This window comes from Xenopus laevis, chromosome 2S (genome assembly GCF_017654675.1).
Source record: "Xenopus laevis strain J_2021 chromosome 2S, Xenopus_laevis_v10.1, whole genome shotgun sequence".
In the NCBI taxonomy this organism is placed as follows: domain Eukaryota; kingdom Metazoa; phylum Chordata; class Amphibia; order Anura; family Pipidae; genus Xenopus; species Xenopus laevis.
The window spans coordinates 121,052,187-121,196,365 of NC_054374.1; the positions used below are offsets into that span (position 1 = coordinate 121,052,187).

Here is a 144,179-nt window from a genome sequence, read left to right on the forward strand (position 1 = left end):
ATTAAGTAAGGCTTGATTGAAATCAGTAATTTATTAAAAAATAAATAAATTTTTTTGAGAAATACTTTATAATTACAATTGATAATATTTTAAAGGACAAGAAAAGGCAAAAAAATAAAATCCCTTTTTTACTTTCTTTAATGAAAAAGAAACCTATCTCCAATATACTTTAATTACAAAATGTGTAACGTTTTTATAAGGAACCTGACTGTGTGCAGTGAAATTCTCCCTTCATTTACTGCTGTGGATAGGAATTGTCAGATGGTCCCTAACTGCTGAGCAGGGAAACAATCATACTTATGAACAGCAGGGGGAGCCCCCGCCTTACTTACTAGCCATGCAGAACTCAAGCAGCTTTGTTTGTGACGATCCCTAAGTAGCCCAGACCACACTGAGCATGTGCAGGGTCAGGATCAGGCAAAGATGTTTAACAAAGTTATAAGATGACAGCCCCCTGTGGCCAACTTTGAAAGCATAAATCATTCGTTTGATTAGGCTTTGTGGTGCAGTAAGTTCATGCTTATGTTTAGTATACAAAATACAGCATTTCTAGCCTTATTCTATTTTAGACTTTCCTTGTCCTTTAATAATGCTTTTTTCAACATTTTGCAAAACAATTCTCGGGTGGAGGTAGCCATTCACACACACACAAACGTTGACAGCCACTTTTATTAACTGGGTTGTTTACTATTTTCCATGTGACAATATGACAATTTGAATAGGAGAGGTCCTGAATAGAAAGGTGAGTAACAACAAGTTAATAACAATACATTTATAGCCTTACAGAGCATTTGTTTATTAGATGGGGGTTGTATAATAAATAACAAAAACCAGTTGGAAAGTAGCTGAGAACTGGCCAACTTATAACATACTAAAAGTTAAGTTAAAAGTGAACCACCCCTTGAAAATCTGGTTATTATGCCACCTGTCCATATCTGCGCCAAATTTGAAGGTATTAGAAATGTTTGTTTTGAAGATAAAGAAAGCGGATGACCCGAGAGCCGATACTTATGATATATGAAATTGAACAGCATTCAAAAAGCATACAGTAAATCTGCACTACACGCTGTACAATTCCCTGTAAGCAAAACATATCTTTGCCTGCGTTCATTTAAAGTCTTAAAAGAAACTTTATTTGTGCTGATTCCTGCGGATGTTACAATACATAACATAGAAAAGCAATCCACACACATAAAGGAAGGTAACTCATTTCAAGTAATTGCCTCCTGCAGAGTTAACTGAACCAAGAACTCGATTGTTAACTTGCGTAATTAAAATGCAGGCTATTTCTTCCAGCCAAGCGAGTGCCGCGGCAATGAGTTACGTGTCACCGAAAGAAAACGTACGACTTTAGGTCCCCAGACAGCAGTGGAAAAACCTGACACATTTCTGAAAATAATGGTGCTTTTATCTGGCTTATACTACAATTTAGAGGCCTTTGTCTGAATATGTTTAGATAAACAAATACAAAAGAACAGGAATGTCACAGCTTATTAATGTGCTAGAAAATTGGCTTAATGGAGGTGCCCTTTCTTCCTGTAATAGTGAATGTTTGCAAAAAAAGGTTTTGCACAGAAATAAAAGAACAATTACACTGAGCTTCAAAATGTGTTGGCCATTCACTGCGAAAATTGGACTTGATCAGTAAAAAATTTATTTTTTGAAGTGTTGAAAGTAGGTTGAAATTATTTGTACATACTGAACCTAGATTGACCTATAGTTGACCCCTTCAGCCAATAAAAATGAAGGATCTGCAGATGTTGGACATACCTTGTTCTATACGTATTCCAACCATCAGTTCATTTCTTTGCAGAACAATTCATAGGTTATTATGTTCTTCTGGGACACCCTGCCTCTGTATTCATGTCCCTCAATTCTATATTTCTATGTTTTCATGTCACTGAATTCAGTTGGTTGCTTGAGAGTGAAATTGGTCTGAAAAGGGTGGTTCCTTGTTCCCATGAGTACCTTAAAAGGATTCCGCACTGAAATACATTTTCAAAAGAGCAACTTATTTTGTAATTTAATTTTGAAAACTGACATGGAGCTAGACATGCTAGTTTCCCAGGTGCCCTTAGTCATGTGACTTGTGCTGATAGTTACATAGTTAAGTTGGGTTGAAAAAAGACCAAAGTCCATCAACTTCAACCCCTCCAAATGAAACCCAGCATCCATACATACATACATACACACACACACACACACACACACACACACACACACACACAAACACAAACATACACTGCACATACCAATATCTATACTAATTGTAAATTTTAGTATCACAATAGCCTATGATATGTTTGTTCAAGAAATACCCTTTTTAACTTCAACTTTTCAAGCTTGAACCGTGCATTATCTGTTGCATTATTAGAATTTGGACTATTAACAAGGAAACACTCAGCAGAAAAAATGCAAGAGCTTTTAGAAAAAGACAATACAAGATATGTAAGAGGAAAGATTCAAGAGGCAGAACCATAGTGCACTGAGGTTTTATTGATGTAAAAAAACCAAAAACCAAATCTTATAGAAATTATTTTAATTAGCAAATGATGACAAATGCATAGCCTCTTCTCTCAAGCTCAGCATTTCATGTTTGCTGCTTTTCAATCCAAGATATTAATGACACACCGCAATTTGATTCTTTAGAAAAATATACAGCTTCTTTCCCAACATCTGCACTGTTTCTTTCTTCTTTGCCAACTTCAAGGTTGATTTGCTAAAAGAAACAAAATTAGCAGTGGTTACGCTTGAGTGTTGCTACATTATGATATGGCTTTTAATATTCTATAATAAAATAGAATCTTCCAGGTTAATTTTTTTATGCTTTTGCCAAATTGAAAAAAAGAAAATTGAGTTAACGCAATTAATCCACCGGCCTGTTTGCATGAAGAGTTATATCCAATTTTAGTGAAATAATATTATTGGCATATAAGAATCCAACTAATAAAATTAAATGGTTTTAAATCCAGACATGGACAGAAATAAACAGCAAACCATGTGTTCATACAGAAATATATAATGGAATTATCCATAGAGCTAATTTTAGTGGTAAAGCATTAAAGAAATCTGGAGCTTGCTGCAGAACTACAACTCCCATCATGTAAAAAAAAAAAAAAACACCCCTGAAGGAATGATAAATATTTAAATGTATTCAAATATATAATTGTATTAAGTATTACAATAGGGAATTCAGAGTAATTTTGAAAAGTTTAATATTTTTGAAAAATTATTAAACCCTTTTTTTTCTCTTGTCAATAAAACTTTCCCAAAAGTGTAAACACATTAAGGAAAGAATAATAAGAATTTAACTCGGGGGGGGGGGGGGGGCTATAGTCTGAAATGCAAAACAATTCTACTGAAGTAACCCCACACGTTTATCTTTTTTATACCCAGAATGGTAGAACCATAGAAGAGATGGTGTCTAACACTTCCAGTAAAACATTTCTTATACTTGAAGGGCCTGCACTTATACACAGACTGATAAAACAGTTCCGTGTGGCCACAGCCTAAAAAGTCAAACTGTGAATGGTGTTAAAAACAAACTTACAGATTACATACAAATATTGACAAATATAGGTGCTAAAGCTGTCCATAAGAATTTGGAATAGGCTTAAGCCATATGGGCACACAATTTACCCTTTTGTGGTAATAGTACCTGTACTTTTGATTAGCATTTTAATTAATGCAGTACTGCTATATTAAGCTGGAATGCTGGGGGAAAAGGCTGTTTTTATCAGAAAAACATGCTGATTATGTCTATTTTGTGTATTTAGTATCATTATAATATATTTACTTCTCTAAAACTTTACTGGATTTAAAGGAGAATTCATCCATTAACCAAAAAAAAAACCTACCCCCCTACCTTACGTAGACCCTCCTCCCCCAGCCTAGCTGCTCTCCTGGGGAAATGCCTCTAACTTTTTACTTCCCCCACGGTGCAGATTCAGGGATCGCAGTTCACGGCAGCCATCTTCCGGGTCTTCGTGTCTTCTTCCGGCACTTCAGCAATTCCCGTCTATTTTTGGCACATGCGCAGTTGTCGTGAACCGGGAAATTGATCCAACTGCGCGTGTGCTGCTTCGCTGGTCTCAGTCTCAGATTACCGAAGACCAGGAAGATGGCTGCCGTGAGCTATGATCCCTGAATCTGCAACAAGGGGTAAGTAAAAAGGTTTGGGCCATTTCCCCGGGTTAGCAGCTAGGCTGGGGGGGGGGGGGGAAAGGCAGGGGGTCTACATAGGGTAGGGTTTTTTTTTTTAGTTAAGGGTTGAATTATCCTTTAACAGTTTGTTTTTATTAGAATCCTTTCAGGTGTTAGAGCTTAGCAATGCTGCTCAGCTGCATGGAACACTTCATAGAAAATTAATATGTCCACAGCAGTTACACATTCTGATAAATGTGTCAATTTGTCAAAAGTGTTTCTGGTGTACACTGCAGTTACTATCCCTATTGTAATGCAACAATGGCCAGTTATATTTTGGTACTGCTGCGATTTCTGTGTTTCAATCATAAAACAATGGCTGTTCCCATGAATGGTTGCTGACATACTGTACCAGGCTTCACAGTCGAGGCCTTTTATTGACAGCCTATCTGAATACTTTGCAAAAGCGTATACCTCTTTTATAGTTAGTGCCTTATGCTCTTTAAATGGAATCAATCGTTCTGTCAGTATGTCCCAAGCAACAATTGTAAAACTAAAAAACAAACTCTGCAAAAACATGACTGAGTATGTAGATATTTAGCATTTTTAAATAGATTATGGCCCAACAATACGACAAATCTTTTTTGGCAAATATCTGCTTTCTGCGTGTAGGCAACTTGAAATGCAAGTCTGCCTGTCTGTAGGTGTCTGAAATGTGTACCTTGTGTGGGAGCATATCACAGGTAATTGGGGTGTTAAGATAAAAAAATGAGTGTGGGTAGAGTGCAGCCTCAAAATTGTAAGCTGCAATTGCCCTTGTTTTGGGTTCAGTCTGTGTCGTTATATACAATTCACAACATGTGGTTCTGCCGCTCTGTCATAATCGAATGAAAATGTCACTTATTTTGTCACAAATTGCTTTCATTGAATATGTCTGCAGAAGAGTGAATCAATGAATTTGGAAACACGATGAAAGAAAATGTACTGCTTTAATTTGGACTGTATAATTATACATGGTTAATATGATTACCTTAACAGTCAGTTTCGGGCTCTGGGTGGTTGATAAAATTGCTGTGTTGGTCTTGTAGATCTTGGTTGGCCATCACCTCCTCTACGAAAATCAAGTGAGTCCCCAAAATGTTCTTCTTCTTCCTATAAAGCAAGAAAATAATCATGCCTTTTCAATTTGATATGCAACAGTTAATCTACACTTAACAGACCAAGAAAATATCATAAAAAAAGTTTCATCCTTTAAAGTGGACCTGTCACCCAGACACAAAAATCTGTATAATAAAAGTCCTTTTCAAATTAAACATGAAATCCAATTTCTATTTTTTATTAAAGCATTCATCGCTGTTGTAAGCTCATTTAAAAATCTCAGCTGTCGATCAAATATTGTCTGCCACTCCTCTATGCCAGTGGCATAGAGGCGGGGCAGACAATTACTTTCACTTTCTATTCAGCACTTCCTAGATGTCACTGCTCTCCCCACATTCCCCTGTTCTCTTTACCATTTAATTGTGTAGCCAGGGCATGGGGATGGACATCGGGTCCCCCATTCTGGTGCACAAACAAGATTCTGAGATGATACAAGGCTTGCCTTAATAACAGTGTCCACAAAATGGCTGCTGCCTGCTTGCTATAATTTTGAAATCCCAGACTGAAGGAAGCAAGATTCAAATAATTTATATAGTGTAATTAAAGTTCATTTTGCTTGACTAATGTGATAAAATAGGATTTTGAATAATTTTTTTTGGGTGACGGGTCCCCTTTAAGTTTGAAGGTTTTTTTTACATTTCTCTGTCATTTCTTTTCATGAGCACCATACATTATATAATGAATAGTTCAGTCAGGCTATATAATACTCCAGGTATACACACAGGAAAAGCTACAGATGGAGCGCAGTATACACAGTGTTTTGCCATAATGTTAGAGAAAAGCCATCCTCTAAATATAAAGTGACAAATAATCATACGAGTAAACTTGCTGGTCATGTGCCTTTCAGTCTCAAAATCTGTGTAACATTAAAGGGCAGTTTGGTTAGAATATAAGTGGTTGAGCTTGTGTGCACACAGTCCATTCACATCAGATCCCCTGGTGCCAGTCCCTCCTTGGTTTATTTTAATTAGGGGTTGAGGGCATAAAATTTGAACCCCTATACTAGTGGCAATAAGGGTGTGGGTCAGTTTTTAACTGTATGACTGATCAAACCCCATTGGCAAACAGTTGTGCATTACTTGGAAATTATACTTTTCAGACAGATTTCATGTACTATTTTATGAGAACAAAAATGTATAGAGAAATCCTCTAACATCAAGTCCAGTCAAACTGTGTAAAAAGCACCCTGCTGCCTCACAAATAAATCACATCACTCCTGAATTGCAACAGCTTGAATAATTATAGTCCTTGCCAGACACTCAAGATACTTTGAATCATTAATTCAAATGTTAGATTTTTCTAAAGACAATCTCAACTACAATTATGTTGCAGTTAAAAACCAACATAGATGTGGTGTCTCGGGCTCCCTTGTTCCAATTGCTACCTCTACGTTGTTAAACTCAGCGGCCCCCAACCTTTTTTGGCCCGGGGACCGGTGTAGAGGCAATTTTTTTTTTTTTGCAAGGACCGGGGGTGCAGGAGTCGGCGTCCAATTCGGGCACGCCACGTTAATTGTCCCCTAGGCTCGGCGGCCCAGTTCAAGACTGTCTGCGGCCCGGCGGTTACGGACCCCTGGTTTAATTGGTGTCTTGAAACTGTGTAAAGAACAGTGAGAAACCAAATGATTCTCTCGAATTTTCTCTTTCTTATGAAACAATCTTGTGTGCATATTTATTTGGGTTATAAATGAATAATCTTTTTAATTCTAACATGATTTTTTTTCTGTTAAGGAGGTAATGTAAATAAGAGGCTTTATTATATGCCATGGGCATATTATAAATGAGATTACAGAATGAGTACAATTAAAATGTTATAAATGTCATGGAGACTGGAACTTTTTTCATCTACAATATTTCTCTTCAGAAAGTCTACTGTAAAGCCGATTTTTCTGAACTATACAGCTAATGAATTTACATTGCACAACAAACCTAGTGGTGCTTACATTTGTAAATAAATAAAATGGTTTATAAAGTCTACAAAACACTGGAAGAAAGAAACTGAAGGAAGAGTAAATAAAGCAGTGTCGATGCTAAAATGTCTGTGTTTTGTAAATCATATCAAGAAACCACCAGTGTGGTCGATTAAATAGGGCACATTGATTTTTTTTGTTCACACTTTGGAAATTACAAAATAACACAAATTAATATTGATTTGTAATCCTTGTATGTAACAAAGCAAATTAAGCAGAAAGCAATTAAGAGAATAATAATAATAATAATAAAAAAGACTTATGAGTCCTGTTTCCATTAACATTATACTACTCCTAAAATTGCAAGAACTTCAATCTGATCATTTATTTTTCAAAACACACACAAACAAGTTCTATATAAAATGGAAAAATTCCAGTAAATACATCTTGTCTAAACTATTATAACATACCAATGTTCAATGCCACCCAAAGCTTCAAGCTGATAACTTGTATCTCCACCAAAGCACACAGGGCCCTCTTCAGAAAGTGTCTAATTAGAAATGTTCTCAACTTCAACACAAAATACATATGTCTAATTTAAAGAATTTATATTTACTTATGAAGCAAACTGTACTGAATATTTCCTCATTTCCAGATTTTTAGATTAATGTAAGCATTATCTTCAGCACACATTGGGGGTAATTTATAAGGTTCACACAGCGCATATTTATTCACAAATAGTTATTTTGCCAGTGTTTTTCCCTGACCGCTGAAATATTGCACTGCTGTGCCCGTCTTTCCATTTTGTTTTGCGAATTTACATTGCACACAAATATTCAGAAATGGCTCGCAAATGAGACGGGTGTTTGCAACTGTGCAAGGTCTATGTGCGCAAAAATATTGTTGACAGTAAATTAAATTCGAGAAAACCGTTTTGTGAATCTTTGCTCCTCCACCAAAGTCACGGCATAACTAAAACACAAATATATGTGCATAAATATTCACAATTTGTGATTATACCATATTTAAAAGCCCTTATGGACATTAGCAGTGCACATAGTTTATAAGTGAGCCCTATTTTCTTCTACCATGTTTGTTTACATACCCATGCTTCTGCCTGGATAGGCCGGATGTTTTCTAGTAGCACTTCTTCATAATTTCCATAGTCACTAAATTTCACTACAGCAGTTGTTCCAGAAGAATGAAGAGCTTCTACTTCAGCTTTGTAATACTAAAAGCAGAGGAAATAATAACAATCATGACTTTTTTTTATTAGGACAAGAATTTCGTAACAATGGATTATGCTTCCCATATTGGTGAGAGAAATATTCTTAAAGCTGATGGTACCTCTACTGGCCATGGTAGACACCCCTTCTAAATGATACATACATTTCAACCTTTTTAATATCAGCACACTTGTAGTTTTTGTGGATTCTTTACCTGGAAGAGCTAAGGTACTCAGAGTCGAGGGCAAGAGTCTACACGCTGATTTACGTCCACAAGTGCAGTGAGCAAAGTGAAAGTTTGACTGTGATCTCCATTTTTACATCTTACAATCTTACCAAACAGCATTTGCCTTGGATTTCCAGTGTCACTGAGATCGCAAAAGGGTGATGCATCTGATTGACCAAAGTTATGGAACCTGCATGTGCATTTCATTACATATAATAATCATATCATAATTTTAAGTGTTTGTATTGGATTTTTTAGGTGCAAGTGTGCTAGGCCTTTTCACTCTGGATGCAAAGGGAACCCTAGAGCTACTGCCACCTCCTGACGAGGTGCCCCTGCATCAATAGGCGCACAGTGCTCAATATAGAGCTGAAGGCAGGAAGAACAGCGCCAAGCACAAATATATGGAATGCAATTTGACAGTACCATAATGAAAGGGGTTTAATGTGCAACTCACTGGGGGGCAAAGTGGGGAAGCATAACTCTGCTTGCAAAGGTAAAAGAACTCTAATGTATTCATATATAAAACCCCAACAAACCAAATGATAAAGGTGCAAGTACAGCAAACTGCAATCATATCTATAAATAGAAAAAAAAGAAACTTAAGCTCAGTCATTGATAATTGACAATAACAAAAAGAAAATTAGATTTACATGGTAAAATGGGATGGTAGGTTAATTAGTAACCCAAGGCTGCTCTACAAACATCCTCAATACGTTTGCTTTTTATGCATTATATTTTTATAGATACCTACATTGGTTGAGGGGTATAGTTTTCCTTTAATAATCTTACTCCTAGTATATTTACATCAAAACATGCCATTAAAAAGCTTACACATTTCAGCAGGCTATGTGAAAGTTTCTTATTTTTTCAGCACCTAGCATACACAGCCATAACCAATAAAACTGTGCATGAACCAAGAACCATAAGAATCTAAATTTGTCTGCTCAATTTATGTGTTTGGTCATTAATATAAACATATGAAATTAATTCTTGTAAATTACAGCAGTCATATAACAAATAAAAAAAGGATTGAAGTAGAATATACATCCTACCTTGTTGTCCTCCCAGTAAAGAGCCAAACATTCATCACCTTGTCTCCAGCTAAATCCAGAATAGACTGCTTCCAGAGGTCTTTCTGGTTTTATAGGTCCAGACCTTTTTTTAGTATTGTTGGAAGAAAACATCTTGTTTTTGTTATCATGTGAAGAATTTAGATTTGTTACAATGTGTTTTATAGGTCCAAATTGTCTTGTTTTCGGATCAAACTCTCCATTTGATAAGTCATTAGCACCATCTTTAATCAATATAGTTTGATAATTAGATAGTTCATTATTGGCACTAAAACATTTTTCATTTGGTATAAAAGTTTCAATGTTTCCTGTCTGTGCTCTCCTGTCAGTATGAAATTCAGAATTATATCTTTGGTCATCTTTTTTACCACGTTTTTGATATGAACCTTCTGTAGTACTATTTTGATGGTGAAATTCTTCTTTCACTTCTGTGTGGTTGCCTCCCTTTATGCCTCTGCCTTGCATAGGATTCGTATATGATTTTTTATAACCCTCATTTTGGTGGCTAGATGGAGGATGGGAAAAATCCTTTAGTCTATCATTTCTTGGATATCCTCTTTCACATTTATTTCTTTCTTCCATCCACTGTTCCGCTACTAATGAACTCGGAGGACCTCTGTTTTTTGGAGGCCCGTTGCCTTCGTATTGACGAGTAGCTTGAATTTCCTTCTGAAATCGTGGGGGCTTCTCATTTCTAGGAGCTCTAGTATCATTTCGATTAAATTGACGTGGCTGGTTGTAGTCCTTTATACCATTCTGTTCTAAATTCAGAGCTTTGTGATGTATCTGGCTCTGAGACGGACTCTGCAGTTTGTTATCTGCAACAAATAATTAATGAAGATAAGTAACAGAAGGAATAAAAACCTGGGCCATTTATGCACATTTTTGCAAATGCACCTACAATCCATCAGTTCTGCTACTTAAAGTTAATTTAAACATGAAAGACCACATTTAAGTGTAATGGGTAGACACATATAAATATTGACTGACAGACATTGGCAGTCTCATGAAGCCTTGAATGAGATCTGTGCTATGATCCTACTTAAGAAAAATATATATACTGCACCAACAACCATATAGGCAGCACAAATAAGCTAAAGCTGTTCCTTGTCATACAATTTTACAAGGGTTCCTCATAACTTATCAGAACTTCTTAATTCTCTACTTTAAACTAACATTAGTCCCTCGGAGTTCAATTGGCAATGATAGTATAAAGACAGTCCATTATTAAAGAGGATGTTCACCTCTGACCATAGTTTAAATTCGAAAAACCCATTGTGACAAAAACATTTTTGTAAATCAACTTTATTATTTTAAATGCATTTTTTATTACATTCAATGTTTTCAAGCTACAGACCATATTAACTGTGGATCGCTGCTGCCTCGCTGGAAGGGATTTCCAATACTAGCTTGCATCTTGTCCATACAGGAAGCTGACACTAAACTGGTTACTGGGCATGTCTTCGTTTCACTGTTTCATTTGCATATTATTGATGGGATCGGCTGGCAAGATTCAGTCAAAAGGATCAGTGAAATTCAAATTAAGCAGGAGAGGAAAGGCATGCACAGTAACCAGTTTAATGTCAGCATCTTGTATGGGCATAATGAAAGCTGGTGTCAGTGATCCCTTCCAGATGGGCACCAGAGAGCAGAGAAGAGAGGATTTTAGCCGCAGTGATCTACCACTTATATGGTCTGTAGCTTCAATACTAACCATTTAAAATAATAAAGGTGATTTAAGATAATTTACAACATTTTTTTTTTTTATCACAGAGGCTATTCAAATTTAGACTATGTTATGAAGGTTAACATCTCCTTCAACATAAAACTCAAATCATACACAGAAATGAAGAAGCACTGTTTGGACACAATCAAAATTATACATAAATAAAAAAGAACAATATCTTAACAGCTTAGACTCTCCAACACATCAAATTATCATATTTAAAGAAGAAACATCTATTAAAAAATAATATTCTGAACAAGCTAAGTTGTTAATAATGATGAGTCTCTTAGCAAAGGGAACTTAATCCTTCTGGTCAAGAATATGTGTATACAGAATAGTATCTGTGTATATCTCTTATCTCAGTGATGTATCACAAACACATAATTCTGATATATATATATATATATATATATATATATATATATATATATATATATATATATATATATATATTATATATATATATATATATATATATGTCACCTTTAAGTGTCATGCTTTGATGTGTTGACTCTCTAAGGGATGCTGAAAACTCACTTTCCTAGTTAAAATTTGATTTGATTTAAAGATTTTAAATGACACTTGAAGCACATTAGACAGTTCTCTGCATGTGATCCAGCTTTTCTGAAAAGCTTCTGGCGTAACTTGACAGTTTATTTTCCTTTTTGATGCGTTTATTACAAACAAGAATGAAGGATCTTGGGCAGCCTGACACCCATCACAACAGATAATCTGTAGCTCAGTTTATGAAAGATATATAACCACAAAATCCCCTCCAATCATATCTATCATTTTGCATATAGTATTAAGGGGTATTTCAGAGTGAAAATGTGTACAAGGGCATGGATATATTCTTGAAGGACTTATCAGCTTGTTTGATATAGGATATCTCTAATATTTTATGCACTAGCCCAAAAAGCTTTATATTCTCTTGAATGGGTGGTTTTGCCAATTTTTGTTTAGCAGCATTTTTTCCAAAAAGGCATTACCAGTTTTACATCACGTTAGGCTTTGCTACATTATACATAACTTCATGGACACAAGACACACTCATGGCTGGACACTCATCTAGTTTATTGTTATCCAAATTAACTATATTACTGAATATGTACACATTCCCTTAGATGCCTATTTACTTTATTTTGAGGTCGAGGAAAAAAAATGTGCAAGCTAAAAAATAAATAAAAAAAAGTGATTAAAATACATACAATTTTTATTTTCAAGTGCTAGCTTATTTAAGGAAAAAAACAGACAGAATAATACTGTGCACATTTTTTCACAGAAAAAAGTTGCATGTGAGTGAAAATCATAATTTTTTTTATTAATTTTCAACGAGGCTAAAAAATGTGAATGTTTTAAAGGGATACTGTCATGGAAAAGCATAACAGTGCTGCTCCAGCAGAATTCTGCGCTGAAATCCATTTTTAAAAGAGCAAGCCAATTTTTTAATATAAAACAGTACATATGTTGTTAGTTCCAAATGTCTGTCCAGGTAGCACCTGCAAATGTGGTACACAATAAAAATGAATCGGTAATGGCAAAGCATGGGTAGATGAAACACCTCATAAAATATGCTTTTTTTCGCATGGTGGAGAAATCAAATTTTTGTCATGATAGATATGTTTGAAGACAATTTATTCAGGGCCAGTACTAAAATTAGACTTTCAATATTTTGTCACAGCATTCCTGTTATGTTACTTTAATGATGTTATAAAATGTGAAAAGAAAACATTATGTTGAACACAAAAGCTGCATAAGAGCTGTTGTGCAGTGAGCAGAAAAATAATTAAAACTCTTATCTGGATGATTTGAGAGATGGAGCAGTCAGAGTTACAATATGAAGTAAAATTAATCAAAATGTTTTAAACACTTCTTTTTGTAGAAGAAAACATGTATTGCAATATTTTTTGTGTTAAATGCCTACTGGATACTGTGAATATGTTCAGTACAACTGCAACAAAAATGAGATGAGATTTTTTTAATCATAGACTATTACTTTATGCAACTGTAATATGCTCTTGTAAAAATGATTTAAGTGATCAAGTATCCGTTTTAAATTAAAACCTTCATCCTTTTTGACACGTGCACAGTAGGGGTTATGTAGAAAAAGGTTGATAGAAATATAAATGCCATTTTTGTTTCTTTCCCCAACATAAAGTGGTGCTTGAAAGTTTGTGAACCCTATTTTTATATGAATATGACCTAGATCATCATCAGATTTTCAAACAAGTTCTAAAAGTAGGTGAAGAAAGGAGAAGTTAAACAAATGAAACAAATTATTATATTTGGTCATGTATTTATGGAAAAAAAAAAGATCAGATTATATATCTGTGTGGCAAAAGTAATCGAAGCTTTAGGATTATCATAATATGAATGTGAAATCAGAGTCTGGTGTTTTCAGTCAATGGGATGACAATCAGCTGTGAATGAGAGACCTGTTTTGTGTACAAATGGAGGAAATGAAAGACTTTTGTTGCCCTACTCAGATGTGTTCCACCATCAAAGATAACTCCAAACAATATATTTTTTTATTACTTGTTATTTTAAAGTGAGTTTGTATATTTAAGTACTGTGAAATTTAGGAATTACTTTTTCAAGCAACATTTCTCCTATCTGCAGCAATGATCTAAAGATATGGCTATAAACTAATCTTCGAAAGGCAATGGAAGCAATGCTGGTTCTGGTAGCAGGAGATAAAATCTTCCCCTAAGTATATGCGTCATAAATGTATGAGCGGCACTATGGTACACTTCTGCCTTGCAGTGCGGAGGTCTCAGATCCAAAACCTCTGTTTTCCCCTTATACTCTACTTTCCTCTTACATTCAAGGCAAGTCTCAAAGCATTTCAGGGTGATTGATGTTCATATTTGGAAGTGTAATCCCCTTTCATCTGTCTGCCCTTTGGTATGAGCCCAATATATTTTAAAGATAAATGTTAAAGGAAAAAACTATAACTAAGTTTCTTCTCACAATTCTGGAATAATTGTGCTTGCAAAGGTATGATTATCTTGCTGCACCTACTGCAATTGTCAATTCACCAAAATCAACACAACTTTGTGTGCTTCACTGCAAATAAGGCACAATAGCTCTGAATATTGTGTAAATCCCTGTTGCTCGCTAATTCTTATTGAACAGAAGCAATTCATTTTGTTTGTTGTCTGCTATAGCACACCTGTCTAAAATATTGATCTGAGATTTGCACGAAAGTATTGGAGAAAAAAAAAACAATGCAAGTTATCTATATTTATTGACTCAAAAAATAAACACACTTTAAAAAAGATATGTATTTAAACGATACCTTTTATTCTGTCCAAGTCTCTTGTAGGTGTCCAGTAAAAAAAAACATAGTGCTATCACTGGTATATACACTAAAGTTACTGAAATGAAACTCCATGTGTTTTTATGATTGTGCTGTTGCAAGTTTTGGATGACCTTTGGGAGATAATTACAGAACCAGCCTTTTCATGCAAGGCATAAAAACAAGCTTGTTGAAATGTACAATATATTACATGCTTTTCACTTGTACCCATCTTTGACAGAGCATTATTTATAGGCCATTCCTGATGCCAGTTTCCTTGTTTGCACCTAATATAAGAATGAAATCTGCAGGTTTTTTTTTTTTCTACTTGTATCCGTACAGTATATCTGAACTTCAATACAAGTAGCTTTAAACCCATAATATAGGTATTTTGCAATTGATGAAATATATTGTATTGGTATGGCATCAGTTATCCGGGAACCCCTTATCCAGACACCAGTTATACAGAAAGCTCAGAATTATGAAAAGGCTGACTACATTATAATCAAATAATCCAGCTTTTTAAAAATGATTTCCTTTTTTCTCTGTAATAATAAAACAGTACCTTGTACTTGATCCAAACTAAGATATAATTAATCCTTATTGGAAGCAGAACCACCTATTTTATTGTTTCCATGATTTATTTAATGTTTACATGATTTTCTAGTAGACTTAAGGTATGAAGATCCAAATTATGGAAAGATCTGTTATCCGGACAACCCCAGGTCCCAAGCATTCTGGATAACAGGTCCCATACCTGTAGTTACTTTCTTTTGCAGCATTATATTTTATTTGTTGCAAGAGAAATAATTATTCTTAGGACTATAGCACAACACCACTGGATACAATACCACCTGGATCCTTTATTTTAGAATAATATATCTATCCTATGTATTTTGAGTAATAAAATGTACTACTGTTATAACTCTGCTACAGGGCTATATAGCCCAACCTCACATATAAGGTATTTACTATGATAAACGTGTTCTTTTAAAGAAAAAGATTTGCGAAATTCTGGTCTAGAGGAAATAGGGTGCAGAGTGGATGGTGATTACTTGCAGAAGACTGACACAGCTAATCAAGTATTAATACTAGTTCTGATGTATTAATCCAACCTTAGCTCACAACTTAAAGTCCTTCATTTGTGCCCAAATTACTAGACCTGTGTCCCATGGAATATTTATAGACAAATACAAGAGTCCTCTGCACTCAACCTCATTGCACCCCTGCCTAATGGTTTTTAAAAATTAGTGGTGAGCACAACTTTCCCTTGTTTCCATTGGAATATTGTCACCAATGTCAGTGTATATGTTGGATTTTTTTGTGTGTCCTTTTGTGTCTAAGCTTAAAGCATCCCCAATGCATAAACAATATGAACAATAGTTACTAGTAAATTAAGAACAATGAATGAGATGTTATCTGCAACACATTAAACAGTTTTAGTTAATGCAGACACAGTAAATATGTAGTATCATTAAATACAAAGAAGGCTGTCAGTTCAGCCCTCCAAACCATTTTACAGTAAATGTCAGATGCCATCTGCTAAAAGCAAAAACATTTAGTCTGTATGGCCTTCTGGCCTTCACACACACATGGAATTGAATATAAATGACTGAAGTACAGTCCAGTGATATTTTAATTTGGCAAAAGAACACCGTTTTTTTAATAAGAAAAAAAGAAAATATTCTCACAACTTTCTGATCTATGAATTCAACAATTAAACGGGTTTGAAAAGTTATTCGTAAATAGAATTGCTACTGAAAGCAGCGTCTATCTGTTTATATTCTGTGATCTTCTGGGTCAAATACTCATTACAATGTAGTAGAAACCACTTCTACCACATTGCTTTGGAAGGAAGAAGCAGAGAACTGAAAATTGCATAAATAGCAATTACATTTACAAACAAATTAAAATCTCTGAAAAGTGTGAACGTGATCAGGACCTTGACTAAGCACTACATGATTTAATAATACATTTTTAGGTGGAGATCACCTTTAAATTAGCAATTATTTCTGGTTACAGAGAATAAAACAAGTTACATGAAATGAATCTGACTTGAATATTTTCGTGTAGGGAATAAGCCAGGTTGAAATTCTAAAACCATTAATTCTGCCTCCACAAGATAAGTTAAAATGTATGCCCCAAAGCATTCAGAAAAATAAAATTAGAATCATATTTTTAAGGCAAAATTCAAATCTATTTTCAACAACTCAATTTTGCTATGACTGCATGCTCTTGACAAGCTGAATCAATTTTTTTTTGAGAACATAAAGGTCATTGTTCATTGTTTACATGAGAGATTTGTCCCTGTGACTTACTTCAAATCACACAGCATTATATCGATATAAACTAAATGATAATGGGAAATAAGAGCCACTTTGATAACTGTATGCCCCCAGATTCAATGGACTGACAAATATATAAAAGTATGGTTTTTAAGTTCAAACACTATCTCTCAGATTTACTTGTAAAAGTGGACAGTATGCATTGCGAAATGAGAAGATCTAGAAAATGTATAAGTCTGATACATAAGCTGATGAAGTCTGTAGTTTGAAGGTTAGAGGGACTATAGGTCTAAATCTTGTGCTTGCACTACAATATTAGTATTGGTGCCATGTTGAAGGGGGATCCTAGAGATAATATATGTGTGCAGTTTGTACGAGGAACTCTTAAAAGAAAACTATACCCCCAAAATGAATACTCGAGCAACAGATAGTTTATATCAAATTAAATGGCATATTAAAGAATCTTATCAAACTGCAGTATATATTTAAGTAAATCTTGACCTTTGACATCTCTTGCCTTGAGCCACCATTTCGTGATGGTCTCTGTGCTGCCTCAGAGATCACCTGACCAGAAATACTACAACTCTAATTGTAACGGGAAGAAGTGTGGAAGCAAAAAAAACAGAACTCTGCCTGTTAATTGGCTCATGTGACCTAACAAGTATAGTTTGTTTGTTATGTTTGTGTGCACAGTGAATCGTACGATCCCAGGGGGCGTCCCTTCATTTTTAAAATGGCAATTTTCTATTTATGATTACCCAATGGCACATACTACTAGAAAAGTATATTATTATGAAAATGGTTTGTTTACATGAAGCAGGGTTTTACATATGAGCTGTTTTATGCAATATCTTTTTATAGAGACCTACGTTGTTTGAGGGGTATAGTTTTCCTTTAAGGTCAGTGATCGGCAAGTTGCTCACCACCCCCTTGGATGTTGCTCCCAGTGGCCTCAGTGCAGGTTCTTATTGTTGAATTCCTGGTTTGGAGGTTTAGGTTGCATAACAATAAAGTTTACTGTCAAACAAAGCCTCCTGTAGACCGACACTCCACTAAAGCTGGCCATAGACGCAAAGATCTGATCATACAAATCGAGGATTCGTACGATATTCGGACCATGAGTGGAGAGTCCCGACATTTTTCAGCCGTCGGAGATCGGTCGTTTGGTCAATCGGAGAGGTTAGAAAATTTCTGTCAGCTGCGGGTCACTAGCTTTGTCGGACATAACTATCGTACGATTGCTGTCAGGGGCAGAACATCGGCTGATCTGTTCTTACTACTTCTGAATGGTAAGACTTTGATCTTTATGGTAAGTGGCAGGTCGGGAGATGGGAAAGTCCGATCGTACGTTGATTCGTATGATCGGATCTTTGCATCTGTGGCCAGCTTTAGGGGGTACCAAATGGCTGATCACAGCACTTATTTGCACCACCCAGGAACAATTTCCATGCTTGAGTTGCTCCCCAACTTTTTTTACATCTGAATGTTGCTTACTGGTAGAAAAGGTTGGGGACCCTGTTCTAGGTGCTCCAGTTTCCATTTTCAGTCCAACAATATTAAGCTAGTGAAATATTAAGTACAATAAAATAAAGTGTTGTCAACATGTAAAACTACTTCTGGAGTAAACTTGTTTCAACCTATTTTAGCACGTTTAAAGCATACTTATGGTACAGTATAAATAAAAGCCTCCAGTGTGACATCATTCATACACAGTATATAGACTGCATCTACTACACAGGCCTTTATACATACTGCAAATTGCCCTGTCCCAACACCCTCAGGTATAGAGATTATTTTGAGATAAAATAAGTTGTGCAAATCTGCTATTTAAGGGCTGGAATTCTAATAAGTTTGTGTGGCAAAACACTTAGCAAATGATATTTTAGCCTTTCGTGAGGAAAAAAAAAAAGTTAACGGCTTACTGCAGTTTTTACAGATTTTGTCCTAGTCAGGTTTAAATTGCCATCACAGTTGCGATTTGAAAATAGAACTTTCCCTGAGGAATGTAGGCTCTGCATTTACCAACAGCACTAATGAACTTGCACAGCATAAAGAAAGAAGCTACAGTTTTACGGGTGAACAGTAACACCCCTTTTTTGCTTATTCTTGTAAGCAGTGCTGTATGATCTTTTTATGTTATTGGAAGTCTACATTATCAAGCAAGTATATTATATATCCTAATTATTTTAGCAACCCTAAATACATGAATCAATACATATAATCTTTTTATATCAATAACCCAGGCTTTGTGTGAATAAATCTCATTTATGAACACATGTTAACACTACACTTTATATGGTGTTTTTCTTGGCCTTTAAGCAGAATCAAATACAAAGGTAGACTCACAAAGTCATTAAAGGCTATTACTTGCTTTCAAGTGAATGGCTGGTAAAGACTGGTTATCCTCTTGTACCGCTGTAAAAACAAGCACTTAAAATATCTATTTCTGGACAAATAATAAACCATTATAGGGGCTTGGTGCATTTACACAGTCAAATGTTTCCAAATTATTGACTGAACAATTTTCGTTGCTCTAGCACTTATCCTTTTAACTGGAAAATGGTTGTTTTTCACTATATGAAGGCAGAATTTAATGTATCATTATTACTTAGCTAATATTATCACTAATTTGTGCTGATATGTCTACAGGAAGCATATTTACTGAATGCTCTTCCTAACAGGGTCACCCCAGCATTTTATCATAGGGAGTGCATAGAAACAAACAGCCCTATCCTCATACTGTAGTTCTCTCAATAAGTCTTATGTCTTATACAGGTATGGGACCTATTATCCAGAATGCCCTGGAAATGGGGCTTTCCAGATAATGGTTCTGTAATTTGGATCATCAATCTAATAGAAAATCATGTAAACATCAAATAAACCCAAAAGGCTGGTTTTGCTTCCAATAAGGATTCATTATATATTAGTTGGGATTGAGTAGAAGGTACTGTTTTATTATTTCAGAGAAAATGGAAATCATTTTTAAAAATTTGGATTATTTGGATAAAATGGAGATGGCCATTCCGTAATTTGGAACTTTCTGGATAAAGGATCCCATACCTGTACTATTATTGTAAGTTAACTTTAATTTTCTATTTAAGTTCAGAAAACAACTGTCCAGTTCGTCTGTAGATAATGCTGTTTTTTTGTTTTGACTGGGAGCTGCGATACTGCATATCTAAATGCTCATATGATAGTTGGCTTCTTATCTGCTTCTTAAAAGCCTCTCTTGTTTGGCATTGGTTTTCCACTAAAAGAGGAAAACTTAAGTAGAAGGAAAGTTCTAAATGTTAGAACCCCCCTAGGTTGGTGTTCCTGCAAGAAATCATCTGCACTGGCCCAGGATACTTTTTGGCAAGCACCAGTGATCCTATTCTTCTCTTTCTTTCTCCTTCAATAACTCCTGACTGGTGCATGAGTAGTACATTTAAAACGCTGGCTTTTTTTTCTGCATGTCGCGCTACTGCACATTTGCACCTGCGTGAACAAGTAAAAAATACCAGGTGAAAAATGAATTGCAAATCATAAAGTATAAGGGTGGCCTTATATGTTTTGTGCTCAAAGTGGGCGCCAAGGAAAATTTACTTCTTTAAGGATAAATGCACAAGACCATCTTTATGTGAGAATTAAAATTGTATCTTTTTTACTACATGGTTCACTCAGTACCTGTGTTTTTTTTCTATTTTTCCTGAGCATATATGAATTAACATCAAACGCTTAATGGAAGATAAAAGGTAAACATAAGCGACTTTGGGCTTCATAGATAATCCTTGTACAGCAGGACAACCAAATTTTACAGGTTTCCATAAATATGCATCTCTATGCTTTTAGTCATTTTAAAGAACCATTCCAGACATTAGGGAAATAGCACATAATTATGTATGACATTATCTGTAAGGCCCAAGTAATTTCTATAGAGTTGCAGAAAATAAAGTGCAGGCGCTCCTTCTAAAGCTAGATTATTTCAGAAAAAGAGACAAACATACACAATGGCAAAATAAGGGATATCATTTTGAATTAAGAATGCACACTCTAAATGATTTGCATCCTTCAAGCCACAGCCGTTGAAGAACTTCAACCAAAAGTATCTTTTGTGGGGGTCAAGGTCAACGAATGCTGGCAGCTATAAAACATGTTGTTAGGGTTTCTTACTTAAATATATGTAAATAAATAAATAAAATAAAAAGAAATCTACTCTGTCATGTTATTCCAACAAGGAAAAAGCACTTATGGTGTCTCATGAACACGGGTTGCTTTGCTTGGAGAACTTGTACAACATGGAACCACAGTGTTACTTAAAGGGGAAGGAAACCTAGTCGGCGCAAACCCCCCATCCCCCCTCCCGTTTGTTGCCCACCCTCCTTCCTCCCCCCTGGCCTACCCATCCCGCTGGGCAAATGCCACTTACTTGTTACTTACCCTTCTGCGCAGGTCCAGTCCAGGGAGTTCACCGACGACATCTTCTTCCACGCGATCTTCTTCCTGCTGTGAACGGCGTTTTGGCGCATGCGCAGTAGGATCATTTTGCCGGTACGGATCTACTGCGCATGCGCCAAAAGTCACGCGCATGCGCAGTAGATCGTACCGGCGAAATGATCCTACTGCGCATGCGCCGTTCAAAGCAGGAAGAAGTTCGCGTGGAAGAAGATGTCATCGGTGAACTCTCTGGACTGGACCTGCGCAGAAGGGTAAGTAACAAGTTAGGGGCATTTGCCCAGCGGGACGGGTAGGCCAGGGGGGAGGAGGGAGGGTGGGCACAAACGGGAGGGGGGTGGGGGGTTTGCGCCGACTAGGTTTCCTTCCCCTTTAAGATGGGGCTTAGGTGAGCTACTGGCTCAAGTGATTGGGCTGGTGAGCTTCTGAATAAAAAGCTCAATAACTCAAAAACCACAAATAATAAAAAACATGAAAAATTACGTCATACTAAAAGTTAACTTAAAGGTGAACAACCCCTTTAAACATTTACATCATTCATCTTGCTCAAATGATCCACAGGCCCTAATAAATAATGCTATTAATTTGTGCAGAAGGAGCCAGGCTGACCATGTGACAAACAATCCAATGCCTTTTAATGTTTGAAGTCACTAGTAGTAGTTGTTGTGCAAAAATCACCAGTGTTTCCTTTTCTTTCTAAGTCCATTTGTCGAACCAAACCAAATAAACAAGTACCAGGGTCAGGCCCATTTGTATTGTCTCTACTTTTTCCTATAAGTAGGCCTTAAAGAACAATGAGCTGGGACTAATTTTAAGAAAATAAACAGGATATATTTTGCCAAGTTGCTTTCCTCACTTCTCTCACATAAACGCTTGTTTCAGCCCTATAACACAAGATTTATGTGGAGCTTTGCCTATATCTGATCACAGAGAGACTGGTTCTCTGGCCCCATTTAGTTTACAGACTGGACATATCCTTTCATATGCACAAATGGGCTGGCTATTAATTCAGAATAAAAACTGATATAGCGAAGTTGGTGCGAACTTCCTATAATTGTTCAATACCATTAACAGTACTCTTTTGCTTTGACCAATGTCACACCACAAACCAATGAGTAGGCCTGCAAAATCACTGCTTTGTACAAGTTTTGAATGGATAGGAAAGCTTAATGAAACATACAACGATTTTACAGAAACCATAGGTCATATGAACTACTATGGGCTAAATGTTGCTTTGCAAAAACAGTTGCATAGGTAGTATTTCTTTATAAAGCACTCACATTTTTCAATAATTTATATAAAAGCAAATAAAAGAGAAGAAAAAATAATTTCTCAAAACAAAAATGTACGAATTAAACCAAATTCCAAGTTATCTTAATTACTTTTAGGAAACAAATGTATGTAGCATACTTTTCCCAGTGACTTAAGTGAAGACTATAACTTTATCTAATGGTGTGCGGTAGAAGCAGCACAAACTCTTTAGATGTGATAGCCAGTAGTCTAGAGCAGAACATGTTATGGATTATTTATCAAAATGGACAATTAGATGTTTACTTTGATTATTTTAACCGTTTAGACCTGTAAATGATTGCTAGCCACTGAACATATAACCATCTTACATATAAATAATAAAAATATTTTGCTTACCTTCAATAGAAAAACTTCCCATCTTGGATTCCAAAAAGTCAAATAGAGTACTTGGTGCTGAAGGCCTGGCACTAGTTAATTCATCATCTTCTTCAGCACGTGTTCTTCCTCTGCCTTTTCCCTTTCCTGTTAGTAAGCATTAGTTGTAAAAATATATATTTATTTTACAACAAACCACTAAAATGAAACAAAATTAAGCAGACTGACTGATAGTCTCCAATGCCTAAAGCAGAATGGTGAAGCATATTCACATATATATGGTTCTTGTTTATTTATTTTATAGGATGTTATCTTTTAACATGTGCCATACCTTTATTTAAAGGATTTTGAAGGGAATTGATCAGATCTTTTAAATGTGTAGAAAATACAGACTGGCCCAACCGCAGTAACATAAATTAACAAATATTTTGAAAATATTCAGTGTTTTTGATGTCCCTACATAAGTATGAATGATCTACTTAGAGAAAAAGAACTATGAAATTCTTTGGAACCTGTCATCACCACACTTTTGTGTATTACACCAATGTGATAGTTTGGTATTTTTCTAGTAACCCATAACAACCAATCAGCAGGTAACAGTGTTAGAACACAAACATCTGACTGGTTACTGTAGGATATTAGGAAAGTAGCAAACATAAGATGTTTCATTACACAACCTATTTAGCTGTAAAAATGTTCCCTACATCGAGATTACTGGCTTTGGTCGACAATCAAAACATTCTCTAAGGGACACTGGAGATTAGGAAATTGCTTTAGTGTAAAAGTGCTAAGCAACATCAGCTTGGACAGACATCTGTGGATTTAAAGAACATCTAAGGAATGAGAAAAATGTAACTGGGAAGGTGAGAACTGTCATGCTATTCTCCATGAGGTTTGAACTTTTGCCTCAGCAAGCCTTGGACTTTTAACTTTTGCAAAGGGAAAAAGTAAAAACAGTGTATAAAAATTATGAAAACACTGCCCTTGTTGCACACAAAGTTTATATAGTGAATAAAGTACCCCATCTTGTAAAATATAAGGATATTATAAGTTACCGAGGAGTTTCATGACAATATAAAAACACGAGGCCGAAGGCCGAGTGTTTTTATACAGGTCATGAAACTCCGAGGTAACTTCTAATATCCTCATATTTTGCAACTGGGGGTACTTTATTTATTATAATACACATAAATACATAAGTTTCAGTGATGTGATAGAAATGACATCAGAACTCACCGTTTATAACTGATGACATCAGAACTCACCATTTATAAGGATATCATTTACAAGATATTCATGGCTTTTGTGTATTATAAAAAGGTTACAGGCAGAATTGCCGCTTTTCAATAACTAAAATACCCTGTAGACATCCCTTATAATAAGTAAAAGAGATTCCAAATTTTTACCTCTGGGTGGTGGTCCTTGAACTACTTTGGGTTTGCTGCCTGTTAAGAGAGAATTTAAGGCAGCTTCCACGTTGTTACTGTGGTCCATAAGTGCCTGTCTGGCTGCATCCTTACTAAATCCCATTTCTGTGATATGTCTCAGCGCTCTTTCATCTACCTGCAGAACAAAAGAACACAGTGCTTTACAAAACATATACAAAACTGCCGCCTTCTCCGGTGTCCCCGATTCATGTAAATCTTTTATCAAAGCCTCCACGAGATAAATAATCCGGTCTAAATTTTCGTGGTCTAATGCAAATTATATGTAGATGCTCACGCACGTATAAATCTTCTGCGATGAAGAGCATTTAACCTGTTTTTCAAATGTGTATAAAAGGCACATGAAATTAAAAGAAGCTTTTATACTAAAAGTCATTCATACAAAGAGCGGCAAAAGTTGCTTCTGTAAAGACAAGACTTCTTTTCCATATTGGAAATGCCTCAAATTAATCACAAAAAGCCTAGAGAGAATGAACGGACAAATTTAAAGCTGCGGCATTTTCGGATTAAAAGGGAAATAAAATATTGATGTAGCCTTGTTTTATACGGTTTCTTTCTCAGTGAACGAAAACATATCTTATTTATTTAGTTGGTATTGCAACTATTTTAAAAGGGAATGAGAAAAATAGTTTACACTGTAATCAAAGCAAATGGAATGGTGCATCTAGCAAAATAAACAAGAGGAATAAAACATCCTACAATAAAATGACAAGTACTTCCAATAATCTCAAATCACAACTGCATATCAGAATATGGTTCCAGGCAGCCAAACCGCAGATTATTCTTCAAAAAAACATGCTTCTCCTTTCCCCCTTTAAGGACACAGAATTCATATTAATTCCCGCCATTGTAATGGATTGTAATTGCAAATACAGCATGGCAAAGTGTTTGTTGGAACAAATGATTTACACTAGCATTTAAATCTCCAATTACAGATTAAAGGGCGAGGTGACCATAAATTAATTTTTATTAGGTTATTAAAAGTAAAAGTTTTAAATTAAGACTAGTCTCGATTTAAAATATATTCAGATGATTTGCCTTTTTCTACAGGCACTAAACTATTTATACAGCAATTTCCAGGAAAAACAAACAAACAAATAAGTGGTCTGCCTTAGAAACTACAAAACAAAAATAAAACGAGGAGTGAAAAATTAAGTACTACAAAAGATAGTGTTTTTTTTTAAGACTGTAGTACAAAGAATAATGGAAAACAAAAAAGGTTAATTGCAATTGCTATATTACTAAGAAGTTTCCTCAAGGCAGGTATTAATTCCAGAGCTTCCTTCCATAAGGGCACCCTATCCAATTAAAGAAGATTCAAGTATAGGTTAGCATGTCTGAATGGAAGCAATTTAGAGCTTTAGGCTGTGCCCTTCAATTTTAAATTAAAAGTCAACTTTAAAGGTACAGAATATATATGAAGAATGAATACAGCATTTGCCCCGCACACAAGGTTGTAGATTAGCTCAGAGCAGAATGTTGAACAAAGCTTGGCATGCAAAAACATGTTCTGGACCCCTAGCAAAGAACTGAAAGGGTTAGTATGTGGTTTAGTTGTTAAAACTTACCAGTTCACGATATACTCCTTCTGATTTGCCTTCAGCTCTGATTATCTTCTCTCTTTGGAACACTTCCCTGTTACGACTCCCTCCAGCACCTGGATTGAGATTACTCCCGGCATTACCACCTCCTCCGAACGTCTTTGTCTGGAGATAAGAGAAGCTGTATTAAAGTAAACAACTCAATTTTAAACTCATCCCAAAGATTAAGCCATAATGCAGAAGGCAATAAATCCATGAAAGCTGCATTTTTTTATTATTAAGCTGTACCTACTGATAAATTAAACGCTAATTTCCATAACAGGAGCAGTTATCTACTCATTGGCTTTTCATTCTACAGTGTTTGAAGCAGTGAAAAAATAAGTTGTGTAATGTGCATGTTTATGAGCTACTTTGAACTCAGCCATAACAGTAAACTAAAATGGAAAACTATATAGCAGGAAATAAAATAACATGAGCGTTAAAGTGGTTGACTTCCAGAACAATATAACACAAAGGCCAAGTTTCTGAAGAGTTTACTGTGGTATTTTAAAAGGAGTAATATCAGAAGATGCCGACAAATAAAAAGATTTTTTTCCCAAAAAGATGGGGCTTGTAACATCCTAATAATAATATTAAGGTATTTATGGGGCGCAGTGATGGTAAACCCATTTTCCTGCAGCACAAACAGATAGGAAATGGAATATCTCATTATCAAGCAGTGTTCTGCCACAGGACAAATTACACATTAGAGGACTGCTTGTGGCTTACTAGAGCTAATGAGGCAAAACAAGCTTAAAGAAAAGCCACAACTTAATCTTCACAGCATCATAAACATGATCTATTTAGAGAATAAATCTGGAATTAAAAGAATGTTAAAACAAAGTAAAATAAATTTCCCACAGTGTACATCAGTAAGGCAAATGTCACAGTAGGCATTGTGGTCTTTTCTATAGTCCACTCAATGTTTCTTTCTTGTTACTTACTTTCTTAAATGTGTAAACAATGCAATCTCAAAAACATGCCTTCTGGTACCACCCTAAACATGGTAGATACACACACTTCAACTGTATCACATTACAGTTTGTCTAAAGGCTGCCTTCTATGATTGGTTAAATATCTATTAACACAGCAGCTGGAATCCAAAACCGTCATATGGTAAAGTTAGAGACTTGATACCCAACATAATGCTAAAAGGTGACTGTGGAAGGTGTTAAAGCCACGGTATGTGTTGATAACTATAAAGAGTTACAAGGAGAGGCTACATTTGCTTGCCTGACTCAAAGCATTTTACAAACAAACTTCTTTTCCAGCTTTTACAAAGTTTTTATCTTTAAAGGTGCTTTTACTCAATGCTTCATGGCAATACGGTGAGATAAAGATGTTTCTTCACTGTCAAGCATCACATACAAAAACATGAGGACAGTGCAGATGACAGTGTAAATGAACTTATGTGGATAATTTTTGCAGTTCTATCAACATACAGAAGCCTTTTCGCATGTTAGGATTTTTTTTCGATGAAATACATATATAATATTCATGTTCTTTACCACCCTTATCTTGATAAGAAGGCCCCCAAAACAGACTATGACAGGACCTGAGTTATTTTAGAGATTCCAGGACAACAGCAATAACATCATTTAGTTAATCATTTGGATAAACAGTTCTTGACATAAGTAATGTTATATTTAAAGGTGGCATCCAGAATGGGCTTCCACTGAAAATAACTTTGACCTATTCTTATAATTAAAAAAACCATGTATAGCCTTTATTACATATACACAAATGAACATTGTTTGGGTTTTACCCATATACTCTTCCATCTTTCCCAGACTCTGGACAGAAGACTAACAATATGATTAAGGCAGATCTACTCTAAAAACATTCGTCTTAAGGATAGAAACCATAAACAAGTAAACATTGCATAAAATATTCCAATATTTTGCACTGATAAACATGTAATTAAGATAAGGCTCAAACCTCTTTGCTTTTAGCAACTTCAGCTATCGCAGCAGTTCTTTGCTTTTCAAATTCATCATTCTCTCCAACAGCCTTTGTCACACTGGAAGCTTGCAGAGTTTTTCGGCTATCAAGTTCTTTGCTGTCTACTGAAGCAACTGATGCACATCGCTGATAATGAAAACAAATTATAACTATTAGCATGTTACTCACTTTAAATACCTTTTTTAGAGACTAAAGTGACTTAATAATTCACATCAGCACCTTGAGCTTCATTAATATTTGTGATTTAAGACTGAAAGCCACACATAAAAAACACTAGATGAACACTGATGACTGAAATATAACTTTAGATTGCATCACATTACAGAAAGCACTGCCATCAGTTACACAGGAAAAACTCTACAAGGAGCCTGCCCATTTAAAAAAAAGACAAACTAAATGCACACTGAAAACAGAAGAACAATTAGAACATTGCTATCTGTCTTTACAGATGATGTGCCTGTACATAAAACCATTGGTGTCCATCTACTGTACCCACTGTTCATTTTTTACACTTTAAATTAGGCTGGTGTAGCCAACAGATGATCCAGTTCAGTTGTCTTCTATCAAACGGGGCAGCTACTGCTCCATGTGAGGAGCCGTGGATCAGTGTTTTAAAGGAGAAGGAAACCCAGTCGGTGCAAAACCCCCCCCCCCTCCCGTGTGTTGTCCACCCTCCCTCCTCCCCCCTGGCCTACCTGTCCCGCTGGGCAAATGCCCCTAACTTGTTACTTACCCTTCTGCGCAGGTCCAGTCCACAGAGTTCACAGGTACCATCTTCTTCCAGGCAATCTTCTTCCTGCTTTGACCGGCGTTTTGGCGCATGTGCAGTAGGAGCATTTCGCCGGTACAGATCTACTGCGCATGCGCCAAGTCACAAAGTTTTCGTGACTTTTGGCGCATGCACAGTAGATCGTACCGGCGAAATGCTCCTACTGCGCATGCGCCGGTCAAAGCAGAAAGAAGATTGAGTGGAAGAAGATGGCGTCGGTGTACACCGTAGACTGGACGTGCGCAGAAGGGTAACAAGTTTGGGGCATTTGCCCAGCTGGACGGGTAGGCCAGGGGGGAGGAGGGAGGGTGGGCAACACACGGGAGGGGGGGAGGGTTTTTGCGCCGACTAGGTTTCCTTCTCCTTTAAGTGCTGATTCAATGGTGTTGAATGGGAAAATCTGCTCTTCAAACTTCACCGGTTAATACAATCTTACAGTATTTCTAAAAGGATTATATTTGAGCCTGTTACATCAAGGAAACTTGCTTGTGTTATATCTTTATTATAGCAATATGTGTACATTCCATATATACATTGTGATCTGTATTTGAGAATGTTGTGTCATTTACATATTAGATGGTATCAGGACATAACAGAGGCAAGTTTAAATACATCCTATTTAGCACAAAGTTTTTACTTCCCTCCCCTTTGACCATGGCCAGTGAGAATTCAAGATGTAGATATGAGAAAGGGGCGATAACTGGTTAAAGGCAGTTATGTGTAGAACCAAAAACTGCACACAAATAACACAAAACAAATGTTCGCTGCTCCAAGGGTTAAATGCAAATTATCCGATAACTCCAACAAATGTTCCATGTCAGATGCTGCCTCCTTAATCTGCTGATTCCATGCAGGCAAAGTCTACAAATAAACATATAGAAGGGGCACACTCCTATTGTGTAAAATTGTATCAGCACCTTAAATTAAAGAGATATATTGCACTTACAATTTAAGCAGAAAATTATTGTACTGTACACAGAACACCATCACCCTTGAGAAATTCGGGACATGACTAAACATGTTGGTAAACAGATTGAACAGACTTTATTGATGAACAATCATTTTCTGATTAAGTTGTAAGTGCAATATATCTTTATTTGATTACAGGTGCTGATAAAAGAATGTAAAAAGAATGGTTTAAATTAGCCAGAGAGTTCCTGCATTGAGGATACAGATCCAACGGAAGCATGAGTATCAGGGTGACAGTGGAATTAGATCCAACATCGATACACTTGCTATTTCCTTTCTAAATATCTGTTATAGATTATATGTAGCCTGTGTTGTTTTACATTTGTTATTTTGCATCTGTGTTATTTCTGTATATATGTGGCAATAGCTTTAGTAATTAAATATATATTTAGATTGAACTTTCACTTTCATTAAAGAACCCTTATAACCAGGAATACTTATGTACATGTGCATTTGAGAAATATATCCTTGGTCAACAAGCCCCCTCTCTAAATCCCCCTGCTAGGTCTTCAGGCCAGACAAACCTCACAACAGCTTCACAGATGATCCATGTAAGGCTGTATGACAAGTTTAATAAAGCTAATATGACTTGCATTATTATAGCATAAACAATTACATTTTTTAAGAAGAGAAAATATACCTGTCCAAAAGGCACAAACGGTGGGGGTCCTCCTTCTATTCCAATATTGCTTCTACTGTGCTTTGATAAACTCTGGTAAAAGATCAATCAAAAGATATAATGTATACAGGTTCCAGCTTACACTCAACATCTCCTAGTATAACATTTTCTTAAAGGGATTATTCACCTTCCAACACTTTTTCAGTTCAGTTATTTTCCCATTGTACACCAGAAATAAATACTTTTTTTCCTCAGTTGATTTTTATTTTTTTCTAATATAAACTTTAAAGGACAAAACAATTCCAAAATAAAAACTTGGGAAAGCTCTGCTGTGGCTGTGTAACAGGTAGAACACCACTTTGAAACACCAAAGCTTTAGTAGGTCTGTCATATGCAAAGCATTTTGTAAGTAAAACACATATCACATTTCTACAGTGATATATCATAGCATTTCTTTGAAAGCATTAGTGCTGCCAAAGGAAAACTAAAGCATAACTAAAAAAGGCTAGAAATGTTATACATTATGTTTTGGGCTTCTGTACCAGCCCAAGGCAACCACAGCCCTTTAGCAGTAAATATCTGCACCTCCAAAGATATCTCAGTAGCTCCCCATCATCTTTTCTGCTGATTCACTGCACATGCTCTGTGCTGCTGTCACTTACTGAGCTTAGGGACCCACTCACAATATACAGTACACATATAAATGTCACAATTTAAGGCTGATTAGTAATTAATACAGATAATTACTACATGGCAGCACAGAAACCAGTGCAACTAGCATCAGAATTTAATAATCAGCCTTGTAGCACATCAGCTTATATTACAGACAAACTGCATTTTCTGCTTGATAATTTGCAACAACCCCTAAGTTTAGCTTCTCAACAGCTGCTCAGAGCCCACAGAGCATGTAAGAGTCACAGACACTTTCCAAGATGGTGACCCCCTGTAACATTTCAGAAGTCCTGGATCATTGCTGCTATGGAGAAGCTGAAACTTTAGGCTGGTGCAACAAGATTAGTAAATAAAATATGGCATTTTTAGCCACATTTTAAGGGTTTAGTTTAAGGTCTGGAAACAATGTCAGCGGCCCATCAGGTTTTAGACCCAGTTGTGGCAGAATTTTCTACTGGCATTGCAGCAGAAAATGTTTATCACTACATTTAGGGCTAGTTATGCTCACTGAAAAGTCACTGAAAATTTATCTCAACTCTCCTTAAAGGGATACTGTCATGGGAAAAAAAAAATGAATCAGTTAATAGTGCTGCCCCATCAGAATTCTGCACTGAAATCCATTTTTCAAAAGAGAAAACAGATTTTTTAATATTCAATTTTGAAATCTGACATGGGGCTAGACATATTGTCAATTTCCCAGCTGCCCCAAGTCATGTGACTTGTGCTCTGATAAACTTCAATCACTCTTTACTGCTGTACTGCAAGTTGGAGTGATATCACCCCCTCCCTTTTTCCCCCCAGCAGCCAAACAAAAGAACAATCGGAAGGTAACCAGATAACAGCTCCCTAACACAAGAGAACAGTTGCCTGGTAGATCTAAGAACAACACTCAATAGTAAAATCCCATGTCCCACTGAGACACATTCAGTTACATTGAGAAGGAAAAACAGCAGCCTGCCAGAAAGTATTTCTCTCCTAAAGTGCAGGCACAAATCACATGATCAGGGGCAGCTGGGAAATTGACAAAATGTCTAGCCCTATGTCAGATTTTAAAATTGAATATAAAAAAATCTGTTTGCTCTTTTGAGAAATGGATTTCAGTGCAGAATTCTGATGGGGCAGCACTATTAACTGATTCATTTTGAAAAAAAAATTTTTTTCCCATGACAGTATCCCTTTAACATTTAATCAACACCTGCAAGATTTCAATGGTGCATTCAAATAACAGAAAACAAGAGCAACCAATCATTGATTTAAAAAGGAGTTTAAGGCCAGGGGCACAAGAAGCATATCATCTTTTTTCCTCTGCCTATGTTTTGTACCCTGGCGGAAGAGTGTGCTCCTTCCTGTAGTGGCATTGAAAGGCACAGAGTAGACCTGTGGGGAGCTACATGGAAGAGATATTGGCACTAAAATACAAAAGCATGAATTTTCACTCAGTTATTCACTCAGTGCAGCTGCACACAGGCTGGTCTGTCAATGGCCTGTCTACAAAATGTGGGTGGAGAATTGTGGCTAATTCGCTCTGTAGGAAGCCCCTGGCCTACTTTTTTTTTATTTACAAAAAGCGAAATGTAATTCAAATACACTGTATAACGACTGAGAATTAACTTAATGTGTCCAAAATGAAGTATGGATTCCAACAAATGAAACGAGAGTGAGGATACTGCAAAAGTAAGAAGCATAAAGAATACGTCCATAAGACCAAGCAATGTATGCTTACATGGAATAAGCCTAAATGGCTTTCTGCACACATCTGTATATGATAATATGACATGCAAGATCCTATACATATTTAACTCATGGAATCCTTCATAGCTGTAAATGTTACGACAATGGTTTAAAAAAAACAAAAAAAACAAAAAAAAAAAAACAGGCTGGGCTTAATGCACTCTGGGAACACTTTGCCATTAAAGAGGAAAATTAGATTATACAGGGATCTGTTATGCAGGGGGGGGGGTGATTTGTGCACTGGTAATCGAATGATTTATCTTGCAAAAACCATACAAGTAATAGCTTCATCTTAATGAGCACTTTAAACGGTCATACTCCAGAAAGCCTGAAAATGGGTCAATTACACCTTCACAGACAATAAGGAAAATATAAATGCAGTGTGTCAGAAATAGTCTTTATTTTTGTTTATTTTTGGTGGTAAATATATTTAATGATTTCATTGCCCTAACTGTCTGAATCCGGCATGAGTCTGCAATGCACTACTGACAAACACACAGTGGGGATTTTCTGACGTAGGAAACAAACATTGGGTTGAAAACCCATTTTTATCTCAAAAACAATAAGAAAAAAAACAAATAAGCATTCACAACAGCTGGGATTATGTTTCTATCGTGACATTTGCACCGTAATATTTTCAAAAGACAATTACAAAAGCTTGTGCTCCTTCATGGACTTGGGGCAGGTCAGTTTTTCAGAAACAAGACTACATAAAGTTAACTTTTTTGTTTTTGTTTCTATTTCACCCTCTCCCTACAATATTTTTCTATTAATATCACTAAAACATCAGCACTGCATATCCTCTTTATAAATCAAGAGATACTGTACAGTACATACATCTACTAAAATCCTCTCTGTCTGCCGGCAGAAATAACATAAGTATAGGAAAACCATTATCAAAACAATTCATTTGTAGCAGAAAAATAGACGCAATGTGAGAAAAGGCAAAAGTAATGTGTTATGGAAACATGGTATCAGGCAGGCAGGATAGATTAGTTGGTTTGCTACCCAGGGCTGCAGACAAGAGTTAAGCCTTGTGCAAAGGAATAGGCAGCTAGCAGTGCAGAATACATCCACAGCATCCTGATTGTGCAATGATGACTGCATATTAAAAAGGCATCACCACAGGCCACCAGTCAGCGGGGAGAGAAGCAAGAAGTGGAACGGTTAGGAAATAAATATAAGAGAGAATCTGTCATTTAACTTTCCAATTAATAATCCAAATGCTTGTGCTATAGCAAAGCTAATGAAATTTTATCCTTTCGGCTTTCAGTGGTCAGATACCGCAACAGAAACTCAATTCATGTCCTCCACATACCCAGTTTTTTTGGGGGGAGGCTAAATTACCCTAGCAGCCATGCACTGATTTTAATAAGAGACTGAAATATGAATAGGAGAGGACCTGAATGCAAAGATCAGTAAAAAAAAAAAAAAAAAGTAGCAATAACTACATTTGTAGCCTTTTGGGGCATTTGTTTTTAGATGGGGTAACTCACTTCAAGCAATTATTTGTGAATAACCTCCTCTGATGAAGCACCCAATGGTGCGAAATGCGTCAGGAGGGAGTGGCTGACATGAGGTATGCAGACAGGGTGAAGACACTGCCATGTGATATGATGTGAGTTTATTTTTTACAATTATGTAATTTATTTCTGTGGTAATTGTTTACAAATAAATGCTTGAAGTGAGTGACTGTGCATATCTGTTTGATTATTTGCTTAGTGTCATTGGACCTTGGCATTGTGCTCACTCATAGACAGCATATGGCCATGATATATTATCTATCATTTTTAGATGGAGTCGGTGACCCCTGGTTGAAAGCTGGAAAGAGTCAGAAGAAGAAGGCAAATAATTCAAAACTATAAAAACAAAGAGAGAGGGTCGATTACAAAGTTGCTTTAGTATTAGCCATTCTATAATATACTAAAAATTAACTTAGTGAACCACCCCTTTAAGGACAATAATGCATTCACTGGGGGATGAAAATGTCTCTCCCAGCAAATAGTGCAGATGACACTACAGATATGCTGAAGTAGTTTCCAGTGGTTTACTTCTCTGAAACAATATTTTACCATCAATAAATATCTTGTGTTAGTTCTGCTTGCTTGAAGTAAATAGGCAAACACTGTTATAGGAGAATAATGGATGCATACCTTCAAAATATTGCTCATTCTCTGCCTGGAAGAGTCAATTTAATAACAAAGCCAAAAACAAGAATTCAAAATGATTTGTGTTAACCTCACCCTCTGCAGCTCCCACTTCTCTATGAGATGTTCCACTTCACCTCCAAGAACGACAGTGTTGGTGTCATCCAAAAGCAAGAATCCATTTTTCACTTCAATAGTTCCTAATAGCTTTATTTTTGTGCCAGGTGGAGTGTTCAGACTAAGAGGGAGAGAGAAAGATGCAGAATACAAGTAAATGTTGGCTTTTCTAAAGTTGCCAAGAAAATAATTTATTTTCCCTTCACAAGCATGGGACTGTCAGAAAAACAGGAGCTGCTTGTTTATATGGCATTGAAACAAGCACCAACATATGCTGCAATTGTTTACTTTCCTCTTGCTTATTTTATTGAAAATGAAGGAACCAAAATAATGTGCAGGGAGATTCTCCCATAATATACTGTACCCAAGGATGACTTTTCTTAAAGGAGAAAGGAAAGGCTAAAATGAAACGCTACAAATAAATTGGATTGGGAGCACCTTCCGCCATAGAGCAACATCAAATGGTGTGCAAGGTCAAATAGATTAATGTAAAGTAAGATTTCTAGAGAAAGATTGACCTTTAAGATTGCACCACCCCATTCAGTATTCAATAATTCCCTTGAACAAGTTAAAATAAAACATAACTTTTATTGATATAGTATTAAAAAAAGTATTAAAATTAAGGCGCTGGATTTCTTTTAGCTCAATTAGGCAGGGTTCCTTTCCGATTCTATGCAGGGTTAACTCGCTAATGGTGGGGACTGGTACGGGGTAGTAAGCACGGCATAATCGGCACTGTGGGAGATATTGCAGAACGCCTTTGATTTAGGCACATTAAATTAGTGCCGACCCGAATGCAGGCTCCTGGGGGTGGTGGATCTTGCTGGTCTGCACAGGCTGCTCCGAGTGTTTGACAGGGCTGAGGTTGGTCCGGGTGAGGGTATATTTCAGGCAGTTTGCCAATATCGTTTAGGTTAACCCTTTAATTTCCAGGCTGTACTTCGACACTTATTACTTCGGCCCATATTAACCCGTGTCCTAATTGTAATTTTAATTTTCACTAACATTCTGGAAGTATTTTTTTAATACTACATTAATAAAAGTTATGTTTTAGTTTAACTTGTTCAAGGGAATTATTGAATACTGAATGGGGTGGTGCAATCTTAAAGGTCAATCTTTCTCTAGAAATCTTACTTTACAAGACTAAAATTAAGTAAGCTTTACCAGCAATGTCTATTTTAATACACCAGTAAACCCTCACAGTAATGCTGTTCTGAGTCCTCAGTAAAAAGGCTTCTGCATCAGACTTCCTGTGTTCAGCATAAACCTCCAAGGCTAGGGCTTGAGCATGCTCAGTTTGCTCCTTTCTCCCTCTCCCCTCCACACAGATTACAATGGTTACAGGGCCAACAGTCTAGCCTCATATAAAACAAAAAAGTTCTAATTTTGGCTTCGGTAAGCACTCCCACCACAGGAATTACATTACCCACCCATGTGGCTTCTTTATTCGCTTCCACCCATCCTAGTGCCTCCAAATTGAAAAAATCTACCAAACGGATAGTGTATACCTCACACATTTCAACCTCAGCATATGTAGTAAAATGCTACCCAATGATATCTGAACCTAAAAAAGATATAAAATGCCATCATACTTTGTGGCCTAATTGAGGGAAACTAATGAATTATGCAATAAACCTTCCTAAAAAAAGGTATAATTTGGCATTGCTACATTCATGCACACAGGATCATAACAGTTAAGTAGCACAGAATTCAGGACAAGACAAATTAATTTGGTTGTCCGTAAAAAACCTAAATAGGATTCATTAACAGATTATAGCATTTAATTAGCGCATTGCTTCATATATTTCCAAAATCCTAGGTAGGATCCTAATGTATATCTCTTATCAGCCTTCTTGATAACCCAAATTCATTTCATAATGTATAATAAGTTTTCCTGTGGAAGACAAGGGATTAAAACTTTTCTTTACTAGAAAAAAAAAAGAAAAATCAAGCACAGCAGAGTTGAGAAGCCGATATAAAATCATGAAGAATTAATAAGGACAGTCCTTTCAAACTAGTCAATACATTGCTTGGCCTTTTTATATTAGGTTTGTTCTAATTGTACAGAGATGTGGAACAAGCTTTCTCATTACTGAAATGTAGGACTCATTCAAGTTATATTAGGAAAGATGAATGGTTACTTGTATAAAGGAAATGATCAATATGTTTCTCCTAGATTTTAGATTTCCTGTTTAGCTTTAAACACAGATGAAAGTAGTGCTGTATAACTTTCTTTATTTTATCTGTGCCAGCGTCCATTAAATCCTGTGGTTTTCAAATGTACAAGTTTGCTTACTTTGTGGGTCTGTGGATTACTGCTTAATGCCAAAGAACAAACCACATCCATTAAAGACATGCAAAAAAAGTTTTTGTTTTTTTTTTAATATTTTTATTTAAAATACACTAATTTATAGGAAAAATATTACCGGTACATGCAGACATTGTGTATTATCAGATAAACTGAAACACTGGGTTCAGACCACTGGTTATGTCCTTTCAGTTACTGCTTAATGCTTTTTTTCTGCAGAATAATTTATTTTAGGGATGCACAAAATCCATTATTGTTGGAAGAACTGAATTGAAGAAACTGTAAAATTGTTGTGTTCCGTTGTGCAGAGCTTTAAAGTGATTCTATAGTTTTAGATCTGGTTTGGCTGAAAAGTCGCAACATGCAGTGGTGGATTGACATCAGCACTGCCTTGAGCTCAGTCTGCCGAATGCCCCATCTCCTACGTGACTGAGTCGTGATCCAGCTCCACCAATGGATTTAGTAATGATTGTCTGTCTGGTGATAGGTAGGGGAGATTTAAAACAGAATATTTGTGGATTTTCTTGTTCTTTACAGGCACCTAAGGGCCCTTTAAGGATGTCAACCTAGACACATGCCCTCAAATACCTATACAGAAAAGACATCCCTGGCTACAGGAATTTCGAATTTTAGAGCGATTACCGTTTCCAGCTCTGTGTTTTATTTTCACCAATTGTTCAGAGTGATTAGGATTGGGTTCAGCTTTAACACCACAAAGGTCTATTATATTTGATTTTGAATCGCTGTGTTTAAGAATTGACTTCACTTGAACAACCAATATCCCATTACAATGTAGAGGGAGGTTTTGTAACAGTCTACCAGCATTGTGTAGGACTTTCCTCACACATCTACAGCTCCCTCTGAGCACAAGGTTTAAAGGAGAACTAAGCTCTTCAACCCTTCCACTGCTCACTTGACTGCCCCTATTCCAAGCACCCTGCCCACTGCATTCATTCTTCCATGTCCTGAATCAGCTACTACTGCTTATGCTCATGCAAGATCTGTGTCAGCGATTGTCAGAAGAGGAGCTGAAAAATGACAGAAGATTGCCCTTTTGAACTGTGATGCATTTTAGAAGAATTTAGAAATTAATAACGTTATTTAGAAGAGTACACGTTTTATACATAATAAACCAGTAAAAGAGCAAAAAGTAAAAGAATCAGTTCGCTTTTTAGTTGATAATATGTTTTAGCAGAAAGAAATTAAATGTGCAAGTGGAATCTTAATGGTTGAGAAATAGTGAGCCTTATCTTGAGTTAAAACCTTGCCTCAGTGTCACAGTAAGGATTTCAGCCGTTAGAAAGCAGACTAGCCATTCATTAATCAACACCTTTGGTATGAACGTTGTTTAGCAATTACTTTACACATTTAGATGCACTACATGCCCATATCAACACTTTAAATGAAAGCTCATTGCACTTTAAAAGCTTTTCAACAGTTACCCATTAGTTGTCCTTAAAGATTGCTGCTTGCACAGTATCTTCCCAAAGACATGTTTGGAATACAGTATTAAGTAAAATCGAAAATTCACTGACAACAATACGTAAAAATTTGCTAATTGCCTTTCTAGTAAGAAAGAACATATATTGTTAAAGCATTGTAAAACCAAAAATAGAATTGTGCACAGTTAAAGAATAATCTGTGATTTTATTATGATGAAGTTGTTTATAATTTTATTACGATGAAGTTACTTGTAAATTAATTTACTGTTAAAAGCAGTATCTGCCTGTTCATTACTATTCTCTGCACTCACAAACATAGTTTTTAATAATGAAAGAAAGCAGCAAAGCCAGCTCTCCTACAGGCCTCGTATGCTTCTTAAAGGTGTGTTAATCAGCTGCCTTCTACTACATTGCTTCAACCAGCAGGGCAAGAATAGCGAGGGATAGAAACTGATCTTCGTATAATAATAGCAATTACATTAAAAACTTTACAATCACTGGAAATATTTAATACTGCACAGATTTTTGAACTGGCAAAATCTTAATTATGCATCATATATGGAATGTTAGGAACAGTGATAGGTATGACCACAGTTGTTTTGAGCTGGCACTCAAAATGCCTAGTGTGTTATTACCCTTACACTTATTGGGATTCAGTTAATCTCTAGCATGCATGGAACTGACTGTAATATGGCACCAATTATAAAAAGTTAAAGGGGCTGTTCACCTTTGAGTTAACTTTTAGAATGATGTACTGTGATATTCTGAGAAATTTTGCAATTGGTTTTCATTTTCTATTATTAGTGGTTTTTGAGTTATTTAGCTTTTTATTCAGAAGCTCTCAGGTTTGCAATTTCAAACATCTGGTGGCTAGGGTCCAAATTCCCCTAGCAACCATGCATTGATCTGAATAACATATTGGAATATGAATAGGAGAGAAACCTGAATAGAAACATGAGTAATACAAAGTAGCCTTAAAGAACATTTGTTTTTTTAGATGGGTTCAGAGACCCCCCACTTGAAAGCTGAAAAGAGTCAGAATAAGAAGGCAAATAATTAAAAAAAACTAGCCATTAGCCATTCTATAACATATTAAAAGTTAAAGTAAGCTGAACCTCCCCTTTAAATAATGTATTTATATTTTGATTAAAGGAGGTGTTTATTTAAAGCAAACACTGATATTGGCTATGTGAATACCAGTTTTAACTATTATCCTACCTCTACTGCTGCTGTTAGCTTTGCCTTTTTACCCTTAGTATGTGCCCTTTGCTGAAACTGACTTTTCTGTCTATTCATTATATAGAAACCAGTTATCCAAAAAGCTCTGAATTACAGGAAGGTCATCTCCCATAGACTACATTTCAAACAAATAATTCAAATATTTTATACAGATTTCTGTATTCTCTGCAATAGTAAAACAGTGCTTGTACTTGATCCCAACAAAGATAAAATTAACTCTTATTGGAGGCAAAATAATTCTTTAATGTCTAAAGGAACAGTAACACCAAAAAATGAAAGTTTTAAAGTAATGAAAATACCATGTAGTGTTGCCCTGCACTGGTAAAACTGATCTATTTGCTTCAGATACATATAAAACATATAAACAAGCTGCTGTGGAGCAATGGCAGAAATGGAAAAAAAGGCTATATGGTACAGGTTTAATAGTGGATAACAGATAAACTCTGTAGAACATAATGGAGTTATCTGCTATCTGCTGTGTAACCCGAGCCTTTTCTTCTTTGAATGACTGCCCCCATTGCTACACAGCAGCTTAATTCTATAAACAATAGTAGTGTTTCTAAAGCAGACACCGCAGTTTTACCAGTGCAGGGCAACACTGCATTATATTTTTATTACTTGAAAACACTTTCATTTTTTTAATGTTACTGTTCCTTTAAATTATTTTTAGGGCTCTTACAGACGAGCGTTTTTACCTGTGCTCCCCTGCGTTCAGCCGCAGGGGAGCGCAGGAATAGACGCATTACATTTTTTCCAATGGGGCTGTACTCACACAGGCGCGTGTAGGCGCCGAACGCAGGAAAAATGCAGCATGTTGCGACAACCTGCGTTCGGCGCCTACACACGTCTGTGTGAGTACAGCGCCATTGGAAAAAATGTAATGCGTCTATTCCTGCGGTCCCCTGCGGCTGAACGCAGAAAAACGGAACGCAGGGGAGCGCAGGTAAAAACGCTCGTCTGTAAGAATCCTTCGTAGACAAAGTATGATCATCAATATTATGGAAGATACCTTAAGTATTCTGGATAAGAGGTCCCATACCTGTACTATGTGTCAGTGCTTCCTTGATTATGTATGATTGTGTATTTCATAGTTATTTATTTGTATGAAACCCTGAGAGTAAGGTTTAGTATGATGCCAGAAAACACAAGAGAGTGCTTTAATTAGCTCAAGTATTCTGGAATCAATTACTTTTTTTTTTACTTTTGTGCTGAATTTTTTTTACCCAAGATCAGCTGCCATGTTTTAGGTTTGCTTTGTTTTGCTTGATTGCTGGATATGAATGTGTCTAAGGTATATATGACTGCTAGCTATTCATGTTCTTTCTACCTAAGGGGCAGAAACATGTTAGGATTTTTTAGTGGTTTTTTTTCCAATACTGTAACAATTTTCTGTCAAGAAAGTCTGATTGTAATCTCATAGAATCATAGGGAGTTTGGTCAAAATTGCTTTCCTGCAAGGTACATAAATGGAACAAACGACCTAATCACCAACCAGACTCTTCCAAATAAGGCCACACTCCGGCTCTGTGCCTCTGGCACCACCTTGTGACTGAAAACTCAACTGCACCAGTTGTCATTTTGATACAAATAACATTATCAGGCAATTTCACTCTTCATGCAATGAAAAGGCCTCCAATTTTAAAAGTGAAATTCACTTCAAACAGTGAAATCAGACACAGTTGGTTGTATAGAAACAAAGTGGCAGCGAAACAACTCCATAGAGTGATGCACCTTCTGGATCACATGGGAAGGATAATTTCAGCAGTCCAAACAAATATTAAATTGTATGGTAAGGGGAAGGACTTGTGCTTAAGGCTCAATTGGAAGAAGAAAAAAAGAATGTTGCAAAATCTGTATTTAAAGGGGATCCGTCACCCCAAAGAAATATTCAAAATCCTATTTTAACACAGTAGTCAAGCAAAATGAACTTTAATTACACTATATAAATTATTTGAATCTTGTTTCCTTCAGTCTGTGAACTCATAATTATAGCAAGCAGGCAGGAGCCATTTTGTGGACACTATTATTAAAGCAAGCCTTGCATCATCTCAGAATCTTGTTTGTGCACCAGAATGGGGGATCTGATGTCCATCCCCATGTCCTGGCTACACAATTAAATGATGAAGAGTACAGGGGAAATGTGGGGAGAGCAGTGTCATCTAAGAAGTGCTGAATGAAAAGTGAAAGTAATTGTCTGCCCCGCCTCTATGCCTAAGGCATAGAGGAGGGCCAGGCAATATTTGATTGATAGCTGAGATTTTTAAATGAGTTTACAACAGCTATGAATGCTTTAATAAAAAATAGGAATTGGATTTCATGTTTAATTTTAAAATGACTTTTATTATACAGCTTTTTGTGTCTGGGTGAGAGGTCTACTTTAATCAGTACATCACATGTTGTGCTCAACAATTAAGGATAACTCAAAAACTGAAAAAATAAATAACTATTTTTGCTTTTTCAGTACCAGTGATAAATTGAGCTGTTGCAGCTAAAGATTCAGGGTAACAGAAAGTATTCCATATTCAGATTATTTGGCTCCATTTGTTTTGCTCTCTGCAGACAATATCTTACCTTATTTTTGACAAGTGATTAAGTTCTACTGCTGTACAATTAGTTTGGCCATCAGTCAGCTGTAAGCGCAGCATCCTGGGAGCAGCCTGAGACTCTTCATTATCTTTTGGTGCAGAAATATTGCGGATTTTCTGAATTTGAAGAACACATGGTCCATTAACCTAAAAAAGATAACATACTATGGCTTGAGTAAAATATCTCATATCAGATCTTGCTTAAACCAGTGTTGTATCCCAGGAAGCAAAAGCTGAAACTGCACATTCCTTTTAAAGTTCAAAGCAAATATAAATCATTACAGCAGATCATGACGAATATCTTTTAAATTGTCAGCATTTACTGCTATGCTCTACAGTGGGTAGCATTAATTTACTGCTCAGTCTCTGCTGTATGAATAATGTAGATTTTTTAACAGGAAATAGGAGCAACACAAAAATATCACACAACCACTCAAGTATTATCACTCCTTTTTAAGTTATAACAGTTTACATTTTTACATTTTAAAACTTTCGTAAAGATAACCTTGTAACATTTTACAGTACAGGTATGTGATCCGGAAACCTGTTATCCAGATAGCTCCAAATTATGGAATGGCTGTCTCCCATAGACTTAATTTTATCACATAATCCAATTTTTTAAAAATGATTTTCTTTTTTCTCTGGAATAATAAAGCAGTACAATGTATTTGATCCAAACTAAGATATAATTCATCCTTTTTGGAGGCAAATTTAATGTTTATAATGATTTTCTAGTAGACTTAAGGTAAAAAGTTCCAAATTACAGAAAGATCTGTTATTCAGAAATCCCCAGGTCCCTAGCATTCTGGATAACAGGTCCCATACTTGTACTTACTACTTGTTTTTCTGCAATATACAGTACACCTATGAAGGGAGTAATCTTGAACCTCTGCAGTTTATTGCTTTCTGTAGTCCCACCCCCGCCCCCAAATGCAGGGCACTGAGCCATTGTTCCCCTCATCTTTCATTTATTCTCATCATGCACCCAAAGGCCCAAATAACAATGTGCTCTGCTAAGTGAGAGCGATTTGCTGGTCCACAATTTAACCCACAAAGAAGAAAAGAACTTCATGTCATTTTGGAAATAGCATACTGGCTTGGCTAACTTACAACTTTCTAGAAACCACTACTATTTACTAGCTACAATAACAACAAAATGAATGAATTAATTATGGGAAGTTGCTTCAAGGAGAACTAAAGCGTAACTAATGAAGTAGGCTACAAATGTTGTGCATTATATTTTGGGTTTTTATACCAGCATAAGACAACCACAGCCCTTTAGTAGTAAAGATCTGTGTCTCCAAAGATGCCCCAGTAGCTCCCTGTCTTCTTTTCTGCTGATTCATTGCACATGCTCTGTGCTGCTGTCACTTACTGAGCTTAGGGACCCACTCACAATATACAGTACACATAGTATAGAAATGTCACAATAGAAGGCTAAGTAATTAATACAGATAATTACTACATGGCAGCACAGAAACCAGTGCAACTAGCATGAGAATTTAATAATCAGCCCTGTAGCATCAGCTAATTTTACAGTCTAACCTCATTTTCTGCTTGCTAACGTACAACAGCCCTAAGCTTAACTTCTCAAAACAGCTGCTCAGAGCCTACTAAAGCATGTGAGTGTTACAGACACTTTCCAAGATGGTGACCCCCTGTGAAAAGTTTGGAGTCCAGAATCATTGCTGCTATTGAGAAGCTGAAACTTTAAGCTGGTGCAATGAGTTCAGTATATAAAATATGGCATTTTCAGCCATATTCATTTTTAGGGTTTAGTTCTCCTTTAAAATGATAAATTATTTCTCTTTAATTTATCAAAGAGTGAAGTTCCGCCACTAGAGTGAAATTCCGCAGCTCACAATTCATTTCTATGGGATTTTGAAAGGCATATTTATCAATGGGTGAAAGTGAAAGTTAAATCCCATAGAAATGAATGGAAAGTGGCGGAATTTTACTCTAGAGGCAGAACTTCACTATTAACTTCACTCTTTGATAAATATACCCCACAGTCTTCACATAATTAACAATAGGCTCATAGATAATACTACCGAGTGATCATATTTACTTTGCTCCTATCAGCACAAAACTGCACCGATGCCCGGGTTCTTCCAGTGAGCACCACGGAGCAATCGTCTTCCTGCTTCCTCTGTTTTCAGATTTCCCAGGGCAGATACATGCGCAGTAGAATGAAATAGCCGGCTTTTTCGTTAAAGTTCAGATTTTCACTCTACTGTACATGCGCAGTTGCAAGAAGAGCAAGAAGCAAGAAGAGGAATGCTCTGTGGTGCTCGCTGGAAGAACCCCGGGTCAGTGCAGTTTCCCCGGCCCAGGGTTTCAGGTAAGTAAATATAATCACCAAGGGGTTCATAACTTTTGGTACCCCCAAGTGTAAAATGGCTTTCCTTCTACTTTAAGTTTACTAGAAAACAATTTACACATTAAAGGAGAACTAAATCCCCCTGTACCAAAAGCCCCCCTAAACTTCCAGTCATTGCCCACTTCCCTTCTCCCTCCCTGTGTTGTGCATTAGTAAAAAAATAACCCCTTATATCTGACCCTTAAATGCAGAGCAGCGCAGCGGAGCTCCTGGTCACTTCATATCCTCTTCAGGTTTTAATGTTGAATGCATGAAACGGCTGAAAATGGTGACCGGGAGCAGAAGACAGAGAAGAGTTCCATGACAATATAAAGGCCAAGTGCTTTTATATAGGTCACAGAAGGCCAAAGTGACTACTATCTTTATATTTTACAACAGGTGGCACATTATTTTGAAGAATATATGGATAATATATTGTTACTGCATAATGTGCCTGAAATAGATGTAATATGACATGAAGTTTTAGAGGAGCTGAAAGGCCACGATAAGACCCTCTAGATTAAATGGCTAACATTTTAATACAGACTTTTAAAAAGTTACAAGTGTACAATGAATTTTGTTTAGTTCTGTAAGAACCAAAGCAACAAAGGCAACAAAACCCTTTTGTGATTGCCACTAATCTTGAAATTGGGAAAAATACCTATGATTTGTGCAAAGTGCAGCTCTTCTACCCACTACTATTTAATGGTAGCAGGTACTGAGAGAGTTCTGACATTAAGATTAACACCAATTAATCTAAAGTACACAAATTCTGCAATGCGTATTTTATTATTGCAAAAGGACTGCTTTGCTCCTGCTACCATTTAAGGCAATTATTTTTAAACGTTATTCTAGAGCAATGTTACCATCATGTGGTGAAATGTAAGAATGCACAGTAACCTGATAATTAACTGTCTAGTGAAAAATGTCAGGCACATACAGTCATATGAAAAAGTTTGGGAACCCCTCTCAGCCTGCATAATAATTTACTCCACTTTCAACAAAAAAAAGATAACAGTGATATGTCTTTCATTTCCCAGGAACATCTGAGTACTGGGATGTTTTCTGAACAAAGGTGTTTAGTGAAGCAGTATTCAGTAGTATGAAATTAAATCAAATGTGAAGAACTGACTGTGCAAAAATTTGGGTACCCTTGTAATTTTGCTAATTTGAATGCATGTAACTGCTCAATACTGATTACTGGTAGGGATGCACCGAATCCAGGATTCAGTTTGTGATTCGGCCTTTTTCAGCAGGATTCGGCCGAATCCTTGTGCCTGGCCAAACCAAATCCTAGTTTGCATATGTAAATTAGGGATCGGTAGGGAAATCATGTGATTTTTTGTCACAAAAGAAGAATTTTTCCACTTTTTCCTTTCCTGCCCCTAATTTGCATATGTAAATTAGGGTTCGGATTCGGTATTCGGACGAATCTTTCACCAAGGATTTGGGGATTCGGCCAATTCCCAAATAGTGGATTCGGTGCATCCCTAATTACTGGCAACACCAATTTGGTTGGATTAGTTTGTTAATACTTGAACTTCATAGGCAGGTGTGTCCAATCATGAGAAAGGGTATTTAAGGGGGGCAATTGCAAGCTGTGCTTCTGTTTGACTCTCCTCTATTTTCAGATCTTGTGAAAGTTGCTACACTTCGAAATCTACAAAGGCATTTATGCGGAGGGAGAAGTACAATATTCTGGAATGGCCGTCACAGTCCCCCGACTTGAAATTTCATCGAAAATCTATGGGATGATTTGAAGCAGGCTGTCCATGCTCGGCATTTTTTCTACCAATAAATTTATCTTTTAACTGAGCATCTCTGGTCTTGTGGATCCGTTTGAGTGCCGGTCAGCCCTGCTTCTTTATCTTCTGTCCATGCTCGGCAGCCATCAAATTTAACTGAACTGGAGAGATTTGGTCAATGGTCAAAAATACCACCATCCAGAATCCAGACACTGATCAAAGGCTATAGGAGACGTCTAGAGGCTGTTACATTTGCAAAAGGAGGCTCAACTAGGTATTGATGTAATATCGCTGTTGGGGTGCCCAAATTTATGCACCTGTCTAATTTTGTTATGATACATATTGCATATTTTCTGTTAATCAAACAAACTTTATGTCACTGCTGAAATACTACTGTTTCCATAAGGAAAACAGTATCATTTCAAGCTAGAAAATGAAAGGCAAAGTCCTGACTCATTACTAATGACAACTGCCCTATTACGTTGTACAATTTAGAACCTATATTTGGAAATGGAGTCTCTCTTGAATCAGTGTCCTCATGTTCAAAAACACAGGAGCAACTCAACCTCAAGCAGAAAAACATTGGGGTAAATTTATCAAAGAGTGAAGTTCCACCACCAGTGTGAAATTCCGTAGCTCACAATTCATTTCTATGGGATTTTGAAAGGCGTATTTAACAATGGGTGAAAGTGAAAGTTCACCCTTTAATAAATACGCCTTTAAAAATCCCATAGAAATTAATGGAAAGTGGCGGAATTTCACTCTAGTGGTGGAACTTCACTCTTTGATAATTATAACCCCTTGAGTGGCAAATTCACAGCGCACAGCTGAGCCCAAAGAAACTAGTTAGGGGCTTGCTTTGCACTTGAATTCAGCTAAACAAAGTGTTTAATCCAGTCTCCTCTATCTTACTAGCATTGTGCATCCTTAACACTGTGCTTTCCGCTAATTCAGAGTCCATTATTTAAATTTAGTAGGTCCAGTCAATGTTGAGCTATTCTGTCCATGGGCATGTGCCACTTACGCTGCTATTTATGTTAAGTCAGTTTATATTGGTATAAATGCCTATAAAGAGACCATTCTTCATATTTTTCGGAGTTGCTATTGGATCTCTATAATGAGTACCGAAATACTAGTCAATTTTTTAATGTTATAGTTTCAGTAGCATTAAAGATATTCTCATTGTCTGATAAATACCATAGCAATAACAAAAGCTTATTCAAGTTATAACACCACAGCAAAACAATTTGTGGAGAGCAGAGAAATAAACAATAATTGTCTAAGTATTAAAGAAATATGCTGAGAAATAAACTAGATGAGTATTTCATTGCTGTTCGGGCCTATTCATCTATATTACAGTTTTATTTTATTAACTCTGTTGCTGTTAGTTTACTGTGGGGGGTGCGTAAGTCACTGATTTATACATTTAAGCAAAACATATACATTTATATGAAGCAGAGATGAACTGGATTTTAAAAATGACAATCAAAAATCAATGTAGACGGTGTCCTGTACAGCATGGAGAAAGATGTGGCTTGTCTGCAGCAGCACTTCTCCATACCATTAAATGTGCACTTAGAAAGAAAAAGAAGCGTGAGAACACATTATGGGTACTGGTGCAGAACACTATTAGATGCTGAAAGTCACTTCAAGGCCTCCAGAAAATGACTTGAAAAAAGTGTAGCTATTAGGATAATCAGCAGTCCGTTCTGATTACTTCCCCTGCGCTACAGTCCTCCTTCTGACCACTTACCTTGTGGGAGTTCTGTCTTAATGCCCAGATGCCCACCTCCATACACTAATATAGTTAAAGCAATATGCCCAATTGACATAGTGGCACAATTGGTAATTCTCCACTAACTGCACTAAGGTGCAAAGGCTGACAAACAAGATTAACAGATTGGAGCATACAAGGAAATGGCTTAGAATTGTTTTTTTGTTTTCAGGGACAAGGTAAAATATGCTAATAGAAAATGTATTTACAGAAAAAGGAAGAAACATTGTTACAAGGAAATTGCTTTATAGCTTAGAATTGCCACGATATGCAACGGGCTAGTCTGCCTGTACTCTGTTAATGGGGAGTACAAAACTATAATAATTCTAATAATTCTGATGGTGCCCAAAAATATCTAAAACCCATAATAGTGCCACACGCTTGTATGTGTTCAGACCACATATGCTCACCATAAAGCACACTAACTGCAATAGGTAAACACGTCAGTCTGCAGAGCATTATACCAAGTTCTATTTGCAGTGGATTTATAGACCGTCTTGTCTTGGGGCATCTGCTTTCACTAAGCAGAAAAGAGACATTAAAAACAATAAAGACAAACACATCTGCCATTATATTTTATCATAGAAAATGGTATGCAAACTGGAACTATAAAAAGAGTGAATATGGTACGTTCCATGCTAGAACGGATTATTCTAGATGTGTCAAAATAACTAACAGAAACATCACTAATGGAACCAACCTGCTGTTTGATAGAGACCTACCTGACCAGTTGAATGGAGCAGTAGGGACTTACATTTGAAATAAACACAGTAGTTCAATGGGTACCGTATGCATGTCTAACTGTAAAGGTACGGTCATGAAATCAGAAGGATGTGATGATCAGTGACATTTAAAAATACATCTCCCAAAACCTGCACAGCAGAATATAGGTGACCACGGAGCGTGTGAGTGTCGCGGACAATTTCCAATATGGTGACCCCCTGTGGCAAGTTTAAAGTCCTGGATCATTGCTGCTATTGAGAAGCTGAAATTAGCTGACATTTTATATATGTATATATATATATATATATATATATATATATATATATATATATATATATATATATATATATATATATATATATATATATATATATATATATATATATATATATAATTGCTTGGTGAGGGCAGCACTCCGCCTTTGTAGCTTTCCTCGGGTGCACGGTAATATATATTATAAGCAAAAAGAAGACCAGCAACACCGAGATCTCTTGTGATATAGTCAATTTATGTTGTGAAATCACATGCAAGCCGACGTGACGTTTCGGTCCACACAGGGACCTTTATCAAGGCAACCATGTTTAACCCCAAATGCATTTAAATACCCATAAAACCAAGGTCAAAGAACAGGAAGTGACATCAGCGTCATAAAAAAGCCTCATAAGAGGTATGTGTGAAGTGTCAAAATTTCAATAAAACAAAAATCAATGTAGACGGTGTCCTGTACAGCATGGAGAAAGATGTCAATATATTAACTCTTTCTTTGGTTTATATTAATCTGTAATATATGGTATATGGCCCATAATGATGCCCAGCTGTGATTTAGGTGTTCGCATCAGTATATCCTGAAAGGCTGATTAGTAGTCGTCTCCTGTATTTTCTATTTATGGTGCATTAGATGCACTTTAGGCATTAATATGAGTTTAATTTAGGGCCTGAGGATTACGGTTTGTTTATTGTATTAGATTTGCCTTTATGGCATCTTGCCTGTTTTTACGATTTTTTATACTACACACTGCACAGTATATGAAAGTTTAAAACGTAATAGTACAACTTCTTCGCAACATTATTGTCACATTCTGCACAGTAGATAAATTTTGACACAGAGTAGCATTTTTTGCAACAAATAAAACACACAAATTGGTTGCACTACTCTTTTTTATTATATAAGCTACATACTGCACAGCAGATATGATTTGGGATAAAGTAGCATTTTTTGTAACAAATTTTTTGCACATATAAATTGTTTTTAACAATTTTTTAAACTTTTAACACACGTTTTATACAGTGGGATTCCTGGTCACTTTTATTGAAATTTTGACACTTCACACATACCTCTTATGAGGCTTTTTTATGACGCTGATGTCACTTCCTGTTCTTTGACCTTGGTTTTATGGGTATTTAAATGCATTTGGGGTTAAACATGGTTGCCTTGATAAAGGTCCCTGTGTGGACCGAAACGTCACGTCGGCTTGCATGTGATTTCACAACATAAATTGACTATATCACAAGAGATCTCGGTGTTGCTGGTCTTCTTTTTGCTTATATATATATATATATATATATATATATATATATATATATATATATATATAATCATTCGATAAGGACCCGCACTCCAATGTTTCGTGAAAAAAGTTTTTTTATTTTAACTTGTGCATCCACTGAAGGCTCTATTGGCACATTGGAAGCTACTTCTGGGGGGGCTGGCAACGATATTGACTTTGTCCACGATAGATTCAAGTTAAAGAGCAGCTATGACCCCATTAGCATTAACCCCTCGATAAAGACCTTTAATCGGATGCTTGATACCGATATGGCCACCTGGTATAAGAAAAAAAGTAAATGGCGTGGCAATTTGTCAGCAGTTGAAAGAGAAGCCATACGGTCTCTTAAGAACAATAATTCAATAATTATCAAGAAAGCTGATAAGGGAGGGGCGGTCGTCGTCCTTGATTACAGCTATTACAGACAAGAGATACTTACACAATTGGAGGATGAGACCAACTATGGCAAATTGACTTTTGATCCCACGGACAAATTTCATAATGAGCTGAATGACATTTTGAGCACGGCATTAACCAATGGGTGGGTGACCAAGGAAATGTTCAACTATTTTTTGCCTAAACACCCTGTCAGACCGGTAATGTACACTCTGCCAAAAATACATAAAAGTTTGTCTAAGCCACCAGGGAGACCTATAATCTCGTCAAATGGGTCCCTGAATGAGGGCATTGCCGAATTTGTAGACACACTGCTACAGCCATGTGTACAAGAAATTGGGAGTTATCTCAGAGACACTAACGATTTTCTTAAACTTTTGCGGAGTATAGATTTACCGGTATCTGACATGATCTTGGTTACTATGGATGTTCAGAGTCTCTATACCTGCATCCCACACGAAGCAGGTATAGAGGCTGTGAGGCGATTGATTACTGACAATCAGTTGTATACAGGCCCACCAATTGAATTCACGCTGTCCCTATTGAGGTTTATTTTGTTCAAAAATTACTTCAAGTTTGAAAAACAGTTTTATTTACAACGTACTGGGACAGCGATGGGTTCAAAAGTGGCTCCAATGTATGCAAATGCTTATATGTTTGTGTATGAACAAGAAATGATATTGAGTGACCCGATATTCAGACAGTTTGGCGCCTTTTACCGGAGCTACATCGATGATGTCTTTTTTCTATGGTTAGGTACGGCTGAGAGCTTGGAAAATTTTGTCGCAAGACTTAATAATGAGAATAGTCCAGTCAGATTTACCCTTAAATACCATAGAGACAATATCGAATTTCTCGATGTTAAAATATACAAAGATGAGAACAGGTTAAAGTCATGTATCTTTGTGAAGCCCACAGATAGAAATACTGTGTTGCATTACCACAGTAACCACCCGAGGCACCTCTTGGACTCCTTACCAAAGTCCCAGATGCTAAGGGTAGTTCGTATCGATAGTGATTGGCAAAAAAGAAAAGAAGATCTGATGGAGATGTCAAAAAAATTCCTAGCAAGAGGATACCCTGACAAATTGGTTTATGATACAATGCAATGGGCCCTAGAACTCGACAGGGAGGAAATGCTTCTTGAGAAAACGGATGAGAAGTCCAATAATAAAAAACACACTGATGATATATATTATGTTAGTCAGTATGATGTAGCAGCTGACTATAGACGTAAGTGTGTACTGAAGCATTGGCCCCTGGTACAAAGTGATGGGGGACTTACCAAAAAGCTCCCCACGAGACCTAAATTCAGCTACAAAAGAGGCCGGAGTCTAAAAGAGAATTTGAGCTCTGCGGATCCGGTATCCAAATACACCGAGTACCAGCGGCAGCATTTCTTAACACCACGACCAGGTGTGTTCAAATGTACCGGTTGCATAATGTGCAGCAGTCTGATTTTGGGTTCTAGTTTCACCCACCCCCATACTGGTAAAAAATACGCTATTAAACATCGCATGACGTGTACCACCACAATGGTAATTTATATCATTAAGTGCCCGTGTGGTCTCCTGTATTGTGGGAAGACGATACGTCAACTAAAAGAGAGGATTGGGATGCATCGAGCCAGTATAAGGGCAGCATTGGATCCTGACAGGGATGACAAAAGTAAGGGCAAGAAACAAGATATATCGAAACAAGATATATCGCAACAACTAGTGGCGAAGCACTGGGCAGAGGCTAAGCATAGCCCTGCAGCGTTCCGTTGCATGCCGATAGAGCATGTTCCAGAAAGAGCAAGGGGAGGTGATTTTGATAAGGCTTTACTCCAGAGGGAAGCCTACTGGACCTACGAACTTGACTGTGTGGCACCAAAAGGGTTAAATGGCCAACTGGTGTTGAGCTGCTTTCTGAATTGAAACTTCTAACATCCTTGCTTTCACGATGAGCGAACATAGGATACTTTAATAAATAGGCAACAAAGTTTTGAATGTATCGTTTTTGTAGTCAGTAAAAAAATGACACAGTGTTTAAGATATTATGCCTTTATTGTGTATCTATCGCAACAGTCAACATCACAATATATACTTTGTATGTTTTTGCAGGGTATACATGGAAGGAATCTCAGCTATATGGATTGTTTTATGAATGCACACATATTCCACTCGGTGGTGGCATCTTGTGGTGAGAATGCTAACTACATGTCACATTTTAATCTTTTATGTTCACTGAACCAATTATTCTAATGAGATTTGTCGCACATGTATGACGTCATGATTAAGCGCCCTGTTTGGGTAGGGCCATGTGTATAAAAATGCACTCACTAACACTTGTATTTTATCCTTGATAAAGGCCCAGGCATGGGCCGAAACGTTGGATGCACAAGTTAAAATAAAAAAACTTTTTTCACGAAAAAAAAAAAAGGATGCACAAGTTAAAATAAAATAAAATAAAATAAAAAAACTTTTTTCACGAAACATTGGAGTGCGGGTCCTTATCGAATGATTGTATGCTGAAGCTTTGACCGAGCACCCACAATATCGCCAAGACTGGATTTGAGTGCAAGCGTTTTTCTACATATATATATATATATATATATATATATATATATATATATATATATATATATATATATATATATATATATATATATATATATATATATATATATAAATTCAGTATGTAAAATAAGGCATATTTAACCATATCAATTATTAGGTTTATTATCTCCTTTAAAGAAATTGTTCAGTATACAAAATAAAAACTGGGTAAATAGATAGGCTGTGCAAAATAAAACGTTTTCAATATTGTTAGTTAGCCAAAAATGTAATGTATAAAGGCTGGAGTGATTTGATGTGTAACACTACTTCCTAGTTTGCAGCTCAGGGATTGCTAAATTCAACTGAAACATGACAATGACCCTAAATATTACAGTAAATTCATAAAAAAAACTCAAATTTTGATTTTGGAACAGCCAAATCTCTCAAAAGTCAAACCTGGATATATACGTGTATACATATAGCCCACAGTTACCATACAGTATTGGAAATTATTGGGGCGAACATTCTTACAGTAAATTCATTAAAAAATTCAAATTTTGATTTTGGAACAGCCAAATCTCTCAAAAGTCAAACCCGGATATATACGTGTATACACATAGCCCTTAGTTACCATACAGTATTGGAAATTGTTGGGGCTAACATTAATTTTCCAAGCTATAAAACTTTAAAACAAATAAACACAACTTTATTTATTTTAATGCTTTAAAGAACTTTTATTTCTATATAGTATGGGTCATTTAAGTATGCACCAGCGAGTGCTACAAATTGGAGGCAATGGAGAAAACATATTGATACAGTTCATTAAGGTATTTGTGTCCAAATACATTTCTGCACTTCCACGTGGTTGCCAATACATCCATACAGCCATTCTTGTCGGGAATAATGAGCACTTACTGAGGCTAAGGAAACTGGTGCTACCCCAACCCCGGACCTGAGAGCAAATGCATCCATTTGATACACCAGGCATAACTGTGGCTGATTATAACTCAAAATATGTCTGAAATTATGCTAAAATTATGGAGAAGCCAAATATATTATGGGTTAAAAAAAAGGCAATTTGTATCTGAAATTGCACATTGCACTTGAATTTATAAATTATCTCTACTATTTCTTTCCATTCAAACTCAAAACAGCAGTTCTGGCACCCATTAAGGCTTTAATGCCAGATGTGGCAGCAGATTTTCGGCATGTGGATAAACGCAGGCCGATAATTAGTCCCTTTCTTGACTGCACCTAGAACCATTGGATGTAAGCACAAAAGGCAGATTTTGGCACCAAAATGCATACTTTCTACAGTCGCACATTTCGGCACCAAAATCCACATGTACTTGCAGATAGCGTTTATGCCCAAGCCCAGCTAAATGTCAAAAAAGGGGGGAATTATTTTCCCTTAAACATTTTGTGCTTCTAATTTTCTTCTAGATTAGTTAAAGAGCTATTTTTATTTCATATTGAAAACACTGCATTTTGCCTGGCTGGTACAAAGAAATAAGACCACAAGGTAGTCATAACACATTAATGATGAATTGGAATGGAAACAATAAATCAGAATTCATTTATGGTGCTGATATTTTTGTCATCTAGCAGAGCTTACATATTAGTCCTGCTTTCATATAGTGCTTTGTAATAAAGATAGCAGAAGTCTTTGATGGATGCCCGATGTGGCAGATTCTGCGACTAAAAGTGGCCATAGACATAACAATTACGATCTTTTTAGGAAAAGATCTTTCCAAGAAATATTGTTTGTTTCAATACACACGTGTAGGATAAATATGCTAGCTAATAGTTAATTATCAGTACCATAAACTAATTCTGATTCATTGTTTCAGTTCCAATTCATTCAACTGCATCTCTCTCTAATCATTAATGTGTTATGGCAACCTTGTGTTCTTATTTCTTTGTACCAGCCAGGAACAATGTAGTGTTTTCAACTGAAATAGAAATAACTCTTTAACTAACCCAGAATTAGAAGAAGTACAAAATAAACCCCCCTAATGTAGTTGGGTTTGTGTATAGGTGCATACAAAATCAAATATAAATGTCATTTATATTTCAGTTTTTATACAGACATTCCTGATTTCTCAGATTGAAAGGAAACTACAGCGAAACCTCAATTTTACATCCCGATTTTAAGTTCCCTTATTTTCTGGTCTCACCTCTATATTATACATAATACATTTCCCTGGTTTTACATTTTCCTGGATTTTACACCATTTTATTATGGCCCCCTGAAAAATGTAAAATGGAGGTTCTACTGTATGATATTCATCACAGACTGGGTTCTAATGTTACCCAATTAAGTCTCACTTGTTTATGATGGCCATCCAAGAATTTTAAGATGGGGTCAGTGCCCCCCCACACGAAAGTTGGAAAGTCAGAAGAAGGCAGCAAATAATTTAAAAAAAACTATAAAACATAAATAATGAAGACCAATTAAAAAGTTTCAATGGGCATTCCATAACATATTAAAAGAGAACCTAAAGGTGAACCACCCCTTTTATGGTGTAAGTACATATAACAGTGTCAGGACAGGAGACACTGGAGTTAGCGCAGATTAACAAATTCCTCTCAAGATTCAATCCAGAAGGCCATCTAATTGTATCCAACATAGGTTCATGGAATGAAGGCCTATCAGATTGGGTGGACATGTGCTTTCAGCTTTAGTTTAACACAAGTCTCATTTTAAAGACACAAGCTATCTCTTGAACAAACTAAAGAACATTTCATGGTCATTAGGTTTATATGGTCATATGGTTTTTATTTGGAATGGTTCAACAGAAGTACTTTAAGTCTTTTTAATGTATCTAAAGAACAGCAATCTAGCATTGTCATATTGTGAAAACACAACAGAATTTTTGGATTTAATACTATATCAGAATATAGAGGTAAGTCCAGTTGAGACCAGGGTGTTTCAAAAACCAACTGCAGTATATTTTTTACTAAGGGCAGACATTTGCCATCCAAACATACTCAACGGTATCCCTTGACTCTCATTAAAAGATACTTACAGATGCAATTCAAATCAAGTTAAACCGGTAAAGTTGTAACATTCACCATGGGATTTAATTCAAATGATTTTTTTCCCCCAGAATACTAATTACTTTTGTCAGCATCCATCTAAGCAAAACCTTCACCTACCTCAGTTTCTGGTTGCGATATTGTCTTCCCCAATGTCCCAATGTCTCCAAATCTTGTGTACATGTGCGCTCACTGATCCCAACATCAGTTGCAGAAATGTATTCTACAAACATGTGCACATTTTGAAATATGTCTTCTGAACATGCATCCTATTTAAGTATGAGTAGCTTAGATACTGGCAGACATCTCCGGGTCGGGGGGTCTGAGTTGGGGAGGTTTATTTATCAAAACTCAATTAATCAAAAAAAAAAAAAAACGTCCATATTAAATGTGTACTTATTAATTAAAAAAACTCAAATATAAAAAAAGTCACTTACATTTTGCTTAAGACAACTACCACTGACTTATACATGAACTTGCTAGCTGTTAAGATGCTGAATTATTACATGCAAATTTTTGTGCTTAGTAAATCTCAAAAATGAAAAAAAGAAACTAATTAGAGTTTGTGAGTTTTGTAAGGTGCTGTATTGACATTGTCATTTTACAGTGAGGTAAACAGGATTACAGACTACCTATTGGTAATTTTCTTGTTTGGTGTATTGAAGATGTTTGACCTAATGCAAGTACCATGACAGCTCCCATTCAAATGTATAACCAAAAAATATATATTTGTAACATGCTGTTTTTTAGACAGACAGACAGACAGACAAAGGTAGTAACACTCCACTTATAAAAGCAAATATGTAAATTAAGTATAATTTAGATTGTAAGGTCTATTGGAGGTTGTTTATTAAAATCCAAATGCAAAATTTTTGTTGCACTATAAAATCCGAATTTTTAGTGGAAAAAAAAAACTGAATTTTTTTTCAAGATTTATTATACTCCGAGGTTGGATAAAGTCTGAATCCTCCATCTCAGGCCGAGGTTGTATACACAGTGAACCTTCAATTTTACATTCCCGGATTTTATGTTTTCCCTTATTTACATTGTTGTTTTCTGGTCCCATCTATATATTATGCATACTACATTTCCCTGGATTTTACACCATTTTTTATGGTCCCCTGAAAAATGTAAAATGGGGATTATACTGTAAGTGAATCGAAGAGGTCCCTATCCTATTTGGAAGTTTTTGTGGTCTGCTCTGGAAATAGCCCACAAATTCAACAAAATTTTGACATTTTGGGAAAAAGCCCTAAAAAAATTGAGTGATTTGGGGGGGGGAAATTAGAAAAAAAAATGTTTTTTTATTGACTATATCGAGTTTTCCCTGATCTGATTAATTTGTGCTTTTTTTTAATAATAAATAAGGTCAAATTGTGGATTCTAGTTTTCTCAAATTTGTTTTAAATAAAATAAATCAGTAAATTTCGGATTTTGATATATAACCCTCTATCTTCTGTACTGTTTTTGTATAAAATATATTTCTACTATACAGAAGAATATAGAATGATAACTATAACTTTTTTTCTTTGCATTTGTTCTACAGATAGTACGTGCAATGCATTGCATATTACTTTGCCTCCCTTTTCAACACAGATTTTATAGTGACACCGGCTGCTTCTATGCTAGCTGGCAGTCACCTCTGAATTAGGCAGGTAGCAGACTTGTCACGCATCCAGTCAGACAATGAATCATCAGCTGATAAAGAAATGGAAACAGCGAGTAACTCAACACGCACGCAGACAACGCTCGCCACCACTGAAGTCTGATTTATTCCAAGCCATCCTTCAGACATTAATAAAACACTGTTTGTGCACCTTCCGCGGGTTTTGCACCCAGGGAAGGGATGAAGTCGGAACATAATCAGTTTAAGTGAAAGCTACTACTTCTGTGACACCAAAGAGGTCAGCAGCAGTGCCATGCAATTTTAACACAATTCATTTTATCTCTAGAGAACAACTTTAAACATAACTTCTGAAAACTATAAAACAAAACAAGAAAATTAGTCCGGCTCTCCCCAAGCAAAACAGATCTAGCAAGATGCAGAACTACAAGAAAAGAAAAAACAGGTTGCTAACCTACCTTCTCTACTTTGCCTCCGTTAATGTCATTAGGGAGAAATTTCTTCCCACTGGTTCTCAGATCTGTCTAAAAAGAAAAGAAGAATACAGTAGAACTTTGCATAAACATATGAACAAGTCAAAGCACGTAAGAACTAAATGTCACGGTCCTTAAATTTGTCAAACAAATTTATTTAAAACTTTAGTTTAACCTCTTGTAAGCACAGCCTTCTTAACCTATTTTTATAACACTACCTTTATTGATTACTGTAAGTCCCCTGTTAAATAAATACAATTACTGTAAAGTGCTGCATTACTTGATGGTACAGGTAGGGAACCTGTTATTCAGAATGCTCGGGACATCAGGTTTTCCAAATAAAACAGATCTTTCCATAATTTAGATCTTCACAGCTTCAGTCTACCAGAAAATTATATAAACATTAAATAAACCAAACAGGCTGGTTTTGTTTCCATTCTTTTTGTTGTAATCAGGGCCGAACATTTGGATTAACCCAAAATCTCCCTGCAGTTAGTGGGCATATCAGGGAAAGATCCGCTCGTTTGGCAACTTCGCCAAACGAGCAGATCTTATCGTGTATGTCCACCTTGAAGCTTGTCATACAAGGAAAAATTGCCAAGTTTGTCTCTTCAGAACACGTCAACCACCTATTTGCCCATGTATGGGCTCTCCCTAACAATCTCATCTTGTTCAAAAATCAGGCATCTTGAAATTACCATTAGGGAAGAAAAACGAATTGGTGCATTAATGTGGTCCTTTCCAGAGGGGCATGTATTGGCCGCCATTATGACCTATTTTTTTGTCTGAGGGAAAAACTACCAGATCAGCCAGATTAGGTCCAGCACATGTATAGCCATATTAGGCATTGCTCATTTGGCATCCTTGTCAGACAAGCACGGTATAACAGAATTTTGTAGGCAAAAAATGCTTGATTGAGGAAGCACATTAAATAATTATCATTAATCTTCTAAAAATTATAAGAAAAAAGTAATAAAACCAATCTGTGAAAATTCCTAAATATCCAGAACTCTAGTGGCTTTTTAGAACATTATAGATATAGATCATCTTTTTAAAATAGCGACAGTTCCTCTTTAAATGAAAGCAATAACACAAAATGAAAATCTGAACATACATTGAGAGCTACAAGTAGCATCGTTCTGTTCTCTGTTGAATACTTGCATGCTTCCAACCCATCCTTTGAAAGGCACCTGAAAAAAAGCATAGTGACATTAATTAGAAGTCACAGTACAATCAAATATGTTTTATCCCTAATCAAATACAAAAGATATATCTTCCAGCATTGAAATACTCTTTGAAGGGGAAATTTGCCTTAAATTAAATATAACAAGGTTATCGGATCTTAAAAAACCTGAGACTCCAGATAGCTGGGGGCACACTGAATACACTTATTTCAAATAAAATCAGTTCAGCTCAGAATATGCATTTATTACAATAATTCCTGATTGTTTTTAAATAATCTACTGAAAGGGGCTAGTTAAAGGGGCTTACGTTGAACATACTTTTTGCCAACTGTTTTAATTAAGGAATATCTATGTTTTTTGCTATTTCTTGCACCCAACAGTCTGTATTATGTTTTGCTCTTTACAGGGGGACAGAAGGTGTTTATTAATACAGAGGGCTTCCAAGTAGCCAGCAGATTTGTTTTGTTGCTAAAAAAAATGTAAAATGGGACATACAGAAGCTTTCAGATTTTTTTGTCCTGTTTTCCTGTTTAATGCAATAAATAACATACCGTAAATACATATTTCTTAGATAAAACAGACAAAGACTACGTTCAACTAAAAAACAGACTTTGATTTCATCTTCAAATGATATGATAATTCTAAGGATTCATTTACTTTTGCCACATCCAGATATCATTTTGGATAATTTCTTTCAATAAATACATGACCAAATATAATATTTTTATTGCATTTGTTTACCTAGGTTTTCATCATACTTTTAGGCCTTATTTTAAAATCGCATGATTTAGGCCACATTCATATAAAAATATAGAACACTTTAAAGGGTTCATAAACTTTCACACACTGTATGTTAATTTAGTACACAACATTTTGGATTTCATATATCCTACAAAGTATACATGTAGGGCAATGAATTCCATGCCACTGGGACAGTATCACTGTAAGGTATCATTTCTTGCATATCTCTGTGTTTTTATAACTTGAGGAAGGCTGATCAAGTCCTGAAGCGTTTGATGCATGTCAATGTCTTCATGTACCTTCAATAAAATTGGGAGCACCCCATTTGCAAGCTTCAGGTATAGAATCCATCTGGTTGTTGTTATGTACCATACCTACAGTGCTATACCTACACCAAATGCCCTTTAGGTAGCTTTTCTCTAGATAGGGATAGCTAGTGGTAATTTTAGACTGCCTTTTTAGGCCTGATTACAAGGACATCCCTTAGGGATCATTTTAAAACTCTCACCCTCCCAAGCATTGCCTACTTAAAAGGCCAGTCTGTGCCATACGAGTACTATTTACTGTTCACATAAATTAGGTTGTGGAAAGTACATTCAGGTGACTAACAGAAAGCTAAAGACCAAAGCGTGTGCATTATTTTAAGTTAAAATAAAGCCTATTTATTTTGATGACAATATCCATTTAATTCAAAAACTGTATCAGACCAGGAAGACATGAGATACTGAGAGGATGATTGTTGCAGATTTTGTACACTGCATCACTGTGCCATGTTTCTAAACTATTACTAAAAAGCAGTATCAGTTTCAATATGGATGTATATTTTGAACATAAAAGGATATCTAATCTTGCTAGGAAAGGGGTTTGCAGCCTATAAAGTCACCGATTCCCATATGTTCACATGTATGCATTCCAAGCATGTTAGCATAATATCACTTAACCATGGACTAGTTTCTTGCAATTTCTAAACTTGCTGTTTGGACAAACTAAATTATGCATAATTGGCATTATGGCATTATGGTTTTAGATCTATTATCCAGTATTCTTGGGATTAGGTGTTTGCCAGTTTAAAGGGTTTTTGAGAAATTTGGAAAAGCATGCCTTAAAGGAGTACTAAAGCTTGATTAAATTAGTAGAGCATAAATGTTGCACATTACAGTATGTTCACCAACCCCTGACTGTTGCTCCCAGTGGCCTCAAAGCAGGTCCTTATTTTTGAATTACTGGCTTGAAGGCAATCTTTGGTTGCATAAAAGAAGGTTTACTGCCAAACAGAACCTACAATATGCTGCCAATTCACATAATTACAGTCCTTTTTTGGCCCCCCTTAGAATCTTTTTTCATGTTTGTGTTGCTCCTTAAAAAAGTGCTGAAAAAAGCATTCAGTGTGCCACTGGAATTTCTTCTACGTATCTACATGACCCACACGGCAGGAGTGGGTTCTCCGGTGTAGCACCTGGTACCACAAAGGGTACATGATCAGGGGTGGAAGCACTCTACCATATTGTTGTGTTGCTCCTTAAGACTTTTTACATTTGAATGTGGCTCACAGGTATAAAAGGTTGGGGACCCCTGTATTAGAGTAACGGCCTACAGCTTGCTCTTTGGGAAAGTTAAGGCGAATTGTCCACAGAATGTATTTATCAATGTATTCATTATGCATATTTGGAGTAGACATTGCAGGAAACAATTAATACTAATAGTTAATATTGGTTATCTAATTTTCACAAGTTATTCCATAAAGTTATGTTTGGATACAATTTCTAAGCAATGTCTATTGGGAGAACAGTCTGGGATAGCTTGCATAACCATTTGGGATTTCTGGTACTCTGGACTGCTATTTGCTTAAGAACATTCTGCCCCACACCAGATATGAAATCTATCACTACATTGCTGTTCCTTCCCTTAGCGTGCAACTATCCATAATGAAAACAGAGAGATCTGGCTGTCAGATAACATAAGCTCCCATGTCCCTGAATGCACCTGCGCTGTGCCTGAGAGAGACTACTAAAAAAACAACTGGAGCTTTCTAATCAGTTCCCCTGTGTCATCAGGGCCCACAAGTGAAAGGCAGAGCAGGAGAACAGCCCAAGGGAATGCTTGTTTACTAGAACGAACAGCAAAAACACAGATTGTCTTTGCTCCCTAATGAACAATCTAGACCTGTAACATGCCGAATGCAATTATTTCTCTGAACTATAAATACAGCAACAATAAAGTAACTTTAAAAAAAAAGCAAATGAGCTAATCTCTTTATCTAATTAACTGTACAGTTGCTAATGTTCCCGGGGACCTAATGTTACCATGAAGTGGGGATAGTATACATCTGATGCCTACATAGGGTTGCCACCTTTTCTGGGGCCGGAAAACAAGCAGAGGGGCAGGTGACATCGGAGGCAGGCCAGATGATGTCAGAGGCGTTAACGGGGGCAGTACCAATGAGGTTGCAGGCAATGATGTCAGGGGTGGGACTGATGACGTGGTGACCAGCGATTGGCTGATCTCCATGTTATTTTCAATGTCATGTCCAGATTTCCTAATTTGGAAATCGGGACAAAAAGGTTTCACCTAGACAGCCCTTTCAAATATGGGTGAAATCAGACAGGTGGCAACCATATGTCTACACACCACGGCTACTGTCATAAAGTTCATGATTCTCATAGTCAAAAAATTGTCCATAGATACTCTGGAAATAGTAATTGCTTGGATTAATGAAAAAGTAACTAGCAAACTTTATTGTACAAGAAGCGTAACATAGCATGCGAGATGCATTACCCATCAGTATGCTGTATAACATTGACAAATAGCAGCACTTGTCCGATGTGCCCGGACTTCTGTGTAAATGAACTTTATCAGGCCCTGCTTCAGGCCACTGCATACAGAGGAACGAGCAGCGTGATGTCCATGGATCTTCTCTCACCCTCGGTTGAGAAAGGGAAATATAGATCTGGGCAGCTGCTGTAAAGCCGAGCGCAAGGGTCATCAGACATCACCAAGCACAAAATGATGCCCATGTGAAACTGATGCTGCAGGGCTGACTATTGAATTCTGATTTGGAATGTGCTTGCTTCTGAAATCAAGGAAAATAATTGTGCACGCACTCCTGCAGCCAAGGTGGTTGGAGGTAAAAACTGAAGCTTTATTCCATCTTGTTAAAAGATAAACGTCCTAACGCGTTTAGTGTTAGGACGTTAGTGCCTATGATTACGTATCATTCGATATGAAACGTGTTAGGACGTTTATCTTTTAACAAGATGGAATAAAGCTTCAGTTTTTCCCTCCAACCGCCTTTGCTGCAGGAGTGCGTGCACAATTATTTTCCTTGATTCACATTGCCTAAACTACGGGTTCGGGGCACGGCACCCGGGCCATCCGGTTTATTCGGTGAGTGTAAGCTCTGCTGACTATTATACAATTCAGAAGTCTAATTGGTTGTACATAAAAGTGCCGGACCTGGGGTTTGTACACCCAGGTCAATCTTTCTACTCAGTGAGTTATTACCTGGTAGTTTCCGTCACTGTTAATGTTAAGCACAACTATAGTTTGGTGCTTTAGCTTTTTAGATGTAATTTAATTGAGCCAGATAGGAGCCATCCGTTTTCCCATTTCTTTCTTCTGAAATGCCATGAAATGGCATACTGAACGGATATTTCTATAGGTCTGGTACAATTATTACAGTTCTTTACAGTGTTCATCATTCATATAAGTACCTATCAAGCTTACAGTTTGTCTCACACAAGGGCACACTATTTGCAAGATTTTACTTTCTTACATAAGGAAACAGTCTATACCAACTGTGAACGGTGAGTAAATATCCTGTATATGTAGCAAATCCAAGACAGAGTTTACAAACCAGATATCTTGCACATAGCATGTATTCTGACAGTTTCAGAACGGTAAATGGTTTGCATTAGGAGAGAATATAAGTAAGTAGCGCTGCATACATGACAGATATAGTGTGCTCACACAAACATCTACTCATGTTCCTTGCGTATTGCCAGCAAATTACTAAAAACGAGCAACTGAGCAAGGAAGCTGGGGCAGGGTCGACCAGAAATAGAGGAAGGACTGGAAGAAATTCTAGAATTAATCTGAGACTAAGAGCACACTGGACCCTTTTGAACGGACTCCTATAATTCAGTACTTGAGAGAAAAATGTTCCAGTTTATGCAGGAACAGGCCTGGGCATAGGGGAGTACTGGATTACCCACTGTGTGCCCTATGCAATAGAAAAAGGGCCAACCTAGAATTAGGGGCCTGGTCCCAGTTGTGCATATACTGTAAGTCCCCTTGTAGATGCCATAGCATAGAGGAGACCCAGTTCCTAAAGGGCCCCTGCCAGGGTCTGAAGGGATTTGCCACACCAATAAGCCAACACTATTCACAGCATCGCTGTCAGTTAGAATAAATCAAAGATGGGAGCATTAGAAAATAAGAAAAATCATGTGCTATTCAGCTTGGATAAAGTAATGCTCTCAAGCTATCCAAGTATGGTGTTAATGGAGTTCCCATGGTCATTTCTTCAGTGTTCTTTCTGGCAAGTCTTGAGTTAAAGGAGAAGGAAAGGTTGAAACTAAGTAAGCCTTATCAGAAAGGTCCATCTATATTCACCAGTAAACCCTCAAAGTAATGCTGCTCTGAGTCCTCTGTCAAAAGAAACACTGCATTTCTTTCCTTCTATTGTGTACACATGAGCTTCTGTATCAGACTTCCTGCCTTCATCTTAAACCTCATTGCCCTGGGCAAGAGCATGCTCAGTTTGCTCCTCTTCCCCCCCCCGCTGTAATTTGAGCCCAGAGCAGAGAGAGACTCAGGCAGGAAGTGATGTCACACCATGTTAATACTGCAGCAGCTATCCTAAACAAACAGAGAGCTTCTAGAGCTTTTTACTCAGGTATGGTAAAACATTCTACAGAATAAATATAGCATTCTAGCTTGCACTATTGCAGCTAATCTATTGGCAATAAAATGCCTCTGTAGTTTCCTTCTCCTTTAATGTAATGCTCGTTGGCCATTTCTGCAGTGATCTTACGGTCATGAAATACAGGTACCACAATGTGTTGTGGAATGCGTTGGGCCAAAATATATCATGAAATGGTGGGGCCACTGTATCTTCTACTGCACTGTGAGCTTCTGATTCTGCCAATGCAAAGGTTATAGTTCTGTAAAATAGGCATGGTATTTGGGGATGTGGCCACAAAGTATTCATGGTCAAAAATATGTTTGCGGTGGTAGAGCATTATTTACTTGTTCTATTTCTTTTAAAGTGGAGGCCCCAAATGGACGACCTTGCCTAGGGCCCCAGTTAGTCTTAATCTGGCTCTGGCACAGGGTATAGAAATGAAAGCTCAAGTTTATACTAAACTGACTGGTACTGGAAAACTGATTTAATCCCTAAAAGCACAAACAGTTATGAATAGCTAGTCTAGAATAGTCTCTTGCTCCCTGTAAGATCTCCCTGCCTAGTTATGCAATATGGAGTTGATAATTTCCCAGGAACTAGACTGTATCCTCTCTAGTTGAGAAACAGTACCTTAGGATGTGTATAAACAATGCATGGCATTATTTTTAATTTAATGTGAGTGCTTATTATCTGCTTCATATTGCACTGCACTTCCCAGTGACAAATTTGGTTAAATGAAATAATAAAGTCTTCACGAAGAGCAAATTAATTCAGAATATCATTATGCCTGTGGAGCCAAAGTCAATTAACTTACAGAAATAAAAGTTTCACTTGCTTCACAGGTTTCTCACAATTTAACCAAGCCAATAAAAGTTTAATACATTATTTAAAAGGACCTGAAAGAATGAGCAGTTATTGCTAGATCCGATCAATCAGGCATACGCCACGTACATTCTATAAAGTCTATCCACAGATAAGCAGATTTGCAACAAATTTGTTCTCTTTAGCTATCTATGAACAACCCTGGTTCTCCATTTCATGAAATTAAGGGAAAACGATTTTCATTTTTCACGACTAAACTATTTAAAATCCAGGAAACCTGCATATCCAGCAATAAAGTTGAATTCATATGAATGATTTATGAAATTAACCGTATCTGGCGAGATTATGATTTGTAGTCATTCTTGGACACAGAAATCACTGGGATAGCCTCGGGAAATAAAAGCAATTATTTCAATACGATGCCCAACATTAGCATCATTACATATTTAATCAACAATGAGATGGCCATAACAGACATAAGGGGTGATTTACAACCGTATGTGCAGTTTGATTCTTTGCACTTCCGTATTGTTGCACTACTAATTCTGAAACTGCTGCTCCTAGTGATGTAAGGGAACCCTGGTGCTACCTCCACTTGCTGAGCAGGCGATAGCTCCCTTTGCACCCAACGTCAATAGGCGTAGCACACTTAAAGAATCCGGTGCAGACTGAAATACAGAAATGAGGCCAGAGGGACTTCCACGCAATGTTGTCTGATTTGTGACTAATTTTGGCAATCACGTGGACGACGGTGCTATGATCCTATTATAAATGAGATCTTCCAAATGAACACATCATTTCCAAATGTTGAGTAAACAAGTTATATAAGTGGAATGAGATGAATAAAGCACACCATTGGTTGTTGATCTGTCTACAAGAAACTATAAGCCAACGCCATCAACAGCTTCAAAACAGCACAATATCTGCTGATAAATTACATTTCAGAATTTACACATCTACCTGTGATAATATAACATCTTGTGTTGTATTTCATATTTGACATAACATTAACTCTAAGCTGCAATGAGAAATCGAGTAAATAACGGTGTATGTTTATGTAGAAAGTAAACTAATGAATGATGTGATGAAACCAGACTTGGGAGGCAGAAGTTACAAATGAATGTAAAGACAGTGTGATCGGTCACTTGTCAGCATGGTGCATTGGCAGATAAAGTTGCCAAACCTGTCCGATCAACTGACTGTCCAAAAGACATAACATTATTACACCCTATAGAAATAGCAAAAATTCTTCTTTTCATACTATTGTATTAGTGTGTGTATGGCCAGCTTTAGGTGTCTAAATCCCATGTGAGTAGTGATATTGATGGGAAATTGTAAGGGCAGAGACACATGTGGAGATTAGTCGCCCATCGACAAATCACCTCTTCTTCGGGCGACTAATCTCCCCGCAATGCCTTCCCACTTGCTAGAATCTAAATCACTGGTGGGATGGCACTCGGAACGATTCGTTTTCCGAAGTCTTCCAAAGTTTCCTCGTGAGGCAACTTCAGATGACTTCGGAAAATGAAGCGATCCGAATTCCATACCGTCGGCTATTCCGATTCTAGCTGGCGAGAAGGCAGTTCGGGGAGATTAGTCGCACGAAGAAGGGGCGATTTGTCCCCAAATCTCCACGTGTGTCTCTGCCCTTAGTCGATTCAACAAAATACAGATATACACTAGTTAACTTTTAGTTTGCATATTGTAATGCTGAACATCTTTTAATGGTGCACATAAGTTAGAATAAGTAACTGAAAAATACATACTTAATGTCTATAATGTAACATGTGTTGTTTAATGACAGTAAAGGCCTGTGCAAGGCTCCATGTAAGCATCAGAAAGCCATTAGTAAACAGTTCCTGGCCATTAGTAAACTGGCTGCCCAATAAGCAGAAATACCCCCTGGGTTAAGGCAAAGAATCTCAATTTGTAGTAATGCTTCCAATAAAACATCCTAGAAAAGCATTATGCACTGCTGTAATTTTGGATTTAGCCACTGGATGGCACTATAGGATTATCAGATATAATCTTTAGAAAACAAAGGACTCAAGCTAGACGAATCCTTCTTTCATTTAATGCTATATCTTTCTCAGGTACAAGTCATTCTAGTAACAATATTATATCGTCAGACAATTATTGGCAGTATATACACTGAAAATTCTTTAATAAAGAATGATCTTTTTCACAAGACCTTCGGCTATTTTTCCCATAAATTCACACATAAGTTTGTATTACAGCACTCCAAGTTAATGCACCGTAATTAGAAATGATTTGCGTGTATGTAAATATAGAAATATCCATCACAAACTGGTTGATGATCAGATTTAAGACTGCTCAGAGTTATCTGAGAAGCCAATGGATTTTTTCTAGCTTAGCTATCCTCAAAGGAAGAATTGGTAAACAAAAATAATGATTTGTCTATACAGAACATTAGAGAATTAGCATTTTTGAAATTGGATCTTTCTGAACAACAGATTTCCGGATAAATGTATCCTACTTGTGGGATGAAAAATATGGCTTTTTTTTTTTTTAAATGCTTAACTATTAGTGTGCAAGGAAAGTGCTTGTGTGTTCAGCACTGTGTACTCTGCTCGAGCATAAACATGTCTGCTTGCCTGTGCTGAGGAAAGTGAAATAAAGCATTTTCTGGGCTTTGTTATATGGAAGGGAGAAGAGGCAGAACGACCTTTGTAAATGAAAAGCTAGCTTTCCAATACAGAGTAGGTTTTCAGCTGAAGTTCAGGAGACCATCACACTCTGCATCCCAAGATTCTGTTTCCCCTAGAAATGAATTTTGCTCACAAAAAGTGAAAAATAAATGTGTCTATTTGTGGCCCTCTAGGTGCAGTGAAGCTACGGTATAGAAAATCACCTGACACAATTCAGAAGCCTCGGGCTGGGATTCATCAATAGCTGGTTGGATATTAAAGCTACAAAATCCATTCAGTTCAACACAAATCCACCAGATGTCAACCTGGTTACACAGTTAATATCCCAACCTATCTGCAACACAGGGAATATGATGTTATAGAAGTCAAATCTCCAGAGTTTCCAAAAACTTGGCGTCTAAGTTTTAATGAGAAGGCCTGTGCTTTGTGGTTTAAAATTTAACTCAAGGTTCACCTATGTAATATTATTGAAGTTCAGAGACAGTTTCGAGCATTAACTACAAAATCCACGTTAACAAAAGAAAGGCCTATATGACAGGGCAATTTGGCCTTCTCAGAAGGGAGTAACAGTATGCAGGTGAACATATAAGAATGGGAAATGTATCATACCATAAATGGAATTGCAAGAAACACTCATGTATGGGACTGGAGATAATTAAAGCCCCATAGCATCTCCATGGAATTTTGGTCTGGGCTTTAGCTTGGCCATTCCAGAACCTTCCATTTCTTTTTTTACCAGCCATTTATTGGTGAATTTAATTAAATATATACCCTGGTATAGCAAAGCAGCCCCAAATTGTTCTGACAACTGTATTTGATTGGTCTGCCCAGAGAAAATTGTTCAAGAAGTACTAGTCTTTGCCTAGGTGTCCACCGCCCTGAAGTTTTTTGTGAGCAGCAAAGGTTTTCTCATGGCAAAGATTGAATTTATGCAGCATTTTTCTAATAACATGTTCTGTGATGAAATTCTGGGGATCTTATTGTCTTCTTTCAGCATTTTGCGTAATAATCTTTGACTGAAGTTGCTGGGATGGCCTGGCCTGGGAAAGTTGGCAGTTCTTTGAAATCTTCTCCACTTGTAGATGATCTCAAGAACAGTGGAATGGCTGATGCCTATTTGGCAATCTTTTTAAATTCCTAAGTGTCAGTGATTTAAATAAGTAATATATGTGGAAACTGGTTTTGCCAGGAAAATGGTTTTGCCAGGAGACTGTGGAGACTTCTATCCCCTTCTGTATTTGGACTGTCCATGCCCACGATCCCTCATACAATTTAAACCTATTAAACTGCAACACGGAAGACACCCAAAACTACCCCATTATTGAGGTCCCTAGAAATGTGGTTTGGAAGGGGGTGGTAGGGCTATGGAGGAGATTAAGCTTTATAGGAGAACTAAACCCTTCATACCAAAAGCCCCCCTAAACTTCTAGGCATTGTCGCCCTCCACTCTCCTTTCCCAGCAATGTGCTTTAGTGTAAAAAAAAAAACCATTTAAAAAATTCTGACCCTTAAAAGCAGAGAAGTGCAGCGGAGCTCACCGGCATCATCTTCCGGATCTTTGTAAAGTCTTCGGGTCTCAACGCAGATTTGCGCCTGCGCAATTGAAGCTGATTTCTGGCTTGGCCCAACTGAGCATGTTCCAGCAGGCTTCATGTCGACAAAGAGACCTAAAACTATACGTAGAGCCTGAACATAGCGACCGGGAGCTCTGCTGCGCATTTAAGGGTCAGGATTTTTTTACAATAAAGCATATTGCGGGGAGGGAGAGGGGAGGGGCAATGCCTGGAAGTTTAGGGGGGCTTTTGGTTGGGAGGGTTTAGTTTTCTTTAATAATACAATATACCACTGTACCAATTTCTAAGTTTCAAACCTCATCCAACAACAGAAAGCCACCCTTAGACCAATGGCACGCATAAAAAAGGTCTATATATTCCAAATGCCCCATCTTGTGTGAACACTGAAAGGCATGGAATACTTTTGAATGCTACAAAATCTTTTAACAAAGGTGCAGCATGCACTTTCACTATGATTTTATCTAACACTCTGGTTCGGTTTCTGGGAAATTGCTAATACATCACATTTACGCTGTCATGTCCATTGCCCTTTATAATTAATTTCAGATACATAATCTAATTTAGAGAGAAGCAATTTTAAAACTATCTACAAAAGCTTGGGTTTTTCAGAAAAGGACAGATGGGTTAAAAATATGTCTAAAAGGTTTCTGTTTAACTACGGCCCTCTGAGATAAAATGTCAACATTTAAACTTAATAACGTACACATTGGAACGCTGAACTCAATAAGACGACATGACATATAGCAGAAAAATAAAGTGACCTTACAAAAACAACTTGATACAGTCACAAGCAAGAGAGCATGGACTACAGCTTCCATTTACATCAGCCAGAACACATTTATAACATTCAGATAAAATGCTCTAACCAAAATGAAAATCACATCATTATGCTTGTATGCCACAATTCTTTTATTAGAGACAGTTAGCCTGCGAGGGTTCATCCCTATTGGCACTGGTGTCTCATTTCTATTTTCCCCCTCCCCATACTTAGACATGCAAAACAAAGCTACCTAATCCATAAAAAAGCCTGTTTTGCTTTTAGCAAGCTTAACAACTGACATGTCCATTGTATTTATTGTAAAATACTGAAGGTTTTGGTATTTGATTTGACTAATACACATTACAAGCTAAGAATGCCAATGTCATTCTGCAGAAATTGCTGGGTGCTGCACTATTGAATGAAAAATATTTATTTTGTTTAGCTTAACGCGGATGAGCAGCCGCACATAAATCCTGCAGCTATGTGTATTTGAATACTCTGCAGAAGCATACATTTCTTAATACAAATGTATTTTTATTGTCAGATCATGCTTCAGCATGTGCTCAGGACAGTAATGTGTTTTAGACAGATAACTGTGAGGAGCCATTTTAGAATGTTAAACATTCAATGTGCATAGCTTGTTCGCTTTGCTCAAAACAGAAAAAACTATTTCATTTATATGTCATGTATTTGAACCCCCCTTTTCTTTACCAAACCAGGGACAAATCTGCAACAGTTAAAGGGGATGTAGGGTCAAAAATATTAATCCCCCTTTGCCTTTGGGGAATGAATATAAGCATATTTCAAATAGCAATGCATTTTTTTTTTTTTATGAGCCTGATTTGAGTCGTCATTCGATTACCTGGAAGCGCATTCAATTCACCCACTTATCCAAATTATTTTGTTTTAACTTTTTATTTTTTTTGTAAATTCTTTCTTTATTGCAATTTTAAAACAAAAAGGGGAAAGTAGGGAAGGGTACAGAAAGCAAGAGGGGAGGGAGAGGGGGAAGTTGAGTACATCAATATTGGCATGTAGATAATACAACAGTGATGCAAATAAAGAATACAGACATGTACAACAACCTTATGACAGGTAAAGGGAAGGGAAGTAATGAGTCACTTATGAAACACCTTAAAGGAAATTGAAGGAATTATTTAAGAGAGTAATCCAGAAAATTCACAGCTATGGCACAACTTGCATATTGACAAAAGAATCCCAGTTTGCCCAGACCTTCCTAAATGAGCTAAAGGAACCCTGACGCATTGCTCTAATTTCCTCAAATTTTCTAATCTCTTCCATAGAAGATTTCCACTCGGCCCAGGACGGAGATTGAGTGTTTTTCCATTTCCTAGGGATAAGCGCCTTTGCCGCTTGGATCATAAACAAAGTTAGACAGTTGCGGATCACCTGGTGAGTTGACGTATCATAGTGGAGAGTTATTAGGGGGGCTAGTTTTATGTTTCCCTGTAAGGGTGTAATTTGTTGAATGCTATCCAAAATTGCCTTCCAAAAACTTTTAATCTTGCAACATTCAAACCATATATGCATAGTAGTTCCTGACTGCCTGTTACATCGCCAACACTTATCGGATACACTTGGAAACATTCTGTGAAGTTTCGTAGGTGTGTAGTACCATCGCGTAATAAGTTTATAGTTGGTTTCCTGCGTTTTGGTAGCTACAGAGCTTTTATGTAAAGATTTGTAAATTTGGGACCACGTTTCCTCCGTGATCTCTAGATCCAACTCCTCACCCCACCTTTTCTCAATAGCATCACCCGAATCTAACACATTTAAAATACAACCTTTGTAAAACCTCGAGATTGGTTTCTGAATCTTTTCAGGTCTTTGCATCAGTTTCTCCCACCAAGTCAGCTGATTGTCACAAGAGTCTGTCTCAATTGAGGCTATATAATGGCGCAATTGTTGATAGCACCAGAAATCTCTAGGATGTATCTGTCTAGATTCTTGTATGGAGCGTAAATCGAGGATAGTGGAACCTCTCATAAAGTCCGCTAAAACCGTTGGTCTAACATCTGTATAGGCCCAATGGGCAAACGTCTGTCTATCTATGCTAGGGGGGAAATCCAAGTTACCTGAAAGCGGCGTAACAGAAGGGCTACAGGTGGACAGATTCCATATAGTCAAGTTTTCCTTCCACACTTTCAATGAAGCCCCTATTAATGGGTGTCTCGTCAATTGTTTAGGAATGTTTTGTGTTGCAGCCCAGATCGTATTACACAGGGGAACCACTGAGAAACACTGTTCCGTATTCACCCAAAACTTTTTCTGACTGTCTTTCAGGCTCCATTGGAGGATTCGATTCAAATGGGTCGCTATATAATAAAGGTAAGTGTCTGGTACTGCTAGGCCGCCCTGTTGTTTTGTCAAAATCAATTTACTATACTTCAATCTCGGTTTCTTTCCGTTCCAGATGAACCTGTTGATAATTGTTTTTATCTTACAGAAAAAGCTCTTGGGTAAATAGATGGGAAGCATTTGTAAGTGGTACAAAATTTTTGAGGAAATCATCATTTTGATTATTTGAATCCTACCGAACCAGGATATCTGCATCTTGGCCCAAGTCAGAATTGTCTTTTCAAGGTCTTCCAAAAGGGGTATATAGTTGTATTTGTAAACTTGCGTCAAATCATGTGGTATGTTTACCCCTAGGTAGCTAATCATATTCTCAGACCATTTAAAGGGGAAATTCTTTTTCAACTGTCTCTGGACATCTAAAGATAGGCCAATGCTCATGGCTTGCGACTTGCTGGCATTAATCTTAAAGTTGGAAGCAATACAAAACTTGTTAAAAAGATTCATAAGGTTAGGTAGGGTAACATGGGGATTCGTTAGTATAAACAGAAGGTCATCCGCAAAGGCGACTGATTTATGTTCCCGCCGATTAAGTGTCAGCCCAGATATGTCTATATTTAACCTAATGTGCGACAGGAGGACCTCCATTACAAGGATAAATAAAATCGGGGACAAGGGGCACCCTTGTCTGGTACCATTATCAATATGCACGGTCGGAGATAAAAGACCATTAACTCGTATGCGAGCTGTCGGAGTTTGATAAAGCGCCATGATCTTGTTGATCAATAAGTCTCCCAACCCAAAGCCGGATAAAGTCAAGCGGAGGAAATCCCAGGATACCCTGTCAAAAGCTTTTTCAGCATCTGTAGTCAAAAGCATACATGGGACAGGAGCAGTTTTAGCATAATGTAGGAGAGATATAATTCTTGCGGTATTGTCTTTCCCTTCTCTGGAGGGTACGAACCCAGATTGGTCCACATGGATCAATTGGGTCAGTATCTTCTTCAGCCTATTAGCAATCATCTTGGCATATATTTTAAGATCGATATTAATTAAAGAGATTGGACGGTAGCTAGAACAAAGGCTACGGTCTTTCCCTGCCTTGGGGATGATTGTTATATGTGCTTCTTTAGCTTGTTGGGGAAAAGGATGTTCAATGTTGATATAATTATAATATTTTAATAAATGGTCCGATATCTCCTCCTTGAATAGTTTGTAGTAGTTAGAGCTGTACCCATCCGGGCCTGGGCTCTTATTATTGGGAAGGTCTTCTATTGTTTTATGGAGTTCTGATATGGTAAAGGGGGTTTCTAACTGATGGGATTGTGTTATATCCAATTTGGGTAATTTCGCCTGAGCTATAAATTGAGTGATAAACTGTATATCTTGTGGAGTATTGCTCGAATCTTTAATCTTATAAAGATGCTGATAGAACTCCTGAAAACATTGAGCTATCTGTTTCGTACCTTGTTGTAAATTTTGTTGTCTATCTTTGATCCCTGCAATGTAGGTTTTGTTTTGCTGACATTTTATCCTGTTTACAAAGAATTTGTTGCATTTATTATTAAATTCGTAAAACCGCTGCCTAGTGCCTAAGTAAGCTTTATATGTTTTGATATCCAACAATGTTTTCAATTCAGCTCTTTTAGCATCTAATAATGTTTGTACTTGGACTGCCAACGATTGTTTGTGAGATTGTTCCAATTTACCTATTTCCGCCATTAATCGGTCCCTCTCCTTATTTCTGTCTTTTTTTAGTTTGGAACAGAGCGCAATGAGATGGCCTCTTAAGACACATTTCTGTGTCTCCCATAGGATACCTGGGTTAACATGAGGTGAGTCATTCTCTAGAAACGTCTGTGATATATGTTTTTTGATCGCATCCACATTATCTTTGTTTAAAAGAATATGATCATTCAGCTTCCAAAGAAATTCAGTTTTTAAGGTACTGGGGATCTCGAATTCTATCATGATAGGGGCATGGTCAGATATGGTAATTGGTTCAATACTAGAAAATTTCAATAAATGTAACCAACGTTGGGACATAAAGATGTAATCCAGCCTAGCATAGCTGTTATATGCTTTTGCGTAATGGGAGTAATCCTTAACTTTAGGATTAAGGCTTCTCCACGTATCTATGACACCTAGATCCTGTAACACTAACTTGAACTTTTTCAAAATCTTGAATGAGATGTGGGGTTTGCCTGAAGACGAGTCTTGTAAAGGGTTCAAAGGAACATTCATATCCCCACCCATGATCAATAGGCCCTCCGAGAATGTGGATAACTTCCCTGCAAGTTCTATTAATGAAGTCAGCTGGCCTTGATTAGGGAGGTAAACATTGGCGAGGGTAATGATATTGTTAGCTAAAATACCTTTAAGTATCAAATACCTACCCTGTTCATCTTTCAGCGTGTCTATAACTTTAAAAGGAACATCCTTGTGAATTAAGGTCATAACCCCTAGAGATTTTTTGTCCGGATTATTGTTAGTAAAAATTTGAGAAAAATGTTTAGAATTTATAATAGGTTGTTTTCCCACCTGAAAATGGGTTTCTTGCAGAAACACTATTTTTGCCTTCAGCCTACCACATTCTCGAAGGACCTGTGCCCTTTTCACCGGCTCGTTTATCCCATTGACATTGAAGGATACCAATGTACATTTTGCGTTAGTCATATCTACTGTTTAACATCAGGTGCAAAAACCAAAGACCATACTGTATGTCCACGTTGTACCTACTACGTGATTCCCTCCTTAAATAATAACGGTGTGACTCAGAAAAAAATTCAAAAAAGCAAACAGATAAAAGCATAACTAGACATATGTAAAACAACATTTGTCAAATTGTTTTAACTTTTTAATTACAATCAATCACCTCCCCTAGAATGGCCACACAAACTAACACTCTTTTGGGGATGACACACTAGGCTGCAATGCACTCAACATACCTTTCAATCAAATTCAAATCTTAACAAGTGAAACATTAGAATCTTGTAACCATTCTAAAATGCCAGTGAAGCATGATTTCTGTGGGTAAAAAAAAGCTAGTTCCAAGAGGGTTTGAGGGGCACACACCTGGTTGATTTTCTCAGTTGCTTGGGTGCACCTCCCGCAGTGTCCTTCCACACTAAACCACAGGAATCGGAGAAGAGATGGGCAGCACTCCAGGATAAAGTAAAAATTGCCTTTATTTACACACAGCAGGGCAGCATAGCAACGTTTCGAGCCTCGCACGGCTCTTTGTCAAAGCTTGACAAAGAGCCGTGCGAGACTCAAAACGTTGCTATGCTGCCCTGCTGTGTGTAAATAAAGGCAATTTTTACTTTATCCTGGAGTGCTGCCCATCTCTTCTCCGGTAAAAAAAAGCTATCCACATGCCATCACCCTTAGGGCTATGGCACACTAGGAGATTAATCACCTAATTCCCTAGTGTGCTATTAGCCTTACAGTTCCTACAGTAGTGCTGTATGTTTCCACTCCTCACTAGGTCTAGAATAGCTAGATTACAGGTCAAAACAATATTCTACAAAAGGGCTCTCCAACCATTTTTTTTTACCCCTAAGCCACATTCAAATGTAAAAAAGAGAGAAGGACATAAGCATGCAAAAAGTTCCCAGGGTGCAAATATGGGCTGTAATTGGCTATTGGTAGCCCTATTTGAACTGGCAGACTATAACCGGAGATCCAGAGTCTTCCACACCTCCCCAGCCCAATAAACAGTGGGAATCATCATTTAGGAGGAAATGTAACCATCTCACTCAGACTGCATTTTAATCAAATAATTCCCATTTTTAAAATGATTTCCTTTTTCTCTGTAATAATAAAGGCACTGCTTCCACGCCTCTCCCTTTTATGCTGGCTGAGCTATTCAACTCACCCCTCACCTTGCATCATAAAGTGATGGATTCTGGAACTTGAATCTCTCTGCTTTCTATGGTGAGCAGTGCAGAGGTTCTAACCCTATCACACCCATCGACAGTAGAGAGAGACGGCTTTAAAACCTGCAGATTGCAGTAAATATGGTTATAATATATTGAAAGGAAAACAACAGTACATTTAACCCGTAACTGGCTTTTAAATAACAGACTTGAAAACACAACAGTATGGCTGCATGGGAAAGTGTGATAACTCTATTTGGTGTTAAATGGCTGTAATACATTAAAGTGGCATTTTTTGCAACTGAAAGAATCTACAGAGGATTACTTAATGAAATGTAAATCAATACATTTCTAATGATACCAAACACTGTTGCTATTCTGTCTAGCACTGCAGATTTCTTAGATTTAATTGTAGTACAGGTATGGGACCTGTTATCCAGAATGCTCGGGACCTGGGGATTTCCGGATAACGGATCTTTCCATAATTTGGGTCTTCATGCCTTAAGTCTACTAGAAATTCATTTAAACATTGAATAAACCCAATAGGCTGGTTTGGCTTCCAATAAGGATGAATTACATCTTAGTTGGGATCAAGTACAAGCTACTGTTTTATCATTACAGAGAAAAAGGAAATCATTTTTAAAATTTAAATTATTTGGATAAAATGGAGTCTATGGGAGACAGCCATTCCTTAATTCGGAACTTTCTGGATATCGGGTTTCTGGATAAGGGATCCTATACCTGTACTGGATGAGAAATAAAAACGCTGGTAAAGATGAAATCAAAGGTCATGGGTTTGACATGCCTGAAAACTGATAAATTGGATAAGGTAACGCACCAAAATATGGCACCATGTGGAGAACATTTCAAAGCAATACTTGCTTCTGTTTACAGAATCCTAAGCAGTCTCAGGGCTATATGGCTGTGGAAAAGTTTCCCTTACCACTTATTTTCCCAATCAGTGATATGTTTGAGCCGTATACTCTATATGATCCCATTGAGACAAGTATACGTTAAAAATGAAACATTCATTAAAACAAAGACTATGCTGCATATCTCTGCACAATATTATTTATTATCCCTGGGAATAGCAAAATCCATCTTACCCTATTTAGTATAGACAGATGTACTGCTAGCTAACATCTGCATTATGGGAACTGCAGTGAAATTAAGGTCTCATCAATGGTATGATTTCGCTTAAATTCTCAGTTTAAATGCCAGAGGCAGGCTCAGTTGTCACATATACATATGATAACAATTTTGGGTCACAAAACCTAATAATAACATTATGATAAATTTGTTTCAGGCTTACTTTATAGAAGTTGAAACTTTAATAGCCCTCCTTAAAAATGCTTGACCCCATATGAATTGTTTTGATTTGTGCCTTTAATACCCTTCCTTTTGGTCTATATTTCTGCACCAGATTGTACATTTTAGAAAGTTTTTTCAAATAATATATCAAACAAAACACATTCATCATATCCACACATTATCTGTGTAACTCTTCTCAACCTAACTGTAATCCCCTCATGTCTTTTCTTGATGATTGCTTTGAAATTTGTATCCTGTATGTATAAAAAATTGCATACAGGGTATGCCATTGTTGAATTTACTACAGCTGAAGCACATTATATACACATATATATATATATATATATATATATATATATATATATATATATATATATATATATATATATATATCATGGTAACCATAGCAGCCACAAAGGAATGCACTTTGATTGAATTTTAAAAGACAATTATGCACCATCAGTATTTAAAAGGGTTGTTCACCTTCCAACACTTTTTTTCAGTTCAGTTGGTTTCTGATAGTTCACCAAAAATTAAGACTTTTCCCATGTACTTTCTGTTTTCTATGAGTGACTGTTTAGTGTAACGTTTAATTTTAAACCTTCTAAGGGTAAGGGCACACGCAAAGATTTGGGGAGATTTAGTCACCCGAAGAAAAGGTGATTTGTCGCTGGGCTACTAAATCTCCACTGAATCTTAGCGTGTGCCTTTACCCTAAAGCAGCTCTGGGATGGGGTCGCGACCCTGTGAACTGTTATAAATTGATACATTTAGTGGATACATTTTTTTTATCTGTGTCCCTGCTGTGCAGAATCTCTGGGTTTCATTAAACGCAAGTTAGAACTGATACAATAGTTGCCAACACACCAGAGATGCTGCTGAGAAATGTATCAACTAAATGTTGCAAAATTGTAATAGTTTAGAGCAGTGATCCCCAACCAGTAGCTCGTGAGCAACATGTTGCTCTCCAACCCCTTGGATGTTGCTCACAGGTTCCTCAAAGCAGGTTGCTTGTTTTTAAAATCCAAGCTTCAAAGCAAGTTTTAATTGCATAAAACTTAGTATAGTGCCTAAGTACAGCCTCTTGTAGGCTGCCAGTCCACATAGGGGCTACCAAATAGCCAATCATAGCCCTTAATTTGGCACCCCAAGGGCCTTTTTATGCTTATGTTGCTCCCCAACTCTTTTTACATTTGAATGTGGCTCACAGGTTAAAAAGGTTGGGGACCCCTGGTTTAGAGTCTGCATTGAGACTGAGCTGCCAGACTGAAACACTAAAGACAGGAACATTAAACTTCGATTTTGGAAAAAAGGTAAATGATAAAACACAGAAAGCTATTGAAAAAATACATAAATAAAGGGAGGTGCAAAAGGAATGAGGAAGGGCCATGCGGTCCCGAAACGTTTGATCACTGTGAAGTGTCATGAGCACCATGGAATAAAGATTGGGAACCCCCATTTGCAGCAGACAAGGCATTGGTGTCAATCTTTTACAAATTGTATATTACTGGCGAGTGGCTAGGCCAGGGCCTCTACCTAATCCCCTAATTGAACTTTCATATGGAAACCCAAGAAACCTTCTGAAATCTGTCAGTATATAAAAAGCAATCCTGCCCCCTATCAGTGCAAATTAATATCGGCTGGTTTAGTCCTAAGTGATGGCCTATAAAAAGGTTTCTGATTATGAAAGTATCACATCTCATGATGGGCAAAAACAAAGCGCTTTCTAAAGTTAACCTTTGCAACCTTATTGTTGCAAAACATATTGATACTTGCATTGGTTACAGGCAAGCTTCTGAATGTTCCAGTGAGCACCGGTGGGGCCATAATCCGGAAGTGGAAAGAATTTCATTCCACCTTCAACCAGCCACGACCAGGTGCTCCTCGCAAGATTTCTGACAGTGGAGTCAAAAGAATAATCAAAAGAGTTGTGTAAGAGCCAAGGATCACTTGCAGAGAGCTTCAGGAAGACCTTGAATTAGCATGTACAATTGTTTTAAAGAAAACAATAAGAAATGCACGCAACCAACATGGCATTTATGCTCACCCCGCAAGACTTCACAAAAAAATAAGTAAATAAATAAATAAATGTATGTTGAAGCTTATTTAAAGTTTGTTGCACAACATTTGGACAAGTTAATGAAATTCTGGTCAGAGGAGACCAAAATTGAACTCTTTGGATGCCATTGCTCATACCATGTTTGGAGGAGAAATGTTACACCCAAAAAACACCATAGCAATAGTGAAGTTTGGAGATGGGAATATCATAGTGTGGGGATGTTTTTCAGCATATGGTACTGTCAGATTTCATATAATTGAAGAAAGGATGAATGGAGAAATGTACCGGGACATTCTTGATAAGAATCTGCGAGGAATCCACGAGGGTGCTGAAGATGAAACAAGGGTGGACATTTCAACAAGATAATTATCCCAAACACACAGCCAAGGAAACTCTCAATTGGTTTCAGAGAATGAAAATAAAGCTACTAGAAAATGAGGTTTGCCTGTCACATAAGCTGAAGCTACAGGGCTGATCATTACAGAGCTGGTTCTGAGCTGCCATATACCAATAGTCTGGATTATTTAGCCTTTTGTGACATTGGTATTCTATGTGTACTGTATACATCAGCACAGAGCATGTGCAGTGAATCAGCAGAGAAGAAGAATCTTTGGAGACACAGATCTTTACTGCTAAAGGAATGTGGTTGCCCTGGGCTGGTACAGAAGTCCAAAACATAATGTACAACATTTCTAGCCTACTTCTTTAGTTTAGTGTTAGTTCTCCTTTAACCAGACCTGATCCACATTTGTGACTTTACAGAAACTCCATTTTACAGCTGCATGCCATAACAAAGGAAAGCTCTCTAAATCAATTATATAGCGCCTACATACACTGTTACCAGAAGATCGCTTATTAATGTAACCTCCTGGCCAAAACAGATTGCAAATGGATCGCTTTTAAATTAAATTCAGCCTAAGAAGCTGGAGTTTGAAGCAGTATCTATGTTTGTTATTCTGTTTAAAGAACCACAGAAGCCAAACAGGTAAAAGAACAATTCTGCAACAAGGAAATATGTATAATGATTAGTAAATGTAGGTTTAGATTTGAACATAATGGAAATAGCAATATTAATCTCTATTGTTAGATAGGTGAATATTGCAATGTCTAAAACACCAGTAAACAGTGGCTTATGGTACTGCTTACTATAAGTTTAATTTGTCCTGCTGAATCTTTATGGGAGTATAATTAGGTACATGTTCTGGAGTCAAATGTTTTTAGAAACATTTTGGGATTTTGTTAGATACATTTTTCCTTTAAAGCTGGCAAGAGAAGATAATAGAGGCATTCTTCCCACAGGTGATCTGGAAAATGTCTGCACATCTATACAATTTATGAATTCACATCTTTGCAGCCTGCAGAGTGGAATGATCTTTTTGTCACCCACAGGCTGTCTTTTATGTCCATTGCATAATTTAATATTTTTATAGATCTCAGCCAATAGTGCATTACGTTTTAGAAGAAAAAAAATCTTATAAAAAGTTGAACATCAATAAAGTAATGTATGGGAACAGCTATTGTTAGCAGCCCTTCAGAATTGTTTTGGCTTATTTGCTTTTAAGGGCTCAGAGTCTTTATGTAGAGCTTTATAAATTGACATTAAAGCCACATGATTTCATACTATTAGCTCAACAACCTTCATTTACACACTTTCCAGAATTTAGTTAATGTTTAGGGCTGGAAAGTCACGACTGAATCTTTTGTAGGGTTAATACAAAAGGATGGTTGAAGCCTGTTTCCACCTTTTCATCCTCATTATACTGGCCTTTGAGTTTGGTGTGGCTATGAGGTAGATTAGGCATCCGGGGCAGGGAAAAAAGTGGAGCTAAGGCGGGAGTGTTTGTATCAGGGAAAATCTAGCTGCAGCAATGCAGAGGAAAGGGAGGGATTTATAGAGTAGTGCAAATTAACTGACCGGTGCATTATTTATACATTTGTAATTCCAGTTTTGGCCCTAGCTGCTGATTTACCTGCTAGGCCTGTCAATTACTGGCTGGGTGGCAATCTTACTTGTGGGAGGATCTTATAGGCTGACAGCGAGGGGATCTTTTTCTCACATAGAAAAGAGGACAACCCTTAAGGCTACATCAGACGAGTCTATTTCTCAGTCTGCAGATAAACACAGGCAAAGAAACAGACTGCCCACCCATCTCCACTCTGTTATACGTTTGCACCTGCAGGCCACATTAAGCAGATTTCAAAACGAAAATGTGTTCTTAAGGGCTCTTACACATGAGCGTTCCGACCTGGGGCTGTACTCACTCAGGCGCGTGTAGGCGCCGAACGCAGGAAAAATGCAGCATGTTGCGTCTGAACCTGCGTTCGGCGCCTACACGCGCCTGTGTGAGTACAGCCCCATTTCAAATAATGACTTGCGTCTATTCCTGCGCTCCCCTGCGGCTGAATGCCAAAAAACGGAACGCAGGGGAGCGCAGGTCGGAACGCTCATGTGTAAGAGCCCTTACCGAGGTGAAGACACGTCACAGAAAGGAGATGAGTGATCATGTTGTTTTTTTTGTAAGCCTGTGTTTATCTACTTCAAGGATAGGCTTTTCACTTGAAGCAATGCAAATTAATCCTTCATTATAATATAGAGAGGCTGCTGAATACTTTGCTAGATAATGTTGAGATGGCAAATGCATTTGAGAGGGATGTCTTCTTGGACTCACAAAATATGCTGGGAAATGCATGTATTCTTGTGTGCATGCATATGTACACACACACACTTATTTATTTTGAGGTGTGACCAGTGGGAGCTTTCGAAGGAAAATGGCAAATGGAGCTTTTTGCTAAAATGCTATATCATGCCTTTACACTGAATCAGCCAGCGCACCCCCCAGAGCCTGTGCAAAAAGATATACCGGTAGTTCAGTGTTTTGTTGTCACCAAGAGCTCGAAATTAAACAATAGGCTTAGTGTGTCAATCGTACATATCACTCTGGAGAGCCAATTTCTTTGATCAGTAATCACTTTATTTCAGAAATGCACGTTGTGTTTCGGAACATGTCGTGCATTTCTCAAATAAAGTGATTACCGATCAAAGAAATTGGCTCTCCAGAGTGATATGTACGATTTGTGAAAGTCTGAAGGTCTGGCAGTGCCTTACTCTGATGGTGAACCATATACTATTTGACAACGAAGGACCACTTCATCCACAAAGTATATAACCTTGGTGTGTCATTACTACAAGTCCCTTTAAACAATTTTAAGGTTTTCCAGTACCCTGCAATATGTATATAGCATATATTAATGGCAGCATAAGTGCCCCAACAGGCACAAAACGCATCCGGCTTATTTGTCTTTCATGTCTAAATAAATGCTTTTGTATTTTTGTGGGAAACTCACATCATTTTGCTTTGATTATAAATTTGCACCCTTAGACTGGGGTGAACTGTGAAACTCTTACCTCATACACATTTAACTTCCTCAATTGGACCATAGTTAACTGGGGTAGTGCCTTTATGTAAGGCTTACTTAGTTTTAACCTTCCCTTCTCCTTTAACTTAGTGTGTCGATCAACAGAATGTTGCCAAAAGGATTATAAATGTTTAAAAATGATTTCCCTTTTCTCTGTAATAAAAACAGTACCTTGCACTTGATCCCTGCTATATTATAAATCCATATGGGAAGCAAACAATCCTAGTGGCTTTAATGAATGTTTAAATAATTATTTAGCAAACTTAAAGGAACAGTTCAGTGTAAAAATAAAAACTGGGTAAACAGTCTAAATTATTTAGCAAACTTAAAGGAACAGTTCAGTGTAAAAATAAAAACTGGGTAAACAGTCTATTTACCCAGTTTTTATTTTTACACTGAATTGCTTTAAATGGGTTGTTCAACTTTTGATTAACTTTTAGTATCGTGTAGAGAGGGATATTCTGAGACAATCTGCAATTGGTTTTACATTTATATTAATTTTGTTGTTTTAGAGATTTGGTTTTTTTATTCACCCGCGCTCTAGTTTGCAGTTTCTGCAATCTGGTTGCTAGGGCCCATTTACCCTAACAACAATGCAATGATTTGAATAAGAGACTGGAATATGATTATGAGACAACCTGAACAGAAAGAGGAGCAATAAAAAGTAGCAATCACTATAAATTTGTAGCCTGACAGAACATTTTAGATGGTGTCCGTGACCCCATTTGAAAGTTGGAAAGAGTTCAAAGAAAAAGGCAAATAAATAATTCCAAAATTATGAGATATAAATAATGAAGACCAATTGAAAAGTTTGTAGGAATTGAACATTCTAAACGTTACCTTAAAGGCAAACCACCCCATTTAAAGTACAGTGATCCAAATTATGGAGAACAGGTCCCATAATAGCATATCTGCACAATGGATGTTTGAAGCTACAGGCCAAATGCAAAATGTTTTATTAAAGTACTGTTTACACTGCAAATCAATATGGAAGTTCACTATACAAATGCAAATAGTCAGATCATGACTGTTCTGTGCATGCAGTAAACCAGACACACTCAGGGTAAAACAGGTCAAACCCTAAGTCAAAAGAGAAAGTACAAAGTAAATAAGTAGATTATATTTTCTTCTAGTTTTACAAATACTAACATTCAATTATTGCTAAACATACTGGAGAATGAAGCAAAGACAAGTCAAACATCATGAATATTTATTGACAACCGTGTCATCATTTTAACAAGTCCTGCTTGTAGGAATCTATTATATCATCAAGTTTAATGTTTTTTGATGAAGAACAAACTTTAAATCTAGACCTTTCTTGGCATTTGACTGTAGGAACAGGATATAAAGCACCAAAAGGTTTCTTGCATTAAACCCCTACTGTCCCCATCACATCAATTAGCTAAAAGCAAGTTCAAAATTGTGTTTATCCACTTAGAATGTCAGTTACTAGCAGGCAGCTGCCAGGTCTACTCAGATGTCCTGCAGTGTCTTCGGTACCACAAACTAAAACAGACGGCACGCTATTAATATGTAGGCTACAAGAAAATGCTTCAGTCTATCCATTAAAATGTCTTTCATTGTCAGAATTAACCCCTTTAGTGTTTAGGACACATGCAGAATATTCCATGGCGTGTCAGTAAAAGCTGGTTACGAAATATATCATGTTATACAACATGAAAGCTATAAAGCAAATGCCTATATTAATGGAATATATGTTAATTTAGTGTAGGACTACATGGACGTTTTAACCGAGATCCGACGTGCTGCTACAAGTCGCATGCCACAGAAATAAGGTAAGAGACAGAAATGTCGGATGAAGTCGCAGCGTTGATCCGACACGACTGTCAGATGCTGCTGTCGATCTCGATTGGGCAGGTAATAAACATCCCAACTGGATTGCGGCTGCATCTGTGCATGTATGTGATCCCACGTGATCCGATCGTTGGGCATCAGGGCTCACGATCGGATCAGCCAGATATCGCCCACTTCGATATGGGCATATCGGGGACAGATCCGCTAGTTTGGCGACATCGGCAAACAAGCAGATCTCTACGTCTATGGCCACCTTTACTAAGGGGCCATCAGCTTTATCAAGCTGTGTAAGTTTATATACGCCAGCCATACGCAGTATTTAAAGGACAAGGAAAGCATAAATGTAAAAGTTGCCCATCTGGAAGAATGCATAAAAAGCAAACTGAAATCTCTTACCCGGGTTTTATATTCTGCACTATATTTCTGGAGATCTCTAAAGTATCAGTCACTTTGACAGATTAGAAGGATGTAATTTCCAGCAAGTGATGCGATTGAAGACAAGACCAAGACTGCAGTGCATGTGCAGAACATCCAGTACAAGTCTCCCAGCACACAGAAACCCAATAAAATGAACAAGATAGGCAGTTGCCACCAGGTGGCACATGAGCGCAAGGAACACTGGAGTACGGATGATGATGTAAGCGGATCCAAAATGGCCTCTGCAATCTTGAAAATGAGGTGGATTTTCTTGTGTTCTCATGTTGAAAAGTAAGGAAATGTCATGGAATATACAGTAATGCAGCGACTGGCAGAAGGCTGGTGTGGACTTTTGTTAGACAAAGTACAGGTTTGGGGGCTTTTCCTTGTTCTTTAACATTGTTATTTTAAGCCATTATTTTATTGAGTAACCCATTTAAGTCAATTTAAAAATATAGGCAGCAAGTAAATGCTGTCAGTAAATCTGGACATGCTTGTTTCCAAAGGTTGTCAAATGAGTGGATAATTTCCTGATTCAGTCACCCATGTGCTGGGTTAGGATGATCCAACTGTCTGTCCAACCCTCCTAGGCCAACCATTGGAACATAACACAGGCCTATGCAACCCAATTAGCAGATGTCAGGTTACAAAATACAGTTTGGTACACCGATGCATTAATCAGCCAATAAGATCTTCTAAGCTACCAGAAGATTAAAAGGTTATTGTGCGGAGTATTATCACCAGTCACACAAAGCTTATGTTATATAACTGCCATTTCATGAGATTTGTAAACTGTAGCATCATTCCAAGAAGTGCATGTATAAAATGCCACATTTCGTCTGTTCTACTATTTACATTTGCAGTAAAACACAATAAAAGGAAAACTCCAGAAGAGTTAAATGTATTTCAGTTCAGGTTATGTTCTCAGGTGTCCAATAAATTTAATGCTAACTTCCACAAACTCCTCAATCTATTCTCTCCCATGAACATAGCTGCTATTTCAGCATCCAAGTTCTCCAGCATAGCCAATTACCTCTTAACCTTAAAACGTTAAAGTCCCTGGCGTCTCAACCCCAATCATAGCAACACTGATTTCACAAGAGTCGGCTGAGAAATTGACCAAATATCAGTGGTGCAGGATCTGCGACACAGCTGGAGCTTGGATTACACAGTCCATCTTATAACATGTTCAATGGTCAATTTATTCATATGTCTACTTATCAAAAGAGAAGCAACGCATATTGGTTATGATATGCAATAATGACTAATCATTGTCAGCCCTAATGGCAGAACCCAGAGGAGATGCTATGCAGTAAGTTACACTAAATATTGGACTCCCACAACATGCCAACTTCATTTTTAAAGGGGTTGTTTACCTTCCAAAAAGTGTTTTCACTTACTGTTTTGAAGTAGTACACCAAAAATTATCTTTTTTTAACTAAAAGTGTCATGTTTTGTCTTCTTGTGTTTCAACTAAGAAAGTGAAAGGGGAGTCACAACGCTCAAAACTGTTAAAATGTGATAAATTTTGATACATTTCTTAACCTCAGTACTACTGAGTAAACACCGAGTCAATTGTTACAGTTGATATATTAGTTCCTGACATTCTTCTGATGATGTTAAGAAATTATGCTTTTGAGAAATCAAATAATGTAGCAAACGGTAACAACTTTAGAGAGTCTGCACCTGGCTTATTAAGCTGCTATTCTTATACACCAGAGAGAGAGGGAGAGAAAAACTGTAATTTATACTTAAAGGTGTTCAAACACTTCTTTTCCAGTTCAGTTGGTTTCAGATAGTTTATCAGAAATAAATACTTTTCCCAATTACTTTCTATTTTCTATATGTGACCATTTTTCTTATTTGAAGTGGAAAGTTTCATTTTTCACCTTCTAAAGCAGCTATGGGGGGGGGGGATGTCGCTGACACTTTAACTGTTCTAAATTGATATATTTAGTGGATACATTTCTTAGCAGAATCCCTGAGTTCCATTAAAGGCAGCTGTTAGAATTGATACGATAGCTGCTAATATTCCACAGATACTGCTGAGAAATAATTGTGTACCCAATTCACACAGCATCCAAGTTCACTGCAAAATGCAGTACAAAAAAAGTACACTTTTAAAATAAAGGTACCTCTGGCCACACAAACAGGCAAGGTGCAAGGCATTGATCCTTGTTTGCTACCCTGCAAAGTCATGCATGCCGTCTAAATAAATATGGGGCAATGCGTTGATCCTGCCCTTTCTGTGTTGCCCCTGATTCATCTATCTTATGTGTATCATATGACCCTATTTTGAGGCCAAAGATGGTCAATGTCCAAGTTACCTCATAACAAAAGAACAAATACTGTATATTAAAGCATCAGAGATTCAGGCAGTTCCACGAATATCTAGTACAGCAAATATGCATTCACGTATTTCCTTAACTAAACAGTATTAAGGATAGCAAATAGTTATCGTCACTTATACCAACAATAACTGGCCTTTTGGCTGCCGATAGTAAGTTATTTGTATCTGCCTCCCCCCCAAATTCACAAAAGTAGAAGGCAAAAGTAGTGTACAGAGTCAGAAGATGTGGGCATGGCTTACAGTGGCCATAGACGTTACAATAAAGATCTTTCCAAGAAAGATTGTATGTTTTAATACACATAGAGCGGAATAGTCAGATATACAAGTAGAAACTATAGAATTCTACCTGTATCTGACGATTCAGCACTAACAATGGCCGATGAAAGCACCCAATCAAACTTTTTCTGGCCAGCCCAATTGACAAGCCAACCAATATCAAAGTCTTCTGCCGATATCGGTCAGCTTGTCTCCCACCATATACACACTGATTATCGTGCGAAAATTAGATTTGCACGTGATTATCGGTGCGTCTATGGTCACGGGTCCTACAATGGCAACATTTTGTGGGTTAGGGTTGGGTGCTGGTTAAAGTTTTGGGGTGGGTTTTTCATGACCAGCACATAGCTAGTACAGTTGCAGCTTTTGCATTTATTAAGTGATCTTAAGCCAGAGGCTCCCCAACTGTTGCACTACTACACAAACTTGTTGTTTAGCCATAGGAGGGTACCCAAAGCCAGATATAGCAATAATTGAACTAAACTATATTTACTTTTCCAAATATTATTACAGGCATGGTGCAGCAACACCCATTGCCCTTTAAAATGAATACACATTTTCTTTAACTAGCACATTGTTAGGATGACATTTAATTTACATATGTTTTGTGTGTAAATAATTGTAACGGCTTGAATGATGCATTGTGGTTCCTAATATAATCAGTATAATTTATATTATCCTTGACATCAAATAACCTCTGCTAAACAAAGCAAATGATGCATTGTGATTATTAAAATAATTAGTTCAGTTTATACTGTCCTTGACATGGAAAGAACACGGTAGATTGTAAATTACTCTGGCATCTCAATAGTTGTAGAATAATCATACATTCAGATAGATTTTTTTTTTTCTGGACAAATAAGTTTCTTACATTTTAACAAAAGAAATTCTAGGGAAACTCTAGGGAAATTTAACAACTGCTGGACATATTGTGCAGTAATTGACTTCTCTCAAAATATGTGTTGTACTATTTTACACAAATGAAATGTATTTGTTTGTGGTGATAAAAACAAATTGGTCAGGGTTAGTCTTAGTACTTTGCAGATAAGTTATTTCAGTTGCATGGATTGCAGAAACACAGCTAAATATAACTTCTATTAAATCACTGTGCTGAAGTTTTACTGCTCTCTTGAGGAGCGAGAGCGCTGCTCCACACATTGGGACCAATTTGTGGAGAGCATGTTTACACCTGTATACATGAAAAGCAGATTTGCTTCTTTGTTTCCTGCAAATTAATACTCATTTATTCAAAACCACATATGCCTACACAAGAATCATGATTTCAAATATTAACCAACAATAAATTATTCAGACGTGTGTCCTATTTCAACTACACAAAGAGTCACCTTTAAACATCTTAAAGATATAAAGGTATATGAAACATTTATAGATTTTAAGGGCTACTAAATCAAGAAGGCAGAGTACAAGAAGGGTCCTTCTTATACCAAGAAGGGAACAATACTGTACCATAATGTACTAGACTCCTGAAATGTTAGAGGTCATATTTACAATATGACCAAGTCAAAGAACAAGTATTGTTTTAACTCTCTCTCTGGAAAATATATCATGTCTAATGCTTGTGAGAGCACAATTAACCATGAAAATTGTAGATGGTGTAAGTAAAGTTTTAGAGACTAGAGAAGACAGAGATGGTGGAAAGAGTTTAATATTACAGAGATTTAGAAGAGCAAGCAATGTGAGCTACTCAGGAGAATTTCAGATACCCAAGACAAAAAACACATTGAAAGTTCAAGGGACTCTACTGCATACAAGCTAAGGGAAAACAAAAAGGAGCTAAAACAGTACCTGGTGAAGAGGTACAAACTGAGAAAAGAGCAATAACTGGTGGCACACAAAAACAGGGAATGAGGATGAAGAGTACCAATAAGGAAAAAGTAAGAATAAAAGAATGTAAGAATAAAGTCAAATCAATTCAGTGAATAGCAATTAAGCATAGATTCATGCTGTCCCACACATTGCCCCTCAATTTACTACATAAAAAAACTGTATACACTGCACTGCTAGATGTAGGTGACAAACAAGTATACATTTCAACAGACAGTTGGAGACTGACAGCAAAGACTAAGATGTAACATAGTACAAGCCAAGATGAAAAAGTAATATGTTCACCATATTTACAAAACCCTTTCATATTCTGGTGCTAGTGGCCTTTAAGCTATGTTTTGGAAACACTCTTTCCAGTGGTGCTAAATGTGAACTAGCCAACTACAACAGACAACAGTTAAAGAAGAAATTTGCCATTAAATGAACTTTTAGTTCATTTAATTCTGGGACAATTGATCATTTTTTTTATTTATGTTTTTTTTAATTATATTGCTTTTTGTTCAGAAGCTCCCCACTATCTAGTTGCTATGGTCTATTTTACCCAGGATGTAGTTTGAATGAGAGACAGATATATGAAGAGAAGGCAACTGACTAGAAATATAAGCAATAAAAAGTAAAATTGAAACTGTAGGCTCGCAGAACAATTGTTTTTGGCAGCCGGGGTCAGTGACCCCCATTTGAATACCGGAGTGAGCCATTTTTGTGGCCACACCCCCTACTTATGTTATTTTTACAAAATTTGACAGGTTATGGAAGTTTGAACATATATCTGTGTTTTTTTTCCAGTTATTACAGTTTTGCTAATGAAGGTGAATTGCCCTTTAAGCTGTGAGTCTAACTTCTCCCAAGTTACCTGTTATCTTATATCCCAGTCATGTGACCTGTGTCTGCACTTTAGGAGAGAAATGCTTTCTGGCAGGCTGCTGTTTTTCCTTCTCAATGTAACTGAATGTGTCTCAGTGAGACATGGGTTTTTACTATTGAGTGTTGTTCTTAGATCTACCAGGCAGCTGTTATTTTGTGTTAGGGAGCTGTTATCTGGTTACCTTCCCATTGTTCTTTTGTTTGGCTGCTGGGGAGGAAAAAGGGAGGGGGGTTATATCACTCCAACTTGCAGTACAGCAGTAAAGAGTGATTTAAGTTTATCAGAGCACAAGTCGTATGACTTGGGGCAGCTGGGAAATTGACACTATGTCTAGCCCCATGTCAGATTTCAAAATTGAATATAAAAAATCTGTTTGCTCTTTTGAAAAATGGATTTCAGTGCAGAATTCTGCTGGATCAGCACTATTAATTGATTCATTTTGAAAAAAAAATTTTTTCCCCATGACAGTATCCCTTTAAAAAACCTGATGGTTTTTTTGCCACCAATATGAATTAATGCAGCTTAACTACCATCAATTACAAGGCAATGTTACAGAAAAAAGGGATTTTTTTTAATTGAATTATTTGTCTAAACTACATTCTATGGGAGATGGCCTATCCATAATGCTGAGCTTTCTGGATAAAGGGGTACAGTGTAACAGATCCCATACTGTACTACAAATGGACATGCCTGTAAGCAACACAATAATAATATATTAAACTAGGCAACAATTACACTTGTTAAGCACAAATTATTTTAGAAAAGAAAAAGAAACCCCACCAATTGTTATGATTCTAAAATTGGCCAGAAATACTGCAACGTGATTTATTACACTTGTTTACTGACAACAATTCATAGAGAATTGTAATAGAAATTAATAAAGTGCTAGTGCTGCTATAAATTCATCCATAATTAGAAAAATTCATGGATTTAAGTAAAGTGCTGTGCAATAAATTAGAATATTAGACCCCAAAGAAAAAAATCAATTAAAAATATATATAGAAAAATGACCAACTTTAGGTAGTGGGTTAGCAATTGAAGTCACAATCCATAAATTTAGATTACAGAAAATAGAAAAAATAGATGGAGTTGTCCCATAAACTAACTGCCTGATTTTTTCTAAAGCCTGGGACACCACAAAGATAAAGGCAGGACAGGGTAACCGGGGCTGTGGCCTTGGTATTTAACTTGCCCTAAGTGTTATTAAGAGGCTAGGTATCCCTAAAAAGCCACAAACCGTCGGTCCCTTAGAAAGGAAGGAAGATTGTAAGAGGTTGTATAGAATAAAGAAGGATTAGACCCCGAGCTCTCTTGCCCCCACTTCCGTTGAAAAACCCAGCCCAAATATTTCCTATAGATCGATTTAGCAAAAATTCAATTTGACCACAAGAGGATCACTAAAAACGCCGACGTACGTTTCGCTGAATAGCTTTGTCAAGGCGAGAACTTGTTAAGCACAGTCATAACAAATCCTATTTAACACAAAAGATCCATAATTATTTCCCTCACTTTTTCACTAAAGTTGCCCCAGAAAGTTGCAGAGCTAAACATGGGTAGGTGAGTTTTCTACAGGAGAGAAGCAACAGTCTAGAGAGTACCAGGTTAGTGATTAGACACACTAAATTAGCACCCCCTCCCAATAAATACCACATATACGGTTTATACAGCATGAGGAAAATGGAATGAGAGGTGCTAAATTACACCACTACAGTTACTCAAAGCAATCAACTCTTTGCTTTCATTTTCTAACTGGTAGTATGCAGGTAACTGCATTTGTGCTATTTAGCACCTACATTCTTGAATGAGCCCTATTTTTACCATTGCCAGAGAATTCTAGTCCTAGAGTTGTATTATTTCCCTTTAAAAGGGTGGTTCACCTTTAAGGTAACTTGTATTATGTTATAGAAAGGCAAATTCTAAACAACTTTTCAATGGGGTTTCATTATTTTTTTTTATAGTTTTATAGTTATTTGCCTTTTTCTTCTGACTCTTTGCAGCTTTCAAATGGGCGGCACTGACTCCCTTCTAAAAAACAAATGCTCTATATGGCTACAAATATATTGTTACTTTTTATTAATGATACTTCTATTCAGGCCCTCTCCTATTCATATTCCAGTTTCTTATTCAAATCAACGTATGGTTGCTAGGGTAATTTGGACCCTAGTTACCAGGTTGGTTAAGATGCAAATTGAAGAGCTGCTGAATAAAAAGCTAAGAAAACGCAAAAACCTTCAAACATTAAAAATTATAAAAAATTGCAAATTGTCTCAGAACATCACTCTCTACATTAAACTAAAAGTTCTCAAAGGTAAACAACCCCTTTAATGATAAAGCACAGACATATCCTGTAGTGCTTAACAGAGATCATGCATCATTTTCAGTAGTCTTTGCCCCAGTGGAGCTTACAATCCAAGGCCACACAAACTAATTTATTAGGAGCAAGTTACCTTCCTGTAGGGGTAATTTACAAGCGCTAACGTAGTGGCCGCAGTGATGATGTTCCCCACAGTCAATTGCACAAACATTCCTTCATGAAAAGGTACTTGCATCAGAAGGCACTCCATATAATTGTGAATGTCACTATTGAGTCATTCTAGCCTTTTCTTATGAATATAGTGCAGTTGCACCTTATGACACAGGGGAACCTGGAGCTACCTTCAAACCAGGCAGTTGCTCTAGTGTCCCTATAGTGGTCTGTGTCACATGCACACAATGCAGGAAATAGCAGCAACTGGACTTAAAGGGGTTGTTCACCTTAAATCAAATTTTAGTATTTTATGGAATGGCCAATTCTAAGCAACTTTTCACTTGGCCTTCATTATTTATATTGTATAGTTTTTAAAATGATTTGCCTTCTTGCTTCGACTCTTTCCAGCTTTCAAATGGGGGTCACTGACTCCATCTAAAAGCAAATGCTCTGTAAGGCTACAAATGAATTGCTACTTTTTATTTATCATCTTTCTATTCAGGCCTCTCCTATTCATATTCCAGTCTCTTATTCAAATCAGTGCATGGTGGCTAGGGTAATTTGTACCCTAACAACAAGACTGTTAGAATTGCAAACTGAAGAGCTGCTGAATATAAAGCTAAATAACTCCAAAACCACAAATAATAAAAAATGAAAACCAATTGCAAATTTTTTCAGAATATCCCTATATATATTACTAAAACTTAACTCAAAAGATGAACCACCCCTTTAAAGGAGAAGGAAAGCTATGAAGGCATTTTATTGCCAATAGATTTGCTGCAATAGTGCAAGCTAGAATGCTATTATTTATTCTGTAGAATGTTTTACAATACCGGAGTAAAAAGCTCTAGAAGCTCTCTGTTTGTTTAGGATAGCAGCTACAGTATTCACTTCCTGCCTGAGTCTCTACCTGCTCACTTATAACAGAGAATTGAGGGGGAGAGAGGATCAAACTGAGCATGCTCACGCCCGGGGCAAGGAGGTTTAAGCTGCAGGCAGGAAGTCTGATACAGAGGCCCATGTGTACACAATAGTAGGAAAGAAATGCAGTGTTTCTTTTGTCAGGGGACTCAGAGCAGCACTACTTTGAGGGTTTATTGGTATATTTATGTGGACCTTTTTGATAAGGCTTACTTAGTTATAGCCTTTCCTTCTCCTTTAATCATATTTCAACAAAAATATTAGGGATGCACTGAATCCACTACTTTCGATTCAGCCGAACCCCCGAATCCTTTGTGAAAGATTCAGCCAATTTACCGAATTTGCATATGCAAATTAGGGGTGAGAAGGGGAAAACATTTTTTACTTCCTTGTTTTGCAACAAAAATTCACACAATTTCTCTCCCCCTATCTAGTTTGCATATGCAAATTAGGATTCAGTTCGGCTGGGCAGAAGGGTTTGAATCCTACTGAAAAAGGCTGAATCCTGAACTGAATCCTGGATTCGGTGCATCCTTAAAAAATATATCTGATTTATGTTGCAACACAAGTGCAATTGTGTTCATTTTTAACTCATTGACTGCAACTGCATTAGGCGTAGCTTCTCCAGGTGACCAAAATGACGCTGGAATTTTGGGAAAACAAACACAGACATCGCTTTCTATCATTAATGACCCATTTTATGTGTTTGAAGTGAGGGGTAGGGATAGGCGAATCTGAGCCATTTCATTTCGCCAAAAATTCGCCACCGGCCAATTGTCGCCGACGCCCATTAAAGTCTATGGGCGTCAAAAAAAAATTTTGTCCATCCCTAGTGAGGGGGGAAAAACAAAGTACGGAGAGGACATACATGCAGCACCAGGAGAACATACACATACATTGTGCCCATGCTGAATGCCAGGAGGCAGAGATTATCACCTTTTACATGGTTATGGGATACATTGAGAGTCCAGCAATAGTACGTACACCTGCCACTCGTGTGCAATCCCTACAGACTCCTCTTTCACACTTACCAACCTTACTACTAACTTTACTCATCACACACTGTACAGCCTTTACTGAATGACAAACACAAACAAGGGCTTCATGTAAAAGCAAGTGTCATCAGCAGGCAGAGATCAAGTCACTCAGGATCTGACAACAATCTACGGAGAGTCTCAGTCGTCAGCTGGAAGAAAGTTGCAGCAACTCAGACTGCCCAGAGCAAGAGCCAATAGGGCTGATTAATTAGAGCGAGAAAAACTACAACTAGAGATCACAAGCTGGACCGCAATCAGTTTTAAAGGGGGAAATTGTCTTAGTCAAGACATTTAGGTTCACACGACACATCACAGGTCACCGCCACATTGGTACTTATATCACTCTGATCAGATATCCGTCCTCGGACAGAACAACCTTTCCAGGTCAGTTTTTATCCATTATTTTGGCTGCTAAGACCCCCACCCGGATCGCCTCAATTAGAACCTTTAAAACCTTACTGTGCCGCTGTTTCAGGGGCAAGAATGCAGAGATCGGTACTTTTGTTCGTAGCCGCCATCTTCATTGCGTCACTTCCGGGCGCCCGAGGTTTTGCTTTCGTTCGCGGCCTCGTGCGCGTGCACGTTTCCCGAAAGAGCGATGGAAAGCATTTTTTTTTTAATCTATCACCCTAGCAACCGGCGCTGCTTACTAAAGCGCTCTCAGACAATGGCGGTGCCACGTAGAATTTAACGTGAGCCGTAGCGTTGAGCTGGCAGCGTTTCATTGGGTTTTTTTTCATGTAATAGTATATCGAATACTGAAAAAATTAAGGCACGAGGGAGAGAAATGGGGTTTTATTTGGAGCTGCACACTTTTAAAAGGGGTTGTTCACCTTCCAACACTTTTTTCAGTTTAGTTGGTTTTAGACGGTTCACCAGATTTAAAGACTTTTTCCAATTATTTTCTACGTGTGACAGTTTTTTCTACTATTGAAGTGTAAAGTGTCATTTCTTACCTTCTAAAGCAGCTCTGGGGGTAGGGTTGCCAACTTTTCTGGAAAAAAATACCGGCCTTCCTATACATTTAACTTTTTTTCCTATTAATAACATTGGGATCAATCATCGTTTTTACCGGCCAGGTGGCAACCCTGAAAACTGTTCTAAATTGATACATTTACTTCATACATTTGTTATCTTTGTCGATGCTGAGCAGAATCCTTGAGTTTCATTAGGTCAGAAACACGCTGCAATTTGGGCGACTAATCTCTCCGCAAAGCCTTCCTGAATCTAAATCGCCGTCGGGATGGCACCCAGAGCGCTTTGTTTTCTTTAGTCGCCCGAAGTTTCCACATGAGGCAAGTTCGGGCGACTTTGGAAAACGATGCACTCCGAGCGCCATCCTGCCGGCGATTTTCATTCTAGCCAGCAGGAAGGCAGGGGATGCAGTTCAGGGAAATTAGTCGCCCTGAAGAAGAAGAGATTTGTCGCTGGGCAAATTTATCTGGAATGGCAATTCTATATTCAAGAATTAGCAAATTTATCTGGAATGGGGCAATTCTAGGTTCAAGAGGTGGAGAAAGATGCCATTTCAGATACTCTCTCTGAAACAGTAGCTGACACTGGCTGAGTGTGTTTTAAGTCAGCAAAGATTGGCTGTTCTGATAACCACCCTGAAGATCTTGAACTGCACAAGTGAGCGGAGATTTGCTGAGAGGGATTCTCTAAGACTGAAGCCTCCATAGCAGGTTCTGACATACTGTCACTGTTACCGAGTCACTGGAACCCAGATGCTGAGTAGGAAGTCCGCTCTTACAACTCTTCACGCAATGCAACCTCAAATGTAGACAGAGAGAGACTGGTGATAGAGGGGTACGAGAGCCGAGAATAGTTGACAAAATTTGGCTTCTCAACAGGTTAAAGCTGGGTCAGACGGCCAAAGTCAGGGGCAGGCACCAAATATCAAAAGATTAAACAGGCAGTTGTCAAAGAAAAACAGGATGCTGGCTCAGACGTTACAAATAGAAAGTTTGTGCTGTAATAATTCCAGGAGTCTGTGTAACCCTAAACGTAATCAGGAATATTTGTAGAAGTTGGAATAAACAGCTTTAAGGCAGTGATTTTGACACTGCAAGTTTTCATTTATTTTGGCAGTGTAAAACACTACAAATGTTTCGTGTAAACCCCTTTTTCAAGTGTGAATTTTTCCAACTTCAACAGACAAAACTAGAGAAGCAAGCAGAATCCAGGCAAGGTACAGAGGGATGATTCAAGAGATAAGGTTAATGCACAGTCCAAAGTCAGTAGTCAGTAACAGTAGTAACAATTAATAATACATAATACAAAAGATCAGAAGTACTCTATGTCCGAGGGTCTGGCACAAAAAGTGTCAGTAGAATGTACTTCTGCATCTGGAGCCTGGACATGTGTAACGTTGCCTTGTCATGACACACGTGTACTGCGTCACAATGCCTCAGCCATATAAAAAGGAATCTATGATCAAATACATGTCTGGGAGAAAATCTCTAACATAACCCACCCTGCTCTCTGTAGCTGCACTGTAAATTGACCAAACAGTTTGATTTTTTTCAGCTTTTATTCTTTTTTTACTCACATGTGCCCCAACGACAGTGCAGCTGCAGTTCGTAATGCAGCAACAGAAAGAGCTGGGATAACAAGAATAAGCTAATTTCTACTATAACTGCTCACTGATTTCTTCTTCATATAAGCTAAGAAGGAAGGGGGCAGTGGGAGAATACAGAGTATGGTGTTTTGTACTATAAGAATAGCAAATGAGCTTGCTGAATAGGAGTCAGTATCAGATTAATTGTAAAATAAATTTAGATCTAAAATCAATTTTATTTGCGTTTGCCCTGAAATAAATTATTGTGTATTCTACAGTACAGGTCCAAAGAGAAGACTTAGATCAGTTAATTCCTGTATTGTAGGCAGGGCTGCCATCAGAAATCACGGGGCCCCGTACAACAAAATTTTCTGGGGCCCCCCCTCGCCACCTCTCCCTCAGTATGAAGGCCACACAGGCATTAAAAGATGAAGTGCCCCCCTACAAGTTTTTTTTTACAAAAAAAAACAATTAGCCAGGGCCCCCACACATTTTTTACAAAAAAAACAATTAGCCAGGGCCCCCACACATTTTTTTACAAAAAAAAAACAATTAGCCAGGGCCCCCACACATCTTAAAAAAAAAAATAGCAAAGGGCCCCACACATTTTAAAAAAAAAAACAATTAGCCAGGGCCCCCACATATTTTTTTTTAAAAACTTTTAGCCAGGGCCCCCACACATTTAAAAAAAAAAAAAATAGCAAAGGGCCCCCACACATTTAAAAAAAAAACAATTAGCCAGGGCCCCACACATTTTTTTAAAAAAAACTATTAGCCAGGGCCCCCACACATCTTAAAAAAAAAAATAGCAAAGGGCCCCCACACATTTAAAAAAAAAAACCAATTAGCCAGGGTCCCCATACATTTTTTTTAAAAAAAAAACTATTAGCCAGGGCCCCCACACATCTTAAAAAAAAAAATAGCAAAGGGCCCCCACACATTTAAAAAAAAAACCAATTAGCCAGGGCCCCCACACATTTAAAAAAAATAAACTATTAGCCAGGGCCCCCACACATCTTAAAAAAAATAGCAAAGGGCCCCCACACATTTAAAAAAAAAAACCAATTAGCCAGGGCCCCCACACATTTAAAAAAAAAAAACTATTAGCCAGGGCCCCCACACATCTTAAAAAAAAAAAAAACTAGCAAAGGGCCCCCACACATTTAAAAAAAAAAAAAACTATTAGCCAGGGCCCCCACACATCTTAAAAAAAAAAAAAAAAACTAGGAAAGGGCCCCCACACATTTAAAAAAACAATTGGTCAGGGCTCCCACAAGTTAAAAGAAAAAAAAACTGCACGTACCTTAGCCAGAGAGTTCAGATGCCGGTATCTTCAGTTTCTTGTGCTCTGATTCGCCAGTGAAATGTAAGTCCCGGTAAAGGCGCATGGTGATTGGATAAAATAGAAGGGAGGTTCAAACTTCTCCCAACCAATCAGAATGTGGCTTTACCGGGACTTACATTTCACTGGCGAATCAGAACACAAGAAGAAGTCATCGGAGCTCGGATGCAGGGGACCGGCTGTGCAAGTAAATGCAAGTAAGTGCAGCACGGCCGGGCCCCCCTTAACTCCCCAAAACATCCGGGCACGGGACAACAGTCCCCCCTGTCCCCCCCTGATGGCGGCCCTGATTGTAGGACACGAGAAGGGTGGCAGGTAAAAAGTCTCATGTAAGAACCCTTGTATAGTTTTTAAATTAACCAAGTCTGTTTTATTTGCTTTAGCTAAGCTTTGCTATTTCACTCACTCTAAGGGGCCTATTTATTATGCCTTCGAATTTTCCTGGTCCAGTTTTTAAGGGTAAAAACTCTAATATTTATAGGAATTTTTCCCCAATGCTGCTAAAAATCCAGATCCGAAAATACTCCAGCTAAAACCTGTCAAAGTCATGTAAAAGTCAATGGCAGATGTCCCTTTTATAATTGGAAGATGTTTTTTTGCTTTTATGATCTTCAAGGGTTTTGGGCTGTTTGACCCTGGTTTTTTTGCTTGAAAACTCAGAAAAAGTTTAGGGACCAATAGCTTAATATTTTGCCTTTACCAATCCACAGGGAGGCCATCAGTGCCTGAGGTTTTCTGTGTGGGCATTTGGTGAATTTTGCTTGTACGATTACCTATTCTGTGATAGGAGAGACCAGGTATGATGTTTGCCCCCTTGAATGCCGTTTAGATACTGAAGTAGCTCTTGGGCAGCACACTGTGGCCTAGAGGTATATACATTTTTGTAAAAGTGTGCAAAGGCTGCAGTTATTTGAGTAGGTTCTGAAACTACATTATTTGGTCCTCAATCCTATGGATTGCCCTGTCCATTGCTTTAGATAAGTAGGCCAGGGGCTTACCACTTTTGTTGCCAAATGTGTTTTTTGTCTAGAGTATAATATTTGCTTTTTTGTATTTTCAGTTCTAATTCAGCTTCACAAAGGGCTGTTTGGTAATGTACATGTATTTGTGTAGATGGCTGAGAGGTGTAATCCTCCTCTTTCTGTTTTAGCTGCCTTTCTAGCTCTAAGTCCCTCTCCTGCTTTTGTGCTCAGAGCATAGCTATTACTGCCATAAGAACCCCACTGCTATGTGCTTAAAAAGCATCTCAGATTGTTCATATTGAGTTCTCATTGTTGGCCCAAAAGCTGGTTATAGCTGACTTTGGGATCTGGGCAGGTATTCCATTATTTGAACTTTTTGCAAAAGATCCAGCCAAGGCAAAGGCCAGTTCAACACTAAATAAGGTGTGGCGTGAGTCGGAATAGCAGGAGTATTGTAGGTTCTGTGGGTGCTTCCACCTCCATACCTCAGTCAGTATTTCGGCTTTAGTCCAGTTTGCCAGGCCCACAGGGAAGTGTGAGGATGAGGAAGTTCTTTCCAACCCTGAGTCTAATGTACAGTTAAAGTTTCCCATAAAACATACTGAAGGTGGTGGTATAGTAACCAAGCATGCCATTATCTGTGTAGGACTACTGTAGTCAACTGTCGGCATGTATTTTCCAAAGAGTTCATTGTGTTTTCAACCTCAGCTGTCGTTCCCGTACTTCTTGCAGGTCTGTATTGATCAGAGACAGCTCACATTTAATCTCATCAATGTGGGTCATCTTGTGATCGTTGAGGCTTTGGTGATGGTGGTGAGGACTCTGCGTACTCAGGTTGCCCGGCACTATCTTGGACAGGCTGTCTTATGAATTGTTTGAATCGCCTGGTTTATTCTGTCTGTTTCTTTTGGGTGCTTCCCCCCCCTTCCCTATCATCTCCGGGTGGTGTCTGGTAGCTATAGATGCAGAGTGGGGATAAAAGCAGGAAGTATATAGTGTAGGATTGCCCCAACAGAATAACTTTGTCACAGAGAGCTCAGCTCTTGCATCCAGACACACCCCTCGTTATCTTTGATACTTAACATTGTACTCAGGTAATATATACTGTATTTGATTATAGATTTTATTTGCAAAGTGACACATGGTAAAAATACTTCCCTCAATTTTAGATAACATTGTGAAATTTCAGCACTGGTGGAAGAGGGGTTCTATTTTTTTCTTCTTTTAATCGAGTTAACTATCTGAAACAAATTTTCAGACCTCAATTTCTAAAGGGATAAATAAGTAAGGGTTAATCACAAGTATCTAACTCATTTGAATATAATTGAAAAATACTTCCCTGTAATTTAAAGAATAACTGAAAATAGCCAATTAATAAATACATGGTTGAATTGATTTAATTTGCTTATTTTCTAAATGAGAAAATACATTTAGCAGTTGGCTACATTCCCCCACCAGTATCAGAACTAAGGGGCTGCTGCTCAAACCAACAGGTGAAAAAGTCTGTTTCCTGGCTCATTGATAACAGTAGGAGAACAGACATCTTCCATCCCAGTTTTGTGCAGAGACTAGAAATGCAATGCTGTCAAAAGGCCCTGCTGTTTTATTTACAATGCAAGTGTATTTGTTCAAAGGTTTAACAAGAAAGAAGAAAGTGAAGCAAATCTTAAAAGAGGCAATTGATAATTGAATGGTCCCGGAAAGCCGTGCTCTTTGGAGCTGCGAACAGTTATGCAAACCACATCTACGTGACACTGACAATTACTTCCATCCAAGCTCGTTCAATTGCTCCCCACAGAACCTCACAGCTATGTATTTTATGGAGTGTTACAATGTTGAGTTTACAGTGTCTTACTAAACAATAGCATTGTGTATTCATGATACTGTAAACAGCAGACACAAGCTTTCTCAATCGTCTGAACCATTTGAGAGTCTGGGAAGATTTTGGGAGAGTTCTGTTTTACCAGAAATGCCCTTATTATGTTTAGAACTAGACTAGACGTTGTGGCATTGTAAATGACTGAGTTGGGATTTTTTACAGAGGGATCAAACGGTAAAGTGGAGAGTGTGATAGCAGCATTGAAAGAACAGGAAAGCTAAAAAGAACTGTAAAGGAATTCAGAGAGTTAAGGGTGGTGCCACACGTGGCTACTGGGGGAGACAAATCGCTTCTTCTTTGGCGACTTATCTCCGGCAGATTTTGTCATGTTAAACAATTGATTTTAGCAGAATCTGTTAAAAGAGTCTATTTTTTATTACATTGATGGGGTGCAGACAATAATATAATTCTGATAAAATCATGCTAACTGTCGATAAAAAGTTTTGTCGTGAAACGAAATAGGTCAGTGGGTGGGACAATTAGATAATTATTATTAAACAATCATTCACTACATATGCCATTTGCAGAAATAAATAAAGCAACAGATATCCATATGTTATATATACAACATATGACAAAAGTCTGCTCAAATATCATTTACCAGAGATGGGTGAATCTTTTGTTCAAATTAGTTTAGCCAATAGGAATGTTAACAGAGTGATGACAAAATCTGCCCGTGAATGGTCAGCTTAAGGCTGAGAGTACATGGAGCACTGACTCCATTGCTCACAGCCTGCATCTTTTTTTGCAGGCTGAGAGAAGCAAATCCACTATATTACTAATATTGGGTTTGCACACTCTAAAAAAAACGCAGATACAAAGTGGTATGAAATTTAAGAAAATCTTTATATATATTTTAAATCAATATATTGCAAAAATGAGTCAATAATTTTCTGTCAGAAAAAATATATATACAGCAATGTCATCAAATATATATACATACCATACAATTTGTGAAATCAAGGCAGAAAGAAACTACAAGCAACAGATACACTTGCCAGCAATGAGAATTAACCCCAACCTTTCGGAGTAATAGCCTTTTTCAAGGGGAATCAAATACACACAGTGGAGCAGAGGTCGGCACAAAAACACGAAAACAGGCATTTTCAGGCCAACTGCTCCACTGCATGTGCCTGCATGCAAGTGGAAGCTGCACTTTTCAGTGCAGATTAATAGAGCTGGAGCACAGAGAAGTTAAAAAAAACAGTGCAGGCTAAGAGAAGTGGAGCCAACACTCCATGTGCTCCAGCCCTAAGAATCTTGAAAAGAAGAACCTGACAACTTGGATTCATTTATAAACACTGTGCAAATTTGCTCCTTGGTAGTATCCCATAGCAACCAGTCAATGATAAGCATTTTTCAGCCAACTATAAACGGAACAATGAAGGCAAACATCTGATTGGTTGCCCTGCATTACTGCCCAGGAGCAAGTGTTTATTAATTTATTTTTAACATTTATTTTGTAAAGCTTACGTTCTTGCACACGTGTATATATATATATATATATATATATATATATATATATATATATATATATATATATATATATATATATATATATATATATATATATATATATATATTTATATATATACACAGTATATATACACATATATTAGTGCCACACAAAAGGTTACTGGTTAAATTAAGGAATGTTGGCCTGGAACATAGTATTTGTACCTGGATAGCGAACTGGCTAAAAGATAGACTACAAAGAGTGGTGGTAAATGGAACATTTTCTAATTGGACCAGTGTTGTTAGTGGAGTACCGCAGGGCTCTGTACTAGGTCCCTTGCTTTTCAACTTGTTTATTAATGACCTGGAGGTGGGCATTGAAAGTACTGTTTCTATTTTTGCAGATGATACTAAATTGTGCAGAACTATAGGTTCCATGCAGGATGCTGCCACTTTGCAAAGTGATCTGTCTAAACTGGAAAACTGGGCAGCAAACTGGAAAATGAGGTTCAATGTTGATAAATGCAAGGTTATGCACTTTGGCAAAAATAATATAAATGCAAGTTATACACTAAATGGCAATGTGTTGGGAGTTTCCTTAAATGAAAAGGATCTAGGGGTCTTTGTAGATAACACGTTGTCTAATTCTGGGCAGTGTCATTCTGTGGCTACTAAAGCAAATAAAGTTCTGTCTTGCATAAAAAAGGGCATTAACTCAAGGGATGAAAACATAATTATGCCTCTTTATAGGTCCCTGGTGAGGCCTCATCTGGAGTATGCAGTTCAGTTTTGGACTCCAGTCCTTAAGAGGGATATAAATGAGCTGGAGAGAGTGCAGAGACGTGCAACTAAATTGGTTAGAGGGACGGAAGACTTAAATTATGAGGGTAGACTGTCAAGGTTGGGGTTGTTTTCTCTGGAAAAAAGGCGCTTGCGAGGGGACATGATTACACTTTACAAGTACATTAGAGGACATTATAGACAAATGGCAGGGGACCTTTTTACCCATAAAGTGGATCACCGTACCAGAGGCCACCCCTTTAGACTAGAAGAAAAGAACTTTCATTTGAAGCAACGTAGAGGGTTCTTCACAGTCAGGACAGTGAGGTTGTGGAATGCACTGCCGGGTGATGTTGTGATGGCTGATTCAGTTAATGCCTTTAAGAATGGCTTGGATGATTTTTTGGACAGACATAATATTAAAGGCTATTGTGATACTAAACTCTATAGTTAATATAGGTATGGGTATATAGAATTTTAATTAAAAGTAGGGAGGGGTGTGTGTAGGGATGCTGGGTTTTCATTTGGAGGGGTTGAACTTGATGGACTTTGTCTTTTTTCAACCCAATTTAACTATGTAACTATGTAACTATGTAACATATATATATATATATACACATATATATATACACGTGTGTAAGTATATATATACTTACACACGTGTATATATATATATGTGTATATATATATATATATATATATGTGTATATATACTGTGTATGTATATATATATATATATATATATATAATATCGATCCATGGGGAAGCCGGCACTCACGAAAAATGGTGTAAACGTGCCTGGGTGCAGTGTCCAAAATTTTTAGAAATACAATTCAACAAAGAAGGTCCGCACTCTCAGGGCTTAAAAATAAAAAATGGTTTATTATAAAAAAGACTAACGTTTCGGCCTCTCCGAGGCCTTTCTCAAAGTACAGACAAGTATACAATGAAGGCCTTATATACCCTAGATGGCGGGAAAGGCCAATTGACTGACAGCATCATCATCATCATCATTATGCGACAATTGCTATAGTTGTTTAGATTCACATGTATAACACAATAAAATTCATAACATTTATTATATTAAAACCCCAATTCAAATGATTAAGGAAATAAAAACATACTATGTAGCAATAGTTTGTAGCTTTTTGTTCTGCACCGCTCAGTCACCTGGCTATATTGTTAACGCTACATAGTAAAAATGTTCGAGTGTAGATGGAAGGTCTGGATATCAAAATACCCCAAGTGCAATATATAAAGATACAAAGAAAAAATAAAGATACAAAGAAAAATATATACAGCATGAAACATGAAGCCTAGAACATGTAGTTAGTCATGATCCCTCAGACAACTCAGATATCGATGCTAAATCTAAGCTAATGGTGCAGAGGCCATCTCTTTGTCAGTATACTACAAATTAACCCATTGGTAATATGTCAGTGTTGTATTGTATAGATACTTATAGGAACACCCATCTTCCCACCTGTGCTAGTGTGCATATAACACCTAAAGTGACTCTAGTACTTCTTATATAGCCCCTTGTGTTGGGAGTATTAACCCTTAATAAGAAAAAAGCTCCTATTCATAATCTATCTCAAAGAACCTATTAAGTGAGCCGATGTGCTGGAAAATATGTGCTGAAAATTTATATACCATGCTTATCGTCCAAAAATATATCTAATTAAATATCCAAATTAATAAATGCATAAAAAATACATAAATTAAACACAACTGTGTCTTAAAGTTTAAGACAAAAAAAGAAATAGAGAATAAAAAGGAATAAAAAATAAAAGATAAAAAACCAGCATGAAAAAGTCCCCAAAATTTGTGAGACATATTGTTCAGTCAAAGTGTCCATGTTATTAGACTTGAATAGAGTCAACTGGGTAATCGGAGTTTGTGGCTTCCACTTATTGGCCCCACGATTGTAGTACTGACTATGGCAGACTTTAACACACCAGCTCTTTGCCGTTTAGCAGGTCGACCAGAAAACAGGCATCAGTGCGTGTCTAACGGAGCTAGAAACGAACCTCCCGCAGTGCAGGGACGGCTCAGCCCCGATCCGGCCGCCTTGCAGAGCCTGGCCTCCAGGAAGCCGCAATTCATTATAGCCACCCGCACAGAGTGAGTCGGGATAGAATCTATCAAACAACCGAACTCACCAACGATCGCCAACTTCAGTTTCTCCATACTCACGCGCCTTTATATGGACGCAGTGTTGAGGCGGGTTGTACCCATTCTTTAGCTGTAAAGGAATTTACATGGCTTCAAACGCCATGTGTGCGGTAAATCTTGTTTGTAACACAATCAATGTAGCGGATCATGCAAATCAGTATCCATTCATGTGGCTTGGATCATCGTATCTGCAGTAACAGAAATTCATGCAGTATGTATCGTCTTCATGCTGTATGTATCATATTATATGCAGAGGGAGTCATGTGGGGGGTTTATCATCATAGCATCCACAAAGTCGGCCATCGTTGTCGGCCTCGACTATTTCCCCCATGTGCAGACCATTACAGACCTCAAAGAGAAGGGGTAAAAACGTCAGTCCCAATGCTGGCCTTGCAGCGCCAATCCTGGTAACAGCTTTCATCAATGTAAAAAATGTCAAAACATAAAAAATAAACACGGGTGCCAGACTTAATAAATATCAAATATCGATCCATGGGGAAGCCGGCACTCACGAAAAATGGTGTAAACGTGCCTGGGTGCAGTGTCCAAAATTTTTAGAAATACAATTCAACAAAGAAGGTCCGCACTCTCAGGGCTTAAAAATAAAAAATGGTTTATTATAAAAAAGACTAACGTTTCGGCCTCTCCGAGGCCTTTCTCAAAGTACAGACAAGTATACAATGAAGGCCTTATATACCCTAGATGGCGGGAAAGGCCAATTGACTGACAGCATCATCATCATCATCATTATGCGACAATTGCTATAGTTGTTTAGATTCACATGTATAACACAATAAAATTCATAACATTTATTATATTAAAACCCCAATTCAAATGATTAAGGAAATAAAAACATACTATGTAGCAATAGTTTGTAGCTTTTTGTTCTGCACCGCTCAGTCACCTGGCTATATTGTTAACGCTACATAGTAAAAATGTTCGAGTGTAGATGGAAGGTCTGGATATCAAAATACCCCAAGTGCAATATATAAAGATACAAAGAAAAAAATAAAGATACAAAGAAAAATATATACAGCATGAAACATGAAGCCTAGAACATGTAGTTAGTCATGATCCCTCAGACAACTCAGATATCGATGCTAAATCTAAGCTAATGGTGCAGAGGCCATCTCTTTGTCAGTATACTACAAATTAACCCATTGGTAATATGTCAGTGTTGTATTGTATAGATACTTATAGGAACACCCATCTTCCCACCTGTGCTAGTGTGCATATAACACCTAAAGTGACTCTAGTACTTCTTATATAGCCCCTTGTGTTGGGAGTATTAACCCTTAATAAGAAAAAAGCTCCTATTCATAATCTATCTCAAAGAACCTATTAAGTGAGCCGATGTGCTGGAAAATATGTGCTGAGATAGATTATGAATAGGAGCTTTTTTCTTATTAAGGGTTAATACTCCCAACACAAGGGGCTATATAAGAAGTACTAGAGTCACTTTAGGTGTTATATGCACACTAGCACAGGTGGGAAGATGGGTGTTCCTATAAGTATCTATACAATACAACACTGACATATTACCAATGGGTTAATTTGTAGTATACTGACAAAGAGATGGCCTCTGCACCATTAGCTTAGATTTAGCATCGATATCTGAGTTGTCTGAGGGATCATGACTAACTACATGTTCTAGGCTTCATGTTTCATGCTGTATATATTTTTCTTTGTATCTTTATTTTTTTCTTTGTATCTTTATATATTGCACTTGGGGTATTTTGATATCCAGACCTTCCATCTACACTCGAACATTTTACTATGTAGCGTTAACAATATAGCCAGGTGACTGAGCGGTGCAGAACAAAAAGCTACAAACTATTGCTACATAGTATGTTTTTATTTCCTTAATCATTTGAATTGGGGTTTTAATATAATAAATGTTATGAATTTTATTGTGTTATACATGTGAATCTAAACAACTATAGCAATTGTCGCATAATGATGATGATGATGATGCTGTCAGTCAATTGGCCTTTCCCGCCATCTAGGGTATATAAGGCCTTCATTGTATACTTGTCTGTACTTTGAGAAAGGCCTCGGAGAGGCCGAAACGTTAGTCTTTTTTATAATAAACCATTTTTTATTTTTAAGCCCTGAGAGTGCGGACCTTCTTTGTTGAATTGTATTTCTAAAAATTTTGGACACTGCACCCAGGCACGTTTACACCATTTTTCGTGAGTGCCGGCTTCCCCATGGATCGATATTTGATATTTATTAAGTCTGGCACCCGTGTTTATTTTTTATGTTTTGACATTTTTTACATTGATGAAAGCTGTTACCAGGATTGGCGCTGCAAGGCCAGCATTGGGACTGACGTTTTTACCCCTTCTCTTTGAGGTCTGTAATGGTCTGCACATGGGGGAAATAGTCGAGGCCGACAACGATGGCCGACTTTGTGGATGCTATGATGATAAACCCCCCACATGACTCCCTCTGCATATAATATGATACATACAGCATGAAGACGATACATACTGCATGAATTTCTGTTACTGCAGATACGATGATCCAAGCCACATGAATGGATACTGATTTGCATGATCCGCTACATTGATTGTGTTACAAACAAGATTTACCGCACACATGGCGTTTGAAGCCATGTAAATTCCTTTACAGCTAAAGAATGGGTACAACCCGCCTCAACACTGCGTCCATATAAAGGCGCGTGAGTATGGAGAAACTGAAGTTGGCGATCGTTGGTGAGTTCGGTTGTTTGATAGATTCTATCCCGACTCACTCTGTGCGGGTGGCTATAATGAATTGCGGCTTCCTGGAGGCCAGGCTCTGCAAGGCGGCCGGATCGGGGCTGAGCCGTCCCTGCACTGCGGGAGGTTCGTTTCTAGCTCCGTTAGACACGCACTGATGCCTGTTTTCTGGTCGACCTGCTAAACGGCAAAGAGCTGGTGTGTTAAAGTCTGCCATAGTCAGTACTACAATCGTGGGGCCAATAAGTGGAAGCCACAAACTCCGATTACCCAGTTGACTCTATTCAAGTCTAATAACATGGACACTTTGACTGAACAATATGTCTCACAAATTTTGGGGACTTTTTCATGCTGGTTTTTATCTTTTATTTTTTATTCCTTTTTTATTCTCTATTTCTTTTTTTGTCTTAAACTTTAAGACACAGTTGTGTTTAATTTATGTATTTTTTATGCATTTATTAATTTGGATATTTAATTAGATATATTTTTGGACGATAAGCATGGTATATAAATTTTCAGCACATATTTTCCAGCACATCGGCTCACTTAATAGGTTCTTTGAGATAGATTATGAATAGGAGCTTTTTTCTTATTAAGGGTTAATACTCCCAACACAAGGGGCTATATAAGAAGTACTAGAGTCACTTTAGGTGTTATATGCACACTAGCACAGGTGGGAAGATGGGTGTTCCTATAAGTATCTATACAATACAACACTGACATATTACCAATGGGTTAATTTGTAGTATACTGACAAAGAGATGGCCTCTGCACCATTAGCTTAGATTTAGCATCGATATCTGAGTTGTCTGAGGGATCATGACTAACTACATGTTCTAGGCTTCATGTTTCATGCTGTATATATTTTTCTTTGTATCTTTATTTTTTTCTTTGTATCTTTATATATTGCACTTGGGGTATTTTGATATCCAGACCTTCCATCTACACTCGAACATTTTTACTATGTAGCGTTAACAATATAGCCAGGTGACTGAGCGGTGCAGAACAAAAAGCTACAAACTATTGCTACATAGTATGTTTTTATTTCCTTAATCATTTGAATTGGGGTTTTAATATAATAAATGTTATGAATTTTATTGTGTTATACATGTGAATCTAAACAACTATAGCAATTGTCGCATAATGATGATGATGATGATGCTGTCAGTCAATTGGCCTTTCCCGCCATCTAGGGTATATAAGGCCTTCATTGTATACTTGTCTGTACTTTGAGAAAGGCCTCGGAGAGGCCGAAACGTTAGTCTTTTTTATAATAAACCATTTTTTATTTTTAAGCCCTGAGAGTGCGGACCTTCTTTGTTGAATTATATATATATATATATATATATATATATATATATATATATATATATATATACACACACAAAGAAGAGTGGGCTACGTGGGGTAGTCTGTAAAACTCCAATAAAACTTCTATTTCACGATACCCGTGAGTGCTCCTAATTACATCTGTACATGCTCTTTTTGAGGAGCACCCGGGACTTGATGGATTGGTGGTGAGTGCCGGTTAATAGTATGACTATATATATATATATATATATATATAATTTTTTTCTCCTTTACTGAACTATGGCTAACATGGTACAATACTCTACTACTCCGCTATACACACTAATACTAATTAAAGGGCATGTAAAGTCTAAAATAGAATAAGGCTAGAAATGCTGTATTTTGTATACTAAATATAAACATGAACTTACTGCACCACAAGCCTAATCAAACAAATAATTTATGCTTTCAAAGTTGGCTACAGGGGGTCACCATCTTGTAACTTTGTTAAACATCTTTGCAAGACTAAGACTGTGCACATGCTCAGTGTGGTCTGGGCTGCTTAGGGATCGTCATAAACAAAGCTGCTTGAGTTCTGCATGGCTGGGAAGTAAGGCGGGGGCTCCCCCTGCTGTTCATAAATATGATTGTTTCCCTGCTCAGCAGTCAGGGGCCATCTGACAATTCCTATCCACAGCAGTAAATTTCACTGCATACAGTCAGGTTTCTTGTAAAATTAAAATTTTTTAATTAAAGTATATTGGAGATAGGTTTCTTTTTCATTAAAGAAAGTAAAAATGGGATTTTATTTTTTGCCTTTACATGCCCTTTAACATACATACACTATATACTGTATGTGGAAGTAAAAAACCAGTAAAATGAAAATGTTTAGTAACATTTACAAAATTAAATAATTTTGTCCTGAAGTTTTATCAGTTTTATTACTTAACGTGACAGGAGAAATATAAATTATTAGATAAATGTCAAGAGAAACTTCCAACTCCATGGAAACAAGCATTTCCAATTCTGCCCAACTAATGACCAGGCTGAACAGCAGGTGGCGCTCAAGTTACATTTAATCATAGAGGCCATGTAAGAACTGCTAATATTATGAAATCCCTAAAAAAGTAAACAATTCAAACTTTTACTTTAATTTTTTGACCATTGTAAGGCTGTAACACAAAACTCTAAAACTTTGTTCATTTTATTTTTCCTACCAGACAGATTTACCACAGAAAAGCTACAGCAGCTTAAGAGTGGCCTCTCTGCAAAGTACAATATCCAAATAACAGGTATTTATAAAACATTTTAGTCTTTCTGAATTTTTCCCCTTTCTGAAAATATGGGAGGAAAAGAATATGGTTTAGGAAGATTGTCCACCGATACCTCCAGTGCAATCCTGTAAGTGGCTTCATGCGGAATTCACAGAGAGAGGAAAATGTCCAGCCAAATGCAGGTGAATGTGCCTTTAGGCTTTATTGGGCGGCTTCAGGTTTGAGCCTCTGGATTTTGTTATCAAGAAAATGTCCATAATATGAGCAGAAACATTTGCTAAATATCTAAAACTCTTGATGTGCCGGAGAAAAGAGGATTTTCCTGTTTCTCTCAGCCTTTGATAAATCAGCCCCTTATTGCAAATATGTCGTCAGCACAAACCACAAACACCCCATTTACTTATATTGGGTTTTCAGAGCAATGATGTGAATGATGTATAACCTCTTCAAAGTGCTGTGTAATGGTGTCAGTGCTGTACAAATAACAGATAATAAGTAAATAAATCTAAGACTCTTCTTCATAATTATGCCCTAGTGTGCAATTGCTAATTATGCCCTAGTGTGCATTTGCTTTAAGCAATGCTTTCAGATAGACTGCTGTGGTTCTGGTCAAGCTATTGCTCTAATTCTCCTTCAGTGGGTATCCCGGCTATAACAAAATGACTCCTGTACTTGGCACTCAATGTTAACTATATGACTTCACCTATCAAGCACACAAAATCAGTTAAAATACTGCAGAAGAGTTTGGATACAAGAATGAAGGAAATCAATGAAGCTTCCTTTGATGTGATGGATCATACTTTTCCCATGTTGTTTATTACCCATGTTTAAAGTAAAGAAAATGGCAGCGTATGCAGAAATATGTTTTGCCAAATCTGCTAAAATGAACATATTGCTAAACATCTTATACTCAAGAAAAGTGTAATAAAAATGCATAATTCCCTGAACATATTTTCTGGGAACATCATTTTCTGCATGTTATGATCAAACGTCATTTGAAAATGCTAACATTTGATGGTGTTTGTAGCTTACAATTACTCATCTTAATATTCATTTTCACACTAGGTTTGGTAGCCTATTAAAAAAAGTTATGGAATAGGTGTCACAAAACCGACTCACTCAACCACACTTAACTCTTGGGTTTGGCTACAAGGGGTTACAATCAGTCTCTCAATCACCTTACACACAGGTTAGACTAACATCAGACACCCCAAAAACACACCAACACCCACAAAGTTAATTTGCTGCCACCATCTATCATTAACAGGCGATAGAAACCTAATGTGACTATTCCCCTGCCCTCTATAACAGGTAATAACTCACACTACACAATACATCAAACACTCTCTCCTATGGTAGTTACTCAGGGTAAGATCCTACAAGTCTAACAAGCACTCCAGCAGCCAAAGGGTTAATCTACATTCAAACACACTTTCCCGTTAGCCGTACTAGTTATCCAACATACAAATAGGCAACTTTCCCTTTCCACACATACGAAGAGTTCATACACGTAGGCACAAGCATTCATATGGGCAATGAGTTTGTTTAGAGCACAAGGACTAACGTATTAAATGATATTTAATATTTAAAAGAAACAGTGCATATGTATATATATATAAAAATGATATTACAAAGATGACACACAGTTGCAAATACAGTAAATAAAATAAAAGGGAGTAAAAACACAAAGAAAACCCTTACTTTACCAAGTTTTGAAGTTGTCAGTGTATTTCCTCTGAGACACGAGTTGGAAGCTGGACATACAATCCACTGAAAAAATGGAGCCTCCTTGTATGACAATGTGATATTGGGAATGTCACCTTTTTATTTCCTGCTGGGACACTCCCCTCATTACCTTATGCATGAGGTAGGAGTGCCCAGGAACATGTCATTTACGACCCCCTGCAGGGGGTTTGCTACTCTCAGGCAATATTCCCCAATATCCCTTAATATAATATGGGTACTTGCCAGTACCCAATACTATAATAAAAACATGGGCAGGCTGTGATCCATATGTGGGCAAGAAGAACAATACCAAACACTAATAGGTTCCCACTTTCCAGTCCCCCAGGAACCAGCCCTCCTAACAGGTGGGTATAGTTTAGCCCTGTTTGGTATTGTTAGGAAGCATGTGACCTCCTCATAACCAATATGTAAGTTATGAGGTTGTGAATCCTATGACACAGGAGATATGGATACTTTCCTATAATCCATAATTTTCTACTAGCTATCCCCCCCGCTGCTCTAGGTCCACAGCTCTGTTCTTTGATCAGCCGATCAAAGAACAGACTGGCCCAGCTTCCTTGCCCAAATGGTGTGGCTCCAGACCGTCTCAGATGACCGATATGGATGTCACCTTTCCACAGCCCCCTTGGTGAGATATACAATTAAGGGTCTCTGTGTGAGCCTGAGTAATTATAGTATTAACTTTTAAAATGCCAGTGCAAGGTGGCCCTGGCATGACACCTCCCCCCTCAGGAATGGGTACAGAGGATGGCCTATCGGCCTTCCCCTGTGCCCACTAGCTCAGCACAGTCTCCCTGTCTGGAAAGACCATCCGCATTCCCATGCTCACTGCCCTTTTTGTGCTGTATAGTGAAGTCATATTGCTGAAGGATTAAACTCCATCTGAGGAGTTTCCCATTATCCCCAGCTACTTTGTTTAACCAGCTTAGTGGATTGTGGTCTGTGATAACCGTGAAATTGCGCCCATAGAGATAGGGTTGTAATTTCTGCAAGGCCCAAACTACAGCTAAACATTCCTTCTCTACAGTGGCATAGGCCACTTCCCTGGGTAACAGTTTCCTGCTTAGGTATATAACAGGATGTTCTTCCCCTTTACTATTAACCTGGCTTAGGACCGCTCCCAGGCCATAGTTAGAAGCATCAGTCTGTACCACAAATCTGCGGGTAAAGTCAGGAGCTTGTAGAACAGGGGCACTGGCCAGGCTAGTCTTTAGGGTCTTAAAAGCCTGGTCACAATCGGCTGTCCATTCCACTAGACGGGGTAGCTTCTTTTTGGTCAGGTCCGTTAGGGGTTTGGCCAAGGCGCTGTAATTTGGGACAAATTTCCTATAGTACCCCGCAGTGCCCAGAAAGGACATTACTTGCTTCTTTGTCTTAGGGGTGGGCCAATTTGTAATTGCCTCTACTTTCCCCGGCTCAGGACGAAGTGTACCGCTCCCCACTCTGTGTCCCAAGTACTGCACTTCAGTCATCCCTATTTGGCATTTCTCAGGCTTAATAGTTAAGCCTGCCCCCTGGATCCTGTCTAGCACTTGGGACAGATGACCCAGATGCTCCTCCCAAGAGTTGCTAAAGATGGCAATATCATCTAGGTATGCCACCGCAAAGCCTTCTAGTCCAGCCAGTAGTTGATTTACCAATCTTTGAAACGTGGCGGGGGCATTTTTCATGCCAAAGGGCATTGTTTGGAACTCATACAACCCAAAAGGTGTTATAAATGCTGACCTTTCCTGTGCATCTGGAGACATTGGGATTTGCCAGTATCCCCTACTTAAGTCCATTATTGTAATGTACTGGGCGCCAGCCAACTGATCCAACAATTCATCTATCCTGGGCATAGGATATGCGTCAAAGGTGGTGACTAAATTTAGTTTCCTGTAGTCCACACAAAACCGAGTAGTACCATCCTTCTTTGGAACTAGAACTACAGGGGAAGCCCATGGGCTGTGGGATGGCACAATTACACCAAGCCCTATCATCTCCTCTATTTCCCGCTGCAGGTTCGCCTTTACTTCCAGGGATACCCGGTAGGCCATCTGCCTGATAGGGCGAGTATCCCCGGTGTCTACATGGTGTATGGCTAGTGAGGTTCTGCCAGGCTTTCCGGAGAACGTACTAACATAAGAGTTAAGTAACCCCATCACCTGAGTTCTTTGGTTAACGGTGAGCATGCTGCTGACCTGTGACCCTCCTATGCCCTCTGTTCCCTGGGCCATCGCAACTAAATCTAGTAAAGGATCAGAACCTGATTCCTCAGCCATACCACAAACCGGCATTACAGAGACCTCCCGCTCATAATGGGCCTTGATCATGTTTACATGATAGACCTTTTTTCTTTTCCCATCTTCATCTAGGGCAATTACGTAATTCACATCATTAGCCCGTTCTAGAATAGTGTATGGGCCTTCCCAGGCAGCCTGTAGCTTATTCTGACGCATTGGCACCAGGACCCACACCTTCTGTCCTGCTTCATAAACCCTTTCTCTGGCATGGCGATCATACCATTGTTTCTGGTAGGCCTGTGCCTGGGTTACATTGTTATGTGCCAATCCCGTCAATGCCTCCATCTTTTCCCGGAATCTTATTACATATTCAACTACTGACACCTCAGGAGTATCTAGCTTGCCTTCCCATGCCTCCCTTACCAGATCTAAGGGGCCACGTACCCTCCGCCCATATAACAGTTCAAATGGGGAAAAGCCAGTGGATGCCTGTGGTACCTCTCTGTAGGCAAATAGGAGGTGTGGGAGGTAACGCTCCCAGTCCTTCCCTTGGGATTCTACAAAAGTCTTTAGCATATGCTTTAGGGTGCCATTAAAACGTTCACACAGGCCGTTAGTCTGGGGGTGGTATGGGCTGGCAATTAGGTGGTTCACCTGTATTTTCTTACACAGGCACTGCATCAGGTTAGACATGAATTGAGTCCCCTGATCAGTGAGCATTTCTTTGGGAAACCCCACTCTTGAAAATATGCTTAAGAGGGCATCAGCAACCTTGTCTGCCCGGATGGAGGATAGGGCTACTGCTTCTGGGTACCGGGTAGCATAGTCTACCACAGTGAGAATAAACCGTTTCCCTGAACTGCTGGGTATAGCTAAGGGCCCTATGAGATCCACAGCTACCCTTTGGAAGGGTTCATCAATAACTGGTAACGGAACTAATGGGGCCCTTCCCATATCTCCATTTTTCCCCACTCGCTGACAAGTGTGGCACGAACGACAGTAATTGGCAATGTCTGTACCCATGTTAGGCCAATAGAAATTATGTACTAAACGGGCCTTGGTTTTCTGTACCCCTAAATGCCCAGCTAGGGGGATTTCATGAGCTATTCTTAGAAGCTGTTCCCTAAATTGCAAAGGCACCACTAGTTGCCTGTCACTTACCCACTTCTCTTGTGTAGTTGTAGGCATGGATTCCCTGTACAACCTATTTTCATGCCAGTATATTCTTTCTTTATCAGTCTCAGCAGGGGGTTGGGCTGCAAGGCCTCTCATCTTTTCGAGGCTGGCATCGGTCAGGAGGGCTGCCTCAAATATCCCACCGCTGCCACCAATTGTCACAAAACCGACTCACTCAACCACACTTAACTCTTGGGTTTGGCTACAAGGGGTTACAATCAGTCTCTCAATCACCTTACACACAGGTTAGACTAACATCAGACACCCCAAAAACACACCAACACCCACAAAGTTAATTTGCTGCCACCATCTATCATTAACAGGCGATAGAAACCTAATGTGACTATTCCCCTGCCCTCTATAACAGGTAATAACTCACACTACACAATACATCAAACACTCTCTCCTATGGTAGTTACTCAGGGTAAGATCCTACAAGTCTAACAAGCACTCCAGCAGCCAAAGGGTTAATCTACATTCAAACACACTTTCCCGTTAGCCGTACTAGTTATCCAACATACAAATAGGCAACTTTCCCTTTCCACACATACGAAGAGTTCATACACGTAGGCACAAGCATTCATATGGGCAATGAGTTTGTTTAGAGCACAAGGACTAACGTATTAAATGATATTTAATATTTAAAAGAAACAGTGCATATGTATATATATATAAAAATGATATTACAAAGATGACACACAGTTGCAAATACAGTAAATAAAATAAAAGGGAGTAAAAACACAAAGAAAACCCTTACTTTACCAAGTTTTGAAGTTGTCAGTGTATTTCCTCTGAGACACGAGTTGGAAGCTGGACATACAATCCACTGAAAAAATGGAGCCTCCTTGTATGACAATGTGATATTGGGAATGTCACCTTTTTATTTCCTGCTGGGACACTCCCCTCATTACCTTATGCATGAGGTAGGAGTGCCCAGGAACATGTCATTTACGACCCCCTGCAGGGGGTTTGCTACTCTCAGGCAATATTCCCCAATATCCCTTAATATAATATGGGTACTTGCCAGTACCCAATACTATAATAAAAACATGGGCAGGCTGTGATCCATATGTGGGCAAGAAGAACAATACCAAACACTAATAGGTTCCCACTTTCCAGTCCCCCAGGAACCAGCCCTCCTAACAGGTGGGTATAGTCTAGCCCTGTTTGGTATTGTTAGGAAGCATGTGACCTCCTCATAACCAATATGTAAGTTATGAGGTTGTGAATCCTATGACACAGGAGATATGGATACTTTCCTATAATCCATAATTTTCTACTAGCTATCCCCCCCGCTGCTCTAGGTCCACAGCTCTGTTCTTTGATCAGCCGATCAAAGAACAGACTGGCCCAGCTTCCTTGCCCAAATGGTGTGGCTCCAGACCGTCTCAGATGACCGATATGGATGTCACCTTTCCACAGCCCCCTTGGTGAGATATACAATTAAGGGTCTCTGTGTGAGCCTGAGTAATTATAGTATTAACTTTTAAAATGCCAGTGCAAGGTGGCCCTGGCATGACAATAGGCTAGGTGTTTTATAATGGTCAAAGGTGACATAAACGCTGTTGTAAAAAAAAAAAAAAACTGTGTTATTGCTCCCCAGACTATGAGAAAATTACATCTGAAGGTAGAGTAGCTTTTCCAAATAGGAAGCCACCCTGTATATAAAGTGCTTTCCAAAGCAACATTCTGAAGCTCTGCTGATAGCTAGAGGGAATTAACCACTTCTCAGCAGAGTTTCATAAGTGACGGTTGATCTAACTGCTTGGCTCCATTACTATAATGAGGATACAGGGCTGGATTAACAAGCCGATACAGTCCTCACTCCAATAGGATTTTCAAACCTGCCTGATCAACATCTGGCTTATTTTTTGCAAGATATCAGTCAAAGTACCCCATACAATGAGTCGTCGGCATCTTTTATTGGCCCCTGTATGGCCACCTTTAGTCAACAAACCATTATTTATTATTTTTATTAATGCATAAATGTCTTATCTCCCTTCAAGCAAAGGAAGTCTCTGCTGCTATAAGTTGGTTTATGGGTCTTTTATATCGGATAAGTATATAAGTATACTTTATTAAAGGTATTTATTGGAATAAAATAGAATGGTGGCACCTGTGGTTCACATAAAGGGGCGGATTTATCAAAGAATTTAATTTGTAATGTGTAACAACATTTGATTGAATACAATCATAAAAAACGAAAATTTTTCGAGTTTATAGGCTTCGGAACTCGGATACATCAAATTTTTCAAGCTGATAGGCTTTAAAAAGTTACATTTGTGAGTTAAAAAAATCTAATTAAGACTCAAAAACTCAAATATAAAAAAATTACTTGAATTTTGCCTAGGGCAATTTCCATTGACTTCTACGTGAAGTCACCTGCTTTTAGATGCTGATTTTTTTGTATATTTGACGTTTAGAGTTTTTTTTTTGCTTACTAAATATCAGACATTCGAGTTTTTGAAAATATAATTCAAACTTGTGAGTTTTTATGCAAAAATCGAATTGTGGCAAAAATTTTAATTTGAACTTTGATAAATCACCCCCAATTGACATCTTTTATATATTAATGGCATACTGTACTGGTTAAAGTTGATTGTTGTGGCTTTAGGCAACTGTACAATCTATTGGGCAATCAAACATGCATTCCAGGTGAAACATATCGCCCAATCTCTATACCAAATCATCCAGCATGCTGCTCAATCACAGTTCAGACAATTTTTTTCACCCATTGGATTCTATGGATGTTTTTTTTGCAGCGAAACCTGACAAACAATTTCATTCATCACTAAACAGGACTGCCACACATACTCTCAGTATGGAACTAACACTCCCCACGTCTTTTTCTCAATTGCTTGACATGACCAAGGTTTATGATTTATGCGCCAGATTGCTGCCCTCCTCCAATCAGCAATTAGTCCAGTCTACTACATGTTAAACTATGAAAGCAAAAACCTAATTGGTTTCAATTGGCAAGACAGGAATAAATGGTGTTTGACTATTATTAAAAAAAAGTAGGGACATATTTTACAACCGACACAATAAGTCCATGTTTTATCTTAAAAATGGACCCTCCAGTACATGTCATTGTTAATTTGCCAAGAACATCTGAAGGTTGCAACTAAACACAGCAAAATAATAAAAAGTATGCATTTAACTATCTATTATACTAGATTAGTCTATTATACAGTCAAGCCCAGCATATTACCGTACATTTTCTGATGCATGAGATCAACACTAAAATGAAGCATCCAGTATATCCTTGTCATAAACTCATTAGCAAATACTTTCAAAAACAGAATCAGGCAAAGACTTTTAATGCTGGTTTGAATGAAAAACGCAATCACTGTAATCCATATAGCAAAGCTGAAAAGCAATATATAGAAGAGGCACATAAATCACAAGTATTTTCTGTGAAACTGTCAAAAGAAATTAATTTGCAGTTTATGTTAGAGCATAATATAGTACTTACATTAGAACATGTTGATAGAATTCTAACAAAATGAGGTATTTAGAATGGGAGAGAGAGAGATGAACTGTGTTCATAATGGGCAGCAAATATAAAAGGAAAGAAAAATAAAAAATGGATTTCAGTTTGAAAATGTGATAATTAGGTTGAATAATGTGAGATGTTGTAACACAACAGTGATCACAGAAAATTAAAAAAAATCTCCATCTTGATGTTTAGCCGGTGTTTGTCATTTGTGTTAAACTGCAACTAGTAACTTAAAAAGTGAAATATTCTTTCTATTATTCTTCTTTTCTAGATGTAACGTTTCTATCTGTCGATCAATCACCTACCGAAAATATTTCTGGCAACAAATGCCCTATTCTACATGAGAAAGGTTTTCATGCTGGTTATGTATAAACGCTTGGAAAGTTTGTTCATTGGCAATAACCCATAGCAACCAATCAGATAATTGCTTTCTGTGTTCAACCTGCAGCTGTCTGAAAAAAGATAATCACTGATTGGTGGCTGTGGGTTTCTGCCCAGTTACAAATTTGTCCGGTGTTTATAAATGAGCCCAACATTGAATTGAGCCCATGATCCCAGTACTGCAAGGACACTACAGGTACTAATAATTATTATTTATATAGTGCTAACATATTATATAGCACTTTACAGAGATTATACATCATACAACCAGTCCTTATCATATTCACTTTGGTCGGTTTAATAAGGAGCTAGTTACCCTGTTTGTATGTTTCAGAAGCATACAAACTTCTTACAGATTCCACAATTCTGCCTATTCTAACATTTCTATTTACGCTAAAGATTTTTTCAGTTTTTATTGTGCCTTTGAGAAACACTTAACAAAATGTTCCTCATTCACCACATGCAGCAGTTCTTCCTGCAGCAACTACTGATGCTGGGCTACCTCTTATTCTATTTCCTTCTTGCTATGGCAAGGTTACACTAACACAGGTTCTTGAAATAAACTTCAATCCAATTTCAACTTTAGCCCTGTTGACAAGGTACAAGGTATATATTATGGGGCAGATTTATCAAGGGTTGAATTTCGAAGTGTAAAATACTTCGTAATTCGACCCTCGAATTAAAATACTTCTTCTTCGAATATTGAAGTCGAAGTATTTTTCACCGAATTTGGCCATCGAACGGTCGAAGTAAAATCGCTCCATCGAACGATTAAACTATTCGAATAGAACGATTTTACTTCGATGTGCCAAGACTTAGCAAATGGTTGTAGAATGTCCCCATAGGCTAACATAGCACGCGGCAGGTTTAATTTGGCGAAATATTGAAGTCGAAGTTAGACAGTACTTAGATTATGGAATGGTCGAATATTCAAACTATTTTTACTTCGAATCGAAGTTGAAGTACATTCGAAGTCATAGTATCCTATTTGATGGTCGAAGTATCCAAAAAATTACTCCGAATTTTGAATTTTTTTACTTCGAAAATTCCCTCGAATTCACTTCAACCCTTGATAAATGTGCCCCATATGTCTCTCCAAACAGAGTTTGTCCTGAACTACTCCACCTTAGGAGAAGTAGGATCACATAGTGAATCATCCTGCTTTATTTTTCCATTTAAGAAGGTCTTTGATGCCAACGTTTATCATTATGGTCCATATACCATAGAATTTCTTACCCTGGCAGCTCAGACAAGAAGAAATAATGAAACCCTGATGGCCTTTCATAATGTCCATAATTTTTCACAGGATGTTGTCATGAAACATGTTATTAGACAAAATAACTACAAAATACACATCCAGTATTGTTTTGCTCACCAAGATATACATTTTAATACTTTAATTATTTCATCAGTATCAATAAATTCTATAGAGTTCATTCATGGTGCTATAAGAACATTTGCTCATTAGGAACCCAGAGACCACTGACAATACCATTATTACTTAGTGAAGCAGGAATAGCTGTTCAATTGCTTGTCTTCACCAGTGTTTTTTTTTGGGTCCTGGAACATATTACTGCAACACCCACCGGGAACCCGCAACACTGTAGAGATAAGACTCAGGCAAGGGACAGACAAGAATAAAACTAATTTGTAAACGGGGATACACAGACTTTTGGACAGACAGTTGATATAGTGGCAATGGACAAGCAGGGACCAGTAAGTAAAAGATCAGTATATACTGTAACAAATGCTTGATAAGGTTCTGAATACCAGAAGCCAACTTTTGCAAGGAAACCATGAGATGGTATTTAAGAACAAAAATCGCAAAGCCAAACCAGGGACAAGGGAGATGATACAGAGCTGTTAATTCAAGCTTTATCCACCAACAGCACGTCTTGCACATTTTCACCAAAGAGATCTTCCTGCAGTTTGTTAGGATGTGGGAGCACCTAGATGGGCATGCGCTCCCTTCTTCAGCCAACTTTATACCAGAATGATAAGAAGTAGACAGATATGCTCATGCCCCCAGCATGCCTGAGTGGTGCATAATGTGCCTCAAAAAGAAGCTATGTTCAGAATCTGACCTTTCCAAGACTTTATCTACAGGGAGTTTATTCTTCTACTGTTTGTGACCCTGTGATGCAGTTTGTTTCTTCATTTTGCGAGGTTTTCTATAAATATTTTAGTACTAATCAAAATACAACAGATTTTTTTCTGCTCCCAACAGTATATCAGCCTAGAAAAGCTATGCATTTCCATAGATTTTAGATAATACGTTTATACAACATTATCTTTACAGCATACAAATAAGCATGTGTTACAACTGGTCAAATGATAATTATGATAATTTTGTTGCCCTGCAAATTAGTAGCTATGTGGGCTGGTATTAAATTTATCGCTACCCATTTCTTTTATGACAATCAACTGCAAGAGCTAGTTCCAAGAAATAACTTCTAAATAAGTTAGTTCACGCATGCTTGTAGGTGATTTCCAAACAAAACTGTTGTTCCCTGTCCAATAAGCTACTACTAGTCTTGGTGTAAAATCTAAGGGCACAGAGCAGTAGGATGCACCTCACCAAAAGTGTTGAGAGAATAAGGACCCAGGTAGGAGAGGGAAGGATGGACAACCCATGTTTTTCTGGTAGAAAATAGTTGGGTCACACCAGATAAGGCATGTGTGCCAGGGTAGAACTGGACCAGCGGGACACCAGGAAAAAAAAACAAGTTCCATAGCAGAATCTTTTGGTGCTCCACCAACAATCATGGCCAAAAGGAAGTGAAATGTTTCTGTTACATACTGTATCCCCAGGTAGTTCTAACCTTATTTCCTCCCCCACTGAACCTGGATTGTCTATCCTGACCAATGCCTGTTCCCAATTATGCCTTTTGCTGATTTGGTTTATGCTATCTTACCTGCTGAAGCTCTGGATCTGATCCTCTCCTTTCCTTCGTCTAAACTTTCGGGGACTTCTGGTCCTCCAATACAGCAGTTCTGTCCATACCCCAGATGCTATTTATAGTAAGAGTTTCTGGTATAAAAAATAAGCAGCTTTTGTAAAAGAGATTATCCAATGATACTTTTCTTTCTTTTAGTGATGTTGGCATATACATTTAATTATTTCACCATTAACAAAATGTTTTCATTATTAAAATCAGTGTGCTTACTTTACATATATTGTCCATTTATATATGTTCTTGCCATATACTGTACAACAGCCTAATTTATTCTATGATATAATAATGCTATTTTCAAATGGTCTGATCTGGATTTCACCATTAACAAAATGTTTTCATTATTAAAATCAGTGTGCTTACTTTACATATATTGTCCATTTATATATGTTCTTGCCATATACTGTACAACAGCCTAGTTTATTCTATGATATAATAATGCCATTTTCAAATGGTCTGATCTGGACTTTTTTGAATGTTTAAATAAAACTAACAACAGATGTGCCGAGTCACATAAATAAAATTCATTCTAGCATTTTTGGCTAGTATTTAGGTTGTAATCCGTTTGGGAACTCATCAGTTTTATCTCCTGTCAAGCTAAAATTAAAGAAGCTACTGAGAGACGCTTCACTTTTCTCCCTACGGACCTTTTACTAATTAGCTGATCATTTGCAGCTGACTGTTTGCAGCATCTTTATTGACATTACACTTATATCCTGGGTGGAGCTTCTTTCCACTGTAATTCCTAAATTGTTTAACCTGTTCTCAGTTTGGCTCCTTGTTACAACTTGAAACTGTTAAATTAACCATTCTTCCATAAGGCAATGGTTTATTGTTTGTGTTGATTTGCGGCAAATTTACTAAAGGGCGAAGTGGCCGTCGGTATCGAAAAGGCAAAGGCCAGGCAAATTTTAGCTCAGGCGAACGATCATTACTCCGCAAATTCACTAAAGTGCAAATTTTACAGAATGTTATCTCTTTCGCCAGAGTTTCCTTTGCCACCTTAGATCTGGCGAACTGATAAGATGAAGCTACATCCTCTGAAATCTTATGTCAGTGACATCATATCCTGTAAGCCAGAAAGTCATAAATGTTCTAAAAAAAGCTGGTGTTTTCGTAATTTAAAGCGGGGTTGCCTTCAAAAGTACTATTAAAGATTTTTGTGTTGACAATTTTTTTAATGAATTTGAGGGGCATGCCATGCATTTGTTTTAGAGTGGGCTAATGTCTAGGGTAGGGGTGGCAGACTTTGATACACTGGGATCTACTATTGACACCTGGCCCCCATCAGGAGATCTACCTTGGTAACGTGGAGCAAATGTTTGACCACACACATTTTTTGACCACACCTCCTAGTTACCATATAAAGTTTACAAAATTTGGCAGGTAATGAAAGTTTAAATACACTCCCTTTCCCTCCATGTTTGCTGCTCAGCCCTCCCTTCCCCTCAGTTGCTGTCAGCCCCCCATCGGTGTCCCTGCTTGTTGCTGTCAGCCCCCTTCTGTGTCACTGCTTGTTGCTGTCAGCCCCCCTTCTGTGTCACTGCTTGTTGCTGTCAGCCCTCCTTCTGTGTCACTGCTTGTTACTGTCAGCCCTCCTTCTGTGTCCCTGCTTGTTGCTGTCAGCTCCCCTTCTGTGTCACTGCTTGTTGCTGTCAGCCCTCCTTCTGTGTCATTGCTTGTTGCTGCCAGCCCTCCTTCTGTGTCCCTGCTTGTTGCTTTCAGCCCCCTTCTGTGTCACTGCTTGTTGCTGTCAGCCCCCCTTCTGTGTCACTGCTTGTTGCTGTCAGCCCCCTTCTGTGTCACTGCTTGTTGCTGTCAGCCCTCCTTCTGTGTCCCTGCTTGTTGCTGTCAGCCCCCTTCTGTGTCACTGCTTGTTGCTGTCTGCCCTCCTTCTGTGTCCCTGCTTGTTAATGTCAGCACCCTTCTGTGTCCCTCCTTCTGTGTCCCTACTTGTTGCTGTCAGCCCCCCTTCTGTGTCACTGCTTGTTGCTGTCAGCCCTCCTTCTGTGTCCCTGCTTGTTGCTGTCAGCCCCCTTCTGTGTCACTGCTTGTTGCTGTCAGCCCCCCTTCTGTGTCACTGCTTGTTGCTGTCAGCCCTCCTTCTGTGTCACTGCTTGTTACTGTCAGCCCTCCTTCTGTGTCCCTGCTTGTTGCTGTCAGCTCCCCTTCTGTGTCACTGCTTGTTGCTGTCAGCCCTCCTTCTGTGTCATTGCTTGTTGCTGCCAGCCCTCCTTCTGTGTCCCTGCTTGTTGCTTTCAGCCCCCTTCTGTGTCACTGCTTGTTGCTGTCAGCCCCCCTTCTGTGTCACTGCTTGTTGCTGTCAGCCCCCTTCTGTGTCACTGCTTGTTGCTGTCAGCCCTCCTTCTGTGTCCCTGCTTGTTGCTGTCAGCCCCCTTCTGTGTCACTGCTTGTTGCTGTCTGCCCTCCTTCTGTGTCCCTGCTTGTTAATGTCAGCACCCTTCTGTGTCCCTCCTTCTGTGTCCCTACTTGTTGCTGTCAGCCCCCCTTCTGTGTCACTGCTTGTTGCTGTCAGCCCTCCTTCTGTGTCCCTGCTTGTTGCTGTCAGCCCCCTTCTGTGTCACTGCTTGTTGCTGTAAGCCCTCCTTCTGTGTCATTGCTTGTTGCTGTCAGCCCCCTTCTGTGTCACTGCTTGTTGCTGTCAGCCCCCTTCTGTGTCGCTGCTTGTTGCTGTCAGCCCCCCTTCTGTGTCCGTGTTAGTTGCTTAGCCCTACCTTCTGTGTCCGATGTGCTTGCGGCTCAATATCGCACCCTCCCTTCCTTCTGTGTCCATGCTCTCCGCCCCCGCCTTCTCCTCTGATCTCAGCCAGCCCCACTTTTCCTTCTCCTATGCTCTCTGCCTGCCCATTCTCTGCCTGCCTGCTCTCCATTCTCCTCTTTCAGCCAGCCCTTGCTGCTCAGTGGAGAAAGGGTCTGTTCCACCAAAGAGCGGGGCTCCACCAATAGTGGGGCTGTCTGGAGCGGGTTCTGCAGCTCTCACCCGCGTCGGTAAAATAAAGATGGCGGCTGGGCTGCAGCATTATGCCTGGTTTTGCATCTAAAGTCTCGTCTCGCAAGACTTCGGACGTCACAACCAGGAAGTGCGGTGGAAACGTTGGGCAGGTCACGGGAAAATGATGGGGATCGACTGGTAGACCGCGATCGACGTCCTGGGCACCCCTGGTCTAGGGCATTAGAGAATCTCTTTAGTCTTTGTTTTGCTTCCTTGCACATTTGTAATAATAAGTGGCCACTTCAAGCATTTGCACCAACATCTTTAACCTTTTAAATGCCACAGATCGTAGAATCTACGTTCTGTGGCAAAGGTACTTGAAATGCCACAGAACGTAGATTCTACGTTCTGCAGCATTTCCCTCCCTGCAGAAAGCGGTGCGCATTTAAAAGCTGCGCACCGCTTCTGTTCCGTTCAGAACCCCCTAGGCAACGAGCAAATAAGGTTATACTTACCGATCCGGTAAGCGATCGGTTTTGGGCAGCCAATAGGAGCAGTGGAGACGCAAGGAGCACAGTGATGACGTCTCCACTGCTCCCCCCATAAATTACACCCGGAAAGCGCCGCCCCTTCCACTCCTGCTGCGCATCTGCTACAGTTGGAGCCCCCCTGCTGCCATTCTGCTGGTTTCCTGCCGAGTTGGTCGCTTTGATTGCCTGGATTCGACTGAGTGAGCTCAACTACACCTCTCTACACCCTTTATTTCTGTTTATTTCTGTTTATAACTGTCTAAAAAAATTTTTTTTCTTTTTTTTTTTTTTTCTTCTCTCTTTGGCCTTAGTACACTTTTGCACTAAAACACACTTACAGGCAACTTTGCCAAGCACACACTCACACTCACACTCACACTCACACTTACTCTTACTTTTTTCTCTATACTTTTTTTCTTTACTTTTTTTTCTTTGCTTTCTTTAGTAGTTTTTCTTTATTTGTTGTTCAAACTTTATTTCTGATCTTGTATTACAATTATTTGATTGCTTTTTACTGTTTTTTGCCATTTTATCATTGGTTTGTGTTTTTTATTGCTCTTATTGGTTTATTTCCCCTTTGCATTGTTCTTTACTGCTGGTTTAGTTCCCCTTTGCATTGTTCTTTACTACTGGTTTCCCTTTGCCGTAATACTGGTGGATCTATAGTTCAGACTACCGATTTCACCCCAAAAACTTAATTTTTATTGCTTTTGGTGATTTTATTAGTTTATTCTTTGCATTGTTCTTTACTGCTGGTTTCCCCTTTGCATTGTCCTTTACTGCTGATTTAGTTCCCTAGAAAAGTTTCCCTTTGCAGTGACGCTGGTGGATCTATAGTCCAGACCACTGATTTCACTACAATAACTGTTCATTTTCATTGCTTTTGGTGATTTTTTAGTTTATTCTTTGCATTGGTCTTTACTGCTGGTTTCCCCTTTGCATTGTCCTTTACTGCTGATTTAGTTCCCTAGAAAAGTTTCCCTTTGCAGTGACGCTGGTGGATCTATAGTCCAGACCACTGATTTCACTCCAATAACAGTAATTTTCATTGCTTTTGGTGATTTTTTTAGTTTATTCTTTGCATTGTCCTTTACTGCTGATTTAGTTCCCTAGAAAAGTTTCCCTTTGCAGTGACGCTGGTGGATCTATAGTTCTGACCACCAGTTTCACTCCAATAACAGTAATTTTGCTGCATCTTGTTGATTATATTCAGTTTTTCCCTTGCATTTTTTACTACTTGCTTAGCTCCCCAAAAAAGGTTTTCTTTGCAGGGACACTAGTGCATCTAGGACCCTTGACCACTGATTTCAGTTGTTGTTTTATTGCTTTGGGTAGTGTTATTGCATTTTAGTGATTGTATTCAAGAGTTTTCTTTGCACTGTTCTTTATTGCTTGTTTAGTGCCCCTAAAAAACGTTCCCTTTGCTGTGACTTAGTTTTAGTGGTCTTATTCTGCTTCATTCAGCTGATTGTCCCAGAAATTTGCTGGCTTGTGTTTTTTTGTTTTGTTCTGGTGGTTTATATTAGCAGGGGTTAATTCTTGGTCATCTTGCTGGCTTGGTTTTTTTTTTTTATTCTGGTTGTTTATATTAGCAGGGGTTAATTCTTGGTCATCTTGCTGGCTTGGTTTTTTTTTATTCTGGTTGTTTATATTAGCAGGGGTTAATTCTTGGTCATCTTGCTGGCTTGGTTTTTTTTTTTTTGTTCTGGTTGTTTATATTGGGAGGGGTTAACTTTTGGTCATCTTGCTAGCTTGTGTTTTTTTTTTTTTTGTTCTGTTTGTTTGTATTAGCAGTGCTTGGTCATATTTTGCTGGCTTTTTATTATTCTCATATTTCAAGTAGGAGCTGTCTTGCTTTCTCATTTGTTTGACTGCCTATTGATTCATAGTTTTGCAATTGTCTGTATATTTCTGGCACAATGGCCAAACGGTTTTATACCGCTGAGGAAGCGGCTAGGTTTTGCATGGACTCCAGCTCAGAGGAATTCAGCGATTCAGATTCTGAGTATGTCCCATCTGATGCCTCTACTGAGGAATCAGAGGTAGGTGATAGCAGCACTATTAGCGCAGAGGCTAGTAGTGGCGGCACACTTACTGCTGACGAGTCAGAGGCTGGTGGCAGTGTGCCAGATGCTCCCATGGAGGTTGAAGAGGGTGAGGGTAGTGGTGATGCAGCAGTTGGAGCGCCTGTGTGGGGGCCTCCCTGTAATTATGCCCCAGAAATTCCCCCATTCACTGCAGTCGCGGGCGTCAAGGTGGACACCACTAACTTTCAAATCCTAGATTTCTTCAATCAATTTATTACAGAGGCCATCCTACAGGACATGGTCCATTTTACAAATTTATACGCTGAGCAGTATCTTGCCAGCCACCCTTTACCAGGGTATTCAAGAGCCCATGCGTGGTATCCCACTAATGTCGGTGAAATCAAAAGATTCCTGGCACTCACATTGGCAATGGGACTCGTAGAACGTAACACCTTAGCCTCATACTGGGATACCACTACAGTCCTTTCCATCCCTCTTTTTTCAGCCGTTATGCCAAGAAACCGTTACCAAATTTTACTGCGGTTTCTTCACTTTAACGACAACGCAGCGGCTGTTCCCCCTAATGAGCCCGGTCACGACAGGCTTTACAAATTGAGGCCCCTTATAGATAGCCTGTCTCAGCGCTTCGCAGAGGTCTACACCCCCTCCCAAAATATTTGTGTGGACGAGTCCCTTTTGCTCTTCAAAGGGCGCCTTAGATTTCGCCAATACATCCCTAGTAAGCGGGCTCGCTATGGGATGAAATTTTACAAACTCTGCGAAAGCAGCACGGGCTATACTAGTTTTTTCATGTTCTATGAAGGAAAGGACTCTAATTTGGACCCCCCCGGTTGTCCCCTTGATTTGACTGCCAGTGGTAAAATTGTCTGGGAGCTCATAACTCCACTGTTGGGCCGAGGTTACCACTTATACGTGGATAACTTTTACACGAGCATCCTCTTATTTAGGACCCTTTATTGCTTGGACACCCTTGCCTGTGGCACCGTTAGGCAAAACCGCAAAGGACTGCCTAAGGAACTGGTGGACAAGAAATTGAAACGTGGAGAAGTAAATGCTCTAAGAACCGATGAGCTCCTGGCCCTAAAATTTGCAGACACAAAAAATGTTTTTATGCTTACTACTATCCACAATGAGAGTGTAGTTGTCCAACACAGACGTGGCAGGCCCGCAAAATCAAAGCCACTCTGTTGTAAAGATTATAGTAAGCATATGGGTGGCGTCGATAAAACAGACCAAATTCAAACTTACTATGACGCCACCAGAAAAACCAGGGCCTGGTACAAAAAGCAGCAATTTACATGATTCAAATGGCCCTCTATAATTCTTATGTCGTTTACAAGGCGGCAGTACCAGGCCCCAAATTGTCTTATTACAATTTTCTGCTGCAACTGCTCCCTGCCCTTTTGTTTGGAGATGTACAGGAGGTTCCAGATGTGCCTGGCAATGACAATGTTGCCCGAATGGTGGGTAAGCATTTCATTGCCCAAATTCCACCAACACCTAATAAAAGATATGCCCAGAGAGCTTGTAAGGTTTGTCGTTCCAGGGGTGTTAGAAAAGATGTGCGGTATTTTTGTCCCAAGTGTCCTAGCAAGCCTGCTTTGTGTTTCGAACCCTGTTTTGAGGTGTACCACACTGTGGTACACTACGAGAGGGCTTGAATTCTGTGTTGTGTTGGTAGGTTAGGGCTCTCTGGGTTTGTTGGTGGTAAAAGGATTTAGTAAATCTGTATAGTAAGCTTGGCATTCTCTGTTTAGGTGGTTAGGTGTGCTGGCAAAGTGATGCACTTTTTTTTTGTGTTTTGTGCAGTGGTTTTTCAGATTCATGCACTTTTTTTTTGTGTTTTGTGCAGTGGTTTTTCAGATTCATGCACTTTTTTTTTTGTGTTTTGTGCAGTGGTTTTTCAGATTCATGCACTTTTTTTGTGTTTTGTGCAGTGGTTTTTCAGATTCATGCACTTTTTTTGTGTTTTGTGCAGTGGTTTTTCAGATTCATGCACTTTTTTTTTGTGTTGTGCAGTGGTTTTTCAGATTCATGCACTTTTTTTTTGTGTTTTGTGCAGTGGTTTTTCAGATTCATGCACTGTTTTTTTTTGTGTTTTGTGCAGTGTTTTTTTCAGATTCAAGCCCCCCATTGAGATCTAACATTTCACGCTCTAGGTTTTTGTGCACACACTAGCAGTAATTGGTTAGGTGTGCTGTCAAAGTGAAGCTTTTTTTGTGCTGTCAAAGTGAAGCGTTTTTTGTGCAGTGGTTTTTTAGATTCAAGCCCCCAATTGAGATCATTTTGGCAGGTCCCTTCTTCATTTATAAATAGGTTATAGATATTGGTAATGAAAAAAAAAGTTTGACAAAATAAAAGTTGGCAGTTTTTTTTCTGTATAGTAATGATCTTTGATTTATGGTGTAGGATTTGGCACAGGGTGTGCAATTTTTTTGTGCTGTGTAGCAGTAAAAACAGTTGTGTGTGTATATAGGTTTGTTATTAGTCTATGCATTCAGCTTTGTGTTGAGCTACGGTGCTTTAGGCCAGTTGTAGTGTTATGGATAGCATTTGTATTGCGCTGGTGCCATAGCGAACTGAGGTGCTGGTTGGTCGAGAGGGCGCACGATAGAACTTGTGGTGCGTGATGAATACGTGGGATGATGTGCATCTCTAATGCTGATGCCACAAGTCTTTTTTTTTACTGGCACCTCAAAAGCTCATCTATCAGCGCAGTTATCTATAGTTTTGTCTGTATTTCTGGGCAACATTTGCATTTGTTTTTGTAGATTTAGGCATCTCTGGATTTGTGGGTAGTATGTCTTCAGTTTTCTTGAATAGCAAAGGTTTTTGAGCACAGGGTGACCGAAACACTATGGTCTATCGTTTAGATTTGTTCTTAGTGTATGCATTCAGCATATTTTTCCTGATAAGTTGTGGTTGGAATAATCCATTTTTTTTGTACTTATAGCACAAAGTGAATATATAAGCAGTGTTTAGGTTAGACTAAGTTGCAGTGCTCTCTGAATACTAAGGGCTGGGACACACTGGGAGATTTGGGGAGATTTAGTCGCCTGGCGACTAATCTCTGCGACTTTTCTCCCCGAATGCCTCCCCTCGCTCTGCGCCTGGCTAAAATGAAAAATCGCCTGCGCTAATCACACGTGGCGATTCGTTTTCCGAAGTCGCCCGAAGTTTCCTGAGGCAACTTCGGGCGACTTCGGAAAATGAATCGCCGCGTGTGATTAGCGCAGGCGATTTTTCATTTTAGACAGGTGCATAGCGAAGGGAGGCATTCGGGGAGAAAAGTCGCGGCGATTAGTCGCCAGGCGACTAAATCGCCCAGTGTGTCCCAGCCCTAATAGCACTTTGCCATACCTGTTACCAGTGGGGCACCAGCTTTCTACAAACTTCTGCTGCTGGGCATAATTTTATCTCCGCTGCTAATGCCCCAATCCTTATTGTTGCCACCTAAATTCCTAAACTTCTTAGGACACTTGCATAATTTATGGGCCAAATTTACTATGGATTTTGTTGGTAAATATATCTGCAAATGTGGTACAGATTTTGTCATTGCTGAAATAGTGTAGGAAGAAGCAAACAAATTGGTATTGTAACACCACAGGACAGATGAAACTCAAAGACGCTCCACTGAATCCAAAATGGTGAGTGAAATATGTTTTGGGGTTAATATGGGGTAGTAGCAACCATATACAGATCCACAGAGTAGCCCCAAAATTCTCTAGGAGAATTCTTGGGGATAAATCTAACTTTGTACATTGTATTTTCCTTTATTTCAGACCAAAGCACAGAGTTTTACAATGGAATGCAACCACAATTCTCCACATAGTAAAGCAAGAATGGCATCTCTGAATAGTTGAAGGTGTTTATTTTCAAGAAATCTATAGTTTTTGGGGGTTATTTCATTGGTAAGGGACAGTTTAGGATGAAATATGGATACTTGCACATAAATTCACAGAACCAATATTAGACATTGTGCCTGTTTTGGGGTGTTTGGTGGCTGCGTATCTATGTCTATTTATACATATGGGGTATCATTTTATTCAGGGGAACGTGCAGATTGTTATTGAGCAGGTTTTTCTCAGTTGCCATGGAAACTTAGAGAAAAATATAACTTTTTATATCTTTTTTCCTTTATTTCAGACCAAATTGCTGACTTCTATGAATGATTGCAGCCACAATTCTCTGTGTAGAAAAGCGAGAATGGCATCTTTGAATAGCTGAAGAAGTGTACTTTTCGGATATATATGGTTTATGGGGGTTATTTTACAGGTAAGGGGCAGTTTATGATGAAAAACTTGAGAACTGTACATAAATTTGCAGCCCCAATATTACGCATTGTGCCTGTTTTGGGGTGTTTGGGGGCTGTGTCTCTATGTGTATCCATACATATGGGGTATTGTTCTATTCAGGGGAACTTGCAGATTGTTGTTGAGCAGGTTTTTGTTAGTTGCCATGGAAACTTTGGGAGAAATCTAACTTTGGAACTCTTTTTTCCTTTATTTCAGACCAAATCGCTGACTTCTAAGAATGACTGCGGCCACAATTCTCCGTGTAGAAAAGCAAGAATGGCATCTTTGAATAGCTGAAGAAGGGTACTTTTCGGATATATAAGGTTTGTGGGGGTTATTTCACAGTTTGGGGGGTGTTTAGACTGAAAAACTGCAAGTAGTACACATAGAGCGCAGCCCCCAGATTTTCAACTGCAATTGCCCTTATGCGTTGCTCCTGTTTTGGGGTGTTTGGTGGCTGCGTCTCTATGTGTATCCATACATATGGGGTATTGTTCTATTCAGGGGAACTTGCAGATTGTTGTTGAGCAGGTTTTTGTTAGTTGCCATGGAAACTTTGGGAGAAATCTAACTTTGGAACTCTTTTTTCCTTTGTTTTAGACCAAATCGCTGACTTCTAAGAATGACTGCGGCCACAATTCTCCGTGTAGAAAAGCAAGAATGGCATCTTTGAATAGCTGAAGAAGTGTACTTTTCGGGCATATAAGGTTTGTGGGGGTTATTTCACAGTTTGGGGGGTGTTTAGACTGAAAAACTGCAAGTAGTACACATAGAGCGCAGCCCCCAGATTTTCAACTGCAATTGCCCTTATGCGTTGCTCCTGTTTTGGGGTGTTTGGTGTCTGCGTCTCTATGTGTATCCATACATATGGGGTATTGTTCTATTCAGGGGAACTTGCAGATTGTTGTTGAGCAGGTTTTTGTTAGTTGCCATGGAAACTTTGGGAGAAATCTAACTTTGGAACTCTTTTTTCCTTTGTTTTAGACCAAATTGCAGACTTCTAAGAATGACTGCGGCCACAATTCTCCGTGTAGAAAAGCAAGAATGGCATCTTTGAATAGCTGAAGAAGTGTACTTTTCGGGCATATAAGGTTTGTGGGGGTTATTTCACAGTTTGGGGGGTGTTTAGACTGAAAAACTGCAAGTAGTACACATAGAGCGCAGCCCCCAGATTTTCAACTGCAATTGCCCTTATGCGTTGCTCCTGTTTTGGGGTGTTTGGTGGCTGCGTCTCTATGTGTATCCATACATATGGGGTATTGTTCTATTCAGGGGAACTTGCAGATTGTTGTTGAGCAGGTTTTTGTTAGTTGCCATGGAAACTTTGGGAGAAATCTAACTTTGGAACTCTCTTTTCCTTTTTTTTAGACCAAATTGCTGACTTCTAAGAATGACTGCGGCCACAATTCTCCGTGTAGAAAGCAAGAATGGCATCTTTGAATAGCTGAAGAAGTGTACTTTTCGGACATATAAGGTTTGTGGGGGTTATTTCACAGTTTGGGGGGTGTTTAGACTGAAAAACTGCAAGTAGTACACATAGAGCGCAGCCCCCAGATTTTCAACTGCAATTGCCCTTATGCGTTGCTCCTGTTTTGGGGTGTTTGGTGGCTGCGTCTCTATGTGTATCCATACATATGGGGTATTGTTCTATTCAGGGGAACTTGCAGATTGTTGTTGAGCAGGTTTTTGTTAGTTGCCATGGAAACTTTGGGAGAAATCTAACTTTGGAACTCTCTTTTCCTTTTTTTAGACCAAATTGCTGACTTCTAAGAATGACTGCGGCCACAATTCTCCGTGTAGAAAAGCAAGAATGGCATCTTTGAATAGCTGAAGAAGTGTACTTTTCGGACATATAAGGTTTGTGGGGGTTATTTCACAGTTTGGGGGGTGTTTAGAATGAAAAACTGCAAGTAGTACACATAGAGCGCAGCCCCCAGATTTTCAACTGCAATTGCCCTTATGCGTTGCTCCTGTTTTGGGGTGTTTGGTGGCTGCGTCTCTATGTGTATCCATACATATGGGGTATTGTTCTATTCAGGGGAACTTGCAGATTGTTGTTGAGCAGGTTTTTGTTAGTTGCCATGGAAACTTTGGGAGAAATCTAACTTTGGAACTCTCTTTTCCTTTTTTTTAGACCAAATTGCTGACTTCTAAGAATGACTGCGGCCACAATTCTCCGTGTAGAAAAGCAAGAATGGCATCTTTGAATAGCTGAAGAAGTGTACTTTTCGGACATATAAGGTTTGTGGGGGTTATTTCACAGTTTGGGGGGTGTTTAGACTGAAAAACTGCAAGTAGTACACATAGAGCGCAGCCCCCAGATTTTCAACTGCAATTGGCCTTATGCGTTGCTCCTGTTTTGGGGTGTTTGGTGGCTGCGTCTCTATGTGTATCCATACATATGAGGTATTGTTCTATTCAGGGGAACTTGCAGATTGTTGTTGAGCAGGTTTTTGTTAGTTGCCATGGAAACTTTGGGAGAAATCTAACTTTGGAACTCTTTTTTCCTTTATTTCAGACCAAATTGCTGACTTCTAAGAATGACTGCGGCCACAATTCTCCGTGTAGAAAAGCAAGAATGGCATCTTTGAATACCTGAAGAAGTGTACTTTTCGGGCATATGAGGTTTGTGGGGGTTATTTCACAGTTTGGGGGGTGTTTAGACTGAAAAACTGCAAGTAGGACACATAGAGCGCAGCCCCCAGATTTTCAACTGCAATTGGCCTTATGCGTTGCTCCTGTTTTGGGGTGTTGGTGGCTGCGTCTCTATGTGTATCCATACATATGGGGTATTGTCCTATTCAGGGGAACTTGCAGATTGTTGTTGAGCAGGTTTTTGTTAGTTGCCATGGAAACTTTGGGAGAAATCTAACTTTGGAACTCTTTTTTCCTTTATTTCAGACCAAATCGCTGACTTCTAAGAATGACTGCGGCCACAATTCTCCGTGTAGAAAAGCCAGAATGGCATCTTTGAATACCTGAAGAAGTGTACTTTTCGGACATATAAGGTTTGTGGGGGTTATTTCACAGTTTGGGGGGTGTTTAGACTGAAAAACTGCAAGTAGTACACAGAGCGCAGCCCCCAGATTTTCAACTGCAATTGGCCTTATGCGTTGCTCCTGTTTTGGGGTGTTTGGTGGCTGCGTCTCTATGTGTATCCATACATATGGGGTATTATTCTATTCAGGGGAACTTGCAGATTGTTGTTGAGCAGGTTTTTGTTAGTTGCCATGGAAACTGTGGGAGAAATCTAACTTTGGAACTCTTTTTTCCTTTATTTTAGACCAAATCGCTGACTTCTAAGAATGACTGCGGCCACAATTCTCCGTGTAGAAAAGCAAGAATGGCATCTTTGAATAGCTGAAGAAGTGTACTTTTCGGACATATAAGGTTTGTGGGGGTTATTTCACAGTTTGGGGGGTGTTTAGACTGAAAAACTGCAAGTAGTACACATAGAGCGCAGCCCCCAGATTTTCAACTGCAATTGCCCTTATGCGTTGCTCCTGTTTTGGGGTGTTTGGTGGCTGCGTCTCTATGTGTATCCATACATATGGGGTATTATTCTATTCAGGGGAACTTGCAGATTGTTGTTGAGCAGGTTTTTGTTAGTTGCCATGGAAACTGTGGGAGAAATCTAACTTTGGAACTCTTTTTTCCTTTATTTTAGACCAAATCGCTGACTTCTAAGAATGACTGCGGCCACAATTCTCCGTGTAGAAAAGCAAGAATGGCATCTTTGAATAGCTGAAGAAGTGTACTTTTCGGACATATAAGGTTTGTGGGGGTTATTTCACAGTTTGGGGGGTGTTTAGACTGAAAAACTGCAAGTAGTACACATAGAGCGCAGCCCCCAGATTTTCAACTGCAATTGCCCTTATGCGTTGCTCCTGTTTTGGGGTGTTTGGTGGCTGCGTCTCTATGTGTATCCATACATATGGGGTATCATTTGTTCAGGAGAAGTTTGTCTTTCAAATTGTCTGTAATTATAGCATTTATAACGGTGTTATTTTGTCAGATTTACATTTATTCCTGCGTCTAAGTTAGCATTTTAGAAAAAAACTAAAAATTCAACAAAAAAGCTCTAAATATCACAACGCACTGGTAAAATGTATTTGAATTTTGAGTAAAAACTACAGCACCCCTAGAAACCTGAAGGTCTGTAGTTTCTAAAAATACCAAACTTGAAGGGATAATTTAGATTTACATATAAGTTATGCTGCATCAACTGTCACGTGTGCTTATCCAATTTGTTCTGGTGTAAAATTCTACAAAATGCTGTTTTAGTTTGGGGGTTACTCCTGGACAAAAAAAGTGGGTTACTGATACATATTGGGTATCGTTGGACTTGGCAGGATTAGGGCTTTTACAAACACAATAAAAATTCATGTAAAATTAACTTTTCTGTGGAAAAAAAACTCAAGATATACATAATTTTTTAACAATTTTATTTTTTTTTTACATATTTCACCCAAAATTCACATTAAATCCCCAGAAAAGTAGCAAAATTCCGCTTGCACGTCAAAGCCCATTTTAAAACGAAAAAAACAATATATAATTTTCCTAGTTTCATGGAGGTTTTTCTACAATAAAACCTTGTTAAACTGAACAAGTACAAAATGCTTAAAAACGGCTGGCATTTCGCGTAACCAAAATGGGAAATTCTGCTGGCACTTAAAGGGTTAATAAAGAACACCTAACACCTAAAGCTAGTGAAAGATCTCTATGAAATGCTCTCACTGACGGATTAACGCTAGGGAAACTTCGCCAGCGTCCGGTTACAAAGATGCAACCTTGCATTTTAGTGAATTAGCGTAGTGATAATGAATTTTGATGAATGAAGTATGACAGAGCATTCACTGGCGAAAATTTGCCTTTTAGTGAATTTGTCTCCTTGTCTCCACTTTAATTAGTATTAATTAGTAACCATGAATATACCTTTTATAAACTTCCAAGCAGTGTTTGGGTTGTACTTTTTTTTTTTTGAGGGGTTATACAGTATCTTTATTCTGTGCTCTGTCATAACTACAGCCCTATAGACCCACATACCTACTTGAGTGTCTGCTTCCCACCTTACCTATCCCATCCTTTGTGCTATCAAATGGAAAATAATATACCAGCTAATGTATGTGTACTGTATTTGACAGTATGGAATTGGCAAAGGCCAACTGGGTAGCAAACTAGCCCAGATATTGTCTGCCTGGAGCAGCAAAGCATTGCAGTACCTGCTTTGCAACTTTGATATCAAGTCTTTGCCTGTGTTCTTAGCAACTTACCCGGTAGCAGCAAATTGATTGGGTTTATTGATTTAGCCCAATAGACTGCATCCTGTGAAATTGTGATTTTCTCTTCTTATATAAAAAAAAATGCATAGATGTTAGTATTATCATCAACTGAATCTGCTTAATTCACTTTTTTTAAGGGAAAGTCTGATACAGTAAATCTGTTTTATAAGAAAAGTGCTGTTAAAACTCAAGAGACTGTTTGAGTGAACCATTCTCAGGAGCTGAACTTTACTATAGAGGTATGGAATCCATTATCCAGAAAAAGCTCCAAATACCAGGAAGGCCATCTCCAATAGACTTCATTTTTTTTAGAGGTTTCATTTTTCTATGTAATAATAAACCAGTACAGTACCCTGTACTTTAACCCAACTTTAATATACAGTAATTAATCCTAATTGGAGGCAAAACAATTCTATTTGATTTGTTTAATGTATTAATTATTTTTTTAAGCAGACTTGAGATATGTAGATCCAATTAATGGAAATATTCCTTATTCAGAAAACCCCAGAGAAAACATTTTGGATAACTGGTGCCATACCAGTATTTGGAAGGGACTTTAAGGGGCACATTTACAAAGCTCGAGTGAAGGATTCGAATTAAAAAAACTTCGAATTTCGAAGTGTTTTTTGGGCTACTTCGACCATCGAATGGTCTACTTCGACCTTCGACTACGACTTCGACTACGAATCGAACGATTCGAACTAAAAATCGTTCGACTATTCGACCATTCGATAATCGAAGTACTGTCTCTTTAAGAAAAACTTCGACCCCCTAGTTCGGCAGCTAAAAGCTACCGAACTCAATGTTAGCCTATGGGGAAGGATTTAATCGTTCGATCGAACGAATAATCCTTCGATCGTTCGATCGCAGGATTTGCGCTAAATCGTTCGACTTCGATATTCGAAGTCGAACGATTTTAGTTCCTGGTCGAATATCGAGGGTTAATTAACCCTCGATATTCGACCCTTAGTAAATCTGCCCCTTAATATACCACATTTGAATGATTCATGAAATGTAAGCTTTATTGTTCTAACATCTGTCCGTTTTTGTCTTGTATAAGATTACTTGTATATCTACACATTTGGCTACTTGCATTCTAGCAGAAGGCTTTAGTTGTGTTGGGAGAGACATGCCCTGTCATGGCCCGAAGGCACAGTTGAACCAAAGAGGAAGCGATATAGGAGGAACATAGTTTGCGGTACAGAAGGATTAGGCAGAAGAATCGTCAGTTCAGGCAAAGGTTTTGTGGTCAGGATTCAGGCTTGGGTCAGGGATCAGAAATACACACAAAAAACACACCCAGAAACTCTAAGTAGAAGAACCTATAATCGGGCAAAGATTCAGGCCTCTGACTTTTCTTTGTTGCCAAAACGTGCGTGATATTGTCACGTGTTGACGTTGCACACTGACACCGCACATTTTGACACTGGCATTATTACGCTGGCATAATTACGCTGCGCCGGAATGGCGTCCAACGAACCACGTGACTCCCCTGGGCGCCGCCATCTTGGGGAAAACGCGAAAGCGTAGGGAGCGCAGACGAGCGCTCCTTACAAGCCCATACTGAATTAAATATGGGAATTTTACAATCAAGATATACCCTTCAAAATGTAGGGTCAGGGTACACAAGCAGACTCGGGGAGAAATCTCCTAAAATGTAAATCGCTGGCGGGATGACACTCGGAGCGATTCATTTTCTGAAGTCGTCTGAAGTTTCCTCGTAAGGCAAGGGAGGCAGTTCGGGGCGATGAGTTGCCCCGAAGAAGAGGAGATTTGTCTCCGGGCAACTAATCTCCCCGAATCTGCCTGTGTGCCTTGACTCTTAATGTTAAAAAAAACGTATTAACTAAAGCAATTTGTGCAAAAACATGGTTCCAGCGTTATCACAATGATATACTTAATATTTGAAACAATCAATCTACATTCTGTGAGCAGGATGTGTCATTGCATGGTCAGACCCACAGAAAGCTAGTGGAAAACATGGGCTCCTATTTGCTAAATAGGTTATAGCACTAGATCGTGCTGATTTTTCTCAGTATATATAAAGCTATTACTTTGCCTATGGTTCTCAGGGAGAACAATAGAAGAAATCAATAATTAATTTATCAGTGCTTGTCCTAACTTCACAAAGGGCCAAATAAACACCATCAGCATGCTGGTAACATCCATTGTAAAAAACAAACAAAACGACAAAAGCAGTAGAAAGTATTATATAATTGAACAACAAAAGTATTCCGTATTATATTTAAAGAAATAGCAGCTCCTTCTTATGAGTTTTGTGTTACATTGGTGCTTAATTGCGCCAGTGTAGATAAGCATGGAATCTAATCTGCAATTATTTTCGGTTATCATCGAGCATTACACAGCAGTGACATTTAGCTTGTGTTAGCATTCACTATAGATATTTAGGGGGTTATTTTTTTAAGTCCGAGACTTTAGTTGGATTTTTAAAGGGGAAAAACTTGATTTTTTTTGAGATTTATTGAACCCCGATATAAAAAAAGTACTCCAACTCAGACCTGCTGAGTTCATGTAGAAGTCAATGGCAGATGTCCCGTTGACATTTTGAAGGTATCCTGTTCTTTGCTGGGTTTTGTTCAATAATCCGAAGATTTCAGGGTGGCGCAGGTTTTAGGCATCAAATCAAAAATCAGTCTCTGTTTTCAGCGACAAATCCGTAAAAATTTAGATGTATTAAAAGTCTTTTCACGGACAAGTAATTGTTATGAATTTTATTGATGAATATGGAGGAAAAGTCCGGTCGGAGTGGTTTTCAGAAAATAGTGAGAACATTTCAGATTTTGATAAATAACCCCCTCAATGTTGCAATAAACCAAATGAAGATATAGAGGTAAAGAAGAATGACTACCTTACATGGATAATTAAAGCAGGAACTAATATGCAACAGCTATAGCTATTAATCATTTATTTATGAACTTGATTCCCTATCTCTTTTACTATTGATTCACACAGACCTTGTTCGTTACCATGATCAGTTTGATCACTGTTTTGTTTAATACATAAGCAAGATGTCTCTTTATCACCACACACAGTTGTGGATGCAGAGTCATGACATTTAGTTTGTCCCTATGATCTACACTGTTGATCCAGTTGATGGCCATAGGGTAAAACTACAGGTTGATCTGTTGATGAGTGTATAGTATGTACGTTAGGGATGTAGCGAACGTCGGAAAAAAAGTTCGCGAACATATTCGCGAACTTGCGCAAAAATGCGAGCGGTTCGCGAACGGTTCGCGAACCCCATAGACTTCAATGGGAAGGCGAACTTTAACATCTAGAAAAGACATTTCTGGCCAGAAAAATGATTTTAAAGTTGTTTAAAGGGTGCAACGACCTGGACAGTGGCATGCCAGAGGGGGATCAAGGGCAAAAATGTATCTGAAAAATCTGCCTGTGTGTGCTTGGAAGAGATAGTGTAGGGGGAGAGCTGTTAGTGATTTCAGGGACAGATGATAGTAAGTTTGCTGGCTAGTAATCTGCTTGATACTGCTCTGTATTGGAGGGACAGAAGTCTGCAGGGATTTGAGGGACATTTTAGCTTAGGTAGCTTTGCTGGCTAGTAATCTACTGTTCTCTTTAAACAACTGCCATACGTTGACCTTGTAGGCATTGTTTGCCCAGTTTTTTGGACGCAGCCACTGAAGCACAGTTGCCAGAAAAAATATGCCATATAAATGCTGAAAATAGTCATTTTTCGCCATACGTTGACCTTGTAGACATTGTTTGCCCAGTTTTTTTGGACGCAGCCACTGAAGCACAGTTGCCAGAAAAAATATGCCATATAAATGCTGAAAATAGTAATTTTTCGCCATACGTTGACCTTGTAGACATTGTTTGCCCAGTTTTTTTGGTTGCAGCCACTGAAGCACAGTTGCCAGAAAAAATATGCCACATAAATGCTGAAAATAGTCATTTTTTGCCATATACGTTGAGTCAACGTATGGCAAAAAATGACTATTTTCAGCATTTATATGGCATATTTTTTCTGGCCTCTGTGCTTCAGTGGCTGTGGCCAAAAAAACTGGGCAAACAATGCCTAAAAGGTCAACTTATACACTACTACAGCGGTAGTAAAATAAAAAAAGTAAAATAAAAA

The 144,179-nt window shown here is 38.0% G+C and overlaps 1 protein-coding gene across 1 annotated transcript; it reads right to left on the reverse strand.

Moving 5' to 3' along the window:
• Positions 1-2,476: 2,476 nt before the first annotated feature.
• tdrd3.S (tudor domain containing 3 S homeolog) lies at positions 2,477-97,120 on the reverse strand. The gene is made up of 14 exons (XM_018249917.2): positions 96,996-97,120; positions 60,024-60,099; positions 58,895-58,960; positions 42,676-42,836; positions 35,095-35,236; positions 30,470-30,541; positions 28,068-28,217; positions 26,118-26,255; positions 24,511-24,667; positions 23,126-23,251; positions 9,718-10,553; positions 8,316-8,441; positions 5,174-5,295; positions 2,477-2,719 (listed from the first exon to the last, which is right to left on the reverse strand). The coding sequence occupies exons 1-13, from the start codon at positions 97,058-97,060 to the stop codon at positions 5,182-5,184; spliced, it is 2,229 nt and encodes a 742-aa protein (XP_018105406.1). The 5' UTR covers positions 97,061-97,120; the 3' UTR covers positions 2,477-2,719; positions 5,174-5,181.
• Between the last annotated feature and the right edge of the window lie 47,059 nt (positions 97,121-144,179).

Bases quoted from the DNA above. Each gene is read 5' to 3' on its own strand.
- tdrd3.S (XM_018249917.2), bottom strand. From the start codon at position 97,060: ATGAAGATGGCGGCTACGAACAAAAGTACCGATCTCTGCATTCTTGCC. The intron at 60,100-96,995 runs GTAAGGTTTTAA...GCTTTTTTTCAG, and splicing joins GCCCCTGAAACAGCGGCACA to GTGCCTTTCAAAGGATGGGT. The intron at 28,218-30,469 runs GTATATTTTCTC...TTTCATTATCAG, and splicing joins CGTTTGTGCCTTTTGGACAG to CGATGTGCATCAGTTGCTTC.